This window comes from Prionailurus viverrinus, chromosome B1 (assembly GCF_022837055.1).
Source record: "Prionailurus viverrinus isolate Anna chromosome B1, UM_Priviv_1.0, whole genome shotgun sequence".
In the NCBI taxonomy this organism is placed as follows: Eukaryota; Metazoa; Chordata; class Mammalia; order Carnivora; family Felidae; genus Prionailurus; species Prionailurus viverrinus.
This window is the reverse complement of record NC_062564.1, coordinates 131,483,409-131,610,337: the sequence shown is the minus strand read 5'-3', so window position 1 is coordinate 131,610,337 and position 126,929 is coordinate 131,483,409. Positions and strand designations below refer to the sequence as shown.

The window sequence follows — 126,929 nt, the reverse complement described above, 5'->3', positions numbered from 1 at the left end:
CTGCTTCTCTAATTTCACCAGTGATACACAGATTTGCATACAGTAAGAGAAGCACCAAACTATAACTGCCGATGAAGGTAATTTCTTAATTTTATTGGTGTGTTGTTAAATTTAAATTGACTTTAAATTCTAATCTGGCAAATGCATACTTAAATACATACTTAAATATTTAAAATACAAATTAAAATATCACCTGTAAATTTGAAGCCAACACATTTATAACACATTTCTTAAATTCAGGAACTGCTTATTCTAAGGTATTAAAGGACTCCAAGGGAATGTGGCTGTTTCTAGTCATGACATACAAAATCTCCAAAATTTGAGAATGAATGTTGAGTATACTTATGTTGCTAAAATGAGTTCTTCTGACTATAAAAGCAAGTGTTGTCATTTTGTGTGAATGATAATACACGATAGATCATATGTCTTTTCTTCCTTTTTTTTTTTTTTTTAAATGAAGGCCTGAGAAAGGAATAGTAATGAAAGGTGTTTTGTGTTCCTTAGAGTTGCCCAGGGTGAAGGTAAGATGTCATTGTAATTAGTACTGTTACTACAACTCTAGTAATGGTGTACCTAGCATTGATTCGTATGGCTACATACTTAATACTGTACATCTTCTTCAATCTATTGATGTATTGTTACAAATTATATACTGAATCCACTTCCACAAGGCTACCTTTTGATTTATAATTTGGCTTGTGAGAAGTTAACAGTAATGATACAACTAATGAAGGAATGGGGTATAATAAGTTACACATCACAGTTACTGAGAATACTTCAGGTGAAAGTGAAGTGCCTGGTGAGCTATTTTTGTTCTGCTTATTGCACTTGTTTATGACATCTGGCCATTTCCTAAATTTATTACTAATGAGAGTTTGTCAGCAGCTGATATATCTCTAAATTTAAGCTATGTTTATTTAAATTTGGGTGTTATATTAACCATTTTCCTGCTGCTTAAGAAAAGTAATCCTCATCAAAAGATCACTTTCATATTTTGAGGACATCTAAATGTTACGATGACATTTAGTGGAAGGACCATACTTCTTTAGTTCTATAAATTAGGGAAATATTATTGGCTTTTCATTTTCCTACCTTAAGTGTGTTTTTGTCATGGTAAAAAAAAAATAACAATTGTTGAATTGCTTTTAAACTTGATATCATATTCTTGATATTGAACCATTTTTACCAATATTTTGGCTTAAGTGTAAATAGAGAGATAGATATAGATATAGATATAGATATAGATATACAGATATATAGATGTATGTAATTGCATATGTGTGTGTATATCTATGTAAATATATTTGCTGTTGAAACAGTAGTTTAACATTTTCCCCCATCAATAAAATTAGAACAAATCTTCTAAGCTTTAAATTGAACTGGGTTTAGGTAGTTTAAAGAGAATATATTATAAAGACAGAGTTAAGTACAGAAAGACTACTGACTTGGTTTTAGAAAACCTAATTTTAGTCCTGATTCTAACAGCGAAGTTTTCTTAGTGTCCCACTGTATTCTTTTCCTCCCTATCATGTTCCAGGCATATTAAATTTTTGGTAAATATCAAGCCGATTTAAGTTGACTTTCTGCCCTTGGTGATCATCTCTGCTCTACAGATGAATGGAAGAATTAGATTTGTTGTATTTGGAAAAGGAAAATTGTATACTTGATTTAAGAAAGATCAGCTCACTGCTAGAAAGGGGCAAACATTCTTGATTTCAAGCTTATTAAATTCTTTTTCTCACACTTAAAAAATTAATGTGTAAATTATATACAATAAAATGCTCAGCTCTTAAGTGTTCAATTCAATGATTTTGACAATTGCATATACTCAATACCCACAACCCAAAGCAAAATGTAAATTATTTCCATTATCCCAGAACTATCTTTCATGTCCATTGTGATAAAGCCTCCTACTCCCATGGGGCACCTGCGTGGCTCAGTCAGTTAAGCACCAGACTTCGGCTCAGGTCATGATCTCGTTCATGAATTTCAACCCCGTGTCAGGCTCTGTGCTGTCAGCTCTGAGCCTGGAGCCTGCTTCAGATTCTGTGTCTATCTCTTTCTTTGCCTCTTCCTCTCCCCTCCAAAATATATAAACATTAAAAAAAATCCTCCTACTCCCAGAAGAAACTACTTTCTGATTTCTATCACCATAAATTAGCATTTCCAGTTCTTGGACTTCATATGCATAGAGAACTGTAGCACAGAAATTCTCTTCTGTTTCATATCTTTTACTCAACATATTGGTTTTGATATTCATTCATGTTCTTACATATATCCACATTTTATTCTTTTTATTGCAGAATTGTATTTTATTGTATGGACATTTCACTCTTCATTTATATCTTCTTCTCTTAATGGACATTTGGGTTTTTTCCAGTTTGGGGCTACTACTATGAATAAGGCTTTTCTAAATCCTCTTGTACAAGTCTTTTTGTGGACTTTTTTTTTTTATGTTTATTCACTTTTGAGAGAGTGAGAGAGAGACCATGAGTGGAAGAGGGGCAGAGAGAGGGAGACACAGAATCTGAAGCAGGCTCCAGGCTCTGAGCTGTCAGCACAGAACCTGTTGTGGGGCTTGAACTCACGTACCATGAGATCATGACCCGAGCCGTAGTTGGACACTTAACCTGAGCCACCCAGGCTCCCCAGTGGACATGTTTTATTTCTCTTGGGTAAATATGTCCGTGTAAAATTCTTTTGTCAAGGGTGAGATGCATGTACTTTCAACTTTATAATTGCCACGCAGTTCTCTAAAGTGGTGGTACTATTTTACATTTCTTCTTTTTTTTCTTAATGTTTATTCATTTTTGAGAGACAGGCTGAATGTGAGTTAGGGAGGGGCAGAGAGAGAGGGAGCACAGAAACTGAAGCAGGTTCCAGTCTCTGAGCTGTCAGCACAGAGCCCAATGTGGGGCTCGAACTCACGGACTGCAAGATCATGACCTAAGCTGAAGTTGGATGCTTAATAGACTGAGCCATCCAGGTGCCCCCGTCTTACATTTCTATTGGAAATATATGAGAGCTTTGATTGCCTTACTCCCTTCCAGCGCTTAGTGCTGTGAAGTGTTTTGTTTTATTTTGTTTTTAGTTCTTCTAATGGCCTAGAAATGTTATCTAATTATGGTTTTAATTACTTTGCTTTGCTCTGATAAATGAATATCCTGGATACCTTTTTATGTGTATGTTGGCCATTTGTATATCTTCCTTTGTTATGTGTCTTTGCAAAGGGCTTTTGCTTATTTATTAATTGGATCATTTGTCTTTTTATTATTGATTTATAGGAATTCATTTTATATTCTGGATGGATAAGTATCTAAATTCCTAATTTTTCTCCAATGTAGGACTTGCTATTCATTTTCTTAATTGTGTCCTTTGATCAGCTGAAGTTCTTAATTTTGAAGGGATTCAATGCACCTTTTATCATGGTGCATGCTTTCTGTGTCCCATCAAAGAAATCTTTTTTAAGATCATAAAGCTATTCTATGTTTGCTACTTGAAGGTTATGGTTTAGTTTTTATTTAGTATTTAGCCTATAATCCATCTTAAATTAATTTTAAGTTTAGAGTGCATTAGAGGTCAAGGTTGACTTTTAAAAATTACATATTTATTTGCTCCAGCATCTTTTGTTAATAAGATTTTTTTATTTTTACCATTGAATTGACAGTACTTTTGTTCAGAATCCGTGTGGGTTGATTTCTGGACTCACTCTTTTCTTTGAGTGTTCTATTTTTAGAGAAAACTCTCTTTCCCTTACATTTGGAACACCATTATTATACTCTTCTGACTACTGTAGATCAAATCTTAAAATCAGTGTGAACAATTTGATTTAATGCTTTTTAAAAATTGACTATTTTAGATTCGTTATATTGTGAACTTGCCTAATTAGTAGGTTGTTATTATTGTTGTTTTTTTGGTTTTGAAGATTACATAGAGTTTCTATGTGCATAGTTACACCATCTCTATATAATGGCATTTTACTTTTTCCTTTCCAATCACTCTGCTTGTTGTTTCTTTTGTTTACCTGGTTGCAATGGTTAAGACTTCAAACACAATAGTGAGCAGAAGTTGTAAGAGCAAACATTTTTGATTGCTCTTTATATTAGGGACAAGCATTTAATCTTCCATGATTAATAAACATATTATCAGTACATTTTTTTGTGGATGCTTTTGTATTTCTAGTGTTCACAGGGATTTTAATATAAACCAGTATTTAATTGTTTCCAGTGCTTTTGCTGTACCTATTTAGAAACATACACATACTTTTTAAACATTAATTTATTTTCTTTTGTTTTTAGAATTACATTGCTTGATTTCCAAATGTAAACCAACCTTGAATTCTTAGAATAATTCCCTTGTGGTTATGATATATTAGCTTTTACATAGTGCTGTTTAGTTAGAGTATTTGTTTTCATTTCTGTGAAGGATAGTGGTCTGTGGTTTTATTTTTCTTGAAATATTTGGTTTTGTAATATTTGATATTCATGTTTTTCTGGCCTCATAAATTGAGCTGTGATATATTATTTTCTCTTCTTTTTTTTTTTATCAAAGTTCATGAAGACTTGTGATATTTCTTCCTTAGATTTTTGATACAATTTTCAAGGAAAGCCATTTGGGCCTAAAGTTTTCATTATGAATGGGGCTTTTTAGATTTCTTTCTATGTCTCTTTCTATCACTTTTAGTAATTTTTTTTAAAAGAATACATCCATTTCATTTAAATTGTCAGTGGATTGGCATGCAGGTCTTCTGGAGACAAATTCTTTCAGGTTTTGCCTAAGGGAGATGTCTTTATTTCCCCTTTACTATGAAAGATATTTTTACTAGGTGTATAATTCTAAATTAACAGGTCAGTTTTTCTTTTGAATACTTTAAAAAAGTCATTTTAGGGGCGCCTGGGTGGCGCAGTCGGTAAGCGTCCGACTTCAGCCAGGTCACGATCTCGCGGTCCGTGAGTTCGAGCCCCGCGTCAGGCTCAGGGCTGATGGCTCAGAGCCTGGAGCCTGTTTCTGATTCTGTGTCTCCCTCTCTCTCTGCCCCTCCCCCGTTCATGCTTTGTCTCTCTCTGTCCCAAAAATAAATAAACGTTGAAAAAAAAAATTTTTTTTAAAAAGTCATTTTATTGTCATCTTGCATTAACTGCAATGAAAAGTCAACATTAATTGTTCTAACCTTTTTGTAATACAATTGTTTTTTTTTTAATTGTTGAATGCTTTCAATATTTTCTTTTTACTTTGGTGTTTCAGGATTTTACTGCAATATGCCCAGGCATAATTTCCTTCTTGGAGTTTTCTGAACTTCTTGAGTGTTTGGATTGATGTCATTTATCAATTTTGGAAAATTTTTGTCTATTATCTTTAAAATTTTATCTTTGGTCCTAATATTTCTCCTTTATTTTCATCTTTATTTACTCAGATTATATGTATGTCTACTGTATGAAGATGTCCCACAGACCTTAGACACTATTCCTTCCTGTTCTCTACACACTTACGTTTTTCTTGTTTCCATTTGATTTTTTTTTTACCTGACTTCAAATTAGCTGATTGTTTTGTTTTCTTTGATATTTCCACTGTGCTATTAAGCTTATCAAATGAGTTCTTTATTTCTGATATCATACTTTTTATATCTAGCATTTCTATTTAATTTTTTAATAGCTTTTTTCTCTGCTGAAAGCTTTTTTGTGGTCAGATGGGTTGCCCACATTCTCTACTGTATTCTGTCATAGTTATGTTAAATTGTCTTTCTAATATACCTAATATCTCAGACTTTCCTGAATCTTTTACTGTTGCTGTTTTGCTTTTTTTTTTAATGCTTATTTATTTATTTTGAAAGAGTGACTGAGAGAGCATTAGCAGGGGAGGGGGGAGGGAGAGAGAGAGAGAGAGAGAGAGAGAGAATCCTAAGTGACTCCATGGTCTCAGCATAGAGCCCGAGGAGGGGCTGAATCGCACAAACTGTGAGATCCTGACCTGAGCTGAAATCAAGAGCCAACGCTTAAATGTCTGAATCACCCAGGCTCCCCTGATGTTTTCTTTCTTGATGATGGTCACATTTTCTTATTCCTTCATATGTCTCATAATTTTTTAGAAGCATTCTGTGTAAAAGAGCTATAGTAGATAAACTTTGCCTCAGAGAGGGCATACCCTTACTCCTGTCAGAACTTGAGTGTGGGGGCTGAGTCACACCAATTTGTAGTTGAGCTGGGTCTTATCTACACTAACATTGTTTCATCTTTTATTAGTTTTAAGTCAACACAGTCTTAAAATATTTCAACAGCATGATCAGGATTTTCCTTCCAACTAAGTTTTCTGAGTACAGGCAAAACTCCAGAGAGCTCTTATCCTTTACCACACAGAAAAAGGCTCTCAGAACTTTGTGCAGCATAAGATCTAACATTAAAGTGCAATATTATGTGCTGCCTTGACATGTGAAACCCAGGAGGCTTAGATGGCCTAACCACAAGTTGCCTTCCACACTCTGCTCTGGTGGATAAGGTCCCTTAGTCAAACAGTCCTCCTTATCAAAGGGACCAGGCTCAGTTCCTCCTTGTCTCTAAGTCATGGGTTTCGATTCCCTGGCAGCCCGTAGAATTATTTAAACAAGCCAATTGCATCCTCCCATGGGAGCCGGAGGCAGCCCACCCTCTCGTTATTACAAAGCCTGCTTCATGTAGCCCCTGGTTGTTCACTCTGTTCCTACATGCTACCTCTGTGGGACCAGTGTGGTATGAGATGTCGTCCTCCCCAGTGTGAATATATGTATGAACCGCTGCCAGTCTCATTCATCCAGTGGCAAGTATCACATGTTCAGTATCTCCATAACCCTAGGGTGGGAATTCTCCCTCATCAGTGGGGTGAAGAGGAAGATTAAAACACTAGGGAAGACCTCCAAAATCACAGTAAGAAATCATTTCTTAAAAATTTCTGGTGAGTTCTCTTATTTTTCCAGACCTATCTGTGAATTTCTACACCAATTTCTTCAAACTTTTCCTTATCTCCAGCTTTCGGGGGACCATTGAAGTGTACTCAGTGAAGACCTGGCATGACTCAAAGCCATTATGTCTTTAAGTTCTCTTGCCCTTTCCCCAGCCTTTGGACGGTTATCACAGTGAGTGGAGCTCTCTTGATAATGAAATTTCTGGCTTCCTTATTGGCCTTTTCTGACACCCAGGGGGAGAATGGGGGCTGACACCTTGCTACAACTTTGTGAGGGTGGAAGTCTAAGGCTCTCCATTCAGCCTTTGCTGGCAAGTGTGGGGATAGTATCACATTTTTTTTCTGTAGTGGTTGGTGGGAATAGTGAAGTTTTTGTCTAAATAGATTCCTGTCTTTCTAAGCTGACCAGTTTTTAGTTCTTTTTGGCCTTTCTCACAACTTTTATTGTTTGTGCCATTGGTGTTTCTAGTTTGCTAAATTCTCCAGCACTGGAAGATGAGAAAAAAAGAAACTCCATAGAACTCAATCCTGTGTTCTTCCTTGGGTCCTCCTAGCCAGTCTGCCTTTTTTTCTCCACCTTTCAGAGTCTTCTTATATTTGTTTTACACATAGTGTCCTGGATTTTAATATGTACTTGGCGGGAGGAATAAGAGAAAATTGTATGTATTCCATATTTCCTGGGGAAGTCACTCAATAGCCAGACATAAATTGGGAAGTGACATATTATTATTTCCAAAATTTTCAAAAGAAATTGGTCTTAAAGAATTTTAAAATTATCTCGTTCATTTGAAGTGTACTGTTTTATTTAAATGGGAAATATAAATTACACACTAGGATGATTTTACAAACTATCAATATATATTCACTAGTAAGGGATATTTTGTCTTGCTGTTATCAATGTGTTCTTAATGTTCTTAATTTTAAAATTAAAAATTTAACATTAAGACAAGCTATGTTGTATTTTTGTTTCCTGAGAAACTAATATGCTTCTCTCACTTAATATTAAGAATTACATAGTTCACTATACTTCCATATTCTCTTTCCTACCAGCCCACTAAGACCTAAATTTTGTTCTTAATTTTAATTTGTTTGATACCTTGGTTTTTTCTCTGGCAATCCTACTGCTTCATGATCCTTATTACACAGCTGTTAGTCTTTGCTTTGATTATGGCTTCAAAATAAACTATCTAAAATGTATTTTGAAAACAGGTGAGTTTAAAACAGTGGGCTTCCTAAAATTTATTTAGGAAAGATTTACAAGAGACAATCTGGTTGAAGGGATGGATATTCTAGGAGACTTCTGAAGCTGTATTCAGTAAGTATATTATGTTTATTTAGATTGTGTGTGTGTGTGTGTGTGTGTGTGTGTGTGTATGGCTATGAGTTGGAATATACTCACTACATTCACAGTTTCAACCACTCATTTGTTTATTCAACAAATATTTATTGAATGCTCACCAAACACTGTTCTGGATGCTGAGGATATAGCTAGCAGTCTTCTGCTGTCCTGGAGGTTCCATTTAACAAATGAAAGAAAATTATTATTGGGCTGTCAAAAATAAGACACTGTCATCCCTTACAATACTGTATAGAAATTGAAGAAGGCACCCAACCAAAGAGGAAAAAAAAAACAGAAAAGATTACACTAAAAGCAAACTTATAAAATACAGATCTTCCCCTCTAATTCCATAAATTCAAACTAATAGAAATCATTAAATTATTAGTGTGCCTCAACGTATGTTTTAGCTGTGAGATAAAGCAACAAGTAAGGAAGTTAAAAACCACTGAAAAAAATGAATTTAAGACAATATGACAATTCTTTTCTTTAAATTTCTGTGAATTTAGAAGTTATTAATTCTTTTTGGGAGTGTATTATTAGATGGTGGAAAGAATCAGAATAAGATATAAATATCTGTTCTGTCAATTAACAGAGTGTTACCCCTTGAAATTATTTAACTTCTTTGAACTTAATTTTTTATCAGCAAAATGAGGGTAGAATACTTACCTGGGAGAATTAAATAATATGCCAAATTTAACTGTTTGCTTTATCAAAATCTCACATAAATCTATTTTTCTCCTTCCCCTAGCCCTATTACTGTATGGTTATAATTCCCTTTGTCTATATATACATTCAACAGTTTTCCAATACTTTCAAGCAACATAAAATTGAAAAATGCTTAGAACTTTGTTTTCTGTAATTATTTTTTGACAGTGACAATTTATGGAGGAGGGTGATAATGAAATATTATTTTAAATGTTTTAAACTATTTTTAAAAATAAGAATTTCTCGTGTTAAGAGGAAATAAAGAAGCTGCTAAGAAATCCTACTAATCTAGTGGAAGTTATTCTACACAGATAATACTTTCACAGTCATAAATGTGGCTTTAAATAATAGATAGCACCATCTATAAACAATGAAATCCTTAATCTAAGATTCTCTTTTAACTCATATGTTTATTTCAACTTATTAATCTTTTTTTTTCTAGTGATTAGAAAATTGATTCATGCATATTATAAGGGAAAAATACAATGAATCCATTATCTCATTACCTAGAGAGAACTCATTTTGAGATATGTAATTCAATCCTATGTTTATGATACAACGAAAAATGACATAAAAACCTCCTGATAGCACATAATATGATGAGTTTCTTAGTTTCTTTCTTATAAGACTACTTAAAGTGAATAAATGGTAATAGGGTAAACCATAATATAAACAATCTAGTGGGCAATGAAGGGTGTAGCACAATGATGGGATATATGTATATAAAACTCTGATAGTATAGTTTAATCCACAGATAGTATTTCAAGTAACTAGAAGAATGGATGGAGTAGCCTTTAGGCAGCAATCACAGGAATATTATTTTTCTTAATTGTTATTTGATAAGTATTAACAAGTCTTAGAAAGCAAAATTTGAGGTTAGGCCTCTGACAGTTTCTGGAGTACAGATATTTTATGTCTCCAATTAAGGGATGATCCATACATCTAAAACCTTCAAATGAGCTTGGGATTCTCTGGGGGGTTACATCAAAAGATGCCTTGGTGAACTGATAATGAGATACAGAACCTTTAGCTTTTTGATCACAAGGTCATTTGTAAGCTAGGATGGGGGTAACCAAAAGTCGTTACTGGTCAATACCTTACAAGAGCAAAATGAATTGCTTAGCTCAGTTCAGTTTTTATTACCATTTGAGAGCTATTTGTTACCAGTTATAGATCCAGTGAGTGACCCTTTACCACTAAAGTTCACTTGTCCTGAACAGGATCAAGATGTTTTTCACAAATCATAGAAAGAAACTAATCTATGTGTGCCATTATTCTGGTTGTTTCTTATACTTTCAGGAAAGTCTGTTCATCTACTTTTACTAAATCTAAGAAAATGGATTTAAAATTTTACACTATAAGAAAAATTTTACTTGGGCTTTTCAGAATTACTAGTCTGCTCTAAGCCCCAGGTAGTTTGTATATTTTACAGATAAAGATGCTGTAATGTCTTTTTTTTAGTACTCAAAACCATGTTTGTTTTGTGAAAATTATGCAGTTTCATTGCTCTGTTTAGTGACGAATTGCTGTCTGGATTGTCTGTGCTGCACCTATTTTCTCTTTTACTAATGCAAGGCTTGTGGGATTATTCTGTGGTATATCTAAGAAACAGATGCTTTGTACTTCATATCAAAGTTAGAGTTGATACTGATTACTATGTGTCTTAGTTTAAATAATCTCATATTATATATGTCTAATATGTTAATATACTTGCAGAAGTGAGTGACAAAAATTAAGGGGAAAAAAAGTATTAAGGCCAAGTAGGTAGTAGTTCAGAGCAAAATTAGACCTTCTTTCAAATCCTGGTGTTCTGTATCCAGGATTTGGGACAGTAGTGTGCATCTACAATACTACATAACCCAACAGGCACAAGGTTTCTGGTTATCCAATTGTGAAAGAAAAATAATTCTATGGCTGAATATTCAGCAAGAACATAATGCCTGGCACAAAAATTGGCAGAAAGATTAATTACACATATATCTGGCCTTCAGATAATAGAATAAACCATAAGCAAATAGAGAGCCAAGAATATTCTTGCTTTATAATCTCAGCACCTAAGAGGGCACCTTGCTGTGAAGCTGACTGAAGGTTTGGGTAATTACTGAAAGAATGAATGAATGGATGAACTGTTATATTATTTATATGTCCAATGGGTCTGCTGTGGAAATTTTTACAGATGAGAGAGCTTAACTGAAGCCTGAGAATCAGAGATTTACTGTAGTAATGAAATCATAAATCCCATGAAGCATTTCTACTAGGAAAACAGCCACACTAAATTAGACCAATTTAATTCTCTATTACCTGAAGCAAATATATTTTTGCACCACAGTCAAAGTAAAAAAAAACATTATATATGATCCCATTTTAATTTATTTTTGTGTGACTTCACTGTTTCTTCATCCATTGTTATCCAAAATTTTGATTATTCATTCCAGTAACTGGTTCTGGTAGAAGTTTTGAGAGCAAAGTTTAAAGTGAGTTCCTTGTATATCTGTGTAATTCAATAATTTATACTTTTCTTTTTTGTTATTACTTATCCTCAAGAGTGACTTCAAGTAATGCTTTGGCTGAAGCATATTTATAAGAATAGGGGTATTTATATTATTTTTTTCATAATTCAGCCTCTGATGTGTAAAAGGGCAGAGACCCTGTTAGTGAGTTTGTGTTTGTGTATATGCATGGATATAAGCACTTGAACAAAATGTGATTCTCTGGATGGGGCACAGTGGAAAAGAAGTGTCACAATTTTTTTTCTCAATGTCCTTGTGTAGTAGAACAAAATGTTAAGTTCCTTGATTCAGCCTATCCAAACAAAATTCCATGCTGCCCATCATCATTGTAAAATTCCTCTTCAGTATCAGCAACAGACGAAAGATGAGTGGACCTAGGAAAGGAAATTTACTTCATGTTTTTCTCATGGGTTTTCCTGATAATCATTGCCTGTGTTTTCCCATTTACCCTTAGCTTCGTCAGACACCCTTCACCACCTCCATAGACACATCCTACAGAGATCACGGATCACACAAAATCTACAGAAACAGGAAATCAAACTTCCTGAGTCCACTACAAAACACAGAAACCTATTTCCTCTACATATCTCAAATTGACAAAGCTCTGAAAGTGGATTCAGTGTGGAGCGGCTGTTGAAAAGACTAGAAGGACTGTGTCTCCTAATTTCACCTGAGCTTTCTTCCTTCAGACTACTGAGATGAAGGGAGCAGGGCTATTTGTCCTGCTTTCGAGTTTATGGATTGGGGGCTTTGGTCTTACCAACACCACGTATACTTGGACTCCATCAGAGGATGCAAGCTCCCAGGAGAATATGGCCTCTGCTACAATTCCTCTAAATAAAGTGCTGCCAATCCCTCAGATCACGTCTGCTGAGATAGCCACAATTCCTGAGACAAGAACCTCTGAAGATAGTCTTCTAAAATCAACAGTGCCTCCCTCAGAGACAGGCACACCTCCTGAGGGTGTAAGAAACCAAACTCTCACACCCACAGGGAAGACAGAAGGGGTGCTGAAGTTACAGACGCTTGCCCTCCCAACCAAACCTAGCCTCAAGTTCAGTCCAAGAGCAGAGTCAGTGGTCCTTGCCAACTCTACACTGAAATTTCTTCAGAGCTTTGCCAGAAAGTCGAACCAACAGGCAATCTCTCCCGACTCGGTTGCCGGCGGTGTGGGAAATCGATCCCCACGGGAAACGTACCTCAGCAGAGGTGACAGCAGTGGAAGCCAGAAAACCAACAATCAAAAATCAAGCTTTGAAACAACTAGAGGAAAGTAAGAAACATTTTCTTTTTTTTTCTTCTCCCTAACTATAAAGTCCACTGTCTCACTGTCAGAAAATGTTTTCATGGTCAAGATAAAATTCAATCACATTCCAATTAGATAAGGTAAATCAAGCATTACTTTATGTAATGGAGAAAAGATGAACAAAAAAATGCAGCAATTTTGTTTTAATTGAAGTGGTCAAAGTCATTTATAAAGGGGCTTTTACTGGAGTTATTCACTAACAGTGTAACTCCAGTGACTGTTAGTTGTTATTGTTAATTCAACTCAAGGGTATGTTGGTGGTGCTCAGAACTACACCCATCACATGAAAGAAAAAAGAACAATACAGTTGGGATGTGAACAGAACAGAACTTCATCCCATGGATTTTCCAGTGAAAATAATCTTAAATTATTCCTAGAGAAAAGTATCCACTGTACTTCGAGATTCTACAGCTCAGGGTCCTAGAAAGCCTGAGGCTTTCTTTTGCTAATCTTTTCCATCAAGTTCAAACCTTCTTACTCCTTATGTTATGTAATTGATAATGGTAGTAGAGTAAAGAAAACAGTTCCATCCCTTATGGACACAATGCTGATGCAAAGAAGCCTTGATAATGTCTTCCATATTTTCATTTGATCAGCAAATAATAATAGCAAACACTTTATGACATTTGTTCCTACTGTACTGCTCTGAGTGATTACACACACACACACACACACACACACACACACATATCCTATCATTGAATCACTACCATAACTCCATGAAGAAGATTCTGTTATTTTTTTCTTTCAAGAGAAGTTAAAAAATTTAACCAAGGTCACCTAAAAGTAAATCTTAGGGCAAAGATTCAAACCCTGGTTGGGTGGCTGCAGCGACATGGCCATCTACCCCTACATGATACTTCTTCAGCCAGTGCAGTCTGTTCTCCTAAGTGGGTAAATGAGAGTGACCAGTTTATATCCATGCCTATGAGCATTTAGAGGCTATCCTTTGCTTCCAGAATAAAGCCCAGATCCTTACTCAGTTGGTCATATAATGCCATCCTTGATCTGGCTTCTGCCTACCTCCCCAGCCTCATCTTCTGTGACTTCCTGGCCAGTAAAATTTGTAGCTCTTGGGTCCACAATATGCTGTTTCCTAAACCTGTCTTTGTTCCCTGATTGTCCCTTTGGATAACATCTTCTTTTCTCACCATCTATTTCCTTTACCCCCAATAGTAATAGCCCTCTCAGGGCTTCTCAGGAAGCCCTCTCAGGCTGGTAGGTGGCCCTTCTAACTTTGAGAGAGCTCTCCTTGAATTCTTCTATCACTGCACTTATAATAGTATATTACAATTAGAGTGAACTTTGCAATCTCCTTTCTTACAGAGATGTATTTTGAGTGCTGGCAAAGTCTCTGACTTATAATAGGTACACAATAAATATTTAAAACTGAATGTAAAATTTATAGATTAATATGTGAATATAAAGAAGAATCTTTCCCAAAGACATATTCTTATTTCTCTATGATGAAATCTGGCTGATTCATTTTAGGTTTTTGTTGTTATTGTGTTCGGGTTTTTTGTTTGTTTGTTTGTTTGTTTGTTTTTTCCTTACTGCTCTTGCAATTTTATAGTGATTTTAAGTAAAAGGAATACCACCTCTTTCTACAGGATTTTTATGGCATATTTTTGTCTCATTTTGTACTTCCTCTTGTCCTAGTGCTGTAGAAACTCCTGGGTACACCAAAGCTGTGGTTTCCTATCTGGCAGAGTGGTTGTTGGTCAGTGACCAAGCACTTTGAAATAGGCAGGATAAAAAGAAGAAATTAGAATTAACACATTTGTGCATTGAGCAAATATTTACTGAGAACGTAAACTGTACTCAGCAGTGTGCTTGTGCTGAGGGTAAAATAGTGAACGAAACCTCCCACCTGTTCTGCCCCCACGGAGTCTCCAGTTCAGTGGGAAGGACATGGGGAGGTAAAACAGTGAATCACAAATGCTGATGGAGAATCCAAATGGTGATAAACATTCTAAATGAAGCCTTTGAGAATATGTAACAGAGTGAATGGGCTACTCTGAAGGCCAGTAAGCCATCCCTGAAAGGAGGATATTAGGTGAAATTGAAATGAGGTATTGATAGACATTGATTGCCTACTTACCATCTCCCACAATCCCAACTCCTGCACACACGTGCATGAATCTTCACCATCTCAGTAAATGCTTTGTTCCATAACTAGAAACCCTTGATACCTCCTTGACATCTTTCTTTCTCTCCTAGCTTTTATCTAACCTATCACAAAGTCTTCCTAGTACTCCCTCCAGTATATCTAAATCCCTCTCTACCTTTACTACACCATCCTTTGCTAGCAACCATTATCTACCCCCAGACTGCTACCTTGTCCACATGTTACCTCTCTCACCTCCTGTAATCCATGTCCCACACAAGTGAGGGTCCTGTAACTTTTTAAAAAATAAATTTGACTAAATAAAATGTTAAAAAAAGGGGGGGGGGCGCCTGGGTGGCTCAGTCGGTTAAGCGTCCGACTTCAGCTCAGGTTACGATCTCGCGGTCCGTGAGTTCGAGCCCTGCGTCAGGCTCTAGGCTGATGGCTCAGAGCCTGGAGCCTGCTTCCGATTCTGTGTCTCCCTCTCTCTCTGCCCCTTCCCCGTTCATGCTCTGTCTCTCTCTGTCTCAAAAATAAATAAAACGTTAAAATAAATAAATAAATAAATAAATAAATAAATAAATTTGACATGTCATTGTGTATATTTAAGGTGTTTAAACTTTTAAATTGGGTTAATGCCTTTCATTTGATGTAAGACTTCATCTTTTTGACACATTATTTTACATAGTAATAAGAAAGAATAGTATGACATTATTTCTTAGAATGTTTAGGTTTATTTATCATATATATATATGTCATATATATGTCATTATATATATGTAACATATATATGTCCTATATATATATATATTTTTTTTTTGCATACTGAAAATGAAAATGTAAGTGAAATTGGTTAAGGTATTTCCAAGGCAATGGCAAAAACCACTGTCTTACAATAGTGACTGAATGATACCATTGCTTTTATTTTATTTTATTATTTTATTGTTTTTTTATTTTAGAGAGGGGGCAGAAGGAAAGAGAGGGAGAGAGAGAATCTTAAGTAGGCCCCATATGCTCAGTGTAGAGCCTGACGAGTGGCTTAATCCCATGACCCTGGGATCATGACCTGAGCTGAAAGCAAGAGCTGGATGCTCAACTGAGCCACCCAGGTGCCCCATGACTTTAAAATATGTTCTTGATTTCAGAGATACTGTCTTAAAATCTGTGATATTTAGCATTTTGCTCACATGCTGAAGATTACTCAGTAGCTTTCCATTCCGTTTAGAATAAACTCCTAAATCCTCACCATGGCCCACAAGGTCTTGCTTGATACTCCCCCTATCTCTATGATCTCATCTTTCAGCACACTCCAAGTTCATTCAACATCATTTCTTCCAGTCACGTTGGCCTTCTGTGTGGGTACTGAACTTCTCAAGTCAATTTGCATCTCAAGGAAACTTCCTGTTTGCTTGTGCTAGAATGCTCTCCTTTCAGTATAGAAAGATTTTTTTTCCTCCTGCAACTTCATCTTTAATGTCCCTCCTCAATGAGAACTCTGATTATCTGGTATAAATTTACCATCCTTATTTTTTCACCCTTATTTTTTTTCATGGCATTTACCTGAAATGACTTGGTGAATTTCTGTAGGCAGTTATGTATCCTCTATCTTTTCATGAAAGAACATACATCCCATGAAAATAGAAAACTTTGCCTTTCTTATTTACTATTGTATTTACTGCCCACAACAGTGCCAGGCACCTAGAAAGAGAGCTCAACAAAACTCTGTGCAATAGCTAATTATTGAATGGATTTTGAGTGAAGGGCAGAGATTAAGACTAGAGATATAAATCTGGAAAATATAGAAATATGGACACTTGACTGAGGAGAGTTTTTTTGTTTTGTTTGTTTGCTTTTGGGTGTTTTTGTTTGTTTTATTGAAAGGGAGGAGAGAATAAAGCAGAAACCAGGGCTAGTCAGAGAGTTTTCTACATTTTTTGTTTGTTATTTTATCTTATTTTGTATACATAATGGTCATAAATATGGTAAAATGTTAATGAAAGGTGGCATACAGGAAAAAAAAAGTTGAATACTGAACAAGAGGAACATTTTATTTGCTGAGTTTAATGACGTGTCTTTTAGAACTTTATTCTTTTTATATAAGCTATGTAATTTGCTCGATGTACAAATAGGTAGCTTACTTTAAATGAATTATGATTTCTAATATAATGTCTAAAATGGTAAGTTCTACAAATCTTTCTCTAGACCACTTGTAAATAAAAATTTTAAACACCACACTTTAAAAAGTGATGTTTAAAATTACAAAAACTAACCATTAAATTAATTCTATCATAATATGCATCTTTCTGCTTATTTCTTTGAATTACGAGTAGGTTCTGGATATGAAAAGTCTGATCAATTAAATTTGTATGTTGACTCAGTTCATTGAGACTGCTATACCAAAATAACACAGACTGGGTGGTTTATAAACAACAGAAATTTACTTCTCATAGTTCTGAAAACTGGGCGTCTGAGATCAGGTTGCCAACACGAGCAAGTGAGAGCCCTTTTCTGGGTTTCCAGATTTCGATTTTGGGCCTTTTTAATAAGGGCAATAATCCCATCAAGAGGACACTGTCATCGCCCAACGGCCCCAGTCCCAATATTATCATATTGGGCATTTGGATTTCAACATATAAATTTGAGGGAGACACAAACATTCAGTCTATGTCTTGTGAATTTTGCAAACTTATTATCCAACCTAACAGCATCCAAAGGAAATTATTCTCACAAGCTGTAAAATTCTCAAGAGAAACACACCATATGTTAAAGAATATTTTTTAAAGTTCCTTGGGAAATTAATGCATCTCCTAGATTACTGCCAGTGAAAACTGATACTCGATATATTCTTTGTCTTAATTTTTTCTAATTAATCATCTCCTTTTTATCATTTCTTTGATATTTTCCTCACTAAATTACTACTGAATATATAAATACATATCGAATTATACATGCTGGAATTTAACAACTGCTTATATAGTCTAGGTGATTAAATGAGAAATTTTTGTATTTTCACACATTTTAGTTTTTTCAGTATGAAAATATTATTTTAAACATTATTTAAGAGGAAATGCTACAAGAGTCTGTTTACAAAAGCAACTGGATTAAGTATGGAATAAAGCATCATAGCTTCTGTTTGCCTGCCTTTTCTGAGGCCTTCTGGTGTGCACACTGGGAGAGCCTGACACCTACTGGAATAGAAACAGCTGACAATGTCCCTGAATGGCCTGAAGTCGCAGTGTGGGGAAAAGAAACAAAAAATAAAATAAAATGAGATAAAATAAAACAAATTTATGAAAAAAGGTTATATTTAAGTACTTTTAAGAATTGTTACTTATATATGTATATATGTTGTACATTTCTAATTCAATGCATCTCTTAAAAATTTACTATCATTAGCTTTCAAAGTTAAAAAGTAGGTTGGATCAAAAAGCAAACTCCATATATACAGTCCCTGGAATGGGGACATATTCAGTTCATTCTCCTACAATTTTACACTGAAAATATTGTATATATACAATAATTCGTGACTCTGAGACCCTGTACCATAATCTATCATCAAAAACTCAATTATATTTATCGTAATGTGTCCACTGTGGAAGGCAAACTGATGATGCCTGACAAAAGGCTCTAATTGCAAACATTGGCATATAAAGAAAAGTTTCTTTTGGGGCGCCTGGGTGGCTCAGTCGGTTGGGCGGCCGACTTTGGCTCAGGTCATGATCTCACGCTCCGTGAGTTCAAGCCCCGCATCGGGCTCCGTGCTGACGGCTCAGAGCTGGAGCCTGCTTCGGATTCTGTGTCTCCCTCTCTCTCTGGCCCTCCCCCGTTCATGCTCTGTCTCTCTCTGTCTCAAAAATAAATAAACGTTAAAAAAAAATTTTTTTTAAAAAAAGAAAAGTTTCTTTTTAAAACCTAAATTAACCAGAAAATTAAAGTATCAGAATATCAGAAATTCCCCATGATCTGAGCTTTGTATGATTGCCTTTCAAAATTTGTTTTACATGATATTTTAATAAAACTAATACTTCTATCGAAGTTTAAATATTATGTAGAATTTTGAAAAAGATGGACTATATAAAGGTACTTCCACTAAAATAAGATGAATCACAAACATAAATTTTGTTTGTTTGAACATAAGTTATTTTCTTAAGGAGATTAGTATCTAGATGAACTTACCTTTGGACTAATAGCCAAAACTAAATACAAAAGTTTAATGATTTATTCGTGTGTGTTTTACATATAAAGAATCTTTTTACTAAATCTAAATACTTACCTTCAATTTCTATTATTTCTTCTTTCATATTGTGTACATTTCCTTTGGAGAACTTTCTCATTGATGACTGGTGTTCTCATGTAAATTCTAGCCTCTCATATTAATAATCTCATAATGGTGTTCTTGTTATAGTTCGATTAAAAAAAATAAAGACTTAATAACATTTGGGAAGTATTTATGTTATAATTTTTAAGACTGTAGAAACATTTTGAACAGATATATATCTATATATATATCTATATATCAGTATATATAGATATATAATCTACTAATAGATATCAGTATATATAGATACATAATCTAAGAGCTAAGCTTCATCATATGAAATGGATATAAATGATGATGATAATGTTCTGTAATGGCTTTCTGGAAATTATTTTGACCCGGTATACATACGTAATTATATATACAGATATATACATATACATATATATATACATATACATATATATATAATTGTGACTAAGATAAATTTATCAGGTCATTAAAGAAGTGAAAAAGGAGCCATGTCTCTCTATACAAGGCAAAATTGGAAGATATATAAATATATAAATAGATATACAGATATCTATTCCCTTCATAAAAAAATCCTACTAACTCTCTGACTCATTTAATCAGCAGCAGCAGCAAGGGTTAATTCATTTGGTCTCACAACCATCTTGTAAGATAGGTAATATTATTATACTTATTGTATATATGAAGAAGCCACATTTCATGAACAAGGTAATGGCTAATAGTTGTAGAGTCAAAATGTATAAGGAGGCAGTCTGGCTTCAGCATAAGTCAGCAATTACATAACATGCCTCTCTATTCAGGAAAAATTTTTCCTTATTATTTTGTTTCATTATGTAGGTATCCCAGCCCCTGCTCTTCCCCTTCCACTTCCTTCAGGGAAAACACAGAAACAAAACTCTGGACACAGAAATGCAATCTCTTTCAGGACACCTGGGTGGCTTAGTCAATTAAGCGTCTGACTCTGGAATTTGGTCAGGTCATGATCCTGCTGTTTGTGGGGTCGAGCCCAGCATCTGGCTCCATACTGACAGCACGAAGAGTCTGCTTGGGACTCTGCCCTCTCTCTCTCTGCCCACCCCCCTCTCTCTAAAAATAGTACATAAACTTTAAAAAAAAAAGGAAATTCAATATTCTCTTCCTTTGCCTGCATTTGTGGAGTAAAAGAGAATGAAAATCTGTTCAGGAGGTCACCCTTCATTGTCAGAAATGACCATCCAAATCTGACTTACAGAGGTGGGAAAAGCATGTGTTTATGATGGCTGTGAAGCTGAGAGAAATGCTTTCTTTCCCTTCTCTTCCCTTTTCATCCATTCATATTGTAGCATGTGACAGAATCCCCTTCCTTTTTAAGGCTGAATAATATTCCATTGTAGATAGACAGATGATAGATACATATATACCACATTTTGTTTTTCCATTCATCTGTCTGTAGGCCCTTTGATTGTTTCTACCTTTTGGCTATTGTTATTCATGATATTTTAACGATGTTCTTAAATTAGGAGAGTGCGCTAGGGAGAACATTTCCCCTGACTAGTGGTCTTATCTGAAATCTGTCTTCTTCTTACAAACTTAGAAACACATATTTATCCTCTGGAACTTAGTAATTAGACTATTGAACTAAATAAGGCTTTATTTGATATTTTCCTCCCTAATTATTGACACCAAAAATTTTAGGCTTGTTAGGATATATTCTTGCCTTTAAAATAAATTCATTTTTACTAATTTATATGACAGAAAGAGATAGAAAGAGAAGGAGTTGACCACATATGTTATTGAGTGGAGAAATGAGCAGGTTGGATTTACAAAAGTAGCAAATACTTGCCATTAAAAACACGTGACTACTTTTGATATATTTAGAATATGTCTATCTCACTTATCACTGAATTTGGTGGGGATTTAATTGTTATGTATTTGAGGGGTTTAGTGTTGTTCAATGATGTACATAAATTCATAATTTTGCTGTTAGTAATGGTCACACTCAGTTCAGGTAGGTTTTTGTTGGGATGTATTTCCATACAATCAACATCCTATAATTAAAACAAACATGTTCTTCATAAGGTAAATCAGTGGCAGAATGAATGAATTATTCTCTTGTGAAGATTAGTTAATATTTTTATCTATGAATTAAATCCCGTGGGCAACTTAGCCCTTTCCCTGAAGCATTTATGAGTTCATTCATACATGTATATATTTTTATCATATGTAATTCTTAGCCATCTTTAGTCACAAGGTAAAGAATGATTCTCAAGTCAAGGGGGCATAGGTGGATGTTAGGTGAGGTGTGGGAAGCTGATATGAGAATTAAAAAACAATCCTCTTTCTTTGAGAATGTTTTAATTTTCAGAGGTAGCCATGTCTGTCTTGCTTGGTTTCATTTTCCTCTTGTTCTTCTTTGAATTCCTAAATTCATCTCAATAAGGAGATGACAGAAAACAAAATCATAAAGGCCCCTCCGTTCAGAAAGTCTCCCCACACATAAATCTTCTCCAACTTCTCAGAAAAAATTACATACCATTGGCAACTTTATGGTGGGGGCTTTATTGATGTCTCGTGAATATCCTCAGGACCTATTATTTTCATGCTATTGTGTCAACTCAAGCCACAGATTATCAGTATACAAGTTTAAGCATTCAACCTTTTATGAATAGGATGGAAAGCAACTTATTAACCTGAGTTTTAAAGAGTAGTATAAATGGACAATGTTAACTGGTAGATTGTTGTCTTTTATTTATTAAAGAAAACATTCTTTGTGGTCATTATTTAAATAAATCCTTTTTTGCTTCAGTCCACTCTTGGTTCAGGATAAGAATGGATATGATTGAGTCATGGTTTGGTCAGGATATGCTTCAAATGGCAAATCACAAGTCAATGAAAAAAAGTTTTTTTAATTTTGTCTGTTTACTGGCTCCTTGAAAGACTATGTTTCTAAAAAATTCCAATCAGAAGTACAATAAATTGTTTATTTAGAATGTTTCTCTTAATTCTTTACCCACAAGATTTCAAGTTGTGTAAGTCAAACTAGAATCCTTTCTCTACCTTCTAGTCTGTGTGGTCTGCAAGCTAGGCTGGTGTTCATAAATAACCAAAGCTGCCTGCTTTTCCCTAGAAGAAACCTTTACCTATTAACTTGGAAAATCCAAAGAATTGGGGCACCTGGGTGGCTCAGTCTGTTGAGTGTCCGACTTCGGCTCAGGTTATGATCTCGCAGTTTGTGAGTTCAAGCCCTGCGTTGGGCTCTGTGCTGACAGCTCAGAGCCTGGAGCCTGTTTTGGATTCTGTGTCTCCTTCTCTCTCTGCCCCTTCCCCACTCATGCTCTGTCTCTCTCTGTCTCTCAAAAATGAATAAACTTTAAAAAAAAATTAAAAAGAAAAAAAAAAAAGAAAACCCAAAGAATCAATACAAGCTTTTTTCAGTACATGTTGCCGCACAAAAGAAACGGTGTTATTACCCTTAAAGAGAATCCCAAATGCAGTATTCTATTTGTAGGGTTACGACCCCATGGAAAGCTAAACACTTCAAAGTAACTGCTCTCCATCCACCATAATCAGTCTGGAAAGGTAAAAAGGACTTCTAGATTTAAGCAAAATGTTTGTCTGGGATCATTACTTTTGCCTTTATACTGCCTGTCACTATTTTATCTTGCTTAATTTTCTAGTTTTAAACTTATGTTTTCCAATAATTTTGTTTTAAAGTTTCAATTTACATTTTTAACATCCCTTAATAAGCTTATTTCATCAGTAGCATAAACCTAATTATGAGTCACACCAGGGGCTCTTTTGCTGTGGATAGTTCTTTCAGTTTATACTGGATCAAAGATTTCTGGGCCATGAGCAATCTGCTGGTCTGCTTTTTGCCTGCTCAACTCTTTTAGTCATGAGATTGTTTTACTATTTAGAAATTTAAAAGATCTCTGCAGGCAACGCTGTGATTTATCCTCATAAGCGATATCTATATCTATCATCTATTATCTAGGTATGTATCTACTACCTATCTATTATCTATCTACCATTTTTTTTCCCAAAGCCCGGAGTATGTATAGATGATGGTACTTTTTTCCTGCCTCATACACACAATCCTCAACCATCGTGCAGCCAGTGTTTATTTGACACACTATTTAACTGCTTCTGTTGAATTTAGTCATTCTCTATATTTAGGATAGTCAGTGGATTTGCATAAGAAATCTAACCACATATATTTTAGACCACTTGAGTTTCTGTTCATTTATGTTTTAATATTTTTCCCTCTGTACTTCAGTTTGGATGGTTTCCTGTGTTCTGCCTCCAAGTACATTGATGTTAATGTCTAGGGTCCCAATGTCTGTTAAACCCAATCTAGTTCATTTTTATTCATGTCTTGTGTATTTTTGTTCTATTTAATGGGTTTTTTGAGATTTGCAATGATTTATTCACTATGGTCATTTTGTCTTTTACAATCTCGAATAGGTTTAAATAGCTATTTTAGTCATTGGTTGCTAATTCAACATCTATGTCATCTCTGTTTTATTGTCTTTGTTCATTGGATTTTTACTCACGTATTGGTCCTAGATGCCTAGTTTTTGTTGTTGTTCATTTTTTTATGCTGGGCTGATATGTTATGAACAGATTTTGTTGTCTTCCATTAAAGAGCATTGACCTCTGTTCTGACATGGAGTTATTTATATCAAGGATTTTTTTCAAGGCTTTGTGAGAGTGTGCCTAGATTATCCTTACTCTCCTGGATGCAGTCTTTGTTAGGTTCAGACAAATGCTCAGATGTTTAATGAGAACTATTCTCTTTGGCTGGTCAGAATTCTCCACAACTGGGTGAAATCTGGAATCTCTGTTCAGCTCATGAAGCTTTCTAATAGTTGTTCACTGGTGGCCTTGAAAAAAACTATGCTTTGCAAGCACTGCGTGGTATTCAAGCCAAGATTTAAGAGAAACCCTATGTTGACTTTTAAAATGGCATCTCTGGGAGAAGAGGGGAAGATGGTGGCATAGCAGGACGCTGGGTTCACCTCCTCCTGCTGATTGTTTAGATTCCACCCACATCTGCCTAAATAACCCAGAAACCTGCCAGAAGTCTAGCAGAGGACTCTCTGGAGCCAAGCGTAGACAAGAGGCCCACGGAAGAGGGTAGGAAGGGCAGAGAGGTGCCGAAACTCCAAAGGGAACCAGTTCCCCTCACTGAACTTGCTTATACTGTGCAAACGCCCAATGCTGTACTTCTGTGGATCCATCCCTCCGACCGGCCTGCCTCCATCCTGATGCTGCAGGGCCCCTCCTGCAGGGGACACCGACAGCAAAGCGAGCTGAGTCTGCCCCTCTTGCCCCTGTGCACCTTGCAGATCCACCCCAGCTAATACGCCAGATCCCATTGAAGAAGCACCACAAGCCTGGCAGTGTGTAAGTAGCCCAGACAAGGGCCACACCACTCCACAGTGAGTCCTGCCCCTGGGAGAGGGGAAGATAAGGTACACAGCAGTCTGACTGTGGCCCCAGCGGTGGGCTGGAGGCAGACATCGGGTCTGGTTGTGGACCCACTCACCAACACAAGTTACTCTGCACAGCACAGAGGAAGTGTCCTACAGTTTGGAGCCACCTCAGAGACTACCCAAAATGATGAAATGGAAGATTTCTCCTCAAAAGAATCTCCAGGAAGTAGCAACAGCTAACAAATTGATCAAAAACGATTTACAATATAACGGAACAAGAATTTACAATAATAGTCATAAAATTAATTGCTGGGCTTGAAAAAGCATAGAGGACAGCAGAGAATCTATTGCTACAGAGATCAAGGGACTAAGAACTAGTCATGAGGAGCTAAAAAATGCTATAAATGAGGTGAAAAATAAAATGGAGGTGGCCATAGACAGATTGAAGAGGCAGAGGAGAGAATAGGTGAATTAGAAGATACAATTATAGAAAAAGAGGAAGCTAAGAAAAAGATAAAAAAAACCCAGGAGTATTAAGAGAACTAAATCCACAGAACTAACAGATGCAATCAAACAGAATGATATCTGTATCATAGGAATTTCAGAAGAAAAGACATAGAAAGGGGCTGAAGGTGTACTTGAACAAATCACAGCTGAGAACTTCCCTGATCTGGGGAAGGAAACAGGTATTGAAATCCAAGAGGCACAGAGAACTCCCTTCAGACGTAACTTAAATCAATCTTCTGTATGACATATCATAGTGAAACTGGCAAAATACAAGGATAAGGAGAAAATTCTGAAAGCAGCTAGGAATAAACACACTCTAACTTATAAAGGGAGACCCACAGACTAGTGGCAGACCTATCTATTGAAACTTGGCAGGCCAGAAAGGAATGGCAGATTTCCTCAATGTGATGAACAGAAAAAAATATGCAGCTGAGAATCCTTTATCCAGCAAGTCTGTCATTCAGAATAGAAGGAGAGATAAAGGTCTTCTCAAACAAATAAAAACTGAAGGAATTCATCACCACTAAACCAGCCCTACAAGAGATCCTAAGGAAGATTCTGTGAGTGACATGTTGAAAGGACCACAAAGTACCAGAGACATCACTACAAGCATGAAACCTACAGACATCACAATGACTCTAAACCCATATCTTTCTATAATCACATTGAATGTCAATGGACTAAATGCTCCAACCAAGACATAGGGTATCAGAATGGATAAAAAAACAAGACCCGTCTATTTGGTGTCTACAAGAGACTCATTTTAGACCTGAGGACACCTTCAGATTAAAAGTGAGGGGATGGAGAACTATCTATCATGCTACTGGAAGTCAAAAGAAAGCTGGAGTAGCCATAGTTATAGCAAACTACACTTTAAATTAAAGGCTGTAACAAGAGATGAAGAAGGGCATTATATAATAATTATAGGGTCTATACATCAGGAAGAGCTAACAATTATAAATGTCTATGTGTCAAATATGTGAGCCCCAAATACATAAAACAATCACAAACATAAGTAACCTTATTGATAAGAATGTGATAATTGCAGGGGACTTTAATACCCCACTTACAACAATGGATAGATCATCTAGACACAGAATAAATAAATAAACAAGGGCCCTGAATGATACATTGGATCAGATGGACTTGACAGATATATTTAGAACTCTGCATCCCAAAGTAACAGAATGTACTTTCTTCTCGAGTGCACATGGAACATTCTCCAAGATAGATCACATACTGGGTAACAAAACAGCCCTTCATAAGTATAAAATAATTGAGATCATACCATGCACATTCAGACCACAATGCTATGAAACTTGAAATCAGCCCCAGGAAAAAGTCTGGAAACCTTCAAAGGAGGTTAAAGAACACCCTATTAAAGAATGAATGGGTCAACCAGGCAATTAGAGAAGAAATTTAAAAATATATGAAACAAATGCAAATGAAAATACAACAATCCAAATGCTTTGGGAGGCAGTGAAGGCAGTCCTGAGAGGAAAATACATTGCAATCCAGGCCTATCTCAAGAAACAAGAAAAATCCCAAATACAAAATCTAACAGCACACCTAAAGGAAATAGAAGCAGAACAACAAAGACACCCCAACCCCAGCAGAAGAAGAAAAATAATAAATATCAGAGCAGAAATAAACAATATAGAATCTAAAAAAACTGTAGAGCAGATCAACGAAACCAAGAGTTGGTTTTTTGAAAAAATAAACAAAATTGATAAACCTCTAGCCAGGCTTCTCAAAAAGAGAAGGGTGAAGACCGGAATAGATAAAATCATGAATGAAAATGGAATTGTTACAAACAATTCCTCAGAAATACAGGCAAATATCAGGGAATACTATGAAAGATTATATGCCAACAAACTGGACAACGTGGAAGGAATGGACAAATTCCTAAACATCCACACACTTCCAAAACCCAAACAGGAAGAAATAGGAAGTTTGAACAGACCCATAAACAGCAAAGAAATTGAATCAGTTATCAAAAAACTCCCAACAAATAAGAGTCCTGGCCCAGATGGCTTCCCAGGGGAATTCTACCAGATATTTAAAGCAGAGTTAATACCTATCTTTCTCAAGCTGTTCTAAAAATTAGAAAGGGAAGGAAAACTTTCAGACTTATTCTATGAAGCCAGTATTACTTTGATTCCTAAACCAGAGACCCAGTAGAAAAAGAGAACTACAGGCCAATATCCCTGATGAATATGGATGCAAAAATTCTCAATAAGATACTACCAAATCAAATTCAACAGCATATAAAAAGAATTATTCACCATGATGGTGGGATTCATTCCTGGGATGCAGGGCTGGTTCAACATTCGCAAATTAATCAATGTGATACATCACATTAATAAAAGAAAATTAAAGAACCATATGATCCTGTCAATCGATGCAGCAAAAGCATCTGACAAAATTCAGCATTCTTTCTTAATAAAAACCCTTGAGAAAGTCGGGATAGAAGGAACATACTTAACCATCATAAAAATCATTTCTGAAGAGCCCACAGCTAATATCATCCTCAATGAGGAAAAACTGAGAGCTTTCCTCCTGAGATCAGGAATACAACAGGGATGTCCATTCTCAATGCTGTTGCTTAACATAGTGTTGGAAGTGCTAGCATCAGCAACCAGACAACAAAAGGAAAGCAAAGGCATCAAAATTGACAAAGATGAAGCCAACCTTTCACTTTTTGAAGATGACATGATACTATACCTGGAAAACCCGATAGACTCCACCAGAAGTCTGCTAGAACTGATACATGAGTTCAGCCAAGTCGCAGGATACAAAATTAATGTACAGAAATCAGTCTCATTCTTATACACTAATAATGAAGCAACAGAAAGACAAGTAAAGAAACTGATCCCATTCACAATTGCACCAAGAGGCATAAAATACCTAGGAATAAACCTAACCAAAGATGTAAAAGATATGTATGCTGAAAACTATAGAAAGCTTATGAAGGAAATTGAAGAAGATACAAAGAAATGGGAAAACATTCCATGCTCATGGATTGGAAGAATAAATATTGTTAAAATGTCAATACTACCCAAAGCAATCTACACATTCAATGCAATACCAACCAAAATTGCACCAGCTTTCTTCTCGAAGCTAGAACAAGCAATCCTAAAATTTGTATGGAACCACAAAAGACCTCAAATAGCCAAAGTAATATTGAAGAAGACCAAAGTGGAAGGCATCACAATCCCAGACTTTAGCCTCTACTACAAATCATTAAGACAGCATGGTATTGGCACAAAAACAGACACATAGAACAATGGAATAGAATAGAGACTCCAGAACTGGACCCAAAAAAGTATGGCCAACCAATCTTTGACAAAGCAGGAAAGAATATCCAATGGAAAAAAGACAGTCTCTTTAACAAATGGTGCTGGGAGAACTGGACAGCAACATGAAGAAGGATGAAACTAGACCACTTTCTTACACCATTCACAAAAATAAACTCAAAATAGATAAAGGACCTGAATGTGAGACAGAAAATCATCAAAACCCTAGAGGAGAAAGTAGGAAAAGACCACTCTGACCTCAGTCGTAGCAATTTCTTACTTGACACATCTCCAACAGCAAGGGAATTAAAAGCAAAAATGAACTACTGGGACCTCATGAAGATAAAAATCTTCTGCACTGCAAAGGAAACAATCAACAAAACTAAATGGCAACCAACGGAATGGGAAAAGATATTTGCAAATGACATATCAGACAAAGGGCTAGTATCCAAAATCTATAAAGAACTCACCAATTCCACACCCGGAAAACAAACAATCCAGTGAAGAAATGGGCAGAAAACATGAATAGACACTTCTGTAAAGAAGACATCCAGATGGCCAACAGGCACATGAAAAGATGCTCAGCGTCGCTCCTCATCAGGGAAATACAAACCAAAACCACACTGAGATATCACCTCACGCCAGTCAGAGTGGCTAAAATGAACAAATCGTGAGACTATAGACGCTGGAGAGGATAGGAGAAACGGGAACCCTTTTGCACTGTTGGTGGGAATGCAGACTGCTGCAGCCACTGTGGAAAACAGTGTGGAGGTTCGTCAGAAAATCAAAAACAGATCTACCCTATGACCCAGCAATAGCACTGCCAGGAATTTGCTCAAGGGATACAGGAGTGCTGATGCATAGGGGCACTTGTACCCCAATGTTTATAGCAGCACTTTCAAAAATAGCCGAATTATGGAAACAGCCTAAATGTCCATCAACTGCAAATGGATAAAAAAGATGTGTTTTATATATACAATGGAATGCTACTTGGCAATGAGAAAGAATGAAATCTGGCCATTTGTAGCAACGTGGACGGAACTGGAGAGTGCTATGCTAAGTGAAATAAGCCATACAGAGAAAGACAGATACCATATGTTTTCACTTATATGTGGATCCTGAGAAACTCAACTGAAATGAGGGAGGGGAAGGGAAGGAAAAAAAAAAAAGTTAGGGAGAGAGCCAAACCATAAGAGACTTAAAAACTGAGAATAAACTGAGGGTTGATGGGGGGTGGGAAGGATGGGAGGGTGGGTGATGGTCATTGAGGAAGGCACCTGTTGGGATGAGCACTGGATGTTGTATGGAAACCAATGTGACAATAAATGTCATATTAAAAATAAATAAATAAAAATAAAGAGAAAAACAAAACAAAACACAAAAAAAATGGCATCTCTGTCATTCATCCTCATTTTATTCACTTTATCCACATATTCTAACCATCTCAGCAGCCCCAAACTCAGATCTCTGTTTCATTCACCCAGTGCTTTCTCTGTCTTTGGGGCCCACCCCTTTGTGATCCAGTTTGAAAATTGTTTGCAGGCAGAAAATTAGAGTCGGTATGGAATTCACATCATGTTGTCCCCTTTTCTCAAAAAATAATATCACTGAGTTGTCTGTTGTTCAACTTCTAAAAATTATTGCTTTATATAGCTTGTCCAGCTTTATAGATTTTTTTTTTTTTTTTTACCAAGGGAAAGTACATCTGATGCTCTGTTATGGCCAGAGCCAGAAATTTCTAAAATTCATATTTTTAGTTTATTACATAAACAATAGAATAAGCTTATTAAACTTGTATCAAATTAAGGTTTGATTTAAAAGTGCACTAAATCTGTAGATTAACTTGAGGAGAATCGATGTATTTAAATTGACTCTTCCCATCCATTAATAGTATTTATTGGATTTTCTTTCAGGCTTTTCAATAAAGCTTAAAAGTTATATATATTAAGTCTTACACTTCTTTTGTTGGATTTAATAAAAATAATGGTATTTTTCTGTTGTAAATAGTATCTTTTTAAATTTTTTTTTGGTACATTGAACTGTCTGTAACTGATCTTAACTATGTGGCCATACTTTTTATTAGTTATAAAAAATTTATATGAATTTTAACTACATAGCTGAACTCTTATAATCATTTGCATCTAGACTCATATTCTCTTTATTCACAATCATATCATCTGCTCCTAGTAACAGGTTTTTTTTCCTCTTTTTGATTATTACAGCATGTATTTTTTTGCTTTTGTCTTACTGCACATTGTTCACCAGAAGTAATGGGCCTAGTTTTGAGTCTCCAATCTAAGTACTAATATTGATATTTGACAGGGGTGCTTGGATGGCTCAGTTGGTTGAGCATCCGACTTCAGCCCAGGTCATGATCTCACAGCTTGTGAGTTCGAGCCCCGCATCAGGCTCTGTACTAACAGCTCAGAGCCTGGAAACTTCTTCTGATTCTGTGTCTCCCTCTCAGTCTCTCTCTGCCTCTCCCCTGCTCATGCTCTGTCTCTCCTGTCTCAAAAATAAATAAACATTAAAAAATATATTGATATTTGACATAAGGGCAATCCTCTATTTTGACAGCTTACAACTGAACATACAGATTCTGGTTTTAAGTCTTATTTATTCTCAATTTACTTTGATCTTGTAGTGTTTCTTTACTTTTCATATGTACAAAGTATCTACTCCATAATACTTGCAGCCGTAGACAGAGGTCTGTGAAAATAATTTTAAGGAAAAGAATTCTTTTTGACAATGATTTTTTTCTAACAAAAATTCTCTCTTCCTTAGGAATTGGTGTGCTTATGTACATACCAGATTATCACCCACAGTGATACTAGACAACCAAGTCACTTATCTTCCAAATGGGAGAGGGCCTTGTGGCTCAACCGGGAGATCCTGTCCTCAGAGGTATGTGATATTGTTTGAAAATAGCCACTGCTTGTGCTATATTCATGTATGTCCTGGAATATGTAGAGAAAGCTAATCATCCCAGGTACATACGTATAATAAGGTCAGAGTAGGGTCATTACATTAAATGAGATGCATGATCTTGAGTAAGTTAAAATGCAGATACTAATAATACATGCCTCATTGGGAGTTTTTAGAATATGCGAGACAATGCAGTAATAACCTTAGCCTACTGACAGAGTCTTCAATAAATGTTAATTCTCATGCTTATTTCCATTTTTACTATTACTATTATTTTTATTCTATAACCTGACCAATAATCCTGTCTTTTAATTCTTATGAAATTCATATACAGTTCTAAAATTTTATTGATAATTTCCCTTTCCTACCAGGTCAGAGAGAAGTCTGTAATTTGGCAAGCCACTAATTGAGATTATGCACAATAAAACGGCTAAGGAGGGCCTTTCTTTACATGTGTATTTTAATGATTCATGTTATTTAATTTTCATTTTTTAAAAAATCTATTTAGGACATTAAAAAATTGTCCTCAAATGTGGGGCTGAGTAATTGATAAGTGCTCTGAATTCGTACAGTCACAGTAGCTTATCTGAGAGTGTTGCAGAAGATCCTGAAATAAAAACTAAAATTATTATTCAGGCCATGATGGCTCATGTTATGCAAATTGTCATACAAATAACTCAGGCAATGAATCTGACACATTGGCAATCTGGAACAGTGCACAGTAAGGATTGTAAAATCAAGGTGTTTCTTACTCCCCAGAGGAATAGCTAAGGTTCATGGTCCAGAGAGCAAAGCACATCTTAGGGATTTAGGAGAGCTGAGCTCCAGTTCTGCTTTCAGTTTACTCCCTTTGTGGCAATTTCCTTGCCGACGTGAGAAACAAAGAATGCATTGTTAATTCTTCAGTAATGAAAATATTACCACAGTAACCCCTATTATACTGCCCTTCTGAGTTCAAGGTGAGTTTTTTTTCTCTCTCTCTCTTTAAACAAACCAGAAATGCATATCTTTATTCTCATCTCTTATCTTTCTTTACCTTTGAATGAGTCTCTCCATTCATTCACTATTTCAGTATATATATAATGTTTGTTACTTTTCTTTTATTATGCCTGAGCCACCTATACCAGGGATCCAGTTTGCTAAAGCAGGGACATTTACTCCTATAATAATGCAACCAACTGTGTGGATTCATCCTAATAAACTCTCAAGAGTCCTTTTCCAAACAGCTGTCCTTTCTATTTGGATTTAGCTATTGGACTGGAGATAGTTCACTGGACAGAGTTTTATTTACTGAATATAATTCACTGGAATAAACACAGACAAATGATTAGCCTATTTTTTTGAGATGGAAAGAATCTTACAGCTCATTTTAAAATTGAGGAACAGCCTCACACATAGTGAATTACCCTTCACATCACAGCAAGTTTCCTAAAGCCCAGTCGGTTTACAATACATTTTCTTCCACATGATCAGGGTTTACCCATGAAATTGACCATTGTCTCCACAAAGCTGCATGGGACAAACTCTAGATAATAACAGTGGAGGCTAACCCATGCAGCATGGAGTAATATCCCACCTGGATCACTTTTAGATACAAGACTTTGAGCAAGTTTTTTCATCTCTCTCTTCCTCAGGCTCCTCATCAGCACATCAGAATAATAATATTTTCCAAATAGAATAAAATTAAACAAGATAATATATACCCATTTTATAGACCTGCTTGATAAGTATTAGCTAAATATTAAAATCGTGTGGTAAGAATAAATATGACAAAATTGTATTTATGATTGACATTTACATATATAGCGCCTACAGTTCAGGACCATTCACCATTTCTATTGATTGCCGTGTTAAAATGTTATAACTTCTTGATTTCCCTTGCGCAGTTTCTTTTCCAAAATATTTTCTCATGTTCCCTGTCTCTCCCTGTCTCTTTCTCTCCTTCTCTTTACCCCATCTCTCTGAGATAAATACCATATGAGAGAAATAATAAAAATTAAGCTTTTAAAACTTGAGAAAAGAGAAAGTGCAGGTTAAAAATCATAGTGGTTACTATAATTTCAGTTAGATCATTGATACACGGTTTAAGTTGTTTGATGTTGATCTGAGAAAAAACAAGTCTTTTTAACTATAATGATATAAGGAATAATAAAAATTGAAATAAAATAAATTATCCTCATAAGCTGTTTAAAAATTAGAATTAAAATAATTTTTTTAAAGTTTATTTTATTTTTGAGAGAGACAGAGACAGTGCGAGTGGGGGAGGGGTAGAGAGAAAGGGGAGACAGAGAATCCCAAGCAGGCTCCGTGCTGCCAGCATAGAGCCGGATGAGGGACTCAAACCCATGAAACCATGAGATCATGACCTGAGCCAAAACCAGGAGTCCCGCGTTTAACGTACTGAGCCACCCAGGCACTCCTTAAAATAAGTTTTAGGGACACCTGGGTGGTTCAGTCAGTTGAGCTTCTGACTGTTTCAGGTCACGATCTTGCAGGGTTGTGGGTTGGAGCCTCGCATCGGGCTCTGTGCTGACAGCTCAGAGCCTGGAGCCTGCTTGGGATTCTGTCTCCTTGTCTCTTTGCCCCTCCCCTGCTCACACTCTGTTTGTCTCTCTCTCAAAAATAAATAAACGTTAAAAAAAATTTAAATAAGTTTTAACATTGCTTTAGTTAAAAGAATTATCAAGGGAAATGTTCTACTATGTGTAGAAGATGTAACGATAGGTATAAACTTAAAATCCCCAACAGCAGAAGTCTTAATACTTTTTAGAATGTATTTAAACAAATCTAAGTTTAACAATAATATTGATGATGAGGATTATAGTATTAACAATAACAGATACCATTTATTGAATGCTTATTATATTTGGGGCAATGTCTCCAATACTTTAACAATCCCAACTGATAATTTAATGAGAGACAAATACTTCCTCTCCTCTACAGATCTCAGAAGATCCCAAATCCCGTCTACAGGATGCAACATAAAATCGTTACTTCATTGGAATGGAAGTGCTGTCCTGGATTCAGTGGAGCAAAATGTCAGCTAAAAGGTATATTCTAATAGTAATTTTATAATAACAATTAGAAGCATAAAACTTCTGAAGAATAAGCAACTGATTCCAGTGAAGAGTTGTATTTTCCCTTTTGAACCAAAGTTAATTAACATGTAACCAAATCATTAAAACTGTTACCTCTCTAGAGCTTCCTTAGTACTGAGTTTAGCACCCTAAATCTCTTAACGAGATATCTTATATATTCTTATATTGTTATGGTAGTTTTATGGCATGAGTAAGTGGAGATCTGATTATTCACTTTTTCTTAACTGTATGCTGTGGAGACATGCCTTATTTAAATATCAGAAATCCTAATTTTATACTTTTAAATAATCATTAGAAGTGACGCTATGTGATAATAAAACTAATTTTTAGTTTTGTTATCGTTCAATTATTTGAAATAATGTCTATGAATGAAATTCAGTTTTAAAGAATATACAAATAGGCATGAATAATTGTGGGTTTTTTCCCCTTAAATCCTCATAGAGCCATTTTATCAACTTTAATTTTAAGGATTTTCTGGTGGCAAGGCTAATCAAACACATGGTAACCTGCCGTGGCCTAACATCCATGTGGCTATTATTTTGCTTTTGGCTTTAAAACAGCCAAAGGCTTGAAAAATAAGATACGGCATCAGCATATGTATTTTAAATGAATAAATATTACAAGAGAGACCATTAGCAGTGGTGAGGAATTCAATCAGCAGCATAAGAGACTGTGATTAAAAATTAATGTAAGTGTGGAGAAACCATTATGATTCACATTTTGAAAAAAGGAAGTTGTAATACAAAAAGCTCTAGGAAACTTGCAGTTTTGCTAGGGATATTATGTATGGTTTTTCCAGCCCACCCGGTGAGAATCTGTAGGCGAATTTGACTATAAGGCTATTTGTTCTGGGTCTGGCCTGAATTTCAGAGATGATATAAAAATTTAATACATTTTCAGGGTATAATATGAATATGTACTTCATTTATAATCAAGTAAAATAAACTTTTAAATAAAATATCATCTATACAAAACGTATTTAAAAACGAGGCAATTTAGCATATTCTAAAGAAGTCCAAATATCATGCTGCTTTCAAATGATCCCTGATTTCTGCGAGGTGCACAAATATGGTAAAACATATTTGTTTTTAATCTATAAATGGCAGATGGTTAAAAGTTCTGAACAATATTTAGAATTATATTTCTAAAGTCTAACAGTAGTTTTTACATTTCTCTTCTTCTATGAAGAAGGGTATCTTAGGAATATCAATTCCATTATTATTTCTTAGAGATTCAAGGGTTAGTTCACATTATACCTTTCTAGAAATTTAGAATGTCATTACACACCCTATTGCACATAGGGGACTGAATGTCGATATGTGACAGAAAGCAAAGTCTTTATGTCAAAGAATGTCATGGGCTGCAGCTGATAAGAACTGTTGTTGCTTTGATTGTTTAATGACATCTCATGTTCTAACTGGAAGCCACCTGTGGATATTTTTAATACTAGACTTACAAATTGTTATCTTGAATCCTCATTAACAAAAATGTCCCAGAACAGACCTGACTATGACCTTCTGTTACAATACTATAATTAGAACTACTCATAGTTCAAGCATCTGCTTGCTGATTAAGCTGTTGTGGAAAGGTCATCTTTCTACTGAAATCTATGATAGGAATAATTTTCCGATGGCGGATATGCCCATTGTGTCATGTCATACAATCAATTCAATATGACTGTGATTCCAAAAACCCCTACTCTTGCTCCCTATGATACTCTGACCATCCTTCTCTTCACTTATATTGCAGTATATAAAAGCAGTTCAATTTTTTATTAGTGCAGTTGATGCACTGATAGTATCAAGAACTACTGTGTCCCTTTGTCCCTTGAATCAATCTTCATTATCTCATCTATCCTGGGTTTCTTCCTTCCTTCCTGTCTTCTTTTCTTTGTTTCCTTTTTTTTTTTAAACACATTTTTCCCTTCTGATTTCTCCGCCACTACATTCCAACTCTCCCTCTTCTTATCACACTTTATGTATGTGCCAATAGTCTCTTATTCTTATACGGAAGAAAAAATTGTCAGGTTTCCTTTGACAACACTCTCCACGCTATCTCATTTAACAAGCAGCCCCAAATATGGCAAGAATAATCAGTGTGGCTCATCCATTCTTTAAATGTCTTCAGAGCCTGCAAGGGTTTAGAATAACCTTCCCATGTAGCTACTGTGATAATTACTTCAGTGCTAGTCCTTCACATCAGATTATTCTATCCATAGAAAATACGTAAATTTTACAAATCCCTACTTCCCCAAAAGTTTCATCCCCACAAATAAAATAAACTTCATAATACAAAAACAACAATTTCTTTTTCATTTAGATTGCAGTAGGGAGATATTTTTAAATATATAGGGAAGATCCATCAGTCAGGAATAAAATGGAACAGCTAGCAACTTTACTCTCTTTTATTTCTCCTCCTCCACTTCTATACCTTTTTCTCTTTTTCTTTCTCCTCCTACCCCTTTATAGCTTCACTTCCAACCTGTTAGAAAGGGGTATTGTGGAGTGCCTGGGTGGCTCAGTCAGTTAAGCATCTGACTTCAGCTCAGGTCATGATCTTGCCATAGGTGGGTTCAATCCCTCCCTCTCTCTCAAAAAATAAATACACATCAAAAAATTTTTTTAATTGTTTTAATGTGTATTTATTTTTGACAGAGAGAGACAGACAGACAGAGACAGAGACAGAGCATGAGTAGGGGAGGGGCAGAGAGAGAGGGAGACCCAGAATTCAAAGCAGGCTCCAGGCTCCCAGCTGCCAGCACAGAGCCCAACGCGGGGCCCGAACCCACAGAGTGCGAGATCATGACCTGAGCTGAATCTGGACACTCAACCGACTGAGCCACCCAGGCGCCCCACATTAAAAATGTTTGAAAAAAAGAAAGGGATGCCGTGATTCAAAATCAATGAGGCAATTCTTCCCGTTGTCTTATTCTACAATATGCTGCCTATAATATGACTAAGCCTCTATGCATGCTCATTTTGCTACAATTTCGATAATCAAAAATCTGGTAAAAAAAAGTTCTAGATTAGATTATTAATAATATTAGTCATACTATCAAGAGGAAAACAATTTTTTAAAAGTGTAAATGAATAGAAATTTTTAGGGAAAAAAGGTAGATGCATTAAGTCAAAGAGCAAGGCAATAGTTTTGATTTATTTTACATTTGTTATACTTTTTTGAGGATCAAAGAGTTTGTCTTCAGAAAGGGACCTAATTTTGTGATGGGTCCAACACATTTTTTCAGAATGTCAGCAACAATATACTTTTTAAACCATTTATATAAAATTTGCAATAATGTGCTTTTCCAGTAGATGTCTCTAAAATGTTCTGAAGTAGAACAAGGAAATTGTGGCTTGCTCTAATGACACAAAAGACGGGAATTTAAGTTCAAATAATGTTAGATTAGAGAGGAGGAAAGAAAAGCTTCTTTGTAAATCTGTTTAAGAAAAAATCCAGTCAGCTCTAGTCAGATCCTTTAGGTAGGAAAAAGGTATTTTATAAAATTATGTTTTATAATACGTACCACAGATATTACAAATGCTGAAAAATACAATTATGCAGTTATTGAAATAAATTGACCTCTGCCATTTGTTATGAATATATAAAAATATTTCATTTTATAAATGTTGTGAGATAGTTCAATAAATTTTATAAACTATTATAACCAGCATTTTAAATATGGGACTTCTCCAGTAAAACTATTTTAAGATATTACTTCAATTAATATAAATACCTATAAAGTCCCTATATTTCCTTATATACTTGCATATCTAATTCATCCCAGTGGGGATTAATGCTTTCCCCTTTAAGAAAGAACATTATAAGCATCTTGCTCAATTATGATACATTTAGTCAAAAGTCACCATGTACCTTAAGTCTTTGTTGCACCAATTGCTTTCTTTGATTTAACTACCAAATGTCAGTAAATGTTTATATATGTATTGAATATCACCAAATAAGCATTCACCTGATGTCACAGGATCAGCCAGAAACTGGTCTTGTCACATAGGAAGCTTTCTGGTACTAAGAGCAAGCTTCCTCATTACTGAATTGCCATTAATGACTTCCTCCATAAGCCTCAAAGGTCTGGAAGAAAAACAAAATATAGATAACACCTGTCTAATAGAAGGAGGAAGAGGAGTGGGGGAATCAGAGGAGAATGGAAAGGGAAGGAAAGGGAAGGGAAGGGGAAAAAAGGAATCTGATTTCTTAAATATATTGAATTTTCATTAATTTATTTATTTTTAAATGTTTATTTATTTTTGAGAGACAGCAAGAGAGAGCACAAGAGGGGGAGGGGCAGAGAGAGAGGGATACACAGAATCCAAAGCATGCTCCAGGCTCTGAGCTGTCAGCACAGAGCCCAATGTAGGGCTCGAACCCACAAAATGTGAGATCATGATCTGAACCGAAGTCAGAAGCTTAACTTACTGAGCCACCCAGATGCCCCCATATTGCTTTTTTTTTTTAATCTGAAGTGATAAAGCTCTTTAAAAGTTGTTTGACTTAAATAAATGTCCTTCTGTTCTAGCACCTATCTCTCAGAAAGGACCAAGAAAAAGAGACTTAGAAATCCACCCTATAGAACAAAGCAAAGGTCTGTGCTGAAGTGCAAGATAAGATTGCCTGGGAAACCTAGAATTCATAGCAGTCCTTGTGGTAGGGAATACATTTGGGAAGACAGAAAGATTGCTACATGGAAAAATAAAAGAGCATCAATCACAGGAAAGTAACTGACTCCACTTGGGAGAGACCCTATCAGCGTTCTCCCTGGGCTAAATCCTATGAAATCAACTGGGATGAATGCAGGCATTGAACTCCAGTCAACAAACAGAGCTAGGAAAAGATAACATAAAGCACTGAATTTGTTAAACAGGCATTTCAAGTTTTTAACAGTCTTGGCAGGGACCCTATCCAATGAACTCCAGAGAAAAGAGGTTCACATGACAATCAGATCTCAAGGATCTTTGTGCAATGGTTAATAGTTGTTTCTTTTATGAGTACAATTTCCTCACCTAGTTCCTCTTAAGCAATTAATTTAAAAATAATTATAGCTGAAAGCAAATGGAAAGTTTCACATGCATACGCACACACACAATCACATTAGTTTTTGTCATTTAATATTTAAAGTATTTTTCCAATTACATATTCTTTCAAATCAGCCTTCTTAAAACTTCTCAAATATATGGAGAACGTTTAATTTTTCTTATTTCACATATGTTTTCATATAATGGGGGGTGAATTACCAAAGATCAGTATGCAAGAGAACTAAAGACTTTCACTTGATACTTCTGTGTATTATTCTCTGTCCCTTTCAATAGCTTTATTTCTCTCTCTCTCTCTCTCTCTCTCTCTCTCTGACAGTTTTATTTGCTTTCTCTTCTATTTGTCACTGATTCTGGAGGTTTTTTTTTTTTCTTGAATCTTTAGTTTTTATTTCTAATCTGCTGACTTTCTCTAGTTGTCACTTTCTATTTCCTTACTTACAATGGAATTGATAGCATTTTTCCAGATTGCATGAATGATGTTTATCTGAAATACTTTTGACCCTAAAGACAATAGAAAATCAGACATGAGTGCTTTTCATTTACCTCCTTTCTATTCTTTCTCCCTTTATCTTTTATCCAGAATTGTTTTTATTTCTTGCACATTTAGGATCTTGCCTGGACCAGGTGGCACAGAGAGAACTATGATTTAATGAAGAAACTCCAGTCAGATATGACCCTAGAAGACTTAAAATGCCCTCTACTTCCTCCTGTAGAAGTGTGTGTGTGTGTGTGTGTGTGTGTGTGTGTGTGATTTTCTAATTTACCAATCCTTCTCAAATGAGGAAGCATACTGGGTGAAGTAATGCTATAATCTCCACATTAAATATGTCACATGTAATACCCATGGAGATAAAGCTGACTTCATTAGAATGTAATAAAACAATTTAAAATAACACTTTACTATTTATAATTAACCTTTAGCAAAGATTTTGAACCCCTAGAAATGAACTGTTTATCAAATGCCTTTGTGATTTTTATTGCAGTGACCCCACTCCAGGATCATGAGCACCAAACCAATCTGTCTCTTGTTTCTGAGGATGGATGAAGGTGCAGGGCCATATTCAAACAGATAACTCATTTAATAACGTCAATTAAAATATAAATCAATATGCAAATCAATGGTTAAAAATGTATTACTTTTAAGTTAATGCACATATTTTCATGTATAAATGTATTTCATAAGTATAAATATTGTGATTGTTTACATAATTATTTAATAATTATATTTAATAATTTAAGAGAATACTTATAAATCTATATTTATAAATATAACATATATTATGAAGCATACCAAATAATGGAAACAATAACACAAACCATTCATCTCATTATTGTAGTAATTTCTAAATAATGTATTAATTTCTACAACTTACTGGTGTGTTCCTTTTTTTGACATGGATGACACCAGCTAAATGATGTGTCTATCAGGTAGATGATTTAAAACAGAGTCCTGGGGCGCCTGGGTGGCGCAGTCGGTTAAGCGTCCGACTTCAGCCAGGTCACGATCTCGCGGTCCGGGAGTTCGAGCCCCGCGTCGGGCTCTGGGCTGATGGCTCAGAGCCTGGAGCCTGTTTCCGATTCTGTGTCTCCCTCTCTCTCTGCCCCTCCCCCGTTCATGCTCTGCTCTCTCTGTCCCAAAAATAAATAAACGTTGAAAAAAAAAAATTAAAAAAACAGAGTCCTGCCTCAACCTCCTTTAAGGAATTCTCCATCAGGGGCACCTGGGTGACTCAGTCGGTAAAGCATCCAACTCAGGCTCAGGTCATGATCTGACGGTTTGTGAGTTGGAGCCCCGTGTCAGGCTCTGTGCTGACAGCTCAGAGCCTGGAGCCTGCCTCGGATTCTGTGTCTCCCTGTCTCTCTGCCCCTCCTATGGTCACGCTCTGTCTGTCTCTGTCTCTCAATAATAAATAAATGTTAAAAAAAAAAAATAGAATTCTCCATCAGATTTAGAGTCAATGGGTGATATCAGGTCTCAGCAAGTTGATAATTTCTATTAACATAAATGATAGTGCCATCCTGCTGAATTATCTATTAGTGTTTACTGAATTAAGAATGATTGCATTCAAATCTTTCCAGCCCCTAAAAACTAAGTGCATTTTAAAATATTCGATATATTTGTTACTAACTAAATCATGAAAATTCCTGTAAGGATGTCCTATGTAATTCATAGAGTTTTGCAAACATTATTTGGCCAAATTCGTGGCACCATAAATCCAGGAATGTAAACGTTTATTATATTTTTGAGTTTTGTTGTGTAAATGTAATTTTGTATAATTAGAAAAATTGATGTTTTTCATGTAATTCATCTCTTAATTTTTGTTTCAAATAGTATATGTACTTTTTCATATCTAAAATGTCTTTAAGTTTTCAAATTATCTCCAGTTTAGCAAGGTGAATATTTTTTTCCCCTATAGAGTTAAAAAAATAATTGACATCTCTATTAGAATGTCATTTCCATTTTTTTTAAAAAGGCTCATTTCCCAAATGCTAAACATAAAACTGATTCTTAATGATATGCCTATATCAGAATTATTTTAGGTATGTTCTATAATATTTTCTTTTCTCAAATGTTCCGCCATTTCAATTATGTAATGTTAAAATTCTAATTTTATCTTTTAAACATTTTCTTTTACTGATTTTTTTAATAACACTATTTGATAAAGTATTTTGGAATGTTTTATTTCAAAAATTTTGCTTTACTTGAAACTTTTCATTTCAAAAACTTATGAGACTAATTTCATAAGGTTCTTTAATATTTTTCTCTTGATTATAACTGAAATTGAACAGAAATTGAATGTCATTATGAAAAATAAATTAAGTAATTTTAATATTAATTTTAAATGACACGAGTTTAGAGCATTATTTGAATCAAACATTTATACAGCAAGTAAAATCCACTAATTTTTATTGAAAACAAAATCAAGTTGATTTTCATTCCAGAAAAATTGTTTTATTTTAATTAATTTTTTATATCAATTTGACATTTTTTACTTTGATATTTTACATATAAAAAGGCATTCCAGATTTGCACTATATCATTAGATAATGCAGGAATAATTTCATTATTGATAAAATTTCTATGATTTTCTTTTTAAAAAAAATCACACTCATAAGAAGTACTTCTAAAATTTAAACTTTTGTCTCTTATCTAGTGTTTTTAATAATTTACCATAAATTGTTCAGTTATTTTTATCCAAATTACTTCCTCCTTATAAAGGTCCACTTCTCTATGGAATAAAAGGAGACTCAATGTTGTCATGTATTGGCGTTTTAATAAATCAGGTATTTAACACGTTTTTGTTACCTTTTTTTTAATTTTTAATTTTTTTTATTTTTTATTATTTTTTTAATTTTTTTTTCAACGTTTTTTATTTATTTTTGGGACAGAGAGAGACAGAGCATGAATGGGGGAGGGGCAGAGAGAGAGGGAGACACAGAATCGGAAACAGGCTCCAGGCTCCGAGCCATCAGCCCAGAGCCCGACGCGGGGCTCGAACTCCCGGACCGCGAGATCGTGACCTGGCTGAAGTCGGACGCTTAACCGACTGCGCCACCCAGGCGCCCCACACGTTTTTGTTATCAATAGGCAGGTGTGATTAAAAATCTCTGAAGATAAATTTCTGGATTACAATTTTAATATGAAAATATCTGGAATTTTCTGCCTTATAACAAGGAGATATTAGAATTAGAAATTTTGTTATAAATCAGTACTTATAAATTACTTATAGAGTTTAAAATTTTACACACACACACACATATATATATATATGACACACATATATATAACACATATATATTTATACATATATAAACACATATATATACACACATGCTCAATTCCCCAGAACAGATCTACTGAATCAGAATCTTCAGGTGAGGGAATGGAAAGCACATGGACACTTTTAGTGTTTCAGAATTTACAGGAGCTTCTGTTTTTCATTACTTCATAACAAACTATCCTCTGCCTATCATATTATGGAAATACCTTTAAATGTACCAGCTCTTTTTGTTTTCCTAGGATTGTTTTGTCTTGTTTTCTTTTCTTGTGAGTGATTTGATCGAAAAGGTAAGCAGTAAGAAAATGAAAAGAGCATTTGTTCCTCCTGTTGAAGCCACATGCTCCTTTTGCTATAAATACTTGCACATCTGTATCCTGAACCATCTTCCATTGCTAAGAGAAATCGGGAAGACTGTGAGGTGGGCAGTTGCTAAGGAAGATATGTCTCAATGCTTTCTTCAGTGGTTCTCAAACTTCAGTGTGCATTGGAGACAGCAGCCGTGCTTGTTAAAACACACATTATTGCCCCACTCCAGACTTTCTAAAAATTAGTAGGTCTGGGATGGGGCCAAAAGTTGTTACTTTCAAAACTTTGCAGGTGGGAAAAAAAAAGGTTCCAGGGGGTGCTGATACTGCTGATCTAGTGACCCTGGTTTGAGAACCATCACTTCACTTTCTAGTTACTCTCATGGGTAGACTTAGATTCTAGCTGCCAGAAAAATGCTTTCTTACATAATCTAAGGAGGAAAATTGATAAAAAATCTATGCAGTTATTCAATAGATATATTTGTATGAATTCAGTTGAATTTAGGCTTTAAGAACCTTATTGCTAGGACCTAACAGAAAATTAGAACTTGTTGCCACTTACTACAGCCTGGAAATAAGTATAATCTCCCCAAGCTGCAGATTGTTTTCTTCCAAATAAATCATCAATTATACAGGACTGTCTATAATACAGTGGAGAGAAAAAAAGAAAAAATATCAAAACAAAAACCTTGAACACGAATGGAAATTTGTTAGTTTAGCTTGATGTCCTGAAGAAAGACAATGGAAAATTCAGTCAAACAACAGAGACTAACTCACATTAATGACAAATATATTATCCTTACTATGGAGTAGAGATCCTTTAGTATTATTGTCACAGCCACATATGCCTTAGGAGCATAATTAACATGTGCCAGAGGCGCGGTTTCAGTGGTACATAATTTCACGTAGTTAGAAGCACAGATACCAAACCCTTGTTTTCTCATGTCTGATAATGCAGACTTCAATGAATACATTGGTTCATTAAAAGTAAAAGTAATCTGCGGTTAAAGATCTGCAAATTACAGATCTACATTACTTGATGTGTTCAATATTTCTAGTAAATTTTCGCTCTAAATTTTCTTCAGTGAAAAACTATATTTCCATCAAAAATATTGATTCGTGGGAAAGAGGAATCAATGCTTTAACAGAGTAGATTTATTTTATAAGCATTTCTATTTTTCTGAAATTTCACTGATTTTACAGGTCGATCCCCTCGAAACATGTCATGTAATAGTTACTTTTACTTGTATTCCCTATATGCTGAGTCTCTGTATTTCCTAAAAATCTGGGAATGGCCCATTTATTTAAACAGATATTCTTTCATTAAGGAACCTGTAGCTCCCCCTTACTTCCAAAGAGACACCAGTTGGAAACTGCACTGTTAAACAAGCAGCTTTGTGGCAGTCCATTTATACAGCCACTGTAGCTTTTCACACAGCTGATTTTCAAGTCCCTCAATCATGCAGGCACGTTGCGTCCCCCGGTTCGCACAGCTGCCACAAAGTACCATCCATTTGTGCCTAAAAGGAGACCTGAATACTTTTATTTTTGCCAAACAGATTTAGAGCCCTGCGCTTCCAGCACAAAGTGGACGCACGTTGCCCTCCCCCCGCCCTGGATGGGGGTGAGCAGCTCACTCTGCAATCATCGCAGACCATCATGCTCCAGTACACGGGAAAATGAACGGCAGCCACGGGGCGCTGCTCGGGGTTGGAAAAAATGAGGCAGTCCCAAAGCTTAACTCTCTCTCTTCTTTTTGTGTCTGTCCAGCCCAGGAAGAGCAGCACTTGATACACAGCAACCAGGCTGAGAGTCACACAGCTGTTGGCAAAGAGACAGCCAAGCAGGAGCAGCAGAGAGACTGTGGTGACCCAGGTCACAGATTGTAATTACTAACATCTCTAACCCAATTATTGTCAACACTATTTATAACAACTTTGAAACAGGAAATCCCTTGGCTGTCAAATGTCTGATGGTGACATATTAACATACCTCTCAATCCTTTTCTATTGGTGCCCCACGTTGGGAGAAACCATGGATGAGCTGTAGGTTCCCAGACTGAAGGGACCACATATAATTTCAAAGCTCTGTGTGCAAACACAGAAGGCGATTAAAAATGCTGTTATACGAGGTTGTAAGGAAATCACAAGTTTCCAAAGTAAGGTCAAACTTTTGTCCTCCAAAGAGTGCAATCATGGAAGTATCTTGATGTGGAAGGAATGATGTGAGCATTTGAAGGAAGTAAGAAGCCTCCCTTCCTTTGATTGAGAAGGGATCACCAAAGATATTGATCACTGACTCGGAAAAATCATTGTGCCTAATTGAGAACCTCATGTTGATCCAATGTTGGGAAGCCCCATATTTTCTCATCTTTCTAATAAGTATTTTACCATTTCTTTTATTTTTATTTCTTAATTTTTTTTTAATCTTTACTTATTTTTGAGAGAGAGACAGAGACAGAGACAGAGTGCGAGCAGGGGACGAACAGAGAGAGAAGGAGACACAGAATCCACAGCAGGCTCCAGGGTCTGAGCTGTCAGCACAGAGCCTGACACAGGGTTTGAACTCACGAACTAAGAGTTCATGACCTGAGCCAAAGTCTGACGCTCAACTGGCTCCCCTTACCATTTCTTTTAGGACTAACTTTATTTCTTAGAAATAGGAGGTTGGTAACTGCTGAAAACCTCTATGTGTTTTCCATAGATCTAGTCATACAAACTGGGGCACTCAACTTGAGAAATGTGACTTAAGGGGATCTCTTTAGGAATAAAGAGACTTAAGGGGATCTTTTTAGGAATAAAGATGAATATATCATAGAAAATGTACTTTTTTAAAGGGGATTGGAATTCAGTATCTTCATAAAATACTATAAAATCCTCCTTGAACTAGTGAAGTGCATGTGTAGAAGTATGGAAACTATCATAGTTATGTTAAATGATTCAAAGTAAATCTGAATCTTTAGCACTCATGAAAGAAAAGCTCAGTAAAGTATAAAATCCTTAGACTATAGATATGACTACATACATATGTGTATATAGCTACACATATTTAATTCTGTAACACTGGATTTGGAAGCAGAAGATGAGGGGCACCCGGGTGGCTCAGTCAGTTAATCGTCCAATTCTTGATTTCGGCTCAGCTCGGGATCCCAGGGTCTTGGGATTGAGCCCAGAGTCAGGCTCCATGAAGAGCGTGAGTTTAAGATTCTCTCTCTCCCTCTGCCCCTCTCCCTGGCTCATACCTCTCTCTCTCTCTAATATAAAAATTAATAAATAAACAGAAGATAAGGTATTAGCTCTGCAACCTTTAGCAAGTTACTTTGGTTTTCTGTACCTCAGTTTTGTCACCTCTTAAGAATGTAACAATAACTAACTCTTTGAGGTTTAAAAACAAAACAAAGAAGACTGAAAACTCTGAGCAAAGTTAGAATATTTTAGAAATATATTATAAATGTATACATTTATATGTATTTTATATTTATATATTATAAATTTTTACCCTTAGTGTAAAGTTCAGGCTGCCATTTGCTAAGTGCATATATAGTAGTCTATGTTTTCAAATATATAACATGAACATGATTTATTTGAAATACTTTAAACCTATCATAATATTTGAATGATATTATGTATATATATATATATATTCATTTTTTAAATTCTTCCAATATTCCTTTCTTCTCCATGCAGCAGTGACACAAAAGATGACTGAGCAGATGAACCAGCAGGCAATGAAACTGACCCTTCTGCAAAAGAAGATTGACAATATTTCTTTGGCTGTTAGTGATGTAAGAAACACATACTCCTCCCTAGAAGGGAAAATCAATGAAGATAAAGGCAGAGAATTTCAATCTTTTCTAAAAGGTACAAGTAAAGTCAAATACATTATTCATTGAGTTAAGACAAAAGGTAAATGACTCATTTATCTTTTCTCATATCGCTTTGGAATTTTTTCTTAAGATTGGGTGTGTAAAGTCTCTAAGGCTTATGATTTTGGAATAGGGTATTTGTAAATCAATCTCTGAAATAATTTGAAACATCTAAATTTTTTGTTGCTGTATAGTCAAATCTTTTACTGAATATTTTATCTAATTTATTTTCATTATGTACTGGTTACATCTTAACTTGTAAAATGAACTGTACTTAATTTACTTCCATCATGGTTTCCGGTTCAAGACAAAGATGAGGCTAAGAAATGATTATCAAGGAACTAGATATATGGTTGTCTCAATAATATTGATGAAGATATTGAAGATAAATCAAAAGTACATAATTATCCTAGAAATTATCTAGCTTATGGAGTATAATCAATAAAATATATCCTAAAACATCTCAGATGATGGAAATAATAATTTCTTTATAAATGTGAATTAGTTTTGCCCAAGTTTTGTGCTCTTAAAACAGCATGCTGTGTTCCTTTCTGGAGGCTTTACAGGATAATCCAAATCCTGTTAATTCCAGTTGCCAAAATTCATTTTCTTGCAGTTGTAGGACCGAGGTCCTGTTTTCTTGATAGCTATAAACTGAAGCTTGTTTCCAGCTTTTAGACCCCATTACATTTCTTGGCTCACGGCCTTCTTCCTCTGTCTTCAAAAACCAGCAAGACTGTTGAGTCCTCATGGCATGTGTCAAACCCACTCTTCTACCTTCCTTTCCCCTTTGAAGGGCTCAGTGATTTCACTGAACACACCTGGATAATCCAGAATATTCTCACCTCAAGGTCTTAAACCTTAATCATATCTCCCAAGGCCCTTTTGCCAGGTGAGGTAACATATTCATAAGTTCAGGTGTGGACATTTTGAGTGAAACAGCATTATTCTGCCTACCACAGGAATCTATAGATAGTGAATAATTGCTATGGTAGTTTATGCATAGGGCACTATGGGACCATCTGATAGTTTCAACAAATCGAGTCTAAGGGCACCAGTGAAGGCTTCTACAAAAAGAAACTATCTCAACAAATAAGCTATGGATCAGGAGGAATTAATTAGGCAAAGGGGTTTAAGTAATTTGATCACTGGAATGTCTCACTTCTCTGGGTTTATTGTATGTTTCCAAACTTCAAGATTACTGGTCCCTTTCACTTTATTTTATACATAAAAACATCCTCACTGTCCAATCCCATATCACATGTTAGTTTTTCTTTATTTTTCACATGTGGTTTGCAGGCAAAAGAGATAAGGTGGAGGTTTCTGTAACATTTACCAGTATAGCAGCAACCATGATTTTTTTTTTAATTATATAAACAATTAGTGCTATCAAGCCCCTGAAAGAAAGACCCCGCCCTACATTTCTGGCATGTCCTCGTTGGCTAAACTTAAACCAATAGCAAGCATGAGAGAGGAATATACTTTCCCTGAAGTGATAAAATGTGAAAGAAAACAAATAGAAACAGTATACAATTGACTATAACCACCATAATGAAATTTGTTTAACAAAATTTGGTTATCATAACCAAAGAGAATTAAAGAATTAGGCCTGTCAACAGCTCTTTGTGAAACTACTAACAAAATTTCTGGCAATGACATGGAAAAAATCATACACTCATAACAACATAAACAGCAAAATTCTCCCCTCAAATATGGAAACAAACGAAAATGAAAATACAACAATCCAAATGCTTTGGGATGCAGCAAAGGCAGTCCTGAGAGGAAACTACATTGCAATCCAGGCCTATCCCAAGAAACAAGAAAAATCCCAACTACAAAATCTAACAGCACACCGAAAGGAAATAGAAGCAGAACAGCAAAGACACCCCAACCCAAGCGGAAGAAGAGAAATAATAAGGATCAGAGCAGAAATAAACAATATAGAATCTAAAAAACTGTAGAGCAGATCAACAAAACCAAGAGTTGTTTTTTTGAAAAAATAAAAAAAATTGATAAACCTCTAGCCAGGCTTCTCAAAAAGAAAAGGGAGATGACCCAAATAGATAAAATCATGAATGAAAATGGAATTATTACAACCAATCCCCCAGAGATACAAGCAATTATCAGGGAATACTATGAAAAATTATATGCCAACAAACTGGACAACCTGGAAGAAATGGACAAATTCCTAAACACCCACATGCTTCCAAAACTCAATCAGGAGGAAATAAAAAGCTTGAACAGACCCATAACCAGTGAAGAAATTGAATCAGTTGTCAAAAATCTCCCAACAAATAAGAGTCCAGGACCAGATGGCTTCCCAGGGGAGTTCTACCAGACATTTAAAGCAGAGATAGTACCTATCCTTCTCAAGCTATTCCAAGAAATAGAAAGGGAAGGAAAACTTCCAGACTCATTCTATGAAGCCAGTATTACTTTGATTCCTAAACCAGACAGAGACCCAGTAAAAAAAGAGAACTACAGGCCAATATCCCTGATGAATATGGATGCAAAAATTCTCAATAAGATACTACCAAATCGAATTCAACAGCATATAAAAAGAATTATTCACCATGATCAAGTGGGATTCATTCCTGGGATGCAGGGCTGGTTCAACATTCACAAATCAATCAACGTGATACATCACATTAATAAAAGAAAAGAGAAGAACCATATGATCCTGTCAATCAATGCAGAAAAGGCATTTGACAAAATTCAGCAACCTTTCTTAATAAAAACCCTTGAGAAAGTCAGGATAGAAGGAACATACTTAAAGATCATAAAAGCCAATTGTGAAAAGCCCACAGCTAACATCATCCTCAATGAGGAAAAACTGAGAGCTTTTTCCCTGAGATCAGGAACACGACAGCAATGTCCACTCTCACCACTGTTGTTTAACATAGTGTTGGAAGTGCTAGCATCAGCAATCAGACAACAAAAGGAAATCAAAGGCATCAAAATTGGCAAAGATGAAGTCAAGCTTTCACTTTTTGCAGATGACATGATACTATACATGGAAAACCTGATAGACTCCACCAAAAGTCTGCTAGAACTGATACATGAATTCAGCAAAGTTGCAGGATACAAAATCAATGTACAGAAATCAGTTGCATTCTTATACACTAACAATGAAGCAACAGAAAGACAAATAAAGAAACTGATCCCATTCACAATTGCACCAAGAAGCATAAAATACCTAGGAATAAATCTAACTATAGAAAGCTTATGAAGGAAATTGAAGAAGATATGAAGAAATGGAAAAACATTCCATGCTCATGGATTGGAAGAATAAATATTGTCAAAATGTCAATACTACCCAAAGCTATCTACACAGTCAATGCAATCGCAATCAAAATCGCACCAGCATTCTTCTCGAAACTAGAACAAGCAATCCTAAAATTCATATGGAACCACAAAAGGCCCCGAATAGCCAAAGTAATTTTGAAGAAGAAGACCAAAGCAGAAGGCATCACAATCCCAGACTTTAGCCTCTACTACAAAGCTGTAATCATCAAGGCAGCATGATATTGGCACAAAAACAGACACATAGACCAATGGAATAGAATAGAAACCCCAGAACTAGACCCACAAATGTATGGCCAACTAATCTTTGACAAAGCAGGAAAGAACATCCAATGGAAAAAAGACAGCCTCTTTAACAAATGGTGCTGGGAGAACTGGACAGCAACATGCAGAAGATTGAAACTAGACCACTCTCTCACACCATTCACAAAAATAAACTCAAAATGGATAAAGGACCTGAATGTGAGACAGGAAACAATCAAAACCCTAGAGGAGAAAGCAGGAAAAGACCTCTCTGACCTCAGTCGTAGCAATTTCTTACTTGACACATCCCCAAAGGCAAGGGAATTAAAAGCAAAAATGAACTACTGGGACCTTATGAAGATAAAAAGCTTCTGCACAGCAAGGGAAACAATGAACAAAACTAAAAGGCAACCAATGGAATGGGAAAAGATATTTGCAAATGACATATTGGACAAAGGACTATTATCCAAAATCTATAAAGAGCTCACCAAACTCCACATCCGAAAAACAAATAACCCAGTGAAGAAATGGGCAGAAAGCATGAATAGACATTTCTCTAAAGAAGACATACAGATGGCCAACAGGCACATGAAAAGATGCTCAGCGTCGCTCCTCATCAGGGAAATACAAATCAAAACCACACTCAGATATCACCTCATGCCAGTCAGAGTGGCCAAAATCAACAAATCAGGAGACTATAGATGCTGGAGAGGATGTGGAGAAACGGGAACCCTCTTGCACTGTTGGTGGGAATGCAAATTGGTGCAGCCACTCTGGAAAACAGTGTGGAGATTCCTCAAAAAAATTAAAAATAGACCTACCCTATGACCCAGCAATAGCACTGCTAGGAATTTACCCAAGGGATACAGGAGTACTGATGCATAGGGGCACTTGTACCCCAATGTTTATAGCAGCACTCTCAACAATAGCCAATTTATGGAAAGAGCCTAAATGTCCATCAACTGATGAATGGATAAAGAAATTGTGGTTTATATACACAATGGAGTACTACGTGGCAATGAGAAAGAATGAAATATGGCCCTTTGCAGCAACGTGGATGGAACTGGAGAGTGTGATGCCAAGTGAAATAAGCCATACAGAGAAAGACAGATACCATATGTTTTCACTCTTATGTGGATCCTGAGAAACTTAACAGAAACCCATGGGGGAGGGGAAGGAAAAAAAAAAAGAGGTTAGAGTGGGAGAGAGCCAAAGCATAAGAGACTCTTAAAGACTGAGAACAAACTGAGGGTTGATGGGGGGTGGGAGGGAGGGGAGTGTGGGTGATGGGTAGTGAGGAGGGCACCTTTTGGGATGAGCACTGGGTGTTGTATGGAAACCAATTTGACAATAAATTTCATATATTGAAAAAAATAAAAATAAATAAAAATTTAAAAAAATAATAATAAAAGGGAAAAAAAATCTCCCCTCAATAGGAGACATTAGTTGTGTACTAAGCACAATTGATTATGAAAACCAGAGAGCTAGTTGTTATTGAATGGTCATTCAGGCAACAGAAACTAAACCCGCCCCAAGGAACTGCACTTGCCTAACAAAACCACATCCTCTTCTCTTGCTTACTCCACATCCAAGGTGAGAAACATGTTCAACATCAAATGCCCCGGTTCCTTAAGAGGTACCTGAATGTTATGAATGGGCTATATATTCACAACCACAGAGGAGCAACCAAGGTGTCTGATATCATATCTATCTGTTAAGTCACCAAACGCAATGTCCTCTTTTAAGAGGTAGAAGCACATGAGTCACATGAAACAGAATCTGACATAAATCACTTTGACATATTTCACAAAATCAGATTCTTACACAGATGATTTTTAGCAACAAATTCTTGATATATTAAAGCTCCTTTTCCAGAAACAATAATCTGTTTTTAAGCTAATAGTCTGTTTGATTTCTTTTCAGACACTGATCTGATTTTGACCTTAATCCAATGTATTTTTCCATTAAAGATTTAAGACATAATAGCTAAAGCACCTCCCAATTTACATTTTCATCATTCATTTTTTTTCCTAGTTACCTCCATCAAGATTCTGAACTAAACTTTACCTGTTTAGTGTTTTTACCTCTCACTCTTCTTATCCTGACTTTCAGATCACATAGTTTTTGTTGACTGAATTTAAACAGCTGTTTTTACTGCCCACAATTAATTAATTCACTTACACTTCAGTTTTATTTTACCTTTTCAATCTTGAAAAATATTTTAAAGCCAAATGATAAGGTTATAAATTCCAAGAATGTCTGATCCCTAACCTTAAATATTTTATTGTATTTCATCAAACCATCATGAAAACTTAAGGCAATTTTAACTAACAGGAAATGACTAAGTGATTTTGTGGGAAGTACAACTAAAAAAAACTTTGCTATTGAGTAGTACCTTACACTCAATGAAGCTAATATATTCTATTTTTAGTGTGAGAAATCTAACTTTCCAAATTTTATTTTCTGTGTAGCATATAGAATATCCTCAATGTAGATTTTTTGTATATGTAGGCAACTGGTTAAATGCTAAGTAAAATTTAGAAAATAAAAATACTTATTTTTCAATTACATACAAACCGATTTTCAATGACTTATATTTTCTGGACTCTTAAATGTATTTCAGTTTCTGCTATGTTTAGAAATGTAAAATAACTTTCTTTTCTCCCCCCCCCCCCCCCCCCCGGAAATACTATTCCCTAAAGATCAGTTAGCAATATTGACCTTTAGGGTATAGGATTTCCAGGGAGATATTCATTAATGTAAACAACATTTACAGCTTTATCTTTTTGCCAGATTAATATCAAGATGCTTAAGCTACACATTTGCTATTTGCTATTTGCTATAATTGATCTTTCACATACTTTTTATATGTCTCTTATGCATCTCAAATACTTTTCAAAACATGCTGACAAAATAGAGACATGTAGAGACTATATATTTTTATTCTATAATTATCCTTCTTAAATAGGCTTTATGATAGCCATAACATTTCACAATTATGTACACTTCCTGTTCAAAATGCTTTGGAGTATGTTGCCGATATTTTACATTACAGTCATTGCTACATTGTGAATTTGAGTGGAGATACCTTCCATTTATATGTGCTTTGTAGCTATGTACCATAAGTAAACCACAAGCATATGTTTTATTTTTTCTCATTTCCCTGTTTTTGTATGTAACAGGTTTGGTTGGTTGGTTTTTTACATTTTTAAATACTCATTTCCTATTCTGAATAGTTCTAAGTTCTGAGTACTTCAGGACCCTTTTCCTTTTCCTTTTTTTTTTTTTTAAGACCACTTTGAGATGCCCATAATTCTAATATAGGATAAGTCCATGCTTTCTAATACTGGATATACTAATATGTGTTTTAGTAGTAGCGAGTTTACTCTTATTTTTGTTAAGAATTAATGTCATATTATGACAATTGAGGTATATCTTGAATTCCTATTTTCATGTGATTTTGTTTTGTGATCCCCAAACCCCTCATTATTATATTGTTGTTATAAGCTATCGTTGAATCTTGTGACTGTTACTTGATATTGTTCCTCATTTGGAAATGTCATTAAATTTCTTCTCTGAAGTCAATTTATTAGTTTTTATGAGCTCAAAACACAAGCTCTGAAACCTAATTACTAGAAACCTAATAACATAGTCATGAGATAACACCAGGTATTATTTACTGAGGCAGAAAGCCCAAAGCCATTTATTTTCATACCAGACTAAGCCTGGAGTTAGAATAGTAAGGTACAAGGGCCTATTAATTGAAATCAGTGGCAGTTTCTTCATATCTTTTGCTTATGGTTCTGGTGTGTTCTACACCACAGTTGATTTCTTCCTTCAGTTTTACCAATTAAGAAATTGATCTCCTATGAACGATAGTAACTTTTAAAATTTCATAAGTAAATGTAGCGAAGTACTTTTATTGTTACATGTTTTACATGTTATTAGAGTTTAGTCCCAAACTTTATATCTGTTTAGAGATATCTCCTATGAATGATAGTAACTTTTAAAATTTCATAAGTAAATGTAGCAAAGTACTTTTATTGTTACATGTTTTACATGTTATTAGGGTTTAGTCCCAAACTTTATATCTGTTTAGAGATATCTAAAGTTTATATAATTAAAATCATGTATCATTTATTGTTTTTTTTTTTATATTTCTTTCTCTAGGTCTAAAATCCAAAAGCATTAGTGATCTGGTAAAGAATATAGTAAGAGAACAATTTAAAGTTTTTCAAAATGAAATGCAAGAGACTGTGGCACAGCTCTTCAAGACTGTATCCAGCCTATCAGAGGACCTTGAAAACACCAGACAAATAATTCGGCAAGTTAATGAATCCGTGGTTTCAATAGCAGTCCAGCAAAAGTCTGTTTTAATGCAAGAAAATAGGCCCACTTTAACTGATATACTAGATCTAAAGAATCACATTGTGAATATAAGACAAGAAATGACTTCTACATGTGAAAAGCCTATTAAAGAATTAGAAGCAAAGCAAATTCACTTAGAAGGTGCTTTAGAACAGGAACACTCAAGGAGTGTTCTGTATTATGAATCCCTCAACAAGACTCTTTCTAAAATGAGGGAAGTACACGAGCAGCTTTTATCAACTGAACAAGTATCAGATCAGAAGGGTGTTCCAGCTGCTGAATCACTTAGCAATAATGTCACTGAGTACATGTCTGCTCTACATGAGAATATGAAGAAGCAGGGTTTGATGATGCTGCAAATGTTTGATGATTTGCACATCCACGACAGCAAGATTAACAATCTCACTATGGCTTTGGAGATGGAGAAAGAATCTGTCAGAAGTGAATGTGAAGACATGTTATCCAAATGCAGAAATGATTTTAAATTTCAAATTAAGGACACAGAAGAGAATTTACAAGTTTTAAACCAAACATTGGCTGAGGTTCTCTTTCCCATGGACAATAAGGTGGATAAAATGAATGAGCAGCTAAATGATTTGACTTACGATATGGAGATCCTTCAACCCTTGCTTGAGCGAGGAGCACCATTTAGAGAGACAATGACATATGAGCAACCAAAAGAAGCAGTAGCTACAAGGAAAAAAGTGGAAAATCTGATTATTGCTGTCAACACCCTAAATATTCTTATCAAAGAACTTTCAAAAAGACACAACTTACTTAGGAATGAAGTGCAGAGCCGTAGTGATGCCTTAGACAGACGTATCAGTGAATATGCCCTGGAAATGGAAGATGGCCTAAATAAGACAATGACTATTATAAACAATGCCATTGATTTCATTCAAGATAACTACATGCTAAAAGAGACTTTAAGTACCATAAAGTATGATCCTGAGATCCATCACAAATGCACCCAAAATATGGAAACTATTTTGACATTTATTCCTCAATTCCAACGTTTGAATGATTCTATTCAGATGTTGGTCAATGACAGTCAGAGATTCAGCTTTGTTTTGCAAGTTGCCAAGGTCCTTGCAGATAGTAATAAAGATGAGAAACTAAGTCAGTCCAACTTTCAAAAGATTTATCAAATGTTCAATGAAACCACTTCCCAAGTGATAAAATACCAGCAAAATATGAGTCATTTAGAGGAGACAATACTCTCAGCCACAAAGATTTCCCAAAATTTTGAAACTAGGTTGCAAGGAATTGAGTCTAAAGTGACCAAGACACTCATACCTTATTATGTTTCACTAAAAAAAGGCAATATGGCTACAAATGAGAGAGACCAAGCTATTCAACTGCAGGTACTAAGTTCCAGATTTAAGGCACTGGAAGCAAAATCCATTCACCTTTCAATTAATTTCTCTTTACTTAACAAAACTCTGCATGAAGTTTTAATGATGTGTCATAATGCTTCTACAAGTATATCAGAACTGAATGCTACCATACCTAAGTGGATAGAAGGTTCCCTGCCAGATATTCAACTTCTTCAGAAAGGTCTGACGGACTTTGTGGAATCAGTAATTGAAATCAAAACTCGACTTGCCATATCCAATTTAACTTGGTATGTGAATCAAACATTGTCTGGTAGTCTTGAAAATATTGTCAAGTCTCAGAAGCAAATAAAACTATTGCCGAAGAAACCCAATTCACTTAAAAAACCAACAGGGAATCTTACCACTGTCCTGATAGGCCGGACCCAAAGAAACACAGACAACGTTCTAGTTCCTGGTAAGCTATTGCTGAAAAAATAAGTTTTAATTTCTTTCAATTTAAAGGGTACTTAGTAGATCTGTGTGGTTTATCAAGTCCATAAAATATAAAAGGCTCTTTCTTGAACTTGGGTAAATAGTTAAGTAATTCAAAGATCACTGATGTACCATTTGAATGAGATTCCATCCGATGTAAATTAAGCATCAAAACAAAACAAGTGCTTATAATGCAGATATTTGTCTACATGTTTCTTAACTTTTTTTTTCTTTTCTTTTTGTTAATGTTTATTTATTTTTGAGAGAGAGAGAGAGAGACAGAGCACTAGCATGGGAGGAGCAGAGAGAGAGGGAGAAACAGAATTTGAAGCAGGGTCCAGGTTCTGAGCTGTCAGCACCGAGCCCAACATGGGGCTTGAATTCACGAACCATGATATCATGACCTGAGCTGAAGTCAGACGCTTAACTGACTGAGCCACCCAGGTCCCCTCTTAACTTCTTTTCTTTTTAAATTTTTTTTAACGTTTATTTATTTTTGAGACAGAGAGAGACAGAGCATGAATGGGGGAGAGGCAGAGAGAGAGGGAGACACAGAATCGGAAGCAGGCTCCAGGCTCTGAGCCAACAGCCCAGAGTCCGATGCGGGGCTCGAACTCACGGACTGTGAGATCGTGACCTGAGCTGAAGTCGGACGCTCAACCGACTGAGCCACCCAGGCGCCCCTCTTAACTTCTTTTCTGACAAGACCTCTATAACACAATCAAATTTTCCCCTGTAGGACATTTTTACTTGCATATGTAATTAAGAAACCTATTAGATAATGAGCTCCTGGATGAATGTGACCATACTAAGTCTTATTCATTTTGGCATCATCTGACAAAATGTCTGGTATGCAATAGCAACTCAGTAAATATCTGTTCAATGACTGTCTGATTGAATGACTGCATAAGTGAGCAGGAATTCAGTTGGGTAGATCACAGAAAGCCATGAATGCTAAGCTAAGCATCTTAGTTCATTTAGGCTGCTATAACAAAATACCACAGACTGGGTAGCTTTCAAATAACAAGAAATGTATTTCTCACAGTTTCGGAGGCTGGAAAGTCCAAGATCAGGGTGTCAGCCTGATCATATTCTGATGAGGGCCCTCTTCCTGACTCACAGCTGGGGATTTCTTGCTGTGTTCTTACATGGTGAAAGTTATGAGAGATCTCTCTGCAGTCTCTTTTAAAAGAATTCTAGGGGTGTCTGGGTGGTTCAGTTGGTTGAGCATCCGATTTCAGCTCAGGTCATGATCTCACCGCTCGTCAGTTTGAGCCCCGCGTCAGGCTCTGTGCTGACAGCTCAGAGCCTGGAGCCTCCTTCTGATTCTGTGTCTCCCTCTCTCTCTGCCTCTCCCCCCGCTCATGCTCTGTCTCTCTCTGTCTCAAAACTAAAGATAAACATTAAAAAATTAAAAAAAAAAAAAGAATGCTAATCCTGTTCATGAGAGCTCCAGCTCCCAAAGTCTCCACCTTCTAGTACCATCAACTTTGGGATTGAGAATGTCAACATATAAATTTTGGGTAGACACATTCAGATCACAACACTAAGGCATTTAGACATGATTTTGTAAAAAGTGGTCTTTGAAAATTTGGAGCAGTGGGTTGGGTGTGGTAAGAACTGTATCTCAGAAGCATGAAGGTAGCAGTAGTATACAACATGTCTCCAAAGCATGAAACTAGAGATGCCAGTTAGGACAGTGTTAGAACAATAAAAGCCAGATCTAAGAAAGAGGTGGTGGAAACAGAGGGCACAGATGTGAGACATGTTGCAAAAATAAAATTAATAGACAGCAGAAGAGTGGAAAAATTGATGATCCAAGGCAGCAACAAATCATGACTCGAGTCCTAGTTGTCTCAGTAAGTTTCTCTGTAACCTTACCCAAGTTCACCTGTCTGGGTCTCTGTTTCTTCTTTTTAAGTGATGGGATTGCATTAGGTGTTTTGTTGAGCTCACTGGTAGAAATATTTGCATAATGCATTATTGTGAAAAAGGTGAGCTGTTCACGGCCTGGATGCATGGCACTTGGGGAGGGAGAAACCTAGAATATTCTGAGGTTTTGAATTTGGGAAATGAGAGGGTAGCAATATCATTAATAAAAGTTGTAAACACCCAAAGAGAAGCATAAATTTGGGAAGAAGGCAGAATTCAATGCAGTGCATATAAACTACTTAATAGTCTCTCTGAGAGAAGTGTTTTATGAATATGTTTGGCACATAAATAATATTAAATAATCTTTCCACAGTGAAAAGAATAGCTACTGATTCTCACTAAAAGAAATGCCAGTGTGCCTCTCACATGAGTCTGCTGTTAAATTATACGCCCAGTTGGATGAATTTTTTTATTTTATAGCTTTCTAATTATGAGTGATCATTATTCTAATATCATATGACTTCATATTTAATCTCTGGATGTTTTGATAATATTAAATATCACAGAATAATACAAAGTCAAATTGTTTCTTGACTACCTAAATTATTGTATTTTACTTATGACTTCTTTCCAATTAGTCTGACCCAGGCAGACTAACCTGGTCATGTGCAATCATAGAATAAACGATTCAGACTTACATGTTTCCAAGGCAGAAGTAGTAGTATTTCATTACAAGATGTTCTTATAATAATTATTTAAAATTTTTTTAATGTTTATTTATTTTTGAGACAGAGACAGAGAATGAACAGGGGAGGGTCAGAGAGAGAGGGAGACACAGAATCTGAAGCAGGCTCCAGGCTCTGAGCCGTTAGCACAAAACCCGATGCGGGGCTCGAACCCACAGACCATGACATCATGAACTGAGCTGAAGTCGGACGCCCAACCGACTGAGCCACCCAGGCGCCCCTATAATAATTATTTTAAAAAAATAATCAGTTGTTCTTTTTTGCATTTTATTTCCATCTTCGGTCTTCCTGTGAACATTGCAAATGGGTTTCAGTTAAGCTCTATAGTACATGTGATCACACAGCAGGCAAACCATGTCATTTTTTTTTTCTTAAACCAAAAAATACCTGGATCCATATAGTAAGTATAAAATTTGAATAGCTTCAAAATTAGTTGAGGTAAAATGTTTAATAGAACTTAAGAACTTATAAACTTTTATAGTATAAAGAATGCATGTTAGGAGTTTAGGAAAATTATATTTAGATATTTATATAGCAGCTGACTCAGTATTGGGCTTAATGGGCTAATAATTAACTTAGTTCTGATCCTCTTTTTTCCAATGATGTCTTGATAAAGTTGCTTCCTGTTCTTTTATTTACTGGAAATAAAAAAATTTATAGGCTTATCTACCAAAATTAATAATTAATTAAAAGTTATTTATTTTATTTCAGTAAAGATAGCCAATAACAATGTCAGGGCAATAAAGATATATTGGCCTAATTTCGTGAACTGAGTAGATAGATATTCACTTTATGTAGGACCAGCAGCATAACGCATAGGATCCTTTTAGTGGATGCGTAGATATGCAAGCTCATTAAGCCGGCTTCTTTGGGCCATAAAACCAATGGCATTCACTAAACGGCTGAGCAGGTGAAGTCTACGCATGGTGATAAAACCAGTGGACTCAGGCTAAGTTCTCCTATAAGAATAAACCAATTGCAATTAACTACTCCTTTTCATAACCTGTTTCATACTAGGGGTGGGACAGACTGGCACACTGGCTAAATATGGCTGTGTGTCCTTTGACCTTTGTTATTCTATTATAAATACCATGTAGCCAGAGTGTTCCCCTACCTAACCAACATCAGAAGATAATTTATCATCTTATGAATGTCACAATAATATTATTCAGATTATAGTCAGTATTTGCAGAATAGTAAGTTCAGTTAGTAGAATGAAAAAACCGTATAAATGTCATTTAAAAATGTAATCTTAATTTTCATACTGATAACTTCCTTTGAAGCCTAATAATAGTAATATTATAATAATATAATATTGAATACTACTTATTAACACTCAGTATATCACAGGCGCTATAAAAATTATACTATATATTAGCCCATTTAACAATACTTATGAAATAGCTGTCATTGTTGTTATTGTTGACGATAAGTAAACTAACCCTCAGAGAGATGAACCGACCTATTCTGCTTAGGTTCGTGCAACTAGTTAGTGATGGAGCCTGGCCCCTGGTCTCTTGGACTAAGGGCTCAGTCCTCAACCACTATGCCCAGAGATTGTGTAGTAACGTTCACCCGCCTTTGTCTTCTTCTGCTTCTGTTCAATGCATCAAATCTATCTCAGTGTCTGGCCATACCTGAATATTCCAGATGACCAGGATTGATACTCACAGAGAGTTTCCTTTCTTGAAGATCCAAATATTGCCATTCATTCCTGCACTTACCAGGAATTAAAGGTGCTACTTTCCAGTTTGGATTTTCTGTGATATGGCCAGTGAGCAGTTGTCACTGAAAGTCACCATCAATGATTCACAAGATCTTTTTCTGACTGATGCAATAGAAGGGAAAAATTCAGAGTCCTCATCCCTATCAGTTCCTTGTGAGCCATCCCCATATTCAGCTACGTTAATCATGATTCCTCCTAGGCCGGTGCTGATAAGCTGTTCCAGTTGAATCACTAAATATTTGATTGTGTCTAAACAATATTCCCATAGACACCAAGAGGGTTTTATTTCATCTTTGAAGATTTGTTTGTACAGCAATTGGCATATTGTCCCTGCAGAGAGGGTTTGGCTTCTTGCTTTCTAGGAGGAGCTGAATTCTGCTGCAACACGTCAGCAGCAACATCACTGAGGACGCGCACGCCCTCCTCGTAAAACCACTGACTTTTTTTTGTGACCCTTTCCCAGTGCTTACCAAATATACTTAACTCTCATCATAAACTTCTTTTATTCATAATTGCCCTTTTAACCACTCCTCTTAAGAAAGATTACATTCTACATAAGACTTGCTGGTGTACTAAATACACTTCGTAAAATTATTGCGGAGGATATAAGTGATTTAGAAGAGAAAAATAGGAGCCTGGATATTTAACTGTTTTATACCACTTTAAAACCATATCTAATTTTTGTGACTGTGCATTGAGACAGTTATGATGACTATGGAGCACTGATTTTGGAATCAGGAAACCAAGATTCAGGTCCTGTCTGGCAATGTATTTATTTCTAACATGTCATTTATTTTTCTAAAACTTGCTTTCTTATTATAAAATATAGAATAATATACCTACCTCAAAAGTTTGTTTTGAGTATCATGGAACTAACTTGTATACAATACTTCATTAAATTAGTTACATCCATATGACACAATTTTTTTAGCCATACCTGATGTTTATGGTTTTTCTCTAATATTTTCAATTAACACTTGACATATAATCATTTACATATATCAACATAATTTACAGACTCATGGTATTCCATCATTCCCTATCTTTATAAGTCATTGTATTTTAAAATTTTTTTTTCAACGTTTATTTATTTTTTTGGGACAGAGAGAGACAGAGCATGAACGGGGGAGGGGCAGAGAGAGAGGGAGACACAGAGTTGGAAACAGGCTCCAGGCTCTGAGCCATCAGCCCAGAGCCTGACGCGGGGCTCGAACTCACGGACCGCGAGATCGTGACCTAGCTGAAGTCGGACGCTTAACCGACTGCGCCACCCAGGCGCCCCTATAAGTCATTGTATTTTAAATTCAACATATGGGGGTGCCTGGGTGGCCCAGTCGGTTGAGCTTCCGACTCTTGATTATGACACAGGTTATGTTCTCACTCTCATAGTTAGGAGGTTGGAGCCCACATTGGGTTCTACAGTGACAGCATGGAGCCTGCTTGGGATTCTTTCTTTCCGTCTCTCTCTATCCCTTCCCTGCTTGCTCTCTCTCTCTCTCAAAATAAATAAATAAATATTAAAATAACTTCAACATATGTTTATAACTGAGTTAATGCCTATCATATAATGATAACTCAAAAAGAATAGGATACAAAATGTAAAGGCTTAAGTGTAAAAAAATGTATCTGTGTTAATAATTGCTGAAAAATACTTGCAAAAAGTTTAATAATGGTCTTTTCCAAGGTAATTTCTACTCTTCATGTGTTTTTCCATATTATAAAAAAATTAACATTTTCAAATATACCTCAAGATAACGAATAAGTTGGGGCACCTAGGTGACTCAGTTGGTTGAGTATCTGACTCTTTATTTCAGCTTACATCATGATCCCAGGATCCTGGGATTGAGCCCTGTGTCAGGCTCCATTCTAAGTGTGGAGCCTGCCTAAAATTCTCCATCTCTCTCCCTCTGCCCCTCTCCCTGGATTGTACTCTCTCTCTCTCTCTCTCAAAAAAAAAAAAAAAAAAAAGATAACTAATATGTTGACTTCTGTACAAAATAGTTAACTGTAAGCTAATTAAATTTTGAAGGACAAGTGCTTGAATTTAGAATTCATGATATATTTTATAAGGTCTCCAAAACCACACACAAGTTTGGTGATCTGCCCGAAGCACTCATGGAACTCGGCATATAGTTATGCACAGAGCTAAGGTTTATTATAGTGAGAAGATACCTGATAGAATCAGAGTGGGCAAATGATACAGGCAGAGTCTGGAGAAATCTTGTACCAGCTTTCTTATGCTCACTCTCTCCTATAAAGGAGCACGCTTGTGTGTGTTCTTTCTCTAGTCCCCCTTACCCCCCCCCACACACACAAATGCAGTAATGTATGTGCAATATTTCTTACCAGAGAAGTCCTTCAGATGGTCAGCACTCAAGGGTTTTATTGGGGCTTGTCTTAGTCAATTCAGGCTGCTGTAACAAAGTACGATAGATTAGGTGGCTTATAAACAATAGAAATTTATTCCTCACAGTTCTGGAAGCTGGAAGTCTCACATCGGTGCATCATGGTTGGGTTCTGGAGAGAACCCTCTTGCAGGTTGCAGACTGTACATGTCTTATATTCTCCCATGGCAGAAAGGGAAGGAGTGACAGAGCTCTCTGGGGTCTGTTTTAAAAAAGGCATTAATCCCATTCATGAGGACTTCACCCTCATGACCTACTCACCCCCCCGTCAGAGTCCCTACCTACCAATACTATCAGACTGGGGGGTGGGGATCAGGATTTCAATGTATGAATTCTTAGCCAACACAAACATTCCATCTATAACAGGACTGGCCATGTAGGCACCCTCTGCCTAGCATCTACCACAACTGCAGACTCTCAGAAAGAAAACAGATGTTCAGGAGACCCACATTATTTGTACAAAAAGTGGGGGAACGGTGAATAATGCTTACCAATTAGGAAATGGCAAGAAGCCAAGTGCCCAGATGTGGGCTAAGGACAAAACCTTGCAAGCAGGCCTCTCTAAAGCTAGCAGTCTCAGGCCTGCTCCATTAATTCTTTTCTGTTCATGATCGTAAAGATATTCATTATGTCAGAATTGATTAGCAAGCCTGTCTGCTGGGGATAGTCTCCCCAGTTTGTGTCAATAAAACATACCAGTGTTGGAGAGAATATTAAATGTACTATTTTCGTTCATGGTTCCTGGGAGAAGAAAAGACTCCCCAAGTTTCCATGTGATTCTCCTTCTGATGGAAGGATGACGATTGAGGAGAGGATGCTGACAAAACTGACAGGCCCTTCCTGTACCTTGTCTTGTAGTAAAGTATCCATGGTATCTGAGGTGAGCAGGCAGAAACCCATGTGTTTGATACTCACATCTGAACCAAAATTTGTAACACATGGTCTGACACAAAAAAGGAAAGGGGACAGAATACCAAGTCCCCATTTACACAGACACCAAACATGCTTAGGTTCTTTCTCCTGAATCACAGGAGCTATTTCTACAATAGACTATTCCTTGGCACCCAAGAGTTGAAAACAGATTTGATTATTAACTGGTCCATAACTAGGCGCTTTTGGGTGGCTCAGTTGGTTGAGCGTCTGACTTCGGCTCAGGTCATGATCTCGCGGTTCCTGAGTTCGAGCCCCAAGTCGGGCTCTGTGCTGACAACTCAGAGCCTGGAGCCTGCTTCGGATTCTGGGTCTCCCTCTCTCTCTCCCCCTCCCCTGCTCATGCTCTGTCTCTCTCTCTCTGTAAAAAATAAGTAAACATTAAAAAAAAATTTAACTGGTCCATAACTAAATACAATGAATAGATGTCTTTGTATTGGCATCAAAAACACTATAAATTGAAAATTGCGCATGATAGTATGATTTCATACATGAGTTATCAAACACGAGAAGGAAAGTGTAGGGATTATTAAATCACATATTGTGAACTACTGTCTGAGCAGACATTATAGTTACATCTTGACAAAAAATTGAAGCATAAACATAATAGCTGTACCAAATTTTAACTGCACATGAAGTTTGAGAAACATTTAATTGTCAATTTCACTATACATAGCTTAAAAGTGACCCTGAAAAGAAGTAATAAGTATTTTATTATAAGATTACTTTGAATTATTCAAATATGTTTATGTTGAATACTATTCTTTGGGGGGAAAATATGACATGTCACCTTTACTGATATCATTATTGATCGATTTATTTATTTTTATTTTTTTAACGTTTATTTATTTTTGAGACAGAGAGAGAGAGACAGAGTATGAACAGGGGAGGGTCAGAGAGAAAGGGAGACACAGAATCTGAAACAGGCTCCAGGCTCTGAGCTGTCAGCACAGAGCCCAAGGCGGGGCTCAAACTCACTGGCCGTGAGATCATGACCTGAGCCGAAGTTGGACACTCAACCAACTGAGGCACTCAGGCACCCCGACATTATTGATCAATAAACTCAAGACTCTTCAACTCCAAAAAATTACCCATAATATCATTACACAGTGTGTGGAGAATTAAAGAAATCAGTGAAAGAAAGCTATTGCATGGCATTGTGCCAGAATGATAGAGGAACCAAAATATACATCTATATATATACTACCAAAAAAGGAAGCCATTTTTATGGTTAATCAATGCTCCTTTAAGAATTCTTTTCTAGACTTTATAATCATAAGCAAGTGTTAAATTTTAAAATATGTTTGGATATTTAGATTTGAGAGGCATCAGCATAAAGACAGTGTTTTGAAACTCTGGGTGTGGGTGAGATAAGCCAGGGGAAGGTATGCATTCTACAGAGAGATGGGAAATAGAGCAGAGTCAGGGGAACAACATCCTCCAAGGGTGGTGGAGAAAGAGAAGTGAGGAGAGAATAGTGAAAAAACAGCAAGAAGTAGTAGGACAAGCATACCTCAGGTGGATGTTAGCATCTGATTGTATTCTGCAAGACTGCCGTATTACTGGAAGTTATGAAAAGTCCTCAAGTAACCCAAATAGTTATCTGGGTACTAATGAGATGGCATCAACTCTACTTTCCAAATATCGCCTAAAATCAGTGACTTTATTGTAATCTAAGAAATTTTCTTAAAAATCTCAAATTGCATATCTACCTCTAGATCTTTAAAAATAGCTTCCTAGATTAAAGGTGCAGTAAAAGTATCAGATAATTTTTATAATTCAGTGTTATATTACCCCAAAGTGTTGTGCTCAAACTAATTTAAGCAGTTTTTCTCTTAGGGTCAAATAACTATCTTAGAATTATTAGTTATTTGAAAATAGTAACAGTTCCTAACTGCTCAATTCGACAAATATAACTGAGTGCTAAATGGAATCAGGTACTGTTCTAGGTATTTTGGACACATCATAACTTTTTTTTTAAAAGCTGTCTTCCTGAAGTTTACACTCTAGCAGTGATCGAGGAAAAAACAATTAATAAAAATATAAATTGCATTATATGTTAAAGGTAATAAATGCTATGCATAAAAGGAAAAGCAGAGAAAGGTAAGGGAATCAGTGTACTGCAGGATGCACCAGGATATGCTGGGAGCAGATCACAACATTATTAAATAAGATGATAGGATAGGCTTCGACTGATAGAAAAATAGTGAAGTCGGCAAGAAACTGGGAATATAAAGATAAAGAAAGCAAGACTCTGGCTCAGAGACTTTGTAGTTTTGTTTTAACAAAAGTTGATCATAGAGGATGTGCCTAGAGAGCAATGTGACATTTGGTTGTTGTTATGTTTTATGTATTTTTATTATTTAAAAAAATTTTCATATGCTGATGAACACTACATAGTTATAAAACTATTTTGAATATGAAATAAATATACCAATGTATGTACTAAGCACTAAATGAATGATATATGTTTTCATTATTATAAGGGTTTTATTTCTTATTAAGAACTGGGTGTTTGGGCAAATCTCATGTAAGAGGGAGATTTGAGCTGAACATTCATTAATCAACCATTTACATCCTGTGTTGAGTATACTATGTTCAGATTCATTCTCTGGGTAACAAAGATTTTTTTTAACATTTATTTATTTTTGAGAGACGTAAAGAGATACAGCACAAGCTGGGGAGGAGCAGAGAGAGAGGGAGACACAGAATCCAAAGCAGCCTCCAGGCTTTGAACCCTCAGCACAGAGCCTGACACAGGGCTTGAACTCAGGAACCATGAGGTCAGGACCTGAGCTCATGACCTGAGCTGAAGTGGGATGCTTAACAGACTGAGCCACCCAGGCACCCTGAAGATTTTTAAGCAGGAATATGGCTAATCATGTATGTGCATTATTAAGTTTGAGTTCTTTAGACAGACCAGTTAGAAAATCATTATAACAGCTCTGGCATGAGTAGATGAAGACAGGAATAAAATGGAAGCTGGGAGTATCAGTTAAATGTGAATATATATTTAGTAGAAATTATCTAATTGAAAATACAAAGACTTAGAACGAAGAATAACAGCAAAGTTTGAATAAAGCATCAATCCCATAAAGATTTCCACTAATGGAAATAGGAACATTAGAGGAAGCACAGATATATACAGGAAGGGAAGTTTAGTCTGTGATACATTAGTTTAAAAATCAATTATTTCTGCAGCGGCGCCTGGGTGGCTCAATCAGTTAAGTGGCTGACTCTTGATTTCAGCTCAGGTCATAGTCTCATGTCTCATGGCTTGTGAGTTGGAGCCTGGCATCGGGCTCTGTGCTGACAGTGTGGAGCCTACTTGGGATTCTCTCTCTCCCTTTCTCTCTGCTGCTCCCTGCCTCTCTCTCTCTCTCTCTCTCTCAAAATAAATAAATAAACTTAAAACAAATCTATTTCTATCAAAAGTTCATAAGTTAATTAGTAATGTAAGCCTCAAATCAAAAACTGGTTTGCAAGTAAAAGTTGGAAATTACTTGCACAGAGGTGATGTTCAAGGACACAGAAGTAAATTAGAAAGCTAAAGAAAAAGAAAAGAAGACAAAAACATGGAGATATCCTATGTTTGATGAAAGCGAGAAAGAGAGAGAGATCAATGAAGGAAAAAAAGAGAAGGAGTGATAATAATCAGGAAAATATATGTATCACAGAACTCAATCTTTAAGAAAAAAGAAAATGAAAACAAACAAAAAGAAAGCATAGGGATGTGGAAGGATGCACAGTCTGTGAGTTTTGACAAATGCAGTCATATGATCACAACAATCAAGACAGAGAACCTGTCCATCACCCATCACCCCCTCCAAATTTCCTTATGTACCTTTGTAGTCAGACTCTACCTCAACTCCCAGTCACTGGCAACAAGTGGTCTGTTGTCTTTCCTCACAGTTTTATCTTTTCCAGAATATTTCATAAATGAAACGCATATACGTAGGCTTTTGAGTCTGCCTTCTTCCACTTAGTACACTAGGTTTGAGATTCATCTGTGTTGTTGAATGCATGCCTTTTTATTTCCCAGTAGCGTTCCACTGCATGGATGAACCACAGTTTGTTCATCCATTTCCCAGTTGAAAGATATTTTGGTTATTTCCAGTGTGAGGTGATTATGAATAAAGCTGCTATAAACATTCATGCATAGGTTCCTGTGTGCACACAAGTTTTCATTTCTTTTGAATAAATACATAGCAAAAGCATAGCTTGCTTGTAAAATAAGCATAGTTTTACTTTTATAAGTAATGGCGAACCACTTGCCATTTCCACTAGTAATGTACAAGAATTTCTCCACAACCTTGCCAACCCTTGGTATCATCAATATTGTTTATTTTACCATTCAGTAGGTGTGTAGTTGTATCTAATTGTGATTTTATTTTGCATCTTCCTAATGACTAATAGTGTTGACCACATTTTAATGTGTTTGTCGTTTTTTAAATACTGTTTTTGATTAAATGCTATGACTTTTAAGAAAAGGTGAAAACAGTTGATGATATCAAATAGAAACATTTAATTTCCTAGGTCATGTCTTAAGATAAATGAATGAGAGGGGCTCCTGGGTGGCTCAGTCGGTTAAGTGTCTGACTTTGGCTCAGGTCATGATCTTGTGGTTTGTGAGTTCGAGCCCTGTGTCGGGCTCTGTGCTGACATCTCAGAGCCTGGAGCCTGCTTCAGAATCTGTGACTCCCTCTCTCTCTGTCCCTCACCCACTCTTGCTCTGTCCTTGTCTCTTAAAAAGTAAATAAATGTTTTTTGTTTTTTGTTTTTTTAAAGATAAGTGAATGATAATTTAATGACAAGGTTAGAGTAAATCTTCTGGGACAGAGCGAATACATTTGCGAAGGATTGCTGATAGGATTAAATGAGTTTTAAAGCTATATTTGAAAGGCTGAGAAAAAAGATCCCAGAAAAAGTATCAAGAACAACAGATGTGAGTTAAAAAGAAGAACAAAAATAAAAACTGATGACTTGAAGGAAAAGTAGTAAAGATGGTCAGAAACAGTATTTCCATCCATCTATCCACCAATGGATAGAATATGAGTAATTAGAACAATGGGTTTGGAAACTTAATATAAGCAAATAAATACACTTCTCTAAGTTGTTGGCAAGGAGCATATGAAGCACTTTTAGAGCAATGGAAGGATAAACCTTATTTGAAAGGAACAATTTTGATAAATGCGGACACAGACTAATGCTGAAAGTTAATGCATCCATAAGTATGAGGGTGGAATCATTTTAGAGAGCATTGGAATTGGAAGGAAAAATAAAGTCCTAATGTTGTATGGGAATGTTACCTTGACCTAAGTAGTGCGGTAGATTTGTACATCATACTCTTCTCTGTATATGACAAAACTGGCCCAGAGGCAATGTCAAGTTTCCTCACTCCTCTTTGGAAACTCCATTCTGCCCCAAGCAGAGATCAGGGTTATCTTCCCTCTGCAATGTTATTGTTTAAGGAGGGAGAAAGAAAGAAAGAAGAAAGAAAGAAAGAAAGAAAGAAAGAAAGAAAGAAAGAAAGAAATAGATCTTGATGCTAAAGCAGAACTAAGGAATAAAAATGCAAAATGAATTAGGTAAATACTAAATAAAATGACAGTAAAATATATTAGATAAAATGTATTATATATAACATTATATGTACTATAAATAAAAATAAAAATGAAGAAGACATCCATATAACAGGCCACTTCATTTTATTTATTTTATTTATTCTTAATTTTATTTATTTTGAGAGTGACAGAGAGAGCACAAGTGGGGGAGGGGCATAGAGAGGGAGAGAGAGAGAATCCCAAGCAGGCTCCGTGCTGCCAGCGCAGAGCTTGATGCAGGGCTCAAACCCACAAACCCATGATATCACAATGTGAGCTGAAACCAAGAGTCGGACACTTAACCAACTGAGCCACCCGGTGCCCCTGCCACTTCATTTTTTTCATTAACTATCTATTGAGTAAGTGTTGAATGACCCCCGAGAAAGATTGAGGGGACAGAGTGGTAAATTCAACACACTCCCTCTTCTCATGGACCTCATAGATTTCACAAGTAATTATAATACAGAACGACAAATATTAGCAAAGGCAGAGTGCTTTGAAAATGTAAGGAGTTCTCCAGTCAATTCAAGTTTTACGTGAACATTTATGAAATGTAGAAGTAGGATTAATAAGAAAGTGTAACTTGAGTACATATTAGGAGCCTGAAAGCAAAGACCAGAACAAATTGAAGCTTATGAAACATTCCAAGTTAATGGCAAAGGAATTTTTGTCATGTTCAGAGCAGGGAAATGAATATTGAAAGATTAGTTATGCTACTTACCCAAGATAGTAGAATGTTGAGTTGGCAGAACTGTTCAACTAATCATACTGACCTCCACCAAAGAAAATAAATGGCCTATAAAGAGTTTAAGAGGTTACTGAAGCCCAAGGTAGGAGAGAAGCTGTGGAAAGTTTGCTTGAGATGATTCCGTGTCTCTAGAAAAACATGCCAATGACATCATAGCATCAAACTCTACCTGGTCTTTGAAAATGTGAAGAAAGGATAGAGTGTTGGGTTAAGAATGTGGTCATCTATTCAATCTTTCATTAATCTGTTTATTCAACTTTATTTTATTATTTTTAGTTTTTAATTTCACTCCAGGTGGTTAACATACAGTGCTATTAGTTTCAGATGTGTGATATAAATGATTCAAGAATTCCATACAACACCCTGTGCTTCTTTATTTCACTTTAAAAAGACATTTTAGCACTTGGTATGTCAGGCACCGTGCTGGTCAGTAGTGACACAAAGTTTAATAGAGGATCCAAGCCCTGACTTCACAAAAGCTCACAATCTAATCGAGAGTCAGGAGAATACGTGAGCAATTACATCCTGAAGTTTGATAAATTCAACACGAGAACTTCTGAGCATCTGACAATAAGAGAATTAATGTAATTAATCCTATTGACAGGGATGAGAGAAGATTTCAAAAAGAAAATGATGCTTTTAGGGGGTCTGATTTTTGTTGTTAATTCAAGAAAAAATTGCCTTTTGAGCACAAGCGTATGCAAGAACTTATAAAATGCCTAACCACTTTTTAAGTATTTTAGTAATAAGGTAGAAATGTGAGTCGGATGATGTACAAAAGTAGATTTTAACTGATTGTATAACCATAAATAGTTTCAATTTATAAATCAATGTCAATCAGTCTTTAGTTGTCTGTTATAAAACTCTGTGCTTGACACTGATCCATTAAGTATTTTCATCAGTGACTTAGATGAATTTAGATAAAACATAAGTTTGAAAATGATGAAGCTGGGAGTGTTAATTTAAAACATTGTATACAGAATTAAAGAACAGTTTCTATGGACAGATGGTAAATCAAGTCTAATAAGATGAATGTAATTATTGGTAATAATTACAAATCCATACCAAAATGAATTAAATAAACATGAGATTTTAGATAATTTCGGTGACATCAGAACATAGAAGACCTGTTATGACACAATGTAATGCAGTTGCAAAAATTGAAAATGAACACTTAATACTTATGTAATATTAACAAAATTATAAGGTCATTTCATTTCAGTATGAGGTCATAACGGGCAACTGTTACTGGAGTCTGCTCTAATTAGAGTCAATTCCCAATATATCCAGTTCTGGAAGACATGGGCATAATTTTATGTATCATGGTGTGGATTGTTTAAACAGGGATTTGGAGACCAGAGTTGTCTAAAACATCAAAGAAGGCAGAGAAAAGGACTTAAAACACAAGTGGCAGAAGCAGGTGCAGACCAGTGTGTGAGGCTCCCTGGACAGGTATTCAGTAGGAACATGAGATGCCCCAGAAGGCAAACCATGTGTATTCTCAGCAAGTTCCAGCTACTACAGCAATAGGAGCAATCAAACTCAAGTGAACCCCTCCTCCAGATGAATGAGCCTGCAAAGGAATCAGAATAAAGAATAAAATGCCATCCTCTGAAACAACTCAGAGAGAACAAGGAAATACCCTATTCCTAGAGGTAATGGAATGGGAGGGAGGAGAAGAATGAAAAGCACATCCTACACATTAAATAGAAAGCAAAAGCCCTGGTTTTATAGAATCACAGTAGTGCCAATAGGAATACAAAAAAGTACATTTCTAGAATTTCTGAAGTTCTCCTGCCTCGAATAGGTTTGATCCCTGATTCACGCATGGGGGCAGAGTCTACAGGTGAGAATAGCATTTTCCGATCTGGGAAAATAAGACTTATAGAGCTGATCAGATTGCATAAATAATTCAGTGTCCCCTCAGCGCCACTGCACAGTTGATTCATTCCTAATAAAACACTGTAATTGAACACTACCCTGTGAGTCGATCACTGGGCTAGATTCGGAGAACATGAAAACAGATGAAGCCAGTGCTTTGACATAAAGAATTCACATTTCTATAGGTAATGGAGAATCATTGAAGTTTTTAAAGCTAGGAAGCAATGAGCGAGGTTTTAGAAAGATAGGTAACAGTAAATGGAAGGGTTTAATAACCTATTCACTTGGTTGAGAAATGATATTAAAAAAAATGTAGGCCAGTTCGAGACATTTTTTAAAAGATAATACGTACATGTAGTATTTTCCATAATGAGCAAAGCAGTTTATGGAATATTGAAGAAAATATATCAAAATAATTTAAACCAATTTCTAAATGTGTAATATATATTTTCTTTGCAAAAAAATTCTAATAATACAGGCATGTAGTTTGGTCACATTATATGTGAATTTGAATTACTTAAATATGAATTATAATGTATATAAGATATTTACAGATCTCACTTCTTGAGAAAAAGGTTAAACAAAGCAAATAACCCTAAATTTAAAAATCAACAATCAGTATTAGAAATGAGTAAATTGTAAGCTGTTTACACTTTTGTCACAAGGTGGCGCCATAGTGGTAACTGTGGCCAGTAATGTGTTCCCTAACCTTTTCTCTGTGTTTACATAATTATGAATTACCTTTATAACCATATTTATAATTTGAGATTTTCTAAATAATTGAAATTATTCTATATCTAATGAGTGAACTGGAACTTTCTGCCTTCGGTAAATCAAATGGGTCAGAAATCTATCTCATTCTTTAACTGCTGTCTAATATTCCTTAGGGAAAAGATACCTATAATTTATTTTACAATGAAATGGTCATTTAGGTGTCTTATAGTTTTTCACTAATGCAAATTAGTGAACATTTTTTTAACAATTCTCTTTGTATACATAGGCAAATGTCTCTGGATTTTATATTCTTTCAGGAGAAATTTCTGGCTTTGAGCACATGAGCCTTTTTAATTCTGATAAATATGGTTAAATTGTTCACTCAAATGTTCTAACAATTTAAGGTCTAACCAACATTGTATGAGAATTCCCATTTTTTCCATAACTGAATATTTTCTGTCTTTTTAAATGTTGCAACCTGATATAAAAATGGTGGTGAAAATTTACTATTCCTTAATTAGTGAAGTTGAATAGGCTTTAAAAATGTTAATGAACTTTTGTGGGTTTTGTTCAGTATTTGGCCAGTTCATATCACTTGTCCATTTTTCACTTTTTTTCCCACAATCCTTTGGATTGATCAGAGCTTTTCATATCTTATGGATATCGTTCGTTCATTCTTTGTGTTTGTCAAAAAAATTTTCTCTTAATCTGTCACTCATCTTTGAACCTGATGATGATGACTTTCACTGCAAATGTGTTTTGTTATTGGGTGGTCAAAGGTCAGGATTTTCTCTTATGGCTTCTGGATCTTTGTTTTGTTTTGCTTTGAGTTCTCCAAAATGTTACGGCTCTACAAAGATATTCTTTTCACTTGATTGTAATATCATTGTATGGATTGTTTGGGTTCATGTTTTTGTTTTTTTATTTTATTTTATTTTATTTTACATTTAGTGTTTTTGTATGTGGAAAGTACGTTTTTACGAATATTTAATTTATATTAGCACCATGTATGTACCCACGTTTTTTCTTCTCCAATGATTTGAAATACTACCTTTATCAGTTCCAATATATATAAGTCTGTGTCCAGATAGCCTATTCTGTTCTACAGTTAAGCAAAATCTTAACATTTTCACGCAATGGATTGTCCCCACTTTGAATATCACAGAATGATCCTCACTTCGAAGAAGCAGTAAAAGGCGCTCAGAGAGTTAAGAGGTTTCATGAAGTCCTGGGACTATACTGGCGGCCAACCTGGGCCTGGGAACCCATTTTTCTCATTTCTGCTTCAATGTTTTTCCCATTCAGCTGCAAACTATAATTTAAGATCAACAAGAAAATAGGTCACTTTCAGCCTCTCTTATCTCGATTCTTTCTTTTTCAGGAACAGAGGGGTATTCAGACTGCAGTAGGTCCCCATGCCAGAACGGAGGCACATGTATAAACGGAAGGACTAGCTCTATCTGCGCCTGCCGACATCCGTTCACGGGTGATAACTGCACCGTCAAGCTGGTGGACGAAAATGCTCTGGCTCCAGGTAGGAAAGCGCATGCAGGCTTGGACTCGCTCAATGTCATAAAAACATTGTTTGAAAATATTCGCAAATGATTAATCTGGACTCTTGTGAGGATTCATTCCTTTTACTTCTGAAATTTACCGAATGACATACATGATTTACAAGCGGAAATGTCTGTCAGGTAAATCCATATTGATGTACCCTTGTTGAAATTTTCAATTTTGATATAATAGAGGCAGTCTTTTTTTTTTCTTGTACATCTTAAAAGAAAACATAGATGTACATACCTGATTGATATAAACTTTCTTCTCAAACAAGTTGATAAAGAAATATACCTTTGATTCATATCAGATATGGTCATTTAAATGAAGTTTTAATAAGTAATCAGCAGCATGTCTTCTATGAAGGTTAAGCTAACAGTGCCATTGTGACTGGGTGAGACTTAGAATATGCTCAGACGTACTAAGTAGAACCAAATGCCTTTTTTGTCCATTTACCTTCGTAAGTATTGGTTGTTACAAATTAAGAGTGTACCATTTCTGATTTTTATACAAGAAAATATGTGCAACATTTAAAATATATTTTCTTTAATGATGGCAAAAACATATTTTAACTCAGGCTTTCTTCAATAATATGCTGCATGCCAAAGAGTAAATGTTTTAGTCTATTTTTAAATCTCAGCCTTTGTAAGTACATTTGGCATTAATTACATAGAAAAGTGCTTTTGTCTACTTCTCTATAGTGCATATGACTTCGTCTGGCTTCTGTTTTAGCCTCTAGAAACTGTTTGACAAGGTGCTGGAAAAATTGTTTCTACATCATGTCAGCTTCAATTCCTACTAGGGGCTTTAAAACATGCTGGCATAACATAATAACCATAGAGTGCTTTGAATTCCTTTATCTCTGGAGAGATCAAAGCAACACGCAAATTAATCTTTGAGGCATTTCTATGAGGGATGTATTAAGTGTTATTATCATTCTATCCGGATCTGAATGGAGAAACTGAGGCTCACAGAGGGCAAATGATTTGAGATAAGCCAGCCAAGAGGCAGGCATATCTGCCTATGCCCTTGTTAAATCTGATGAATGACCTTTTTCCTTCTGGTAGCCCTTTTTATAACTGAGATAAAATGATAAAGAAATGGGGAAAGACAATATTTAAAAAAAACATGAAAATTGACTCCACTTTTTTTCCTCTAACAGATTTTTCCAAAGGATCTTACAGATATGCACCGATGGTGGCATTTTTTGCATCTCACACATATGGAATGACTACACCTGGTCCTATCTTATTTAATAATTTGGATGTCAATTATGGAGCTTCGTATACTCCAAGAACTGGAAAATTCAGAATTCCATATCTTGGGGTGTATGTGTTTAAGTATACCATCGAGTCATTTAGTGCCCATATCTCTGGATTTTTAGTGGTTGATGGAAGAGACAAGCTTGCATTTGAATCTGAAAATATTAATAGTGAAATACGCTGTGATAGGGTTTTAACTGGGGATGCCTTATTAGAATTAAATTATGGGCAGGAAGTGTGGTTGCGACTTGTAAAAGGAACAATTCCAGCCAAATTTCCCCCTGCTACTACATTTAGTGGTTACTTGTTATATCGTACATAAATTAGTATGAAAGACAGACTATCACCTTCACTGAGAAGCAGCCAGAGTTTTCCTTTATCTTTGCATGCACATCTGCTCTGTTTTTGGCTTTCTACATGAAATGAAAATCAACTTTTCTTTTAATCTGAGTAAGCCTGTAAGTTTGTTTATGTCATAAAATTATTTCACTATCTCTCGGATAACCTGTATACGAAGTTTTGCTCGTAAAGAGATTTAGTGACACAGAAAACAAAGTGCATTTGTTGACATAATGATTTTTGTCTTCTCCAGTTAAGTAGTTTTAATGTAATGTAATATGATTAAATGGCAATCATTCGATTTTTGTCAGTCACAGTAGTCTCTACAATAAAATACTTACCTTTTGTTATTCCCTATGTATATAAATATATAACATACATTTCCTAAGTTCAAAATTCAAATAAATTACTGAAAGACTGAGAAGTGTTTTTTTGTTGTTGTTTTTTTAACTTTGATTTGTACTCTTCATTATTGGGTTGATCAGTTTTATATGTTAAAATTTTCATTTGTAATCAAACTTAAGAAAGTTGTATTTGAAGCTTGAAATATGCTTAACTACCATTCTCTGTAATTTAGAGGTTAAAGTAGTAATTGACAAATAGTGGAACATTTACATCTATGTCTAAGCATGTATAAGTGGTTCTTTTACCTGCCTCCATGATACAATATCTACACGGAAAAAATAAAAGTTTCCTCTGATGAGTATCCTTCCAAGGCAGTGCAATCAGGCCTGCTCATCTTCTTTTAAAGGGGACAGAAGATTCCAGAGTAATACTACGATTTATGTGATGTTCACTCTGTCCTGATTCTCTTCTAAGGAACTTACATGGAATGTCTCCTTGATTCCTCACAAAAACTCTTGTAAAGTGGGTATTATTATTATCATGTTTACAGTTGAGGAAACAGACACGGGGAGATTATAGGATGGACCAAGCTCCACAACCAGCAAGGACTGAGGCGGGATTTAGAACCAGGCCGGGTCTTCTCCAGAGTGGAGAGTCACCCTTCGTCTTTATTGCCTCCCATATATGTACCACAATTTACGTGATGACCTCTTTAGCTTGTTTAGAGTATTTTATTATAACACTGTTAATGTAGTGGACACCGTTAAATATACATTTTTTCATGTTTAATAAAGTATTTCTGAAGAATACGTTCCTATAAGTAAATAGTAAAAATAATAATGAAAAAAAGTCTGGCTTGGCAAACATTCTTCAGGAATTAATTTACTTATTGCTCACTAGAATCCTATGATATATACATATTAGACCTATGACATATATATTAAGTATTATCATCCTCTTTCTACTGCTAAGAAACTGAGGCTCACAGAGGGTAACTACAGCAAACTATGGGAAATTTCTGTAATAAAGGACAAGCATATTTTTCTTATTTTGATAAGTACTATCAAATTGCCCTTGAAAAGATTTGTGCTGATCCATAGTCCCCTTTTGCTCATGTAAAAAAGCATTCTTTAGCTCCTCTTCACCCTCATCAAAATTCACAATTTTTAAAATATTGCCAATCTTGAAAGTGAAAATGATGTTTTCTTATAGCAGAAACTTGAGAAGAATTCAAATTGGCCAAAACTTGAAAACATATGTCCATACAAAGACTTGTACATGAATGTTCATGGGAGCTTTATTTGTGATAGCCAAAAACAAGGTACCGCCCACATGTCTAGCAACAGATGAATGGTTAAGCACACGCTTGTATATCCATACAGTAGACTGCCAAGCAATTAAAAGGAATGAACACGCAACAACATGTATGAAACTCCTAATAATAATGTAGGAGAAGATTTCAAACTGCAACCTGATAAAACTTGGCCAACCCTGCAGGAAAGTATAAAGTGAGTTGTTTGTTTTTTTTAATGAGATATAATTGACATATAATACCATATTAGTTTTAGGTATACTATATGATGAATTGGCATATGTACATATTGCAAAAGGATTACAACAATGAGTTTACTTAACATTCATCATTTCACAGGGATGCCTGGGTGGATCAGTTGGTTAAGCGTCCCACTTTAGTTCAGGTCTTGATCTCACGATTCCTTAGTTCAAGCCCTACATCGGTATCTGAGCTGACAGCTTAGAGCCTGGAGACTGCTTCCTTGGGATTCTGTGTCTCCCTCTCTCTCTGCCCTTCGCCCACTCGCACTCTGTCTCTCTTTCCCTCTCAGAAATAAACATTTAAAAAAATTCATCACTTCACCTAATAGTTTTTCCTAGTGATGAGAACACTTAAGAATTACCCTCATAGCCACTTTCAAATACACAATCCAGTATCATTAACTTTAGTATTGCCCATCAGAATCTCATGTTGAGCTGAAATGGCTGGGGGTTCACAACCTTGCCTCACTCAGTAATAGACTCGGGCTGTCAGGGAAGAGTATGAGCTAGATACTGACAAGTGGAGGCTTGGTGACTCACAATTCTGTTATGTGTAAATGGGTCATTTTCAAAAATATTTATGTTTTGATAGTTTCTTTAGTGTCTGCTTAAAATTGCATCACAATCTAAACTGTTTTTCATTTTATTTTTTCAAATACTCATAGATTAAATACAATTTTTGTCTTAGACACTTTCAACATAGATTCTAATGATCTCAACATACTTTAATATTAGCAAAACAGACGGAAGTAAATCATTTGACAATATTTTTCATTGCCATGCACAATTTGGTTAATTTTGTTTTCTTTTTTTTTTTTTTTTCAACGTTTTATTTTATTTTTGGGACAGAGAGAGACAGAGCATGAACGGGGGAGGGGCAGAGAGAGAGGGAGACACAGAATCGGAAACAGGCTCCAGGCTCTGAGCCATCAGCCCAGAGCCCGACGCGGGGCTCGAACTCACGGACCGCGAGATCGTGACCTGGCTGAAGTCGGACGCTTAACCGACTGCGCCACCCAGGCGCCCCTGGTTAATTAAGTTTGTAATTAGATAATTAAGAATATTTAGCATCAAATGATGCTTTGGTGTTTGGAATTGTAATTATTAATATAATCCTTTGTTTTTAGACATATTTTAGAAATACATAAATGACAAAGAGGCATTGTAGTGACTTTTAAGTTGCTGTAATCTTGTTTGGCTATTTTTTTTTTAATCCAGCCAGTATAATGTAAGACAATTAATTTAGTATGTTATGTTATGTTATGTTATGTTATGTTATGTTATGTTATTGTTATGACCAAACTTACTCATGGATAAAAAATACAGCACTGGGGTTTTCTTGATTTCTCCCATGGAGACAGCAACTTGCATGGCTATTATTTTGTACATTGAATTGCAGAGCCCTTCTCTGTCACCAGACCTTCCTGCCCAGCAAGCTCCTGAAGTACAATACGACCCTAGTTACTCATGACGACGTCCTATGCATTCATTCACCAATTATTTAATAAATACCTACTTCATGAAGGCAGGATAGATATTTTTAAGTAATATAAAAATAAATATCAAATAAATCAGTACAGACGGATGCTACATATGAAATACATTATCCAGAGTCATGCTGGCATTTACTACCAACAAAATCATGAGCAGCTCTGTGACAATGGGAAATGTGTCTTTAATAACCATCCCCTCTTTTTCTGCATCTCTGACCAAGCTTCCATTACCTCCTTTGGATCACTCAAGAACTGAGAAAGTTCAGATTCAAAGCTAAGTGTGCCTAAATTACTCTTCTTTATTCTCTTTCATAAGTCAAAACTCTTATTTTAGAAGAATGAACTAATAAGATTTGAGCATTAAGAAGTGACAAGCTTAATTTATTAAAATAAGCCATGTTGATTTTTGGTTGACTAGCCTATTTAATCTTCTTAGAGGGGATTTTTTTTGTTATTATTCATCTGTTTCAAAATTTAAATTCACTGAATCAAATGAATTTGTATTTGTAGAAGTTCAGTTACATTATATGTAAATATATTATTTATAGTATATATTTACATTATATATACATTCAGTTATATAATAAAAAAGTTAAAATTTTCATTTATCTAATATATATCTAATATAAATATATATCTTTATCTAACATATAAATTATAATATATATATTTATAAAACTGAAGTTTTTTATCACATACTTTTCATCCAAGTCTAAAGAAAATGTACAGACAACTTGGTACCTTTAAAAAAAAAAAACAAACATTGCTTTTAGTGCCAACTTTTTCATATTAGAAGCAAGTTGAATAATATTCTTTGTCTTCATTAAAGGCGATCTTTAATGTAACAAAATTTTCCATATTATTCAAACCTGTTCGTCTCTATCCTTGCAAGGCACGTGCAGGACACATTAAAGCAGGAATGATCAACATGCCCATGTTAGAGTGTGGCGTTGATCTCCCCCGTCGGAGGCAGACATGTTTGCTGCCCCAGTGGTTTCAAACCCAGGGTTTCATCAACAAGCTGAGGAGGGTTCTAAAATCCCTTCCCTTGAGAGCTTTTACCACAGCTCAGTGAGAATTTTCAATGAGCTATACCGCGTTTGTGTTTAGAGAAAACAACAACTAAGTAGCATTCATTTCTCTGGCCTGACATCCTAATTAAACAATCCCAAACTCCGGAAAAAGTCCAAATTTTAGAGTTTTTGTTACTTTTTCTCTTCTTTTCTTTTCTTTTCTTTTCTTTTTTTTTTTTTTTATGGATTGCTTCGTGAATTGTCAAAGGCTTTAGTCAAAACATTTTCCAGTTACCAAGTGTTGAATGTAGTATTTAGAATATTTTAAAATCTTACTTTCATGATTGAAAACATATCCATCTATAGCAGATCCTGGTTGTAAGGTGATTTTTCCTATTAGATCCAAATAGAAACTTAGAGCAAGCCCACTGAAGAGCACAGTAAAGGTGTTACCTGATACAACCTACGAGTTAGTGGTTTGTTCGTTTTTTCTTTCAGTGTCGTTTCATTGTATTTGAATCTAAATCCAAAGATTTGGATTCATACACTTACTTGAATTTCCTATTTTTCAGATTAAAATAAATACTATATCAAATTCATTCAAGTTAAGAGTGAAAATACTACATGACACAATGCAAAGGGTGGGTGTTCTTATAAATACTATTCTACTTTCCTTACTGCAGCCACTAATTACAAAATGACTCACTAGAATCTTCTTACCAGGATACGATTACAGATAGTTCTAAACTTTTATTTTATTTTTTTGTAATTTACTCCCCTCGTGTATCTTTGCTGTCACCATCATTACCACTAAAGCATTTGATTGTGCATAGTTTGCGTAAAGAGGACCACATGTCTATTTCTTTATCTATAATGAAGTCTGTGGATTAGGATGACAGTAATTTGTTAGAAAACATGTGTAGAAAGAATTCATTTATTTTTATTACCTAGCCATTTTCAAAAATGATTTAAGCTTGCTAGATGGATAATAAATAAGAAAAATATCAAACTTTGACAAAGATAGTGGCTACTTATACATCAAATACATGTCAAGGACATGTACTTTTTAAAATGTTTCTTCATTTATTTTGAGAGTGAGAGAGAGAGAGAAATCAGTGGAGGGCACAGAGAGGGAGAGACAGAATCCCAAGCAGTCTCCACACTGTCAGCATGGAGCCAAGTGTGGGGTTCTATCTCATGAACCGTGAGATTATGACCTGAGCCGAAAGCAAGAGTTGGACGCTTAACCTACTGAGCCACCCAGGCGCCCCAAGAACATGTCTTTTTTAATCTTGATGTCTTAGATATATTCACATACACTGATTTTCATGATTTTTCACGGAGTTATCTTGCTGTTAACAAAGAATATCCCACAGAGATGCCTCCCATCATCTCAAATCGTCCTTCAATTCCCTACTATCCCTTACTCCCTATCCCATCATTGCAGATTTGCTATTTAACGAACATATTTAGATCTCTTTAATCCTGCTGAGGAGGCAGCTAAATAGTGGAAATTATTCTGTAGATGAAATTTAAAAGACACTCCAGAGAGTGCATGTCTTTTTAATGTGACTTTCTTTGCCCTTTCTGAATCTTGTCATTAAATCTTTTGAATCAGGATTCTATTTCATAAGCTCTAATTCTATTTCCTTTAAATGGTCAGCACACTGAGAGGTCATCAGTAGGTTTTAGTCATTCGCACAGCTCTCTCTACATTAACAGCAAACTATGAACTCTACCCCCTGCAATGAATGGAAGCAATAACCAAAGACCATCACTGAGTTTCTTTAACATTTTGGCTTCTCTCTTCCCATGCTGTATACTCAAAGTAGAACATGTTTGAGAAAACAACATCTATATACCTTAAAGGCATTCATCAGTATCATAACAAAAAACCTAGCCTTTTAAATTTAAGTAATACATTATAGATATCATGAGTAATATTGGTATCTGAAAACTGGTTCTGTAGTCTATTTTGAAAAATAGACTAGGATGCTTATACAGCATCTGAGAATCCCATGAGGCCAGGTACCAGTTGCTTATTAATAATGTTCTTGGCATGGCAGCTAGTGGTGGGTCATTGAGATTATTAAATGCATAGAATGTGCTGGGAGTGTGAAAAGAATTAAATGTGTTAAATTAATCAAATTTTAGAAATTTAGAAAATTTTCTAGGAGAATTCATTTTATTCAGACAAATGGAGACAGACTTGAATTTATAATCATTAATTCCAAAACTATTCAAATTTTTTTTTGTTTTAGAAAGAAAGAGTATGCAAGTGATGGTGGAGGCAGAGGGAAAGAGAGTGGTGGAGGCAGAGGGAAAGAGAGAGAGAGAGAGAGAGAGAGAGAGAGAGAATCCAAAGCAGGCTCCATGCTCAGTGCAGGGAGCCCTACCTGGGGTTGATCCCACAACCCTGGGATCATGATCTGAGAGGAAATCAAGAGTCGGACACTCAACAAACAAAGCCACCAATGCGCCCCTTTACTTTTTGTATCTAGAAAATTTAAATATGGTATCTATGCTTAGATAATGTTCTTATCTTTGTTAGGGAGAGGTTTTAGGTCTATGAGAAGCATCAGATTTTCTTAAAATGCTCCCATTCTGGGCTGTAACAAATAGCTTCTGCATGCATTAGATATACCTTAATATATCCATGCAGTTTTGCCAACAAGATACATCTTCACATCAGTGCAAAAATTATCTTGGCAAGTGACCTTGTGGGAAAACCATTTTCCATAGGGCCAGTTACCACCTCAGGGAAGTGATCGCTCTCAAGAATTAGGCAGAATTTGGTTTGCCATTCTCTTTTTGAAGTATACAAAACCCCAAGTTATAATCTCCCTTATATCACTACCATTTAAAAGTTATAACATCATTTCCCCCTACAATTACAAAATCAAAAGTAACACAAACTTCAGGGAGAAAATGCCTGTATATTTTCTTTCCCTATTGCTTCTGGTGGCTAACTGTCAGAAAATAGACAGCAGAAACTTGAGGAAGAAGTAGAAAAAGAGCAAATCAGAAATAAGGAGGAGGAAGAGGAAGAAGAGTGGGAGGTGGTGGATGTCAATGAGAGGAGGAAGGCAGGAAAAAGGAAAAGAAGAAAAAAAAAAAAAACAAGAGCTAAATTGGTCAATGGTGAGAGAGAGAGTATGGCCAGACACAGGATGAGACAAGGAAGAAGAGTGAAAAACAGTGGAGTTGTAAGACACTGCTAACACTTCATCAACTTCTCTCTAGCCTACATGATATAAAAAACTAGCAGAGAATATTTATGATAGGGAAATTATTACTGTCTCTACTCACCCCAGCCGCTACCTGAAAACCTGTGAATTTGTCTTGAAAAAATTTTAAGACATACATTGCCCTTTGGACTTTGTGGTATGCTATTTGCTGAGTAACTCTAACACTAGCCTCAAAAACTAGGAAGGAAAGGAACATGGATAACTATCTCCAAAAATTCTTTGTGGTTAATGTGCTCTTATTTTTATTCCCCTATTTCTTAAAATTTGGCAAATTGTCAGACAAATCATCTAACAAGAGAAAAACTTAACACCCCACATATCTTTCAATAGAATCCCAAAATTGTTTCCTAATAACATGATTATCAGTGTGTTGTTCTTCATACTTCTTGAAGTCCTATGAGGTAGCTCTGTACATTAAAATAAAAGGCATGGATGGGGAAAGTGGGCACATTTTTTAATAAATAGACCTTAAGCTCCAGTAATGGAATCGCTAAGTTTCTACCCAGGTATTGCTGCTGAATAAATGTAAGAAGTTAGCAAACTTACACTTTTTATGTTTTTTTTGAGCTCCAAAAGTGAAGAAAATGCTATGAAGTTTTTAGAAAATTTCTTAGAGTAGTGGCTTTAAAATGAATCTGTACTGAATTCAGATTGCCTTTAATATAAAGTATGTTCTGTATAAAAGTTGATCAGAAAATGATTGTAATAATATGTATTTCTCTCTCCAAAACACGTTACGAAAGATAAGAGAATTCCACCAAGAGTACCATTTCATTGATTTCACCTGCATCTCTTTTGGAAAAGGAGAGAATACTGGTAAACAAACATAAAAATAAATAAGTGTGGAGGTGGAGTTTGGAAGAGGAGGTTTCTATAAAATCTCCAAACAGATATCAGAGGCTCATTCTTCTGATCTTCCCTTCCTGAGACAGAACACCAGGCAAGATTAAAGTGACAATTTTTCAGAATGAATGGAAAGACTTTCTGGAAGTTACACTGTTTTGTTTTCCAAGCGTTTGGTTGGAAAAGGCAAAGATATGAGAGTAACTCTGTTCCTTTACTGCCCACTTTAAATCTTACATTGACCTCCAGAGTCACTCCCTGTGTTTCTCAGTGACTCGGCAGGTTTCCCTGGGAGCCTCTCAAACTACTGTCATTTCCCTAGCAACCAAGACGCTTCCAGGTGCAGACAAATGGCGTTTGCAGTACCTGAGAACTAGCCAAGACCTAATTGCCTCTCCCCAGGTCCCCTTGGCCGGAACTTTTATTCATTTCTCCCCCCACCTCCACTCCTTTTCTATGAAAGCAAGCCTCAAGGCAGGAGATCACCTTCCCATTACCCAACAGCTTGATTCTCTACGTGAGCCTCTGAACGTCTGCAGAGAATGTCTGGCCTTGCCCCTGAAAGGAAAAGCTTTAGTCTTTAACTTTCATGATTCTGCTTCTCCTTTTGTGACTCCCTTCCTCTCTTTCACCTTCTCCCCTTGTCCTCCCCCAACTCCACCTCTTCCTCCTCTTTTCCTTTCTCCTTTTTCTTCTTGTTTCTAACTGCCTGTATTTTCTCTGCTTATCTCCTATTCCTCTTTCTCTTTGTGTCTCTCTTCTGCTCCCTCCCTCTTCCTTTCTCCTTCCCACTCTCCATTTCTTACACACTTTCCTGTAAAGCACAGTGTAAAGAATGTACGGATTATAAAATCGTGATGTTCATTTTCCCGCTTTTATTTTTACCCTGTATTTTCTAAGGTCCAACAATAATTCAAAACACTGCCTAGGAAGTACTATGTTTTCAATGAAATTTATTTCATTGTGCATAGTACTGAAGCGGGCCTTAATTGTATTTTCTTTATGAAAGTATTACTGCTAATGTACCACTCTTAGGATTCTCCAGCTATCTAAATAAATTAAACTTCCATCAGAGCAGTATATCTCCAAGAAATAATTTAACATCATTATTTACAAATTGCATCCAGTTTAAGCATAGATGATATTTTACTTATGCAGGTGAAATAGTTGCCATGTGCAAAGAAACATGGAATGACCAAAAAAAAAAAAAAAAGACTATAAAGAACAATAGCTACCTTTATAATCAAGTAATATGAAAATAATTCATCACTAAATAAAATTATTTATAATAGCAGCTGAAGAAATCCTTAGGGTAAATTAGCCATTATATAAAAATATGTCCCCGTCAAGAAATTTGTTCCTAAGTATCAGAAGCCTTTTGAGTATACAGAACTCACATTATTGAAAATCAGTACATTTCAATTGATGAAGATTAAGCATGATGAATGCTTGATTGTCTCAGACGAAATCACATGTGCTGACAGAACATCTGTTACAGCCTCCCTTCTTGTTATTTTATTGCAAATTTACAACCTATTGCAATTAAAATAACATGATTAAAATTATAGACATTTTGAATAAAGGATAATTTATAGACCTCTCTAAATAATCAAACCTACTTTGCAAATGACGGAAATTTTTAAAAAGAGAAGATTTCTGAAACCCTATACATATTGCTTTTCGTTACAAACACTGGCAGTTAGTATTTATATTCAAGAAGAGCTACGGCAGAAACGTAAAAAAAAAAAAAAAAAAAAAAAAAAAAAAAAAAAAAAAGGAAGAAAAAGAATCCCAGAAGCAGAAATACCTACTTATTTGTTATATATTTTAAAGCTATTTCACAAGACTTTAACATTGGTTTTTCTTGATATTTGCAACATTCACAACGTCCAGCCCCATGGCCAACATAGAACAGGCATTTATTTATTTAGTATCTGTTTACGGAATGCCTGACTTGAAAAATAAATATATGAGTGAAGCATTCATAGGACATATGTTTTCCTTGTGCACAAATGTATCATGTTGCCTAAGAAAGTAACTAAAATTCCTTCAGCAGAAGGATGCCATAAATAATTGCATAATTTATATATACAGGTGTGTGAAATATTAAAAGTCATATCAAATATGTATAAAAACAATCTTTCTTCTATAACTGCAGTTCCCACGACCTTCTGTCTGTTCAGCATAACAATCAAATTAAATCTATGGAATTGGACCAAATCCAAAAAGAAGACTATACGAATCATTTAAAAACTACAGTTTGACTATTTGCATGTTGCTAAAAGTTTTTATTTCATTATTTTTTTTACCTTATATCAAATATTCTGACCAGAAGTAATCACAGATTTAGATGTCAAGATAATCAGGTGTTCCTTTATTAACAAGGCTGGAAAATGAGACAAGGAAACTAAAAAGACTCCATGAAAAACTTATTTTTGCCCCTTTCCCTGCTTCTATTCTTGCTAGATCCTACAGCCCTGCCTTATACAATCCTTATGCAATAGATATGTATATCTATAGCTACACAATAGATAATGTATGTCCTTGTTGTAAAGGTGAAAGATTTAATGTTCTCTTTGGAGTCTCCAGAACAACAGATAACATCTAAGGAGTGACAGGGCAGCATGAATGTTTTCCAAGTTGGGTGACTCATCAGAACCCCTGGCTACAGGGCATGAGTGACTTATGGAGAACATCTAAACACTTGTATTTGATCCTGGATGCCTGAGAAGACAGGTGCACCAGACCACCATCCTCAATAAAAACCCCAGACTCCAAGCAAAGATGAATGCGGCTCACTCTTCTTTTTTACTTTTTTCTTAAAAAAAAAATAATGTTTATTCATTTCTGAGTGACAGAGACAGAACACAAGTGGAGAAGGGGCAAAGAGAGAGGCAGACACAGAATCCCAAGCAGGCTTCCGGCTCTGAGCTATCAGCACAGAGCTTGATGCAAGGCTTGAACCCAGGAACCATGAGATCACGACCTGAGCAGAAGTGGGACGCCTAACCAACTAAGCCATATGTGTGCTCTTCTTTCTTTTCTGAGTCTCCCAGACACTGTCTGTACCCGTACTCTTATGTCCTTAGTAAACTCTTCTCTCACTTCCTCTCTGCTCATGTTTGATTTCCATACTGTGCAAAGCCAAGGACCCTCTTGGCTGGTCCTGTGGGACCCCTCCTCTGGATACTCAGACCAGCCTGCCTGCATTAAATCAGTTGTCAGCTGGACAGACCCAAAGGTCACACATATTTTGTGTGAGAGGCCATCTATAAAGGATGGGAGATCTGATGGGCAAGGATTGACTGAGTTCCAACTTCAGTCAGGCCATTTGACTTTAACTTTCCTGTGCCTCATTTTCTTTATCTGTAAATAGACATAAAAAATAGTTTCTACTTATTATTAAGATTCCTATGTGGATGACAATGCATGTAAAGCATTAAGCAGTGACTGGCGGTTGGCAAATATGTGAGTGGCTAGCATTGTCACCCTAGAAAGAAGATTGTGAAGGGGAAGGGGAATGCACAGAAAAGAAGAGACGATTAGCCAGGTCTCAATAACTGCTTTACTGTTGGAGTCTTTTCACAGAGAAAAAGAAAAGCAACAAAATGAACAGAATTAGTAAAGTAAGAAAGCTCATGAAAATGAATAGGGCAAAAGACACCAGGTCACCAGAAAAAACTTGCACAAGCATCATGTGACAGGCTGAGAAACTGAAGGGAAAAAAAATAGATAAGATATTCGCACACACTGGATTACATACATCTGAAAGCGGGTTTTAACTATCTCCATTTCCACCTCAGTCTGTACTTTCTAACTGATTAAGTTCTTCTTTCCAGCTTATCTTTTAGCTCAGGCAAAAGACCCAGCAGGCAAAGCACCCTGTGATGGGAAGCGAAACTACCCCTTCAAGCAACGAGGACAGCCCTGACTTCAACCAACCCCCGCCCCCCGTGTGATTGACCCAAAGACAGTGATCGATTTGATCTCCACAGCCCACCTGCACATACCCACCAATCTTTGTCCCATGTTTTCTTAATATAAACCTGGAAGTATTTTCAGCACTTGGGAGACAGTGTTTGAGATGCTGGTCTGCTATCTTCCCATTTTGGCCTCACTGAGTTAAATCCCTTTCTTGTTTTTCCACCACTCCTGTCTACCTTCAGCTTTGTCAGTAGTGAGTGGCTGAACCTGATCTGTCTGCCCCCACACCCCAGGGCGACGTGTTCTTGCACCCTTGTGCCCCAGTTACAATTCTGAAATGAAATAGCCTAACGTAACACATCCATGTTTAGGGAAAAGATACAGGGAATGAAGATATATGAAGAAGAAAATGCAACAGAAAATTACTTGTTGAATTTCAGGTGCTATATTAATTACATTAATTCTTCATTTGTCTTTATGTTTAGTAACACGTTTTAACTTTGCAGAGATGTTTAAAAAAAGTTAGCTACAAAAGGCTATGAAAAAATCATTGCCAAGATAAAATTGTTCACATAAGAAAAATTTTTAAATCTACCTTTAGCTTGATTGTTGATTTTTTTAAAAAAAATCAGTTTCATCATAGTTTTCATAGATTCTTTTAGGTGTTATATGAATCAGAAATGTAAAAATAACAGATCACATAGAACAGGAAGTTAAAGCAATGGAACTTCACAAGCTGTTCTAATGCATCAATGTTGCATGAAAATTAAGGAAATAATTTTATATTGTTAAAAGTTGCTTTAGTTCATGGGGTGCCTGGGTGGCTCAGTCGGTTAAGTGTCTGACTTTGGCTCAGGTCATGATCTGGTTGGTGAGTTGGAGCCCAAGTTGGGCTGATAGCTTAGAGCCTGGAGCCTGCTTTGGGTTCTGTCTCCCTCTCTTCCTGCCCCTGCCCCAATCAAGTGTGCACGTGCTCTTTCTCTTTGTCTCTGTCTCTCAAAAATAAATAAACATTAAAAATAAATTTTTTAAAGTTGTTTAGTTCAGTATTGGTAAAATGGTTCACTGCACTTTCTTGATTGAACTAAGATAAGAATTTTTGAATGTTCGATACAAATATTCATCCCCCACTCTAGGACACTAGAAAAGACGTGAAAAAGAAAGATTAACTAAAAGGTATTATTTAAGAGGCAGATTGCATAATTGCCACAAGATTCTTTAGCTCAAAACCTGGCTCTGCCACTTATTTGTTGTGTGACCTTTAGTTAGTAACTTGCTCTCTCTGAGCCTCATTTAATTGTATGTAAAATAAATAATAATGATAATATCTAACTCTTAGGGTTGGTGCAGAGATTAAATTAAATCATATGCAACATTTAGAATACTGGTTGGCACATACTAAGTACTCTTTGAGTACTCACTAGTAGTGTTTCTAGAATTCCTCATGTAAAAAATGACGGTGGGGTGCCTGGGTGGCTCAGTCGGTTGAACATCAGACTCTTGATTTTGGCTCAAGTCATGACCCCAAGGTCCTGGAATCAAGCGCCCTGTCAGGCTCTGCACTGAACATGGAACCTGCTTGGGATTCTCTCTCTCTCCCTCTTCCCCTCTCCCCAGCTCATGCTCTCTCTCTCTCTCTCTCTAATATAAATAATAATAATAATAATAATGGGAACAAGTATTTGACAACCTCGAAGTTAAGAAAATGTGGTACAAACTTGTGTGTCAGTATACTGTTGCTCAGAGCTATCCACTTCAATTTATTCCCTAACAAATTATCAATTCCTAATTTCAAAAGGATTTCACCTGAGGGTGCCTGGGTTGCTGAGTCGGTTAACCATCAGTCTCCTGATTTTGGCTCAGGTCAGGTTTGTGAATTCAAGCCCCACATTGGGCTCTGTGCTGACACTGTGCAGCCTGCCTGGGATTCTCTGCCTCCCTCTCTCTGCCCCTCCCCTGCTTGCTTTGTATCTCTCTTTCTCAAAATAAATAAAAATAAAAAAATAAGATTTTACCTGAAACACATATTTTGAGATTCTCCAAATCTTGCCTGAAGCAAATATAAGAACAAAGTTATAGGAAATATTTTATAAAGAATCTCTGGGGTGCCTGGGTGGCTCAGTCAGTTGGGTGTCTGACTTCAGCTCAGGTCATGAGCTCAGAGCCTGGGGTCTGCTTCGGATTCTGTGTTTCCCTCTCTGTCCCTCCCCTACTCATGCTCTCTCTCTCGCTCTCTCTCTCTCTCTTTCTCTATGCCGCTTTCTCAAAAATAAACATTTAAAAAAAATTTTTTAAATAAAAAAAGGATCTCTTGAGAGTGAGCCAATATAAAACAGAAACATTCAGATACTAAAATGAATTTCCCGCTCATGATTTCCATCTCTCTCTGTTGCCCTTCTAAAGCTTTCTTTTAGCTGATGAAGTTCCTCCCCTATGACACAGGTAAATCACAGATTTCAAACTTAACCCACTTGGATTCCTGCTTGCTTGACTTAGTTATGTGTCACTCAAGCAGAAGGTCAGAAATGTTCTGATTAGGTATTTCACAGAGTGGTTAAATCCACATGTGACGTGGGAAATATAATAAGAAATATATATTTGGTCTTTATCTCAGGTTCCTGGCACAGAGTTCCTAAAACCCTTGTAATTTCTTGAGTGATACGGTTGAGAGGATTGTCTTTTGTTATTCATCAACCCATTTCAACCACGCCTAGTTTATATTAATTAGATGACTGGTGGCTGGAACTGTACAAAGCTTCAAGATGAGGGCTGGTTGCCAGAGGCACCAACCATGTGATTAAAGGGTTGAAACTTTCAGCTCCACCTGCTGGACCTCCAGGAAGGAAGAGGGGCTGAGGATTGAGTTCATCATTAAAGGCCAGTGATTAAATCAATCATGTCTAGATAATGGAAACCTCCATTAAAGACTTAAACAAAGGTGGTTCAAAGAGCTTCTGGGGGTAATGAATACATCTACGTGTGGGAATATGGTGTACCCCAAACTTTATGGAAACAGAAGCTCCTGCATTTGGGACCATTCCAGTCCTTACCCTATATAACTCAAAATCTGGCTATTCATCTCTATCCTTTATAATAACCTGATAATAGCAAGTAGTGTTTTTCTCCTGAGTACTGTGAACCACTATCGCAAGTTATCAAGCCTGAGGAGGAAGCCATGGGATCCCCCAGTTTGTAGCCCCGTTGGATAGAAATGTGGGTATTCTGGGGACCTATCACTTGTGATTGACATCTAAAGGTGGGAAGGCAGTTTTGTGGGACTGAGCCCTTACCCTGCCGCTCTACACTAACCCTGATTAGTTAGTGTCAGAATTGAATTAAGTTGCAGGAGTCCCAGTTGGTGTTCAAAGAATACAGAATTGCTTGGTGTGAAAAACCCACACGTTAGGTGTCAGAAGTATCTGTATAGATAAAAAACAAATCATAGTAATTGGCCACTATAAAAATGTATTCTGAGTCAAGGAGCTTTGATGAAGGAATAAGCATATGAAACAACCCTGCACCCACTGATAATGAATGCAGTTAGGTAGACCAAAATGGGGTTAAAATTAACTAGGTTAAGACTGACTCAGTTGTGCTGTCAGATTACTGATTTGGCAGAGAGAAAGAAAAGCAACAAGGTGAAAAGTGACAACATAGTAAAACAGATATTATGGGGTTTTTTTGGTCACATATATATAAATACATATATACATGTACATCTAAAAAAACTGAAATACTGAAAGAGAAAACAAACACCAAGAGAAAACGATTTTGTTGTCTGGATTTCCCATCTAGTTCTGAAATGTATATGTGTCATTAATCTCTAGTAAAACAGTCAGTCTGGGAGGAAAAAGCTGGATATTTAAAATGAGAGCACAGACAAGACATTACAATAATGTAATAGGAAATTATTTTCTAAAATTCAGAATCCCACTTATCTTTATGCTGTTGTATACAGTAAATATTTTGTTCCATTTGGAGTTGAAAATAATAACACTGGCATTAACTACAACATGATTATAGATTCAAACTATTTTTATTATATAAAAATACCTGACTTTAAGAAAAACCACAATGGTAACATTTTTTTTATCGTTTTATGATATGATATGTATTCACTTGCCTATAACAAAATATTGGGAACAAATTTCAACTGAACATCCAGTATGAAAAAGGGTCAAAGTTACTCTTCAGGTGTAGAAGTATCAATCTGTCACAAACAGCGTCAAATCCATTTCCCTTCCTCCTAGTACCGGCTCCCCCCACCCCCACGTGAAACCTAACCCCTGACTTCATGATCCTGCGCAGGGAAACACAATACCCTTGGGGATATAATCCAATCACACTTCTCAGCCCTCATCCCCCATCTTCTTATATCTTACACCTGCTTCTCTCTCGGAGAGCAGCTCCCCCACACAATGGCTTTTCTAAATCATTGAGAATAAAAATTTCTTCACTCAATTTGGTCTAGTCATTTGATCTGTCATGAATTAGGAGACAATGCAGAGAGTAGATACACAATCAGGGGCGGTCAACATTTTTGAAATTATTCCCAAAAAATCCATTTGCATTTTATAGTAATAAAATAGCTCTTTTATCATAGCTCTTAAGCCACACAATGGACTGCACACTTAATTCTTTGAGGAAAAAAAAGAATGCCTCAGTGTACAGTGGCTTTTATATTGAAGAGAACATAACTGCTTCATGCAAAAAGAAGTCACTAAAAAGAAGTTCTCGTGTTGATTTTTAAATTATTAAACTAATAAGAGTAATAAATTAATAATAAACTTAATAATCAATTATTTCAAACAATAATTTTATAATACATTATTAGGGGTGCCTGGGTGGCTCAGCTGGTTAAGTGTCTGACTCTTGGTTCTTGGTCTCTAACGGTTTGTGAGTTCAAGCCCCGCGTCAGGCTCTGTGCTGACAGTGCGGAGTCTGCTTGGAATTCTCCCTCTCCCTCTCTCTCTGTCCCCTCCCTGCTCGTGTTCTCTCTCTTTCTCAAAATGAGTAAATAACTTAAAAAATAAATAATAAGTTATTAAATTAAGGACAATAATATAACTATCCTATTGTATTTCAGTCTTTGCCCTTCTAAAAACCCTGAATGCCTTCAGATATTAAAAGGTTATGCAGCTTTGTACATATCCACGGGTTTCTTTTCTGTGGGTGGAGACAAATCAGTAATTACATACAGAATTTAGATAACATGCGAATAATCCAGTTACACTAACAGTAGAAATTAAAAGAGAAGAGTATTTCATGGAAGGCGGTCTAGGGATAGCCTGCCTCTGAATACTTTATTGGACAGTGGGGGTTATTATATAATGAGAAGTCCATTCTATTTTAAGGCACACATATTGTTTTCAATATTAAGGTAAAATAGATTTCCTATTATTTTCACAAGTGAGTTTAGGTCTGACACATAGAGTCACATAGAAGATAATTTCCATGGTCTTGCTATTGTTCCTCAATGCTTCTTTCAGAGTGTCACATCAGAAGGCAATGCTGTATTCCAAAGAACAATTCAAATGTCATGTGGGAGGAAACTCAGAACAGGAATTATCAGGGTTATCAGGCTCTCGACACTGAGATTGCCAATGTCCACCCCTCAACACTTCCAATTTCCCTGGAAGTGTCACTCAAGGATCGTTTGAGATAAGACTATAGACATCTTTCCCCACTTGTGTGGCAGCTGAGATCTAAAATGAGTCTAGAACCATTTCACATCATTTAGAGTATTTCTATAAATGAACATGACACACTGAACTTAATAGTAAAATTTAGCCACTATGATCAAACTCTATGAATCATAAGATTGTACACATAATTCATATAAAATATACCTCTATGGGCTGAACTGTGCACCGCCCCCAAAATTCATATGTTAAAATCCTAACTGCCAGTACCTCAGAATGTGACTGTATTTAAGAGGTTACTAAGTGAACGGACGCCTGGGTTGCTCAGTCGGTTGAACATCCAACTCTTGACTTCAGCTCGGGTCATGATCCCAGGATTGTGGGATCAAAATTGGGATCTCTCTCTCTCTCTCTCAAAAAAAAAAAAAAAACAGTAACTAAGTTAAAAATTAGTCTTTGGAGTGGACCTAATCCTTTGACCTATGTCCTTATAATTAGAAGGGTGCACTCTTAGAAGAAAGACCATGTAAAGGCACAGTGAAAGTATGGCCATCTCTAAACCAAAGAGAGAGGCCTCAGAAGAAATTAAACCTGCTAACATCTTGATCTGGGATTTCTTGCTTCCAGACAAAATAAATTTCTGTTGTTTAAGCCACTTAGGCTAAGGAATTTTGTTACGACAGCCCTAGCAAGCAAATACATATATAATATGTAATTATAAAATAATTATATGTAATATCATATATAATCATATATATACATGTATTAAGTATATACAATATATGCAATGACACATAAATTAACATGTAATATATATCATATATTAACATACAATATTAATTTATGTTAACATAAATTGGTAGCATTGTATCTATGCCATATCACCTATACCTTTAAGTGTTCAAATTGGATGAATTCACTAGGAGGAGATATTAAATTCTATATGACTTATTTATGTCAGCAAGCAAATTTTTATAAGTATTTGTCTGTAGTGAAAAACACTAACTGTGAATTAAAAAAAATAATAATAGAATGCAGAGATCATTTCTCATAGATAGCTTGTAGGGGAAGTTTAATTCTACTTTGCCACCAAGCGATTTGCCTTCTCCAGCCAAGAGCATTTTAAAAAGTGCTGACAACACACTTATACAATTGCCTCCAACCTAACAACCTTAATGAGAAATTTCTATCTGTGTTTTGATCTTTCCACAGCATGATGGCTGCCTCTCTTGGAGTATTGTACGAATCATTTGTTCAGGTATGCTGATAACAGCATGCTGTCAACTTCTACATTGTTGGACCTGTCTATTATATTTGACATACTTGATCACAGGTCCACACATTCCTATATAGCATATGTTACGGCCTCAAATAAGCCTGATTCTTTACTCACGCATTATATACAGCACCTTACTGCTCATATTGCTAAACGTTTTCCTATTTGTTTTAAACATACCATTAAGACCTGTGGGATTTAATTGCTGAATTAAGGTGGCTTTGGAATTGTTGAATCTAAGTCATATTCTCCTTTTAAGACCATCATTCTGAAGTGCAGTTTCAATTGACATTGTTATGTTTATGATATATGAGTTTATTTTTCATCTCTCAAAAAGCAATTTAAAAATTGATTAAGTGCCTGAGTGTCATTTGTAAGGTAAAATTGTGAGCATCCATCCATCACTTGAATGACACTTTTATTTATTTATTCCACAGCTATAGGGACATTTTGATTCATATATTTAGTGACGGTAAGAAACTTTACTGGATCCTACTATTGTTTAGGTTGAAGATATTTTGGTACTTTAATTTTTTAAAATGCTTACAAAAGTGGCATCTTAGAATATCATCATATTTGGGCACCTAAGTGGCTAGTCAGTTAAGTGTCTGACTCTTGATTTTCGCTCAGGTCATGGTCCCAAGGTCATGGGATTAAGCCCCACATTGGACTCCATGCTGAGCATGAAGCCTGCTTAAGATTCTCTCTCTCTGCCCATCTCCCCATCACATACTCGCTCTCTCAAACAAAAAGTAAATAAATAACTAAATAGCATCATATTAAGATATCTTATATGTAACATTTAAAACTAAAAATGAGTCTACCATGTAGACACTGTCATCCCTATTTTAGAAAAGAAGTTACTGAGACACTCATAAAGTTTAGATTATCTACTATGTGCTGAATGTTAGAGGGAGGATATGAACCATTTCTGATGCCAAAATCCACTCTCTTCTCTATTAGGCTACACTAACACATAATACCCATTTAAAAAATTGGGAATGAAACCTAATTGGGTTCTGCACCTAAAGATTCATTATTTTAAGGCTGAGGTTATTCCATAAACCAGGTGTTTCAAAATAGCTATTTAAATGCACTAGGGGCACCTGGGTGGCGCAGTCGGTTAAGCGTCCGACTTCAGCCAGGTCACGATCTCACGGTCCGTGAGTTCGAGCCCCGCATCGGGCTCTGGGCTGATGGCTCAGGGCCTGGAGTTTGTTTCCGATTCTGTGTCTCCCTCTCTCTCTGTCCCTCCCCCGTTCATGCTCTGTCTCTCTCTGTCCCAAAAATAAATTTTAAAACGTTGAAAAAAAAAATAAATGCATTCAAGCTGGTTGATCACATGGTTAATATCAAGCATTAAAGAAGGTTGTGTACGTCCTATCAAAATAGAAAAAAAAATAGGTATTTCATCTGTCACTAAAAATTAACGATTGGTCCACATACAAAAGTGACATTAAGAAACTAAAATGCAACCTACAGAATGGCAGATCATTTTCAATACCTATATCCAATTAAGGACTTATATTTGGAACATACAAAGAACTCTTATAAATCAACAAGGAAAAAACAGCTTAAAAGAGAAATGGACATAAGTCTTCCACAGGAGCTTGACAAAATAAAGATATTCAAATGCACAGAGAACATTTAAGAGGAGGCACAACATCAGGAAATGCAAAGAGAAGCAGAAAAAGGAGCAACGAGATAAGTGCACACACCACTGTATTGCTAAAAATAAAATGATCAAATATAGCAAGTATTGGTAAGGAATGAAATTAAGAATTTTCCTGAGTATAAAATCAAGAAACAGGAATCAGAACATGGTATTTGTCAAAGCTCATCTTTCAAATGTGGCGTGGCAGGGCTGAACATGCTACTATTTGGAAAAGCTTCCTCAAGAGATACATATGACAGTTTCAAATAGCATTAAGCCCGACCCAATTATTTTCAAGATATGCCAATTTTATCTTCTCATCCTTCCCTATGACAGCTTTGAGTGACTGGAACATTCAACTTCAATCTGAATTTTTTTTTCTTATTTTATGGTTTCTCACCTAATAGGACTGATGTGAAACTTGGAAACATTTGCAATGATGACTGACAACAGTAATTGTACCATACCAATACCCTCAAGTGGTAGGATTTAATCATCTAAATCATCACATTTAAATCTGATGTGTGGAGAGTAAACAAATAAAATGGAAAAGTGTCCTGATCTGGCTGTAAAAATGCTTTGGGAAGCATGAAAAACCTGCTAACTCTCCAGGCTCCCTCACTAAGGGAAGATTTTGGCCACACGATGCTTAATTCTATTTCTCCAGGTAATTGAGGGGAAATAATATTTAATTATCTGAATGACTAATACATTAAAACACGGATCTACACCCTGCTTCCAAAGACTGTTTCTTTAGAAGAAAATTTTCCAGAACCCTCAGGAAAATTGTCCACAAATCCCAGTTCATAAACATTAATTGAAGACACTAAGCTCTTAATTTAACAAAACACTTTAAATTATGAATTGGTACTGTAAGTGAGAAGTTTCATCTATATAACTGTTAAAAATGGTTTTTAAGGCTATCATTGAAATGGAACCACACAATTTATGATTTCTTTTTAAATTTTTGATCCCCAGTCTCCGTGTATCATTTGACTGTCCAAGAAAAGTTTCAGAAAACGGGACAACACGTCACCAGCTTCTAATTTAATGTGAGGTTTCTGCAGCAAAGAGGCTGGCATCTGGCTTCAGCCCTGTTTTGTTACGAAGTATGGGCCTGAATAGATTGTTTCAACTCTGCATCTTTTTCCTTCATCAGAAATGTTACATTAGGTGATCTCTGAGGACTTGAGTAGGCCAAATAATGCCCTTCTCCCTCAAACATAATTCCTGGAACCTGTAACATTTATCTAATACGGAAGGTAAGGATCCTGAGATGTGGGGATGATCCTGGATTATCTCGTGGGCCCTACATGCAGCCACCATTCTTTATAAGAGAGAGAAGAAAGACATTTGAAAAAAGAGGAAAAGGCAAGGTGACTGTGGAGTGAGGCAGCCATACCCAAGGAATACCAGAGTGACAAGAAATAGAAGAGGCAAGGAACAGATCCTTCTTTGGTTCCTCTGGAGGGAGTATGGCCCTGCTACTGACACCTTATTTTGACTAATGATATTGATTATAGACCTCTGATCTCCAGAACTGTGAGAAAATAAATTTCTGTGTTTAAAGCCACCAAGTTTGTGATTCATTTGTTTACAGCAGTCATAAGAAATACAGGATCCTTCTATGAAGACAGGATCCTTTAAAATTGTATGACTGACAAAAACAAACTGAAGGGGCGCCTGGGTGGCGCAGTCGGTTAAGCGTCCGACTTCAGCCAGGTCACAATCTCACGGTCCGTGAGTTCGAGCCCCGCGTCAGGCTCTGGACTGATGGCTCGGAGCCTGGAGCCTGTTTCCGATTCTGTGTCTCCCTCTCTCTCTGCCCCTCCCCCATTCATACTCTGTCTCTCTCTGTCCCAAAAATAAATAAACGTTGAAAAAAAAAACAAAAAAACAAACTGAAGATGTGAAAGTCAGTAGGCATTCAGAGCAACTTACTTTTGCTAGTTAAAATTCTAAAGTACAACTAGGAGTTAAGAGCTTCCTTGACGTCTGTGACTCTGAGGGGTAGAGAGATTGGCTTTGAATTTTGTTAGCTTTACACAAATGCTTTTTATTTGAAAAATAAAACCAGTCATTTCTTGTTAATCTGGAACTGACCTAATGGCCAGTTTGTGATACTTACACGCTAGATCCTTATGATATGGGCCCCTCCCGATTGTCATTTCCTACCCTACCATTCATTCTGTGGCCTGCTCAACATTTCACATTTACTGAGATACCTGCTGGTTTGTTTGGATACCCAATTCACTCAACAAATACTTCTTAGGAACTCACTCTTTCTCTGTTTTCCATTGTTGTCTAATTCTTCACCTCCTTCTCACTCTTCAAGCTGCTCAGCTCTGGCTGCTGTCTCCACCATTCTGACAAAACTATTTTTCTAAGGTCACTAATATCCTCCCTACCGCCAAGTACAAGGGATGCATTTCTGTCCTCTCTTTAACTTCACACCCCCTAGCAGCACTGGCTGTAATTGATTCCCTTTCTCCGTCACAAAAAAAAAAAAAAAAAAAAAAAAAATTCTCTTCTAAGTGATGACTGTGGTCCTTAACTTCATGGCTCCCAAGAACATGTTTGTATTCCTACTTCTGGATATTTCAGGTTTAGGAATCATTTGATTATTTGCTGCTGTGGAAGATGAGCATTTACTTTCTTCTCCTAAGCCCCACAGACACATATCCATCCCACCACCAAGCCTCCCAACATAGCTCAATTATTTAATTAACACTTTATGTGTACGTTATGATTATTTTGCAAATGCTAGTCACAGATGAGTTTTCTCTGTAGTTAATAATCATCTTTGTTTGCTGAGTTTTCTCTATACTCATCACTAATTCAGTCCTAAACCCTTTGCCAATTGTCTAAATCATTCTCCTAAATGATCATATCCATGAATCATTTCATCAATTCCATTTTTTTTACTCCAATCTACTTTCATAGCCTTGTCAGCCTGATGTCAGTTATTAGCCAGGAACTCTTTTTACTCTCATAGTGGAGATTCCCTTCATGTCTTTCCAAATTGAAATTGTTCTGTTTTCCTCTTTCAAGGTTTAGTGCTTCATTTTAATGGATCACTTTCTCCAGCCTCTTGGAAAGAGTGCAAGAGACATAATTCTTTGTTACCCTACGTGACTAAAATATCTTTCCTCATTCTTGATTGAGTATATCTTCCCATACACCATCGTCCCTTTGAGTTCTAAAGGTTTGAAGTTGAATGAACAGGAGAGTTTCTTTGAGAAAAGCTAATAAAGTACTTTCACATCCCCCCCCCCCACTCCCTTCTTCCTTCTCCCAAAGGAAGAGAAGATAAAGTTATTGGTCTTTTACCATGAGCCTATAGAGTAAGTACTCAAGAGGACTACTCAGCAAGTTTAACTTGTGTCATCCAGAGTTTTTAGGAGGTATTTAGTCAATGCCATTAACATCTGGAAAGTATAAAGGTGAGATACTATTATGGATGGCTAGCTTCTCTGACCTCAGTATAAGTTGAGGTGGCTCTATTAGAAAACAAAAACAAAACTACATCTACAGGCATGCAAATTTTGGTGAGGGCTGAGGATAAATATTTTCACTGAGCCAGAGTCATCTTGAAGGAACCTTCCCCAAGAGGGTGGCCAACCAAGGCAAAGAGTCATCGGCGTAAAAGGACAGAGGTGGGGTTAAGATGTAACAAGATCTCAGCCAGATATGTATAACCCATGTAAATAAAATGTGTATCATTCAAGTCTTCACGAAAGTGTTCCGGAGTGAAAATCAGCATTGAACACATGCCAAACTAAAAAAATCATCAAAGCTAGATTGCTTTGTACTGATAAATACAGTCCTGATCCTTATGGATTAAAATCCAGTACTATGGTTATTAATATTGCTTCCCAAATAGATCCAGATATGACCACAAGGAACTCTTTCAGGCTGGATCTGGTATCCCTTTCATCTGATCTCCATATTTTTTTTTTCTTCTTTTACTATGTTTGTACATTCTGGTCCCACACAATGCTTTAAACTCCTCCTGCATTTTTTTTCTGCTACAGCCCTGAAATGACAGTTTCTCTATTTCTCTTATTGGAGAATGCATTCAAAAACCAATGTCTGGACACTAGATGTTCTCTTGGGCAACTGAGCTAGTGATTGCTTCAATCCTCTCCTTTCAGTGTTGGAGTTGGGAAATTTTTGCATGTACACTAAACCCTTACTCACACATCTACACTGCCATTTATTTATGCATCTATCTATTTGTAGGTTTGTATTTTTAATTAGTTGCTACTGGTACTAACCTAATTCAACATCACAGGCTTCATTCTAGATTTTGTTTATTTGTAACCCCTTTTTCTAATAGTGAAAAACATACTGAAAACCTTTAAAGGACTTTCCTTTATACTCACAATAATATTATTGTCATGGGTTACAAGTCCTGCTTGCTGTACTCTTGCTGTTATATACTCTGCTCTGAGCTCATTGGCTTTACTTCCCTGGCTTGAAAGCCTTTGTTCGATTGCAAATCTGGTTATTTGCTATAGAGATGCCTTCCTGTGTTCTGTGTCTTGTTGGCTCAACTCAAATGTCACCTTCTCTAAGAAGGATGCCATTCCTAGCGTTGACCTAAAAGTGACACTCTTCCTATATCTCTATCATATCATCCTGGTGACTCCATTTATTGTACTCCATAGTAACTAAAATTATCTTTTATATCGGTTACTTGATTATAATCTGTCTCCTGAATTGTAATGTGTCATGAGAGAAGAAACTCCTCTCTTGTTATCTTTATACCTACACAGCATAGAATGACTCCTGACGTATAATAAAGAGTTAATAAGCATCTAAAGAATGGACCATAGAGTGACCAACAGTCAGCATTGGGAGCCTGTTCCATCAAGATTTGACACGGTGAATTTGCTATCATACCAATGTATACAATTGTGAGAATTCAGTATCTCCTGTGTGGGAGAAGAAAGGTGGAGTTAGGTGGATCTAGGATTGTCATTTTGCCAAAAGACTACAACAAAAAGATAATAGATTACGACTATGAATGTTGGCAAGAAAAAGCTGGGCAGCAGAAGCGGGGGATGTGAAGCACAAAGGATGATGTGGATGCAAGTTTTCCAGAATTATTAGTCGAAGCAGTATGCTGCTGGGGGTGGGGGTGAGGGAGAAGAGATTGGAAGGCAGAGGGACTTAGATCTTTCCCAAATTACATGTTCTATATTGACTAATTGGATTTATGGTTATACCATAGAACAGGTGGGCAGCAAAGAATGTCATTTGTAATATCCTGGCCTCTACTAAGTTTTGGAAAGAGAAACAGTTTGGAAAGAGTAACAGTCTCTGATACTTGTGGAAGATAGATGTCTTGGGACTCTGTAGGAGTAAACATTGGTCAGTTTCTGAATTGCTAATTAGTACATAGCTATCTTGGTAGAATACCTTAATATGTTATAATGTAAGCAGCTATGATAACTTTACTTTTTGTCTTCCTCCAGCCCATACGGAGATGAATCTTGCTAAAATTAAATCTTCCTGGTGGCTGCAATTAGATCAATGAATGCAGTCCCTGTCTTTTCCTGCTGCAATTAACTATGTCTGGTCATTTCCCAAGAATGAGTTTTGAAGTCATATGTGTTTATTAATTTTTTTTTCAACGTTTATTTATTTTTGGGACAGAGAGAGACAGAGCATGAACGGGGGAGGGGCAGAGAGACAGGGAGACACAGAATCGGAAACAGGCTCCAGGCTCCGAGCCATCAGCCCAGAGCCTGACGCGGGGCTCGAACTCACGGACCGCGAGATCGTGACCTGGTTGAAGTCGGACGCTTAACCGACTGCGCCACCCAGGCACCCCATGAAGTCATATGTGTTTAGATGAAGATACAGTGGGCAGATGATCTGTGAGGTTAACAGTGAAAAACCAGAGAGAGACTGAGACTGTGATCCTTGACCTGTCCTAATGGGAAACAAACAAACAAACAAACAAACAAACAACAAAACAACTTAAAAGACCCAAACTGTCCAGAATGACCGGAACCTAATAGAATGAATTGAATGAGACAAAGATATTTGTTTTCTTCTAAATTTCATGATCTCTTTCAGGCCACTAAAGTACAATTTACTTCACTAGGAGTAATTTACTAAATGTATTCTGGAGGAATCCCTGAGTCCATGTATCACTGAAAATGAGCAATTTATTCCTTTCTTGTAGTAAGAGGCCCAACAAATTATATAGAAATAGGGGAAGAAGAAATGTCATTAAATGTATTGAACTGGTTGAAGTAGTGGTTTTCAAACTGTGTTCCAAGGTCAGAGGCCACTGGCAGAAGAGCAAAGCAGAGGCAGGTTCAAATAGATCAGCTCCATTTTTAACTGGTTTTTACATTCAGCTTCTACATGGTATTAAATTTAAAAAACAGGATTCTGCTCTACAGTAAATTAGGAAATCATTGGTCTTCTAATGATAGAAAAGATGAAATGTCTTGAAAATATACCACATGGCTACATTCAAACACTACGTAACATATCAATAAACATAATATTTTAAATCTCTATAGCTATAATTTAAAAACTGTTTTTATATGTCTAATTTAGTAACTATATTTTTTCATGTTTTTTAATGTTTATTTATTTTTGAAAGAGAGAGAGACAGACCTAGTGTTAGCAGGAGAGGAGCAGAGAGAGGGAAACCCAAAATCCAAAGCAGGCTCCAGGCTCCAAGCTGTCAGCACAGTGCCCCACACGGGGCTCAGACCCAGGAACCATGAGATGGTGACCTGAGCAGAAGTCAGACCCTTAACCGACTGAGCCACCCAGGCGCCCCTAATTTAGTCATTTTAAAACAAAAGGGAAGTAAGAAAGCAAAAATGAAAGGAAGGGAGGAAGACAGGTTCGTCTGGATTCCAGTCTCAAATTTATTCTTTTTCAAGGTAAAATATTCATTGACAATTCTTAAAGTCTAGGACAACATGATAATTGATTTTAACTGGCATGTGATTATTTCTTTTTATTCACAAAGCTAATAAAACATTGCTTTTAAAAAAAGAAAATTTCCCTAGAAGGAGGAATCAAGTAATACTAAAATTAACTAGAACATACTAAGGACCCTATGAATATTTGTTAAATAAATAAATGATGAGAAAAATCTCAAGAAAAGATACAAAACTATCATTGCATTCATTTAAATATAAGATTATTAAAATTTTGTGAAAATACATATTTCCACACTTTGTTAGGAAAATTTTTACCTTTCTCTTGGTTCTGAAGAAAAAGACTTACTCGGTTCTCTTTTTTTAAATTAAGGTGACATTCAGCAAACATACTTTAAAGTGAATAATTCAGTTGGATTTATTACCAGATTCACAATGTTGTGTAATCCCTATCTGTATCCAATTCCAAAATATTTTCATCATCCCAGAAGAAAACCCGTACCTACTAAGCCATCATTCTCTGGTACCCTCTTGCCTCAGCCCCTGGCATCCACTAATTTGTTTTCTGTCTCTGTGGATTTATCTATTCTGGATATTTCATATAAGTGAGATCATGTAATATGTGAGTTTTTGCAACTGACTTATTTCATTCACTATAATGTTTTGGGGCTCATCCTTGCTGTAGCGTGTATCAATACTTCATTCCTTTTTATTACTAAAAATGTACCACTGAATGTGTATACCACAATGTGTTTGTCCGTTCATTGGTTGAAATATTTGGACTGTTTCCACTTTGGGTTACTGTAAACAGTACCACTCTGAACATTCATATACAAATATTTTATTGAATACTTGTTTCCAATTTTCCAGGGTATACATCTAAAAAGGGATTGCTTGGTCATATGGTATTTCTATTTTTAATTTTTGGAGGAACCACCAAACTGTTTATCACAGTGGCTGCACCATTTTACATTCCCCCCAGCAAAGTGTGAGGGTTCCAATTTCTCCATATCCTCACCAACACCTGTTATTTTTCCATCTGGCTGTCTTTAAATCAAACATTCCTGTGATTAAATATAATTACTAGTTTTATAGGGGAAGAAATTATTCAAAAATGAATTTTCTTTTCCACATAGTTGCTTTGCTATTTTTCCAAAATTGAACTCCTTACTCCTCTGCATTCACTGTATATAAAAGAATAGTTTCTGGCTTTATTAAGGCCCAAATGTAGAACACCATATCATTATACTGTGGGGACCTGCTTTCTTTAAATGGAATGTCAGGATTCATTAGAGGCCCAGGTAATATTCCTAGTAGTTTTTGTCACTTCCCCCTTCGTTTCCATAATGCCATATGTTTTCCTTTCTACTAACTGCTTTCCATGTAGAGTATCTAGGTCAGTTATAGTGAATGTTGAGAAAAAAAAAACAGGGAACAAACACAAAGATGTGAATTGGAAAATGTTTTGAAAAATCACAGTTTACACAGCTATATCCATATTATATGCTGTTTCACATATGTGTACAGAATTATTTCATGGCATAAGAAAATGTAAGGCTCAGAACAATAGAAACATGGATATTTTGGCCCATTTTTGGCATTTTACCATTATTTTATTTGATTTTGTTGGTAATGTTGCTTTTCGTTCATAGAATTTTATTTTTCTGCTCCATGGCTACTTTATCATCTAGAATTGGTTGTTTAGGTGACTCTAATGTGGCCACATATCAGTTTAATACATTTCTGCTCAAGCAGTGATCAGTCACACACCACCTGCCAAGCATTGTAAACGATCACCAAGTAGACAATTTTGACAGGCTATTCCCGGGAGATTCCTGTGCTGTTTTGTAACAGGCGGTAGCCCAGCGGGATCACAGTCTAGGAATGTAAACCCAAAAGCAAGAATGAAAAAAGAGGGAAATAAAGAGGGAAGGTGACTAAGCACAGGTTAAAATCTTTAAAAACTAGAAATAAGGGTTGAAAGATTATAAAAAATAGACACACCAGAGAGAAACAGATTATGGGTTGGCCTCAGAATTAGAAAGAGAAGTTAAATAGATCATACAGCATGATGAACAAGGTAAATTAAATGCACGGCAAACAGAAATGCAGAAAATAACAAAGGGGAAAACATAGCATTTGGCAAATTTTGTCAAATTAAGTTGGAAGGATAGAGGATATAAAGTCTAACTTAACAGAAATAAGCAAGGAAACCCAAGTTGCATACAAACAAAGCAATAATTCCTAAAGTCTGTAGTTCATTGATAGAACACCTGCCTTCCCTTTGTGAAGCTTGGGGTTTCATCCCATCATTACACATTTCCGTGCACTTGTGGAAGAAAAGTCAATATGTTTTGGTTCTTAAAGAATGGCATGTTATGTAGAACTTTTACGTATGTAATACATAAAGTAAAAAATTATTTATTTTTTCTCCTAACCTGTGGAAAACATATTAATTTGTATTTATTGATATTTCTTAAATATGTCCTTCCTCTGAGACAGAATAATGTGTCTTTATGATGTACTTATGAAGAAATAGTGCTAAGCAAATCATAAACATAACCAAAAGAAAGATTATTTCTTTAAGGGTCCTGTTAAGACTTGTGGGCTGGACTTCAAACGCATGACGTGGACACCCAAAGGTTTGTTCCCATTTGACTGGGAGTGGTGTGGCAGGTGGGAAGACCGCAGACACACTCTGCTTCCTCCTGTCACACTGAACAGCTTGGAGAACCCACAAGCAAAGAAACTGGGACTGTTGCCTTGAATCCCGTTCAAGAAGAAGACAATGGTGTCTTTGTGCTTGCTTCTGCCCAAGGGAGAGTCTTGTGGGCATGGGATCTGTTACTGAAAACCTGCCTAGAAGGAAAACATATTTGAGACCAGACACTGGGTAATTGGAGATTCAAGCTTTTGTGAACTAGAACCTACAGGGGACAGCCCTGATTTGATTGGTAAATATCTGTTCTCATTAAACTGTATGGTAATATCTTCTTTTGGTGAAGACACTGAAGCTGGCTTTGTGGGAGGAAGCTATTCTAGTGTTACACTTGTTCACCTCATTTTTGAGTGCAGAACGAACAAGATAAAGTCACAAAGACAGAAAGTCCAGGGACACAGGAAAAAAAATGACTGAATAGTTCTTTGAAGAGAGGGTAGAAAAGTATTGTAGAGTTGTACTAATGTGGGGGTTGTGATTAATATGTTAGAGTCAAAAGAAGTTTGCATGAGGAGTGTCAAATAGCTATTTAATCTGCCTCTTTAGAAAAATAATGTTATGAGAATTGAAGAGGTATCTTCTAATTCCAGAAACTCCACCATTAATTCCTTAGAATTTAAATAGAACCATATATTTATACACTACATGGATTCATTGTGTATAAACCAGTTTAAACAAAACGTGTCCACAATGAAGTCACAACAATTCCATAAATATAGTGTGACTAGCTATTCACATAAAGTTACTTTAACTCTATTATAGCTATTAATAGATGCCTTCAAAATAAGGTATTTCTGACCTCTGTGAATTTAAGGTATAGCAGAACTAAGCATAGACAGATTCAATTCAGACTAGGTAAAGAACACACCTTGCCTGGTCACACCATGGTACACCAGTTTTATGACTACAGATATGTTTGGCCCATGAATTCAGACATCTCTCTTAAGGTCAACTAATGTTGACATTCATTGATGATTATAGTTTACTAAACAGAATAAGTGTTTTATAACAAATTTGAGTACTATGCAGGTATAATTACAATTTAAATTCTTGGTAATCACCAATACCTTCTTACTTAGTCCTGACGACACCTTAGCCCAATTGACGGTTCTGTAAGGATGCTTTTGTTCCTTGAATTCATGATAATTATATTCTACACAGGATTCTGCTGAAAAATGTCAGACTGGTCATTTGCTTTCATCAGAATTGATAAGAAAATTCCAAAACCACTTAGCAATTGAGAAAAACATGGATCTTTGGCCAGACCAACATGAGTTTAAATCTTATTTCTGTGGCTTTGGACAAGTAACATGACCCCTCCAATCCTTGGACCCCTCAGTACAAAATGGGTCTTCACCATTCAGAGTCACTTGAGGATTGGAGACATCTTGCTCAGAGTCTGGTGCAGAATAAGTACTTGATAAATGGCAAATTTATTTTCTTTCATTTTTTTTCTCCCTCCAATTGTTCTAGGTTCAATCTCAAACCTGCTATGACTTTCTTTCTCAAACAGATTTTACTAATCTGATTTTTATTGCTCTATTTCTTAAATAAATTGTTAATCCTAACATCTATGTAAGAAGAGGGATTCTGGCAGCAAGGGTCTGTGAGGTGTGTAGACACAATTGACAAGTACTGGGTACATATTTCTCCCACAAAATACCTTCTACTGTAGCTGCAGTAGGGGTTTTATCAGTACTAACTTGTGTGGGGGAAAGCATCTTCTAGGCTAAGTGTGGCTTGAACATACAATTAATAAAAATGTCCTTTACTAATATATTTAGTGTGTCTTCACTATTTCAGAGGCAGATGAATTCAAAAGCCATTTCTTTGCTAAATTCTGAATTATCAGTATTTCACTTACTATGTTAAATGTACTAGATATGTTTTCATAAGTGTAATGCATTTATTACCTGGTATACCATCACCCCTTCAAACCTATTAAGATAAACTTGAACCCCATTTTATGCACATGTAAAATTTTCTAAGAGTTAAAAAAAATTTGTTAATGGTTATTTTTGAGAGAGAGAGAGAGAGGGAGGGAGGGAGAGGGAGAGAGAGAGCATGAGTGGGAGAGGGGTAGAGAGAGAGGGTGACACAGAATCTGAAACAGGCTCCAGGCTCTGAGCTGTCAGCACAGAGCCCGACACGGGGCTCGAACTCATGGACAGCAAGATCATGACTTGAGCCAAAGTCAGCCGCTCAACGAACTGAGCCACTCAGGCAACCCTCTAAGATTTATGAAAGACTTATTTGAAAATATTTATTACAATTTAAGAAAATTCTCAAGAGTTTATATTTAAATGGTCAGTTCTAGTTCCAGCGTTTTATTTACACACATGCTATGTCAACCCATTTGTGAATCTGAAGATTATATGTTAATCTTCACTAAAATTCCATCATTCATTCAGGATCCATGCTTGAAGTAAACTTAATTAAAGACTTTGGTGGGAGTGGTGGAGTGGAGGGAGATTTACACTGCAGCAACACCAACCATTTCCAAATAGACGCTGACAACCATATTCTTTAAGATTCTTCTGGCTATCATGCTACTTGTGGCTTTCACTGGCACTGTATTCCAGGGAATGACTATACATAAACTACCCCACTCAGTTCTTCTCATTCCACAGCATTTTCTCTGTTTCGTTTTCTTAATTCAGTCCCTCTAATTGTTTTCTAAAGGAGGCCTCTCGTGTTGTACATCACTGTATTATCTAAAGTTGTTGGTCAGAAAAAGTCTTTAACTTCCTTTAGGAAGCTTTGGTTGAGTTATCTTTGGCAAAAGGCACAGTTGAGCCAGTTTGATCTTGCAGTGGGCACTATGATGTGCCACCAAGATTCTCCTTCAAGAAGGACTTCTTCCATAGCCACTGGTCATGTCTCTGTGGGTCCTGGAATTGGCTCAGGCATAGAGAATCTCCTTGGCCAGGGTGAGGCTGCCAGTGTAGGGGCAGCTCAGAACTAATAACTGGTTTGAGTGGACATATAAAGGCCTAACCACTCACTTACACGCAGGAGATTTTAACAGGCCACCTCAGTCCTGGTGCTCTCTGAGGGACCAGCGGTCTCAACTGAAGTCTTTGCTTTGATCATATTACTGTTCAATCCCTCCCTGTCCTCAACCCTGCTTTCCTCCTTTCTTTTCCATAGTTGTTTTTCCAAAGACCACTCTCTAATCAACTTTCTAAATGGAATTTTTCATCTTAAAGTCAGCTTCCGGACAACACAACATGCAACAGTGCCTAATTAGGAATATGTAGTAAGTAAAATAAAGATGTTGGAGAGGGATGGAGAAAACCTTAGTGTGGAGAGACCTAAAAAAACAATTTAGGATAAGAGAGGGAGTGTGAAGCAGAATAATTAAGGTTCGCAACACTTAAGAATGAACATTTTAGTTGTAACATCTTGGCAGTATCAGTCTGGTAATAGGAAAGCAAGTAGCAACTGATGCTGATAAAATAGTAAGAAAGGAAATGATGTGTATTAAAAAGTGTTATTCTACTACAGGAATATTTCTCTATAGTAGTCAAAGTGGCATAGTGGGATTTAAATTATTTTGTGCTTCCAGCAGTTTTGAAGCACACGATGTTGTATTTTCATGAGACACAATTTTTGGTTCATTGATACAAGTCCAAAGATTCTTATTCTTCGCCTAAATATAGCAGCAGAGGTTAAATGCCTAATTACGAAAACAAGGAGTATTTTAACAGCCTATTTCAAACATGATTCCCAAAAGACATTGGCTGTGAAACCATCAAAAGATATTTCCTTGTGTTTGGTCACGGTAGGTTTACATCTGGCATTTGGTCAATCACTCATTAAATATTAATTATCATTATTTATGCAATTTCAATGTTCTTTTGCCCTTTTAATGGGGGAAAACCTGAAGGAAAGGGATCTTCGTAGGACAGGTTCTTTCTTACTAATCTGTCAATGCTTATCCAAGTTAAATAAATTTATTTTTCACATTTCCTTTATCCTATTAAGCCTGAAATAGAAACAGTGAATTAAGTGCAAAGAAAAGGTCTTTACTTCTTATCTTGCAATTTTGCTCCAAATAAAGAAAAGATATTCTGGTAATTGCTATTAATATAAAGAAGAAATCACAACACTCTTTAGCATTTCCTGAGTCTGCATTTTCAGGGTTTTTTTTTAAATATATTTTATTTATTTTTGAGAAAGAGGGAGACACAGAATCCAAAGCAGGCTGAGCTGTTAGCACAGAGCCCGACAGGGGGCTCAAACTCACGGACCATGAGATTATGACCTAAGCTGAAGTTGGACACATAAATGATGGAGCCACCCAAGGACCCCTTCAGTCTTTTTTAAGTGTCAAATAACTTTCAAATAACATAATCCTAAATTAAGGAGTTTTATACACAGAAAGTTATGCATATGTCTAGCATTTGCTAAAATATGCTACACAAATTTGGTTCTCCAATGCGCCAAGACTTTAAAAACCATTCAGTGAGAATGCAGAAATTTTGAAATATTTTGGAAGAGAAACATGTCTCAATGAAGTCATATAATTCTTTTTTCCCAATACACACTTGAGCCTCTTTTTTGTGCCAAGCATACACATTAAGGATTTCAGAAGTAAACATGACCTCCTGCCTACTCAGCAGGAGCTTGCCTTCTAGTAAGAAGACTAATGAAAAGTTAGCAATTATAATATAGTGAAAAAAGTACTGCAACAGATCTCTGCATGGAGGGTAGAGAGAAGAAAGGACTAATTAATCCATCCTGGTGAAGCAGGCATGGTTAAAGAACACTTGCTTATGAAGTCTAAAAGAATGTTAGTCTTGCACAGGTATGAAGCGGAAGAGGGAATAACCCTGGGATAAGAAGGAAAAATATGTTCAAAGCTGGAAGTTGTGAGGGATCTTGACATATTCTGAGAATGTCAAGTGTGCCATATTACTGGGCAAAAAGGGATGTGTGTGTGTCTCTGTGTGCGTGTGCGTGAGTGTGCACATACGTGTGTGCGTGCATGTGTGCATGTGTGCGTGGCAGAAGATGAGACTGAACATGCATCTCATGAGCAATTAATGAAGGGTCTTGTATACTCTGTTAAGAATTTTAACTTCATTCTGAAGTCCATGGAGGCCCAAAGAAAGGTATTCCAAGAATTGTATTCAGTAAAGATAGAAGCACTAGGACTTCAAGAGATTGAGGGAGGCTAATCTGTTGCATACTTATAGCCCTGAGGCAGTAGAAGGGTCTGTGTGGCTAATTCTTTTCAGGGGCCCTGCTTATAAATAACACATAAGACCAGACCCCCTTAGATCACCTATACCAGAGGCTCTCAATGAGAATCACCGAAATATGCGCTTTCATTTGTCCAAAGAGGTCTCTGGGTATGGGTATCTTAAAAAGCTCTTTTGGTGACTCTAATAGGCATTAAAGGTTGGAGCTGCTAACTTTGCCTATGACATGGGAGGTAATAAACAGACTGTTTATAAGGATTGGGGAAAAAATAGAATTGTAAAGTTCCGATATATGGGATATACGTAGCCCCCCATAGTCTAACACTTATAGTAGGTGTTAAATAGGAGTTGTAATAAATAAATGCATTCTAAAAGAAGGTTTGTGAGCTAAAGTAAAACAATTAGATGAAGTCAGTGTTGAGGGATACCATTCCCCCAGGACACTGTACACACACCTTTCTGTAAACATCCTCTGCATTTTTATGTAAATGTGCCTCTGCTTTCTAGAATAACCTCTCTCAAACTGCTCACATCTTACCCATGCTTCCAGTCCACTTGGCTGGGTCTTTCCCAACACCACCTTTGCATCTAGGGAAGAACGGATTGTGGCATTTGTTAAGCACCTCGATCACAGGTTTACCACACTGATAAAAGCACCAAGTTCACTGTGTCTGCTGTGCCTGCCGGACTGTGCACAGCAGGAAGAGTAAGACCCCTTGAATCCTGTCTGCAGTGCCTAACAGCACATGTTTGCTGAGTAGCTCTGAGAACGGAAAGGGGAAGAAGAAAGTTGCAGATTATGTATTCAAAGCTACATAATGGGGAAGGTGCATGAGCAGAGAACAAAGGGGCTGCATGCCATTCTGAGAAGTATTTTGCTTGACTGAGAGACTTGGAAGAAAAACATTTTGATAATGATGCAGATTGAGAGGGAGGGAAATCATCCCACGTTTTCTACCGGTGGTGGACTTGGGCTGTTGATCTGAGTTCAAGGGACAGACGGGCCCCACATTCCTAGCTTCAATTTCCATCAAGGCTGTGTGGAGTAGCAAACAGGTCCTCATGGAAATTCTCAAAGCTTTTTGTGACCTAAACTATAAACAATTACTTGGTGAAACTTGGAATACATCAGCTGCTACTGTCTACTCTTTTGTGGCCTCTACACAATAAGAAGCTTTTCTTTTTTTTTTTTCTTATTTATTTAGTTAGTTAGTTATTTAGTTATTTAAACTTGAGACTTTGGAAGCATAGACAGGCAAAGGAAAATCCAAAACAAACAAACAAACAAACAAACCTTCTTGTACCACTTTGTACAAGAAAAACAAAACAGAAACACCCGCCAGAAACAAAACCACTGTGTATAAGGGTACTGTTACATTTTTTCAAAAAATTTTTTTCAAAAAAATTTTTAATGTCTTTTTTCAAAAAATTTTTAATGTTTATTTTTATTTTTGAGAGAGAGAGAGAGAGAGATCATACGCACATGCAAGTACAGGAGGGGCAGAGAGAGAGGGAGACACAGAATCTGTAGCAGGCTCCAGGCTCCAAACTGTCAGCACAAAGCCCGATGCGGGGCTTGAACCCACGACCCATGAGATCATGACCTGAGCTGAAGTGGGACACTTAACTGAGCCACCCAGGTGCCCCTAGATTCAGTCTTTAAACACACCCCTGGTGATAGAGCACATTATGTCACTCCCACATCTATTGGTGTAGATAATTTGAATGTGCTTGTATTAAGCATCATGTCTTCAGTTTTCTTCACAATTTATTTCTGGATTTATACATATCAAATCAAATCCATTCTTTACTTTTCCTTAACATACGGTGCGGTTATGTTGGGAAAGTAGAATATTCTCCCCTCTTTAGGATATCAGAATCTCTACCACTTGAAGATTATTAATTTTGGAACTAATACAAAATCTGTATCATAAACTGTTTTGTAATGGGCTAGAGATTAATAAGCTTCTGGGGTATCGCGATATTTGGTAACAGTGAAAGACATATAGATGTTTGAGATTCAAAATATACAAACATAATATGTAAGATCTAATCAAACCTAAATCTTCAGATTTTATTTTCTACAAAGTCACTATAGAAGAACTTCTCATTAAGGATTAGGAAAAACTGAATAAAAAGCCAGCTTCTTATTTTGTTCCTCTTTCCTGCTGATCTGATTTTAAAATGAAGTTCAGATGTCAAAGCTACTGTTGAGATAAAATAAGAAGTTTGATTCGATTCTGCCGTCGATACACTGTGCAACCATGGAATAGGCCTTTAACCTTTTTGAAATTCGCATTTACTATGTCAAAAAGGACTTTATTATGAGGTTAATAAGATCATGTCCACAGAGTATTTTAAGCTCTTTTATTTTCAGAATGTTAAGCAAATGTGAGGTTTTATTATCATTATCATTATCATTGGCTTCAAAGGGAATTTGGCTTTCATAGCTCTGTGGGGTGAAAAAAGATAAGAGCCTGGCTGCTGGTGTTCAAATAAACGTCAGGGTTAAAATTCAAGGAGAAGGTGAAGAGACAGGGAGAAAAGCCCTGTTTCATTGATACATCAGTAATGAGAGCTAGCTTGAGCAGGATTGAATCCTAAATAAACTATCAGGGCAAATTATACATTTTCTCTCTCTCTCTTTTCTCTCACAGGCTCAATCTTTTAAATTCACTCCTCTGTTATTCAATTTAATATATTACTCATCCTCCTATGTTAAATTCAAAAGATAAGTAAAATCGTTCTAAATGCATTCCTGACTGCCATTCTTACCGCATACTTTAATAGAATTTCCCTACATGTTCAATGTTGCATATATTAATAAAAAATACAGCAGACCACTTCTGTTAGATTAGCCCAAAGCACAGTTTGGTCCTAAGAAGTAACATCTGTAATCTCTCAATTTGAAATGGATGGTAATATTGAGAGGAAAATCTTAACTTCTTAAGGTGGTGGGTACTCCAGTGGTAGTGAAATAAAAAGTGATACATTTTTAACATAGTTTAAGATTTGAATTTTCTTTTACTCAATGAAAAGCAAAAAAAAAACTACTGCTCATCGAAATGTAAATCGCAGCCAATGATACTTGTAGAAATAAATGGACAAACAGCAGGAAAAATAAAAATGTATTACCTCTGTATAGCCATTTGTCTTCTGGTAGCATGAGTAAAGCTTAAGTCAGATACAATTAAACGGACTGAAGCTTTAACAGTGACTTTTGAACTGCTTGAATTAACAAAATCAATCCTCATAAATTAAGCTATCAGTGATCTATGATATAATTAAGTTCCATAATCAAAAAATGCTACCGTGCATGCAGGATCACTGTGCTGTTTCTAACACTGAATTGTAACTGCTGCTGGCTAACTCTTCCTGCAGGGCTGTGTAAAACTCCATCTGGCACACTAGAAACTCACACCATACACGGTTTCTTTTCCATTCTTCAATTTAGGCTGACATCTGGTGGTCTAGGGAAATGACAAGTAACGCTTCTGAATGTAAACCATTCACAAATGTGGCTTTTTTTCAGTTTTCCCTTTGTCTTTCTGAAGTGTTTGAAATTGCAACCAAACCAGTTAATTACGTGGAAATTCACATAGAATAACAATTTAAACAGCAGAACAATGAGTGAAGAAAGTGACCTTCACGTGATGAATTATATACCTATAAGTAAATCGAACTCTGTAGTGACTAAAAAGCATCAATAGAAAGCACCACATATTGGCCAATTAGACCCACTCAGAAAGGGTACTATTTAATGGCACCACACTGGGGATCATAATGGAAATGTTCTACATGTAAGATTTCCTCCTTTCTTTCTCCTTGTCAGGATAGTTGCAGGGAGGAAAAATGAGAATGAGGGGGAGGGGAGGAGGGAGCTACACAGGGAGCTACTGTGTATAGTCAGAAATTGATGTTTAAACAGGCATAAGGTAGTGTTCAAAAACATTTATCTTTTATTTTTTCTTTGGGAGGAAGGGGGCACTTCCAGCAGTTAGTGGCAGTCCAGATGGCAAAACACATTGGGCCAGAAGCAGGAGCAATTTAACTTTCCCTATGCTTAGGATTAAAAAAAAATACTTCCAATTAATTTACTGTGGTACATTCCACTAATTACCAAATTGTGGAGGAACAGAATGATACACTGTCAACTCTATGACTTTCATACCATTTGTACAATTTACCAGCACAGAAAAAGAGAAAAGAAAAAAAGCTGTTGTGATTTTTCTCACGTACAGCGCTTAACTATAGCATTCTATAGTATTTTGACTATGAAGAGACCTCATAAGTGGGTATTTTTGTGGTCAGATTTTGACTTTTATCTGTGTGTCTCTTGCAGTGATTGTAAATAGTACAGGCAATAAACGTAATGTTCAACTGACTTTATTCTATTTCCCTATTTATAAAAGTTTCTAGATTGGCAGAATTGTAGGCAGACCTCCTTGTAATGAAAATCAACCACAAAACGGGATAAAACTAAACAACAACCACACACACACACATACACACACACACACACACACCACGAAAAAGACTTTCACCTTGTTCAAGAAAGACCATTGTGAATGTTTGGTTTGGTCCCTGTTTCCACTTAACCTTGTGACTCACAAAAGGTTATTGGAACGAGTGCCAATTAGGTTGGTGCTTTTGAAACATGGCCAGGTTCCTCTAGGAGGTAGCCTCAAGCTGCCACTACCTAATCTCATAAAGGTCACTGAGAAGTTCAAATAAAATTGCTCTTAGTTACTATAAAACTCACCTGATGTGAAATGAGTTCACAAAAGGTAAAATGTTTCCATCTGCTCTCACCAGTCCTTTCTCCCTTCTTGAGGGTGCAGTTTCCTTCTAACCAGCGCCATCAGATTTCTCAAGAAAGAAGGATTTGATTTTCTTTTAATAAACTTACAACTACTTATAAACTTTTTGAAAAGGAGAATGAATATATGTTCTGTAAGAATAATGTCTATAAAAAAATGTCAACTGGAAAGGCAATGCCGTTTTGGTAGACTTGATGTGGCTATTACACTTGTTAAAGGGTTAGGGCAGAGAAAAATTTAGACTGATTTTAGGAGTACTCAAGGAGCCTTTGTATCTCTTGCAAATATCTTACACTGATTTCTAATGAATGAGATCTCAAATTAGAGATTGGTTCTTTGGGCTTTGGGCTTTGTGGCCTCCCTGAATGTAATATTGTTCCAAGGAATCACTTCTGGGAAATGTATCTCATTTTTATCAGCTTCAGTTTCTTTAGTAAAAAAGTTAATAAACGTAACTTCCATTTCTTCTAGCTGCTCTGGTCCAGTTATAAAAAATGTGCCATGTTCCCAGTAAGTAAAACTATTTCATTGGAAACAGATTATCCTTATCTTCTTCAAAGACTTTTCTGCAGAGTCCCCAAGAAGTCCTTCCTGAATGCTCTTGTGTAAGTCCTCTATTCTGAGACCTCCATTGCTGAGTCACCCATAAGAAGCTTCCTCATCAGCTCTGTCAGCACCACTGCTCACTTACTATCACCTCTTTCACCACTGCTTCCTGCAGCTGCTGAAGCGGCTGGCATCAACAGAAACCACAAGTGCCAACACTAGACTTGTCCACACGAACACTTGTGCCATTGCCCACAGATGAGGTTGTGGCTTTGGCTTTGGAGCACAATGGCAAAAATCCCTTTCCGGTTTCAAATTTAAATTACCTTTCTTCCTTCCTTCGTTCTTTCCTTCCTTCCTCCCTGTTGTCTCTTGGTTTGTTATGATTTCAAATACCCTTATGACTTAAGCAACATTGCTTTGATCTAAGGATGACTTTTTTACATTGAGGGAGCTGTGTCAAGATGTTGTCACTGACATTAGCTGTTGAAAAGCACTCGGTAGCCCAACTGTTGATTTAGTGGGCACCACTGAAGTCTTGTCGATAATAAATGGAAGAGCTTCTACTATGTAATTGACATTTAAACTTTAAATACCAAGAATTTGTGAGGACTTACTGGCAGCGTCTGGGCCAGTCTACTTTTGGCTGATCTAAATAGGTCTCCAAAGATCTTGCAACCCTGTTTCTGCAGGGGGCAAGATGCTCCTGTGCATCAGTGGTGTTAAGCCACGCAGTAGTCTCAGGAGGGGAAGGGACATCTGTTCCTGGACTGGCGAGGCTACACCTCGTAGGCAGCGGTACAAACTGTGTGACAGTCCTTGGCGTGACAGCCTTCAGAGCAGCCCACTTTGCCTGTCAGCTCCAGTGCCACCCCCCGCTGGCTGAGTACCCTGGCAGGGAGGGTCCTATGCCAGTAGCAGATCCCCAGAGTTTAATCGTTGGAAGGGCCAAATCTACTGATTATCAACTAGTAGAAAGGCACACCTCAACTAAATTTGGATTTTAGATCTTTCATTTCCCCTTTGCTCAAACAACAGTGTGATTAATCTATCATTGGTTTGAAGTATGTTATTTCTTTACTGGCTTATTATTTTTTATTTTTTTATTTTTAATATGAAATTCATTGTCAAATTGGATTCCATACAACACCCAGTGCTCATCCCAACAGGTGCCCTCCTCAATGCCCATCACCCACCCTCCCCTCCCTCCCACCCCCCATCAACCCTCAGTTTATTCTCAGTCTTTAAGAGTCCCTTATGGTTTGCCTCCCTCCCTCTCCTAAATTTTTTTTCCCCTTCCCCTCCCCCATGGTCTTCTGTCAAGTTTCTCAGGATCTACATAAGAGTGAAAACATATGGTATCTGTCTTTCTCTGTATGACTTATTTCACTTAGCATCACACTCTCCACTTCCATCCACGTTGCTACAAATGGCCATATTTCATTCTTTCTCATTGCCAAGTAGTATTCCATTGTATAGATAAACCACAATTTCTTTATCCAATCATCAGTTGATGGACATTTAGGCTCTTTCTATAATTTGACTATTGTTGAAAGTGCTGCTATAAACATTGGGGTACAAGTGCCCCTATTATGCATCAGCACTCCTGTATCCCTTAGGTATATTCCTAGCAGTTCTATTGCTGGGTCATAGGGTAGATCTATTTTTAAATTTTGAGGAATCTCCACACTGTTTTCCAGAGTGGCTGTACCAATTTGCATTCCCACCAACAGTGCAAGAGGGTTCCCATTTCTCCACATCATCTCCAGCATCTATAGTCTCCTGATTTGTTCATTTTGGCCACTCTGGCGTGAGGCAGTATCTCAGTGTGGTTTTGATTTGTATTTCCCTGATGAGGAGCGACGGTGAGCATCTTTTCATGTGCCTGTTGGCCATCCGGAAGTCTTCTTTAGAGAAGTGTCTATTCATGTTTTCTGCCCACTTGTTCATTGGATTATTTCTTTTTTCATGTGTGGAATTTGGTGAGTTCTTTACAGATTTTGGATACTAGCCCTTTGTCCGATATGTCGTTTGCAAATATCTTTTCCCATTCCATCGTTTGACTTTTACTTTTGTTGATTGTTTCCTTTACAGTGCAGAAGCTTTTTATCTTCATGAGGTCCCAATAGTTCACTTTTGCTTTTAATTCCTTTGCCTTTGGAGATGTGTCAAGTAAAAAATTGCTGCGGCTGAGGTCAGGGAGGTTTTTTTCCTGCTTTCTCCTCTAGGGTTTTGATGGATTCCTGTCTCACATTCAGGTCCTTTATCCATTTTGAGTTTATTTTTGTGAATGGTGTAAGAAAGTGGTCTAGTTTCATTCTTCTGCATGTTGCTGTCCAGTTCTCCCAGCACCATTTGTTAAAGAGACTGTCTTTTTTCCATTGGATATTCTTTCCTGCTTGGTCAAAGATTAGTTGGCCATACTTTTGTGGGTCTAGTTCTGGAGTCTCTATTCTATTCCATTGGTCTATGTGTCTGTTTTTGTGCCAAAACCATGCTGTCTTAATGATTACAGCTTTGTAGTAGAGGCTAAAGTCTGGGATTTTGATGCCTCCCCCTTTGGTCTTCTTCTTCAATATTACTTTGGCTATTCGGGGTCTTTTGTGGTTCCATACATTTTAGGACTACTTGTTCTAGCTTCAAGAAGAAAGCTGGTGCAATTTTGATTGGGATTGCATTGACTGTGTAGACAGCTTTGGGTAGTATTGACATTTTAACAATATTTATTCTTCCAATCCATGAGCACGGAATGGTTTTTCATTTCTTTGTATCTTCTTCAGTTTCCTTCATAAGCTTTCTATACTTTTTAGCATACAGATCTTTTACATCTTTGGTTAGGTTTATTCCTAGGTATTTTATGCTTCTTGGTGCAATTGTGAATGGGATCAGTTTCTCTATTTTTTTCTGTTACCTCATTATTAGTGTATAAGAATGCAACTGATTTCTGTACATTGATTTTGTGTCCTGTGACTTGGCTGAATTCATGTATCAGTTCTAGCAGACTTCTGGTGGAGTCTATCAGGTTTTCCATGTATAATATCATGTCATCTGAAAAAAGTGAAAGCTTGACTTCATCTTTGCCAATTTTGATGCCTTTGAGTTCCTTTTGTTGTCTGATTGCTGATGCTAGAACTTCCAGCACTATGTTAAACAACAGCAGTGAGAGTGGACATCCCTGTCGTGTTCTTGATCTTGCGGGGAAACTCTCAGTTTTTCCCCATTGAGGATGATATTAGCTGTGGGCTTTTCATAAATGGCTTTTATGATGGTTAAGTATGTTCCTCCTATCCCGACTTTCTCGAGGGCTTTTATTAAGAAAGGATGCTGAATTTTGCCAAATGGTTTTTCTGCATTGATTGACAGGATCATATGGTTCTTTTCTTTTCTTTTATTAATGTGATGTATCACATTGATTGATTTGTGAATGTTGAACCAGCCCTGCATCCCAGGAATGAATCCCACTTGATCATGGTGAATAAATCTTTTTATATGCTGTTGAATTCGATTTGCTAGTATCTTATTGAGAATTTTTGTATCCATATTCATCAGGGATATTGGCCTGTAGTTCTCTTTTTTTGCTGGGTCTCTGTCTGGTTTAGGAATCAAAGTAATGCTGGCTTCATAGAATGAGTCTGGGAGTTTTCCTTCCCTTTCTATTTTTTGGAATAGCTTGAGAAGGATAGGTATTATCTCTGCTTTAAATGTCTGGTAGAATTCCCCAGGGAAGCCATCTGGTCCTGGACTCTTATTTGTTGGGAGATTTTTGACAACTGATTCAATTTCTTCGCAGGTTATGGGTCTGTTCAAGTTTTCTATTTCTTCCTGTTGGAGTTTTGGGAGTGCATGGGTGTTTAGGAATTTGTACATTCCGTCCAGGTTGTCCAGTTTGTTGGCATATAACTTTTCATAGTATTCCCTGATAATTGCTTGTATTTCTGAGGGATTGGTTGTAATAATTCCATTTTCATTCATGATTTTATCTCTTTCAGTCCTCTCCGTTTTCTTTTTGAGATGCCTGGCTAGAGGTTTCTCAATTTTGTTTATTTTTTCAAAAAACCAACACTTGGTTTCATTGATCTGCTCTTCAGTTTTTTTTAGAGTCTATATTGTTTATTTCTGCTCTGATCTTTATTATTTCTCTTCTTCTGCTGGGGTTGGGGTGTCTTTGTTGTTCTGCTTCAATTTCCTTTCAGTGTGCTGTTAGATTTTGTAGTTGGGATTTTTCTTGTTTCTTGAGATAGGCCTGGATTGCAATGTATCTTCCTCTCAGGACTGCCTTTGCTGCATCCCATAGCGTTTGGATTGTTGTATTTTCATTTTCGTTTGTTTACATATATTTTTTAATTTCTTCTCTAATTGACTGGTTGACCCATTCATTCTTTAGTCGGGTATTCTTTAACCTCCATGCTTTTGGAGGTTTTCCCGCCTTTTTCCTGTGGTTAATTTCAAGTTTCATAGCATTGTGGTTTGCAAGTGTGCATGGTATGATCTCAATTCTTTTATACTTATGAAGGGCTGTTTTGTGACCCAGTATGTGATCTATCTTGGAGAATGCTCCATGTGCACTCGAGAAGAAAGTATATTCTGTTGCTTTGGGATGCAGAGTTCTAAATGTATCTGTCAAGTCCATCTGATCCAATGTATCATTCAGGGCCCTTGTTTATTTATTCTGTGTCTAGATGATCTATCCATTGTTGTAAGTGTGTAAAGTCCTTTGCAATTATCACATTCTTATCAATAAGGTTGCTTATGTTTGTGATTGTTTTATATATTTGGGAGCTCCCATATTCAGCGCATAGACATTTGTAATTGTTAGCTCTTCCTGATGGATAGACCCTGTAATTATTATATAATGCCCTTCTTCATCTCTTGTGACAGCCTTTAATTTAAAGTCTAGTTTGTCTGATAGAAGTATGGCTACTCCAGCTGTCTTTTGACTTCCAGTAGCATGATAGATAGTTCTCCATCCCCTCACTTTTAATCTGAAGGTGTCCTCAGGTCTAAAATGAGTCTCTTGTAGACGCCAAATAGACGGGTCTTGTTTTTTTATCCATTCTGATACCCTACGTCTTTTGGTTGGAGCATTTAGTCCATTGACATTCAATGTTATTATAGAAAGATATGGGTTTAGAGTCATTGTGATGTCTGTAGGTTTCATGCTTGTAGTGATGTCTCTGGTACTTTGTGGTCCTTGCAACATTTCGCTCACAGAATCCCCTAGAATCTCTTGTAGGGCTGGTTTAGTGGTGATGAATTCCTTCAGTTTTTGTTTGTTTGGGAAGACCTTATCTCTCCTTCTATTCTGAATGACAGACTTGCTGGATAAAGGATTCTCGGCTGCATATTTTTTCTGTTCATCATATTGAAGAAATCTGCCATTCCTTTCTGGCCTGCCAAATTTCAGTAGATAGGTCTGCCACTACTCATGTGTCTACCTTTGTAAGTTAGAGCATGTTTATCCCTAGCTGCTTTCAGAATTTTCTCTTTATCCTTGTATTTTGCCAGTTTCACTATGATATGTCATGCAGAAGATCGATTCAAGTTACGTCTGAAGGGAGTTCTCTGTGCCTCTTGGATTTCAATATCTGTTTCCTTCCCCAGATCAGGGAAGTTCTCAGCTATGATTTTTCAAGTACGCCTTCAGCTCTTTTCTCTCTCTTTTCTTCTCCTGGAATTCCTATGATACAGATATTGTTCCATTTGATTGCATCACTTAGTTCTCTAATTCTCCCCTCACACTCCTGGATGTTTTTTTCTCTCTTTCTCTCAGCTTCCTCTTTTTCCATAATTTTATATTCTAATTCACCTATTTTCTCCTCTGCCTCTTCAATTCGTGCTCTGACCGCCTCCATTTTACTTTGTACCTCATTTATAGCATATTTTAGCTCCTCATGACTATTTCTTAGTCCCTTGATCTCTGTAGCAATAGATTCTCTGCTGTCCTCTATACTATTGGCTTATTAGAGATATTATCCTCTATGCTATTGGCTTGTAAAATATTGTTTTAAATTACAATTCCCACAGTGACCCTGTGTTAAATAAATTATTGGCAAAGACAATCTCAGTGTGTGAGCATAATTTGCCTCAAACAAAACATCCCCATCCTTTCTTCCTTCTTTATTAAGAAAAGTGTAGCTCGACTACTATGTATAGATGCTAAGCTATTCACATAAAATGGAAATATAGTTACCATATAATATTGTAATATAATCCCCAGATTTTAAAAATAGAGAAGACTCTTGGAAGGAAGCAGCGTTCTATAAAATATTGAGGACAAGAGCCAACAATGGATCTTTTCCTTTCCAGTGGAGTAGAGCTAGGTCATTTTTAGATAACATATTCCTTCATTGGTGCTATTTTTGTTGGGTAATACTTTGGTAATTCTAATCTAAATTTTGTTTCTTAGAACTGCACAGACTCATTTTCAAACTTATAAATGATGACAGGCAAAATTTAAATATCAAGTAATATACTGTTTTGTTTATGTATATGGATTATACTCATGCCCCTATTATTTTTCTCAGATCTTGTATGAAGTATGTTTTACAAATGTTGCCACTTGGAATACTGGATGGGAAAGGAGAAATGGAATCACTGAATCTAGGATAACGTTTTGGCTTTTTCATCGTTCCCTCAAATACTCATGAGGGGAGATTTCAATAGAACTCTTAGCAGAATAGTTTCATTGCTTCTTTATTCTAATATATGGAACTGTTGATCATATTACAGGTATATCACTTTGCTGTATATAGAAATAGTAATAAAAATATCTAGTAAGAATTATGTTTTTAAAAAGTAGATTTATTGTGGATAATATGTTTGAAGTTTGGTTTATGTAAAAATATAAGCAATATGCTTAAAAGTTAAAAAGCATTTATAATTTATATACTTGTCAATGGTTTGAATTAACGTTATTTTGAAATAACAATCATTGCTTCATTTTTGAAATTAAATTTGTGCCTTTAACAAATGAAATTCAGTCATCTATCAGTACACAGGTATTAGGGCTTCATTCCAGAAACTTAGAGCACTTTCTGTAGCTCTAACAGTTGGACCTACTATATGGGGACCCTGGTTTGAGGCCAGGGCTACTGTGCCAGTCTGTCTGGATGTCATACACACAAGGTGGCTCATCTTAGCAAGCAGATTCCATTTCCAGATGGTTAGCTTGAGTAGACAGTGAGCCTAGATGCCACTCTCGTCAGGCTGCCAAGGATTCCTGGTATGGTCTAATATTTTTGTTTAGGAAAAGCAATAGCGAGATAAAGGTAGCTGTCATGGCTGCTGAAATTTCCTTGGTTCAGAGGAAACAATGTTACTTCTTTGTTAAGATGTGGGGTTTTTATTGTTACTGCTATTGTATTTTTTACCTGCGTAGTCACAGCAAGGATTAAAATGGTTGGCATTTGTTTATCTCCTTCGAGAGCCAGTGCTTTCCCTGCCCAGCTGTCTGTAGTTCCAGAAGTCATTAGGCATGAGGTTATAGGAGCCAAGTAGCAGCTTCCTTGATTCTTCCCTGAAAACTTTTCCTTCCATCCTCTTTCTTTCTTAGATGTCCACATGGCCTCATTATGGGAGCCAGGACCCAGAAAATGAATCAGCAAAGGTGGATTGAGGTTTTCTAATGTGGTAGTTGAATAGCAATGCTTAATACTGCCATAAACACAAGTGAACAGTTGAAAAATATTTATTTTCCTTCCACCTGGAATATAATCTGGAGTTTCCATGATTATAATCATTATTTGGTTTAAGGTATTATCTCCGCAAAAACAAATTATACACTAATCACTATCCTAGGTATTGGCAGCAAAAGATGACTAAGGAATTGTCTATTAGTATATAATGACATAATTCTTTAATAGAGATACACAAGTACTGAAAAAGATTGTCTCTTTAACCAATGGTGATGGGAAAACTGAACAGCTACATGCAAAAGAATGAAACTGGACCATTTTCTTACACCATACACAAAACTAAACTCAAAATGGATTAAAGACCTAAATGTGAGACCTAAAATCACAAAAATACTAGAAGAAAGCACAAGCAGTAATATATGTGGTATTGGTCACAGCAACATCCTTCTAGATATGTCTCCTGAGGCAAGGGAAACAAAAGCAAAAGTCAGCTATTGGGACTATATCAAAATAAAAGACTTCTGCACAGTGAAGGAAATAATCAACAGAACTAATAGGTAACCTACAGAATGGGAGAAGATATTTGCCAACAACTCATCTGATAAAGGGTTGGTATCTAAAATATATGAAGAATTTATATAACTCAAGACCCCCCCCAAAAACCCAAATAATCTAATTAAAAAATGGGCAGAAGACATGAACAGATATTTCTCCAAAGAAGACATACAGATGGCCAACAGACACATGAAAAGATGCCCAACATCATTCACCATCAGGGAAATGCAAATCAAAACTACAATGAGATATCACCTCACACCTGTCAGAATGGCTAAAATCAAAAACTCAAGAAACAAGTGTTGGTGAGCATGTGGAGAAAAAGGAACCCTTGTGCACTGTTGGTGAGAATGAAAACTGGTGGAAAGCAGTATGGAGATTACTTAAAAAATTAAAAATAGATCTAACCTAAAGAAAAAAATAACAGAACTACCCTATGATCAGTAATAGCACTATTGGGTATTTACCCAAAGAATACAAAAACCTGAATTCAAAAAGATATATATATATATATATATATATATATATATATATATATACATACACACATACGTTGCTCCATTTATTGCTGCATTATTTATAATAGCCAAATTACAGAATCAATCCAAGTAT

The 126,929-nt window shown here is 36.3% G+C and overlaps 1 protein-coding gene across 2 annotated transcripts; it reads left to right on the top strand.

The window, feature by feature from the left end:
- The first annotated feature begins 6,729 nt into the window (after window positions 1-6,729).
- Window positions 6,730-77,308, top strand: MMRN1 (multimerin 1). Of its 2 annotated transcripts, none has more exons than XM_047857628.1 (9): window positions 6,730-6,924; window positions 11,942-12,760; window positions 31,190-31,309; window positions 34,274-34,380; window positions 45,334-45,438; window positions 47,250-47,423; window positions 55,145-57,133; window positions 75,157-75,309; window positions 76,492-77,308. In XM_047857628.1, the coding sequence occupies exons 2-9, from the start codon at window positions 12,186-12,188 to the stop codon at window positions 76,911-76,913; spliced, it is 3,645 nt and encodes a 1,214-aa protein (XP_047713584.1). In that variant the 5' UTR covers window positions 6,730-6,924; window positions 11,942-12,185; the 3' UTR covers window positions 76,914-77,308. The 2 variants fall into 2 exon arrangements, with proteins under 2 accessions (XP_047713584.1, XP_047713585.1); XM_047857629.1 differs by lacking the exon at window positions 6,730-6,924 and adding an exon at window positions 8,127-8,248.
- Window positions 77,309-126,929: the final 49,621 nt, after the last annotated feature.

Coding starts and splice junctions, on each gene's coding strand:
- MMRN1 (XM_047857628.1), top strand. CDS start 12,186: ATGAAGGGAGCAGGGCTATTTGTCCTGCTTTCGAGTTTATGGATTGGG. Junction 12,761..31,189: donor TTTGAAACAACTAGAGGAAA/GTAAGAAACATT, acceptor TCTCTTCCTTAG/GAATTGGTGTGCTTATGTAC. Junction 31,310..34,273: donor GGGAGATCCTGTCCTCAGAG/GTATGTGATATT, acceptor TCTCCTCTACAG/ATCTCAGAAGATCCCAAATC.